Source organism: Pezoporus wallicus, unplaced genomic scaffold, assembly GCF_028554395.1.
Source record: "Pezoporus wallicus isolate ANWC-B61680 ecotype Strahan unplaced genomic scaffold, APGP_CSIRO_Pwel_v1 scaffold_7736, whole genome shotgun sequence".
Taxonomy (NCBI): Eukaryota; Metazoa; Chordata; class Aves; order Psittaciformes; family Psittacidae; genus Pezoporus; species Pezoporus wallicus.
Genome location: NW_026636574.1, coordinates 968584 through 1091255, shown reverse-complemented (window position 1 = coordinate 1091255; position 122672 = coordinate 968584). Strand labels below are relative to the sequence as shown.

General features: G+C 48.7%; 4 protein-coding genes across 7 annotated transcripts in view; 3 read left to right on the top strand and 1 right to left on the bottom strand.

Moving 5' to 3' along the window:
• Positions 1-4978: 4978 nt before the first annotated feature.
• Positions 4979-91745, bottom strand: SRGAP2 (SLIT-ROBO Rho GTPase activating protein 2). 4 transcript variants are annotated; one of them, XM_057400680.1, is made up of 22 exons: positions 91199-91745; positions 61879-62071; positions 52027-52189; positions 43393-43455; positions 40289-40504; positions 39724-39852; positions 35293-35517; positions 33751-33852; positions 32935-33132; positions 28167-28251; positions 25786-25813; positions 24187-24217; positions 22704-22764; positions 21111-21188; positions 19445-19579; positions 18051-18156; positions 17478-17702; positions 14917-14996; positions 10853-11033; positions 10523-10669; positions 8207-8534; positions 4979-5646 (listed from the first exon to the last, which is right to left on the bottom strand). In XM_057400680.1, the coding sequence occupies exons 1-22, from the start codon at positions 91263-91265 to the stop codon at positions 5263-5265; spliced, it is 3225 nt and encodes a 1074-aa protein (XP_057256663.1). In that variant the 5' UTR covers positions 91266-91745; the 3' UTR covers positions 4979-5262. The 4 variants fall into 4 exon arrangements, with proteins under 4 accessions (XP_057256663.1, XP_057256665.1, XP_057256666.1 ...); XM_057400682.1 differs by having other exon boundaries at positions 35293-35514; XM_057400683.1 differs by lacking the exon at positions 61879-62071.
• Positions 91746-92471: 726 nt separating this feature from the next.
• Positions 92472-96138, top strand: FAM72A (family with sequence similarity 72 member A). Its single transcript, XM_057400679.1, has 4 exons — positions 92472-92638; positions 93592-93669; positions 94748-94872; positions 95764-96138. The coding sequence occupies exons 1-4, from the start codon at positions 92487-92489 to the stop codon at positions 95856-95858; spliced, it is 450 nt and encodes a 149-aa protein (XP_057256662.1). The 5' UTR covers positions 92472-92486; the 3' UTR covers positions 95859-96138.
• A 16252-nt stretch (positions 96139-112390) lies between these two features.
• On the top strand, positions 112391-114168 carry AVPR1B (arginine vasopressin receptor 1B). The gene is made up of 2 exons (XM_057400585.1): positions 112391-113370; positions 113867-114168. The coding sequence occupies exons 1-2, from the start codon at positions 112404-112406 to the stop codon at positions 114166-114168; spliced, it is 1269 nt and encodes a 422-aa protein (XP_057256568.1). The 5' UTR covers positions 112391-112403.
• Positions 114169-122595: 8427 nt separating this feature from the next.
• The window catches only part of CTSE (cathepsin E), a 4199-nt gene continuing 4122 nt past the window's right edge, over positions 122596-122672 (top strand). The window contains exon 1 of the mRNA XM_057400584.1: positions 122596-122672. This exon is cut by the window's right edge and continues 105 nt beyond it. The gene's annotated coding sequence lies outside the window, so the exon portion shown is untranslated.

Genomic DNA, 122672 nt, shown 5'->3' with positions numbered 1-122672 from the left:
ATTGGTGTAGAAGACATGAAACAATGGAAACTGTTTTAGCAAGAACATTCCATCCCACCATTAGACAACTGCTAATAAAGCCCTAAACCCAAGGAGCCCGCGACCGCCGGACCCAGGGTTCAGACCAACAGAGAAAACACACATTTGTCCACTTTGCCACCCCAATTCCCTACGTTACAGCAGACCCAGGAACCACCACGCTCCTGTGGAACACAGCAGAGCTGGCTTTCAAGAACTGCCCTCGTCTGGCTACATGGAGCTGGGCTTGAGGAACCTGCTGCTCTCGAGTATTGCTCCAGCAGTTTGGCACCCTCAGGAGTCCATCCCGTTGGACTTCAGTCATTCCAAGGCAGGACTGGAGAGGAAAGGCTGGTGAAGTCCCCGTCAGCAGTAAGGTTACTCTAGTGCCTTGTAAAGGAAGGGTCCGTCTCTTGTTCCCATTGCAAACTGCTAAATATTTACCCTGTATGAAGCTTGGTATATCAAGTATTAGATAGCAGGGAGCTGCCTCCCTCTCCACCTTCACCTCTTTTTGGCCTGTGGTTGAACACCACCACTCTCGTCTCAAACCACGTTATAAGAAGCACAAAATAGAACAGGAAAAAAACCCCACACACAGACTAAAAAAGAAACCTTGCATTTTCCAGGTCTTGAACTGCAGTTCTGGCATCTCCAGATCCACCAAAACCAGCCTCCTAAAAGCAATCCTGGAAAACAATTCATCTGCCTTCTGGTGGGCGCAAGGCAGCGGGTCAAGTAGTTTGATTTTCAAGTACCAGGTTGTCGCACACAGACAGAGGTGAGCAGAAAGCTGATCCAAAGAGAGGATTCTCTTCCACAGTGATATGTTCAGCTCAAACCCCAAAGTTCAGTCTAGAGCCCCAGTGAGCACTTGGCCTTTTTCCAGACCTGGAGGCTGGAAGATTCCACAGGGAGCAATATTCATCCCAGAGAGAACATCGCTGCCTCCCATGAAGGCCTCCAGTGCTACCAGTCTGCTAGGGAGACACCTTCATGTCTATGATCATGCTGGTGAGATGTTTGCCAAGGCCAGGTGACGAATGGGAAACCTGCATCTCCAAATACATCGTGCCCCAAGCTGTTGAACCCATTTTCTGTTCTGTTTGTGCTCCTTGGTGATGGAAGTGCCCAAATGCTTCACTTTTCCTTTGACTCTTCTTTTTAAAGCAGTTTTCCTACCTTGCAGCTCACAGATTCATGAGTAAATGCAGTCAGGGCTTGACCCTGCCCAGCACAGGTACCCCCAACCTGATCCATTGCAGCAGTCCCACATCCTGAACCCCAAGGGGCAACAGGCAGATTGGGGCCCAACACTTCAATGCCTTCCCAAGTTGAACAGACAAACCGTCTCAAGGGATGTTTTCCATCAGTACCATTGCCTCCCTACTGAGCTACACCCTCCTGAGAGCATCATCTCCTTTACCTCTTCTCTCCATATGGATTTCCTCAGGCAGCAGAGCATCCACACCCAGGTACACCTATGGAAAGGAGCTGAAGTGCTCACCAGAGACATTTATTCTATTGAAGAACATCTCTTGAATGAATTTTGAGGGTTTGACACACGGAAGAAGTAAGGCAGCAAACTCCATCTGCAACGACCTCTTTTTGTCTTATAATATTGCTAGAGCTCTGCCAAGCACGGAGGCAAACAGTGAGGTGGGAATCATGACAGATGGAATTCCTTGCCCAGCTCTGAAGGGTTTTGATTCGGTAAATAAATGAGAACTCGGTTATCTTAACCTACTTTTGTGCAAGAACAATCTTGCCTTAACAATTAAATCAACAAAGAAATCAACATAAAACTCCCCAAACCCAACACATGAGGTATTCATCACAGGAAACCCAAAGACTCTTTCGGAACAGGTATCAAAATACACACATATACAAGGATTTTCTGCTGCTGTCACAGTGCACCCTAATGATTTCATCGTTTTCATTGCAACCAGATAGCCAGGACAGAGAAAAGTGAGAGTTTGCTCATGTCCCACTGCTTTGACATGGATAACAACTTTACAACTGCTAAACCACGAGCCTTTGGATTACCTTGGAGAGGCAGGAATTCAGCAACCGCTGAACCACGCTGCTCAATTCCCAACTCGGGAGAGAAAACATGAAAGGTTCGAGCTTCAGAAACCATGACGACTGATCACCTAAATGGTATTTTATTTTAAAAGCGGTGCTTTGGATTACTTCAATCCAGCATCTGTTGAACAAGAATCCTTTGTTCGTACAAAGCACTATCAAACAGACAGACATTATTCCAGTTATCTAACACTTCTTGTCTTGATATTTGACACAAACGTTACACAAAAGTCATGAAAGAGAATCTCCATGGAAGAGCTGAGATTTCTTCTGAGTATGAAGGTATGAAGTAACAGTGGTACCTCCCCAGGCAAACCACCGTGTCATGCTTGTCCACCCTGCCTTGGTCTCTTCAATGAGACGCCCACTGGCTTTGCAAGGAGTGGCGCGGACGCTTCCAGTTTCTCCTTCCCACCTCTCCTGCAGCAACTGGTTGTAAACCACTTGTGGCAACTTCTCCCAGCCTTGTATGTTCACAGGGTGAAGCAGGCAAGCTCAAAAGCTCCTTTTTCTGTCTTATCCTCCCCTGTGTGTGCGTGTGTGAGTTTCCTGCTGGTTGGCCAGACCCGGAGCCCGTGGCAGAGGAAGGATGAGTTCAGCCTGCTGTATTGCTTGCTGTCAAGTGGAAGTGTCAATCACAGTGCACACCAAAATTCCAGTTGAGTTGCTCAAGAGACAGGTTATCCTGCTAAGCACATTCCCCTTGACAGTAGGATTGTCCCCAAGCTGTGGATGCTAGAGATAAGCACAGTAACTCAGATACAGACAGTTGCTGTTACAGTAACCTGAAGTCTTATTTTTTTCGTTAAATCTCAATTGCCATTCATACTTCAGACCTCAAAGGTAGAAAAGAGCATCTCCTCCAAATGTGCTGTGCGTGGCTGGACACTTAATTCTTAGAAACACGACTGCTAGGCATCAAAGTCTAAAGAAAATAAGGCATTACAAAGGAGCCAAAGTAAATGTACAGAGAGCCTGCTCTTGACACAGATTAACTTTGGTCATTCATGACCAAGAAGAAAACAAACCCAAAACCTCCCTACTTAACAGGAAATGCCAGAAAGTTCTGCCTGAGCAAAAAATTACAAGTTTAATCCTAGTTTTCCCCAAAAGAACAAGTGATTCCTTGGTGGCAAAAGTCCATCAGAACCTGAGAGCAAAGGTCGCTGGTCACACTGTTGGGGAGCTTCCCCTGCAGGAGGAATGGGGCATGGTCCAGCGACAGCCACACACGTACCACGGCGCTTCCCAAGGGGAATGGCTGCTACACATCAGCTAAGGAGGAATGGGTAATAGTGTTCTCATGGAAATCTTCCCGCTGTTCCCCAACTGTAGGGCGCAGAGCGCGTTGGTGTTTTTAAAAGCCATCCTCAACATGGATATATAGCTTCTGTGGGGGGGTGCGTGTGGGGATGGACAGGGACACAGTAACCCCCTGCCCCTTTCTCAGGGTCCCAGCCTAAATGAAACAGAAGAACACATTTCAGAACCTGCTCTTAGAAATGTGAGCTCTGTTCCTTCTTTTTGAATTCCCAAGTGCTAATGAAAACACCACTGCTGTCACAAGGAAGCCAAGGGTGAGAAACCCACAGATTTCAAAGCAAAATGGGAGAGAAAAATGACTTTTCCTCTCTTGTCCTTGCCTGAATTTCTGTGATGAAAACAGGAGATGCGCAGGGTTTCATTTAAATCCCAGAAGAGCTTGGGAAGGAGGTGAACTGAGGGTCAGCCAGTCTCCTCTCCTGCAGGACTGTGGGATCTTCACCACTGTAAGTGGCACACGCCTTTTATTTTGCTTCATTAAATAAACGTCAGCATTATGGAAGATTCTCAGTAGAGTACAAAAGAGTTCGTGCAGCCTGCTAGAGGCTGAAGCATTTGCTGCCTGCCTTATAAATACAAGTCCTAAGCACTCATTCCCATGTCTTAGTCGTACGGAGGGCATGCCAGCCTAGCAACAAGCACGTAGGGAAGCCACTCAGAAGCTGCATGCTGTCCCATCACTGTCCCCAGCAGCATCTCCTACACTGCTCTATGAGAGCAGAGATCCCTTAAGCAGTTCACAGTGGTCACAACCACCGACCAAAGTGATTGCAACCAGGGAGAGGGAGAAGATAACAAAGCTTGAGAACTTCTGGGTTGAAGTTTTTACAGTGCTTGGAACAGGGATTTTGGTAAGGATCCATCCTGACGTATGATCCAAACAAGAATGTGTGCGTTAGGAAATGAACTCCCATCAGAGTACACTTAGTTTCCAAAAGTTAACTTGTTTGTACATTCAGTCTCCCGAGACCACACACCACAGCATAGCCCATGGGCTGAAAATTACACTCAGAAACAGTAGAGCTGGGTTTAAATACGGGAGAGCAAAGGGGGGGGATGGGACAGCTACACTGTCCATAAGCAACAACTGGGCTCTTTCTTCTGCTCCTAAACCTCAGGAACACGTTTGTTTGTATTTGCACAGACACAGATTACGCAGAACTCCACAAAACCTAAGAGTGCTCCAGAGTGAACTATTCTTCATGACAAGCGTCAACTAAAGCATGAGGCAGGATGGCCAAGAGCCCTGGCCCTGGGGGGAGCAAACAAACAAAACCCGAGGATGGGATGGATGTTGAGAGAGACCCTAAACCATCGTGGCACCAGCGGGCGACGTAATCATAGTAAGAATGCACAAGAAAGGGGCATGTCCAAGCTCCACGTAACCAGTGGCACCAAAACATGCAGTAGACTAAAATCTATCCTATTGTTTCCCTGTGATAAATGAAACACAGAATACAGAAGTCACTACACCAGTATTCAAAACAGGACGCCACTGAGTATTCCTTTCAGCGGCCAAACACTTGAACAAGGCATCAACTAGAAACCAAGATCCAACTCATCACTTTGCGTGTGTATTTCTTCCTCCTCAGCTTCACAGTGACCCGAGCCCGCGTTTCCGAAGCGCAGCCTGACGGACATCACTGATGCGGGTACATGGGATGAGGTTGTTACCACTTAGTTCACTCCCAGGAAGTGCTCCCAGCAGGAAGGAGCAGTTCACAACTAACCTTCAGTTCAAAAGCAGGAGTTACATGGGAAGTTTCACGTCTTTGAACAGAGTCTCCTTGTCTGAAACGACACAGCTGTATCCACGGAGCAGCAGCGCGGAGCTCCTCAGACAGTACAGGACTTGTCAGCAGGCTGCTGAGGTGCAGAGGAGGCAACGCCAGGGTTCGTGGCGTTGGTTTTAGGGAATACCGTGGGCTTGGGCCGCGTGGCCGGAGGTTTCACCTGCGTGGCCATCTTCACTGACTTCACGGGCCGGAAGGTGCAGGGGATGTCACCGGCGGTGCTGGCGCTGCGCTGGAAAGCTGGTTCAGTGTCCTTGAGGATCTGAGTGTGCAGAGGGCTGGAGGGTTCCGAGGTGGGGGCCACCACTGGAGACGTTTTCAAAGGCTCCAGGGTGTCGAGGACCACGTCTGGCGTGTGCTTGACGCTGCTTTGCCTCTCCAGCTCCCGCAGCTCGTTCAGAGCAGAGTTCATGGTGGCTTCGATATCCTGCAAACACAAAAGAGGAACCGAGTGAGGACCAGAACCCAGACCCGTGAATACAGAGATACAAGGCAGTCTTTGAGAGCAACGTGTTCGTTTTCAGCCTGTAAACACCAACGCTCCAATCAACTGGCAGGGCAAGGACCTTTAGGTGTCAAAGTGAAACCCATGCCAAACTACACTGCAGTACATACTGAAGCCAATAAGCAGTAACATTTTCCGTATCGGGGAGCAAAGTCATTGCCAGCACTGTCTCAATGCTAAACTGGTCCTTCACTGGTCCTGGTGCTGCTTGGACTTCAAGGACAATCCCCAAAACACAGCAATGAGCAAAAAAAACCACGGGATTCCAAGTATGAGGACCCATTCTTGTACTTTATTTGGCACGTGAGATTCAGGAGAGTAAGTTCTTGAAGAAAAGCCTGATGATTTTGACACTGACTGATGGAGCTCACACCAACTGCTGAAATCCTTGTGTGCTCCTGCTGGTTTTCCTGCTGTCCAAGTTGTCCGAACCCAGGTCAGAAGGGCTCCGTGGTGGCCTTGGCAATGCTGGTACAGGCTGGTCTTGATCCCAGAAGTCTTTTCCAACCTGGTTGATTCTATCAAACTGCAGCTGGCACTTGTTCCTCTCATAAGGTATTACAGTTACTAACAAATACAAGGAGAACTTAAAGAGATAAACTTGATAAGGAGATGTCCCTGGTAAGAACAACTTAAGGAGACAGACTTGAGGCCTGGCTGTAGCAGGAGTGACGCGTTGGCTCCAGCCTGTGCGCTGAGCCCTCCGGAGCTCCGCATCCACCGGGGAGCAGAGGAGCTCGGCCTGGCTCTGACTCACGCTTTGGCTGCAGCTTTGGAGCTTCCTCAGAGGTTTTTCAGGGGGTGGGGAAGGTAAATCAGGGAAGGAATGGTGGAGGAAGCCAGAGCCAGTAATCCGACACCCCGAGTCTATCTCGAGGCCAGGCACATTTTACTGATGAAGTTAGGGAAAATATGCAAAATGCATGATGATGGTGAGCTGGTGTTTGAATACAGAGTACAGGGCAAAGAGAAACACTGACTTAACACAGCTTCCCCCTCCTTCTATCCCCCCTTCCCCCTTTTATTCTCTTCTCCCCACTCCTTTTCTCTCTTTCCCCCCTCCTCTTTCCTTTTTCTCCCCAGCCTCTTCTCCAACAAGAACAATGGAGTTCAGGTTCTGGCAGGAAGAGGAGACCAAACAATTTCAGTCAGAGCGTAATTGAAAAAACAAAGAAATTGATTTGTGTCAACCAAAGCCTTGGAAGGACAAAGAAAGATGAAAACAAGAACCTTATATTATAATTCTACTGTAACAAACGGGCTAAAGATACTAACCCAGCAAAATACAACCTCCCATCAGAATACGGATCAGGTTTTTATGTGGATCTTATCTGTTGTTTGGTGCTGCTGTTTTGTCAATAAGAATTAAGTTTAATTTTAACATCTCTTCCCCCAGCTCCTTAGAAACCTCCGGACTCCTGAACCAGGCGGAGAAGTTGGGTCTCCCAGGGCTTTGTAATCCGAGAGCCAAACATTCCTTGGCTTTAGATAGATCCATCGCATACTGAAAACAGTTGGTACAGGCAACATGTGTGTGCAGGCACATCTAACAGCTTGGAGAGGGAGAAAGGGAAGATCCTTCATGGAAGAAGGGTATCTGTACTGTTAGCATCGTTCACCCTGTCAGTAGCTGTCGCTTGCTCAAATCAAAGCCTGACTTGCAACTGTTTTCTGCTGAAAAGCCTGGAGCCTGGCTCCAGAGCAGAGCTGCTCCAGCCCTTGCAGCAGCTCTGTGGCCTCCTCTGCACTTGCTCCAACAGCTCCACATCCCTCTTGTGTTGAGGCCCCGGAGCTGGACACAGAGCTGACTTCCCTTGTTACCTGGTGAGGGTATGGAGCCAGTCCCAGAGGCAGAGGTCTGCTAAGCCTGAGCACAGCTGCACAAGCACCACTAGCCTGCCCTTGTTTCAAGGCACTTGTCTGAAGAAATAACTAAAGAAAACTAGCAGTATCATGTTCAAAGTTGGTTTCCAATCATGCAGTGAACCCTGTAAGCATATAAAGATGCCCTGTACAACTCAGCAGCCTGCTTTTATTTTGGCTGTACTACTCCACATGCTTGCAGTGTCTAACCACATGCAAGTTTGCACAACTGACAAGAGACTGTTAAAATGACACTAAATACTTTACTTTTCTCATGTCCTGAAATCAGGATAGCTTCATTTTTTGCTGACAGCTTTGAAATACATGTAACTTTCTGGACTGGACATTTTTATTGTTGAAACTAAATTCTGAAGCATGAACAGCACCAAGTTTTTTACGGAGGAAGGACCTCAGTGTTTATCTTTGCTCATGAAAGCAGTCTCAGTGACTTACAGAAAGTGAGCTTGAGAGACTAGACTCAAGCTGTGCTGTAAGTCAATACTGCATCGAGAGAAGGGAAGGGAGAAGAGATTATATCAGACTCGCATTAAAACGTCTCATTGTGTCCAACATCCTTCAAGTTTCCAAAACAAATCTAAGGCAAAGCGCTCCCATTTACCTGTGCAATAACTTCAGGGTCCATGGGCCGATGGTTGTTGAAGCTCTTGGACCTCCCTGCTGTCACAGTTTTCCGGATCTGGGGGCTGTCTATCCTGTTCTTCAGAGACGAGTGTCGGCTGATAGAATTGAGGCTGCCATGGCCACTGATGGAGCATTTATCTGGAACCTCCTTGGGAAGACTTTGGCTCATAATGGGCTGAGATGAGGGTCTGGAACCGGCTATGGCTCCTGGGGAGGCTGGTTCTGCCATTGAACTACCTAGTCCATGGCTCTCACTTTGACGGAAGGCTCTTCTGATGCTGCCTGACTCTGGTTTCTTTCTTTGCCTTCAGTCACAAAAGCAAAACAAATCAATACAAGCAGGTACACGTAACGGGCTGTCATTTGAAGATATCCCCCCAAAACAACACAGAGGACAATGGGAAGAGACATGAAGATGCCCAGATTACAAATGCACTCGGGATTTTAGGAGTCTTTGTGGAAACAGTAAAATCATTCCAGTTTAACACTTCTAACAACAAGACTGAGTTTCTGGCAGCTGTGCACATTCATAACAAAAACGGAGAACTCGGATGGAATTAACTTGGTCAAGAGGAAAAGGATTTATATTTGAACAAAAAAAACCCTCTGTGCCATCGACAGGTTTTGATGATGTGTTTTTATTACATTAGAAGAGCAGAGCTACAATTTTTGACTGGAGGACACAGTATAAGTCTACTAAGCTCCTGGCCCAAGGCATCAAGTTGTTATTTTCAGAGACTGATAAGCAAAGGACCCCTTAGTTTGGGGTTAATGACAATTTCCAGTATTTGCTGGTGGTAAGAGATGTTTCTTTTTCATTGCTTTAGCAGCATCACAAGGCATTATCTGTGTAGGGCTACAGATACACCAAAACATGATGTCAAATGGATGAGCTGGTCCAAACAATTTAGTTTCTACCCCAGCACCATGCGGTCTGACAGCACGATTCCACTCAAATCATATGAAGGCCAATGCAGCAGAATACTTTATGCCATAGGTCTGAAGCTTGGCATCCATTATACAGGGAAGGATCCATTTATATATAGCACCAGCCCCATGAGTAACTGCAAGAAAGTGTTAACTCCAGTAGGATTTTGGCATCCAAATAATAATTCAGTGGGTGGCACAACTGTCATTGCGAAACCATCTGATTTAATTTTGCTCAAGTCTGTTCACACATAGGTCAGAAGATTCATTCCTAAAGAAAAAACAACAAAATGAGTCTTATGCTACTATTGCTAAATATCAGTTTCCCTAGGAAAGGGAAAAAATACGGGAGTGGACATTACCCAGGCTGCTTAAAGGCACTACATACAACACTACACACAACACTACCAAAACCAGCAGATGCTGAAGCTCCAGCACAGGTCTATTCATTATATACCCATAAACTAAGGACCAGGCTCTGTGTAGGACATGAGCAGGTCCAAACCTTTAAAAAGGATTCATTTCTGTTAATGCCTTCATAGATCACACTCTGTTACATTAACTGAAGGGTAAAAACATCCACTCCCATCATACTGCAATTTCATGTTAATATCTTTACTGCACAATAGAGATAGGCGGGGTTCTTTTACTACTAAGGAAATAATCAGAGAGATATGGGGGATAAGCCTGGTCCAGAATAAATCAATAACAGAACAAGGAATTTAGTCTGTTACTAGCTTAGTTACACAGGGGTTTTATTATGCTGAATGTTGGCTAAAGTAACCAATTGTGGTTGAGAAGGTAAAGTTAGCAACAGGGAGGTGTGTTGTTGCACTGCAAGCATATGGTTAGTAACCTAAGGTGAGAAGTGCTGGAGAAACAAAGAATGTTACAGGCAATGCCAGATGGTGGGCTGAGGCGCTGTCATTCAGCACGGGACGTGACACTCGTTTCTGAAGGCACTGCCGCCCACCCCATAAACTAAAGCATGTTAACTGTAAATGAGACATAACAAATCACAGGACAGGATAACAAATGGGAACACAGGATTACAAGAACTCATTCCGCTATTCCCCTCCCTTGCTCTGTGCGCTGAGCTTAGAAAATAGGACGTATTTGGGCAAGAGGGAACAGATGGCACCTTCGAGAGAGGGAGGAGAAGCCGGTGGGATTTTAAATGAGCATTGGCCACGCTGATGACACAGAAAGAGGGGACAGCAAAATGTGATCAAGTTAGAAGAGGGGGAAGCAGATTAAAATGGTGGCAGCGCTCATTAGTCAACCTTTGCCAGGGAAGGAAGTCTTTTCCTGGACCCATCACCAAGACGTGTACAGTTAAAGTATAAGAATGCAAGGCTGTTCTTACTTGTTGATGTTTGCAAGGTAAATATCTGCGACGTGACCCCCACTTGGGCAACTGGCACCAGCTCGAGCCGTCACTTTTTCTTCCGGTGGCTCAGAGTTTATTTCTATCTCAGACTTCGGACTGGATCTTTCAGAGGCACCATCCTCACTAGGAAGGAGGAGGGAAGGAAATCACAACCCGAACAGGACCAACAGCAGCGGCTTTCAATCACAGCACTGCGAGCACACATACAGGACAACAGCACCGTGCTGGCATCTTTCTCTTAAGAGTTATTATTTGTCTTTCAAAGGAGAGAGCCTGATTTCTGATGGGCTTTCAAGGGTAACATACGTGTCTTGAACGACGATATACTGATGAGGAATAAGGCCGTCAATTCCATTGTGGCGTCCCTCCCACCAGTCATCTGAGGCCCGCTGATAGAGCAAGAGAGAAGCTCCTTTCTTAAAGGACAGCTCTCGTGCAGTCCTGCCAATGTAGTCGAACTTCGCTATCGCTTCTATGGGCTCACACTCTAGGAGATAGAAGGGAATAAACAAGAATTCACTAAACACTTGGGCTCAGGTAAGTATTCAACAGTTTAAACCTACCAGAAAACAGCCTCTGATGAGAGCACGGAAGAGGATAAAACGCTGCTTCTTAAGGCAGCAGAGGGTTGAAGCAGCAAGATTGAGAGGGGAACCCCTATAACAGGAGGATGTTGCTATTTCAGCATTTCCCTAATGTTTATGGGATGGACACATTCCCATTTCCCAAGTCAGAAACCACTTTCAGCAATTGAAATCTACCAGGGTGGAAGTGGCAATGGCAAAATGAGCATCCCAGTAACATAAAGCACCAAAGCTGAGGAGCAGCCAGGTATGGTCCAGACAAAAGCCTGCCTGTGGTCTGCTTTCTTCAAGGCAGTTAAAGTAAACCTCCGGGGCAGGCAGGGGTTGTTATTGACATTTAGGGAGGGAAACATCCTCTCATTCCAAGCTGCTTCAGAAATAAAGCATCCATTCAGAGGGAAGTTTCTGCTGCCTGTGAGGTTCACCTGACCCAGGAGACCGGATTCAGGCTCTGTGGGAGGCTGTGCTATTCATCCATGGAGGTTAAGGAAAACATGCAGTGCCTCCAGGCCGTGGTCTGTGCAGGCTCAGGAGGGCAAGCTGCTCCCCCAGCACCGCACCATGCCCAGCACCGCTGCGCTGGGAGCTGCTTACCCTGCTCCGAATCCAACCGCTCCTGGAATCTGAACTACAGCCATGCTGTGTGCGCAAGCAGGCACTAATCTGGGTCCCTGCAGGACTCTGCTATGATACAGAGGGACAATATGGGCATTTAGACACTCAGGAAAGTCAATATGAAATTCACGTGGATTATTTTTGAGGCTTAGAAAGATCTGCCATTGGTTCAGCCTAAATACACATTAAGGCAGCTCCTGCTTCTAGGCAGGAATCAGGGGAATGGAGATGAGCTCAAGCACACAGCCCCAGCAGACTTCAGCCTCTAATTACTTTAAAGGAGCTTTAACAGAGCTGAGGAGTCCATGGAGGTTGAGTTCTTCCCTGGAGAAAGAGATTTGTGGCTGCTCCTCCTGGACAAGGAAAAGAAGCCATTTCATACTGAGATCTCCTCTGCATCATGGAAGCTTCTGCAGTGCAAGAGCCAGCCAGAAGGACTGAAAGGCCAAACATGAGCCACAGCTTTAACAACAGGGAGAGCATACGCTCCAGAATTACACCTTCAAGGCTGCCCATAGGCAGGCAAGGTAGTAACTGGGCTTGAAAAACTGGTGTAAATCCATCCATTACTAAACCAGGCAGCCAGGATTCGAATCACACATTCAGGTAAGCCTGTGGACAGCCTCACATGAACCCTGTTATCAGCCCTCAGCAACCAGAGGAGATCTGCAGAGGAGAGCCTGGCCCATGGTTGCAGCCTGCAAGAGCTGCCTTGCTCCAGACTCCCCAAAGCACATGGTTATCCGGGTTTGGCCCCTTCATTCCTCTTGCCTGGTCTGCCTCTGGAGACAGCTGCTTCCTAACACTAAGGAAAAGCTAACGCTGGGTTTTGGTGTCCCCTCCACTCACGAAGGGGATGGGACCTGGTAAATTCCATCTGTTTCATTAAGAAGTGTTTATTGTTCCAGATGAGTGCAGCACTCAGGTTTCTTATGTTTCCAATTTGCTTTTTAGGACTTTGGCTTTCATCCAGAGAAGTGATTTTAGCCTCTAATTTCCAGTAGCTTTTTCCTACTACACTTATGCTCAGAGAGAAGAAAGCTGTGTGAATGAAGAGCAATAAGGCTAAGCCAAACAACCATCTCTGCCAGTCTGACAGCCTGCACAGGAGAGCAGAGGCTTAAAATCTTTCCACTCATCCCCATAATTTAACAAACATACAACCAGCTTGTCTTGAAGCATTTCCGACCTCTGATGCCCGTCTCAAACCAGAGGGTCCACTCACTGGAGGCTGATGGTGAAGAGCTCTGGTGCTCTGCAAAACACAACCTCTCCCCCCACCCCAAAACTGATTGCTTCCTCCCACGAAGGCGGCTGGGAAGACAGATTTACTTTAGGGGGATGAGTGCCAGCCTCATGAAAGAGCTAAAGGAGCAAGTGCTTCCCATCTAAACACTGAAGGAGTGAGAAAAACCTAACAAAAGGAGCAAGTGCTTCCCATCTAAACACTGAAGGAGTGAGAAAAACCTAACAACATCCATGCTGGAGTTGTATGCTGCACCTCTGAGAAGTGTGCCCGAGGCGTGCCACTGCACAGCTCCATTAGAAGGATGTGATACTCCTTAGCCAGCCCTTGCTCTGCTCCCTCTAAGAGATAGAGGCCCAGCTCCCTCCTCTGCTTCAGTGCCAAACGCTCCTTCCCAAATGCTTCCTATGGAATATTCCATGTAGGTTGCAGAACTCCATCCAATACGCCTCCAAATTTTACCTTGCTCGGGGCCCCCACGCAGTGTAGTTCCAGAGGCTGCAGAACTGTGTCCTGCTCTCATCTCTAACTGCTCACTTTCTCATCGTTGCACCCTCTTAGCCACAGAAGCGATCTAAAAACCCCATCAGAGACAATGCAAGTGCACACCAGCCTGCAGGCTTTAGTCCTGGGCTTTACAGTGCAGGATGAGTTAGCCTTTCCTTCATTACAGCAATGAAATTGCCCTTTCTATAGGTACAAACTCACAAAGGACATGTTCTTGTGGGTTTTTGAGAAGCTAACACTTTACAGAAAGAATATTGTTCAAGTGAACTCATGTTTCATTCCTGCAGGCTTTGTGTTTCCTTCCAACAACCTTGGTGAGGAGTTGCTGTGACAGCGCTTGACCTTGCTGAGGGAGAATGGATCTCCAGCATTGCAAAGCAGTGCTCAACATCCTTTACTTTGTTACTGCTGCGTGAACACCATGAAGCCAGCAGGAGCACAGGAACGCCATAGGAAAGGGTTGTTAGGCAACTGCTGCAGCAAAGAGAGCAAAAAGCAGCACAGAACATGGCAGGGCTATCGAAAACATTCCTGAAGGCCAGCTCAAAAAGGGTGCCACCTAATTCTAAGGGAATGCTCCCTGCTCCCCACCTTCACAGCTGAGGCCATCACAAGTAAAACCACCACAGAACAACCGCAGGGGGCCAAACCACAAGAATAAAACCATCTTGTGCCCTGCTTTGGTCAGTTTGCTTCACGCGCTGGTCAGTATTCTGGGGATCACCATATCACACCAGTAACATAACCTTTTCCTCTGCTCTGCATGGGGCTCATGGATACAGCCATTTCCTATCACAGGAGGCAGCTTTGGAAGCACCCATCACAGATACTCAAGGACTGAAGCATCACCTTTTCCTTAGGAAATACCACAGAATCCCAAGCATTGGCACCCCTTTTTACTGCTCACATAACAGAGTCTCCCCAAGGAGACCCGACGAGAGAGGACCCTCTATCCTAAAACCTGGCTCTCAGTGGAAGACAAACAGGTTCTGATTTTATTTTGCTTGCTTCCTTAAAGCAGACCCATTGGGGCTCAAAGCCCTCCCAGTCCCCTCACCAAGGCTTCCCAAATGAGAAATGCCTGGCACCACCTGATGGGAGCGCTGAAACACATCCAGCCTTTGGCTCTCCAACTCTAGGATCCTTCTAGGATACAGATAAGCTCAAACAGTCATGCTAAGATGAGATGCCCTTGAAAAGAAGGTATACTTTCAAAATAAGATTGCAAGGATTCCTGTTGATCCTACACTCTTCTACTTCTTGGCATCAAATGCTGCAGGTGACATTTCAAGTGCCTAATCTAATTTAAACTCTGATTTGGATTTCATCTTGAACTTAAATTGCATGGCACTGTCTTCTCTGCCTCCCCCACAGCAGTTTTGCACCAGTTAACCAAGCAGCTAATAGACTCCACATACCATCATCACTGGTGTGGTGTTCAGTCGTAACGTCCTGAACAGAGTCTTCTGTTGAGGCTCTCTCCCCATGAGGGCTTTCACTACAGGAGAAGGGAACAGAGACGGTGATTTACACTGGTAGAAATTGAGGTTCCTCATCTACAGCAATCAAAGGTAACCAGGAACATCTATATCAGAAGTCAGGGAATCACAGAACGGTGTGGGTATGAAAAGGCCTTAAGATCACCCATGGCAGGGACACCTCACACGAGACCATATTGCCCAAGGCTCTGTCCAGCCTGGCCTTGAACACTGCCAGGGATGGAGCATTTACCACTTCTTTGGGCAGCCCATTCCAGTGCCTTGGCACCAATACCTGGGTTCCTCTGCCTCACACACTCTGTGGGTGCATTTGCACGTACTTAAGTTAGTGTGAGTGAAACCCAAGTTTTCATGTGATCAAGCCAAGTGAACACCTTCATTACAACCTTCTTGTGCGCTACCAGGAGAGTCCAACTTCAGGTCTTATAACCCAGAGCTTTGGAGACGTTGAGAGGTCAGACAGCATGCTGGGTCTAGCTCCTCTCTGCCACGCCAGAATCCCACCCTCAGCTGTACTCTCCACTGTAAACAGCCCATTAGGTGACTGATGAGAGAGCTGCCACTTCCCGAGGGAAATGATGTCTCAATTCAGAATGGTATTTCCAGGTCTGAAATACTTCCATTGCCATCTCCCCCCTTCCCTTTTATCACAAACTTATATTGTCCCATTCATTGCACCAAACAGCTCCCACAGCCGGATTAATTGCCTGAAATCTTTATCCACAGAGCACCTAAACCACCAAGAGTACTCCTTTATGAAGGAAAGCTTTGACAGGATCAATAGACAAGTGGCAACCAAAGGTTATGTTTTGGTAAGAAGCTCCATGAGCAGTGCCCTTGGGACAGGAGCAGAGAGGAAAAGCAAAAAAGAAGCCTTTATGCTACTTAATAAAGTTACAGAAGAATTTGAAGCCAAATGGAAGTCCCAAGAGGAACACAGCATTGAGGGCTAAAGTTTCACACAGACTGTGAAGTAATGATGCATACAGCCAAAACCCACGTGCCTCTTCCTATCCATGCCTCCAACAGCACTTTCCACCAAAACCATCCCTGTCCTTGCTGCAGACTGAGTCTCTCTATCACGTGAGCCCTGGGATACACTCATAGAATGGTTTGGGTTGGAAGGGACCTTGAAGCTCACCTACTCCCAACCCCCTGCCATGGGGTGAAACCCAGCCACCCAGGGCTTCCCATTGCAGCATCCCAGGTTAAACAGGGCTTGGAGCAAGCTGCTCTAGTGGAAGGTGTCCCTGCCTGTGGCAAGGGCTTGGAACTGGATGAGCTTTAAGGTCCTTTCCAACCCAAACCATTCTGGGATTCTGTGATTCAGCTGAAGTCAAGGATTCTCTCTGCTGCTTTGCACACTCTGTGGTGAGAAGCCCTATGGGCGATAACTAACAACTATCTAAATACCAGGCCTATGAGAAGGCTTGAATGGGAACCAGATGCTTCTTCCTGGCTTTAAGCAGTCCCCTCTTGCTTGCTTCTACCCTCCTCTCCTTAATAGGTTCTCAGGTCTGGGTGGTCAGGAAAGGCAATGAATGCCTTCAGAAAATCACTGTTACCTTCCAGGACATTTTGCCTTCTACATGCTCAAGTGAGGTGTCACCCATGCTGAACATGTCACATTCTGATTCCCTTCACCTTATGGGACAAAACCTCTTGGCAAAGTGGATGTGTTTCCTGAAGGTCACAACGATCCTTCCCTTTCATTTTCTCTACAATTCCCTCACATATAACATCAGTTAAAAACATCAGAGTAAGGGTAAAATTAACAGCACTTCCAAAAGAGGTTCTGGCAAGTGTGCTGCACGCAGCAGTTAGCCTGGAGGAGCCTCTCCTCACCCGCGTACGTGGAGCAAGCTGACAGTCAAAGCTACCCTGAAGCAAGCTGGGCAGACAAGGCTTGCTCTGTCACCAGAGTGCCTGCCTTTCAAAACTGCATTTATTTCAGCATAGGAAAATAATCATTTGCATTCCTGGGACATGGGGGGAGGGAAGGGGAGCTGGGGGGAGAAGCAGGACACAAGCTAACATTCCTCCTTTTCCGAGGGAGAGAGCAGCTTGGCCGGTAGGAAAGCAAACACCTCCTTTCCTTCCCCCACTCCCCAACCTTCCACCCCAGATGACAGGAGCCGCGCTGCCTGAATTGCTTCCAGATGTGCCTCTCCAGCTGCGCACGCGGCCAGGCCCCGGGAGCTTTAAGCTGGATGGAAATGGTGATTTTGCATTCCTGCCTCTTCCCTCCCCCACCAGCAGCTCTGCCCTGGAAATTAAACCGTGGCACAAGCTTTCCAGGTTCAGCTGCGAGTGACCCCTGTGTCTGAAGCAAAGGCGCTCAAGACAAGCAGGGAAAAAGGCAAAAGCAGGAGAGAAAACAAAGAAAGAAGGGGAAAAAAACAGAAATAATGGCTTAAAGGAGGTTGGTTTTGGCAGCTAATAAATAAATATCCACCCATTCATCTCCTCCTCTCTCCTACCAGTAATCCTCGGTGTTTCCACCTCTGCTATACACTGGTCCCTCCAGTTCCCTTGGTCCCGGGAAGATGTTCTCATGTTGGATGATGATGGTTTTGATCAATTCATTGACATGAGCTTGGCAAGAGACTTGATCATGACCTTCAGGCACAGACATGAGCGTTGGCCCAAAGCAGATGGCTAAATTGTAGGGATCCATCATGTTCTCTTCACTGAACTGAGATAAACTGCAAAGAAGACAGAAGTGGGGAGGAGGGTTAAGAGCAGAAAACATCATCAACATCATCATCATCATCATCATCATCATCTGCTATCATCATGCATCACCACAGCTGAGCTTGGAAGGTCTGCTTTGTGCTTTCTGCACCTAAATGGTATCCACTCTTATTTCTGGAACTTCTTTGACATTGCATTCATTCATATCACTGGGATGAATTCTGGCAAGGCTCATACACCCAGGACAACAGGTTCAAAAGCAAGCTATGGTGGCATTTGTACCTTGCAGCAATGTTAAGGTTGGTTCTGCCATTCATCCCATTTACCCCAAGGGCCACGGTGCTCCCAAGGATACTCACTGATTGAGGAATGCAAAGAGGTATCTCATTACAATCAGAGTGGTCTTCGGCAGGTTCAGAAGCACCTTCCGGATGTGGAGCGCTCGCTCTTGTAGATTATCCATTGCTGAAGGGAAGAAAGAGCCACACCGAGTCACCCTACCTGCAGCCTGCCACCGAGTCCAACCACAACCAGCGTCCTACGACGGTTCCTGCACAGCTGAGTTAGGTGAGCAGCCAACAGAGCAGCAGCAGGATGAAAGATCCTCCAGCACTGCTCAGCAGCAGAACCTGCTGCAAAGAACCTTTGACAATGAAGGTTCCTCAACACTTGGAACTTCACTGCAAGTTCCTTCCTAGCGTGGGAGCACTGGATGTCATCTGTCTCAACAATGGCACAATAGCTCATTCAAGTTAGCTCAGAAAGGTGGGTGTTTAAAACAGAAACTGTACAACACTCAGAGGAGAATTAACATAGCTACAGGGTGAGGCAAAAAGCTCTGTGTGCAGCAGCTGCTGAGAAAGAAGTGGGCAGCATAAATCATCTCAGAAGGGAGAAGTGATTTGGAAGCACATTTTACTTTTCATATAATGTGAATTCAGCCCTGTAAATGCATTTATCAGGAGAAGAAAACCATGAGCTGTTTTAGAAGCACTTATCTTCTGCTTTACTTCAAAGGCTGCCACCGCAAAGGCCATGTCACTATAAGACTTGCATAATAGGATCATTCTTTGATTCTGAAGGACATGGCAATAGTCGGGCCATTTAAAATGAGGCTGCTCCCAGACAAACCCCACAAACCTATCAGAACCACCTGTGAAACCATCCAGAATATTAACAACTTGACTGGGACTGCCCTCCTGACTGATATTCTTGAACAGGAGTCAAGAGATGGCCCCTCATGGGTATGAAGCTAAGGGGTAGACAACTGCTGCCTTGCCAGCTGAAGAGATGTCGTGGTCCCAGCATGTACCAGCATGGCAGCAGCCATACAGCAACGTGCATCTAACAACATAAAGGAAAGCACCCAGAACAAGAAACCTGCTTCTGATGCCTTCTAATGAGAGGTCTTATAGGTTATTTTTCACAAGTCAGTGTTTTGGGTTTATTCTGTTTTAAAAAGAATCCTATCACAAAGCAGCATCTCAAAAAAATCCATGACAAGCCCTTGAAATCTGTTCATTTCTACCTCCTTGCTCATTCATAGCAAAATTGCTAGGAGAGGAAGGCTGGCTGCAAGCAGGGAACCGCCCAGTCTGTGGCTAACAGAGACCAGGATCCACTGCAACACAAACCCAACCAAAGGAACCACACAAAGCTCATTCTGCAGTCAGGAAAAAGGGGAAGAGGAGGAGAAAGAAGTGGGAGATGAGAAAAATGAATCCGATTTCTTTTCAGCTCTTCATATACTTACTGACACAGGCAATCAGATCATGAAAGATGTCCTTGGGGAAGAGAGGGTGCTCTAACCCTCGAAAATAGAGCTTCAGAACTCCTGCTATTGAGTCCATGTCATGGTCATTCTGGTCCCCAGCCAACGGATCTTCCCCTTTGTGACAAGCAAAGAAAAGCAGGCAAGAAAAATCAGAATAGTGGAGAGAAGCACCAGACTGGAAGGATGCACCTCAGCTGGAGAACAGGATTTATGCAGCACAAAGTCAATCCCACCTACTCCAACTGCACCACCAGCACCTACTGCTGAATTGGCTGGGGTGGGGGGGAGTGTTTCTGACAGATAATTTGTTGCTGCAGATATGCCACAGTTTGTCTGGATTACAAAAGAAAAGATGCCCACTTAAGGGGTTGTTCCCTAAGGAAAACTCCCTATCAGATATAATTAGATTTAATGATGGGGCAATCCTCAAATTGAAGCTATATATATCCATTATGTGACTGAAATTACCAAAGCTTGCCTATTATCTTAGTAACACACCGGATAATAAATGGGCTACTACAAACCCGAGCATTATCCTTGATATTAACTGCCACCAAGGGTTCTGGCTGAAGTAATAAACTGCAGAGACATTATTGTTAGCTTTGTCACTTCTGTATATCACATGCTTTATGGAGACAAGCAAGATGAAGTAAAGAAATATAACATCACCTTTTTATTTCTGCATGTTAGTGCAGAACAACTGCCTCCGTTCCCAAAATGACTGGTATTGGTTTAATGTGAAAAGGGGTCTGACTCTGATAGAAAGCCTTCACCTTCCGCTTATGAGACACATTCTGCTTTCCCTAGTCTTGAGGATTTTCATTCTCAGGTAGATGGAGAGGAAGACAGGGGAAATGAGATGCCACATTTCACACATACTGTTCAGTAAATGTCTCTCTTCTGAAAAGCAAAATAAACTTGCTATGCCTCATTAAAACCTGTCTCTCAAGCACAGAATACACTAACTCTCTTTTTTAGTGATGTATTCAGGGAACTGACACAAGTCCTGATGTTTCCAGTGACCCAAGGAGGACTGGGGAGGCAGGCTGTGAGGACTGCCTGAAGATCCAGTCCCTTGAACCTGCCCAGCCAGAAACTGATGGGTCTGGAGGCTCCCAGCCATTCTCTGCCTGTGTAGGGCATGGTTCTTCACATCCCAAATGCAATCTATTAAAAGCTGTGTCAGGTTAACTGTGTCTTGAAATGCACTCTCTCCCTTGCTGACATTTAGAATAAATGTAGCTTAGCTGTGCCTCAGTAACACAGAAAACATCAAATTCCCCCCTCCAGCAGCCAGCCTATTTGCAAAGAACAGGGGGAGAGGGTAGAGAAATGCAGTTACACCCCATAATGAAATTCTCTATAGCCTTTCGTGTTACAAATAATCAATAAGCTATCAGACACCAGAGAAGATTGAATTCAGAGCATTTATTATACAGACACTCTACAAGATATAAAGCATAATGCCAAACAAGTGAGTGTTCAAGGTTAATGAGCACTGGGGAGGTGTTTGGGCTGGGCTCACTTAGGAAACACAAGAATCAAAGGAAGCAAATCTCACAAGCTGCATTCAAACCAGGCCTTTCTAGGAGAAATTCACACATTCGGCAGTAACTTCTCAGATATTGGAACAGATCAATCTTACCTCTCTCAAATGCATTTTTTATGTCATTCACTTCAACTTGTGACCCAGACACTCGGAATATTCCTTCATGCTGCAAACCTGTAAGATGAGATGTTGATAACAGTAAGATAAGATAAGCTGGCACCTTCATCAGCTATTAGCCTAGATGAGAAAGGAAGCATAAGTAACACAGGCAAAAAACCCACTGTATTTTCCTTGTATGTCCGGGCATGTTCAGAATATGTAAAAATAGAACTCAGCATATAGAGAAAATACATTAACCCTTCTTTGTAACCTGACAGAGTACCCGGGTTCCAACAGCCACGTGTGCTATCTCCTGCCCTGAAGGGTCCCCAAAGGATTTTACAACCCACAGAAAGTCATAAACTAACAGTGTATCAGCCAGAGGTAAAATATGGCCAACTACACAAGGAAGCACCTTATTTTGCAAAGGCCCAGAGCAAATCAGCCACTTGAAACAGAAGCATTTAATTACCCCAGCCTGACCTCCTATCTAGGCTTCGAGGGGAGTCTTTAAGCCACTCCTGCTAAAAAGGAAGCATTAGCAACATCAGAAAGCCCAGTTATAAAGGAGGCAGCTGCGACACGCTGCTCTCAACAGTGAAAAGAAACAATCCCAAGTGCAGGGAAGCAAGAAGGAAAATGACATTCATCCCACACCTACACAGCGACACACTGCAATTGTCAGTCAGGCTACCTCCAACAACGCTCCTTCCTGCAGCGTGCGTGCGTCAGGCAGCTTTAGCACTGCTGCTGCCTAACATGGGCTTGTGGTATAAAAATCCCACCCCTTCTAAGTCCAAGCTGCACCTCTGTGCCATGACCTGACACTCAGCGCAGGAATCGGACAGATTTTCCCACAGAATCAACGAAGTTAACCCAGGAATAAGAGTCTAAACCTCCTGATGTGTAGATGGAGGCCCTCAGTGACCTGGTTTAGAGGTGGCCTTGCAGTCCTGGGGTAAAGGTTGGACTTAATGATGTTAAAGGTCTTTTCCAACGTGCCCCATTTGTCATGCCCAGTTCTCACTGCAATGTGGTTTCAATGATTTTCCCAGCTAACGTCCAAGTACGGCCTTAATGAAGGATTAAAGTAAAGATGATGAGAATGGGACTCGAGATTAGAGTTTCTAATCTGGTAATTAAACAAGGAAAATGAAATGGGACCCACTACTTGACTCTGTTGTGCTTAATGAAGATAAATTCCATCCCTTTCTACATATGTTAATTCATAGCTGATTTCCATGCTCCTAACAAATTATACCAATTAAAAATGAAAGCAAATTACAATAAACATATAAAATCTTTATGCATCCATGGCTGTGAAGTTAACCTTGGAAACAGGTATAAATCATCTCACTGTGGCAATGAGCAAGCAATTAATTCACTACTTGACCTCCTACAGTGTGTTCCTCCTCCTCTAAGAAAAGCATTGATCGTTGGTGCTGAAGGCCACACTTCAGGGCTCAAAGCAAGGTGAGCGGTGGTGAGGCACGAGTGGTATCTGAGGCTGGGAACCTTATTTTACAAGAAGCAAAGGGATACTGCTGGAAGAACAACATTTGCAAGGATCCCCTTTGTCCATAAACTCACCATGTCTGCTAATGAATCGTATGCAGCTCTCCACGACCAGGGGAATGGCTTGTGAGGAATCCTGGAGAGAAGGATTTAGACAAGAGCAGTCAGAACGCAGAGCAATGGTAAACGTGGAGAAAAGAAGAAGAATGGAAAGCAAAATCATCCTCTCATTTGCCACCTTCTGCTTCCAGGCAGTTCCAGATGTGTTTAGTGAATAGCCCAGCAGTGACTGCTGTCACAACCCACTCAATAAGGTCCTTGCTCACAGCAAACAGTTGTCAGTTCAAGGCCCCGGCGCAGTAACATCTTCTAGATGGCCTGTTTCCAGCTTATACAAGATTCAGGATGGAAACGTGCCTTTACACTTTGCTGGTCTCTGCCTCACAGATTACTTTCCAGACAACTGAATTTCTGCAGTGGCTGCAGTTATTCCTCCCATTTTGGGGAACAGCAACTGAGCAACCGAAGTGCTGCAGTCTGCTTAAGGTCAGATGCCAGTGAGTAAAATTACCATGTGATTAATACTTGAAGTGTCTGTTTCTGTAGTAGGAACTCGCAGAGAATCACATATTCTGGGTGCCCAGCAGAGATTAACCTCTCCAAGCAGTTCTAAATGTTAGGTGCCAATCCCAAAACCCCATTAATCCCCATTAAGCTACTGCGAGCTATGGGTTCAGGGTTTGCAAAAACATCACTTTCTAATTCAGGTTTCCAAACCAGAGGCAGAATATGCTCCTGAGACACCTCAAAAGCTACCTGTGAAAATGGCAATCACAGCACACACGGGATTCATTTTCAGCATAGCTAAGGACCATTTTAGAGCAATTAGGGACAACAATTAAGCTTAATAAACGAGAAAGGTCTGACTCTGCACATCAAAACTGCAACTTGCTCTCTTACTTCATTTCCAGTGTACAAAGAGCCTAAAAAGTACAAAGCAGTCCCTCAAGACAGACTGTATGAAAGACAATTCCAAGCCAAATTTTATCTTTACAGCATTAAGAAGAAATACTTTGGTTTTTTCCCTATCGCAAAGAAACACATTTGAGCTCATCAGGTACTGAAGAGTAACAGATTATCCACCACAGCCAGGGAAACAAAGCATCCCTGCTGTAAGTGCTTCTTACTAGAAGGGGGAATGGCTTTAACCTGCCAGAGGGGAGACTGAGATGAGCTCTCAGGCAGAAGCTCTTCCCTGTGAGGGTGCTGAGGCGCTGGCACAGGGTGCCCAGAGAAGCTGTGGCTGCCCCATCCCTGGCAGTGCTCAAGGCCAGGTTGGACACAGGGGCTTGGAGCAAGCTGCTCCAGTGGAAGGGGTCCCTGCCCGTGGCAGGGGTTGGAGCTGGAGGAGCTTTAAGGTCCCTTCCAACCCGAACCATTCCATGAGTCCATGATTCATGTAAGAGAGGGAGGAAGGATAAAAAGGACTTGCTTGCTTTCCCTCTGTCCTCCCCTGCACACACATCCCTGCTTGGTTACTTGAGGAAATGTTTGTTACCTGCTTCCTTACGGTGGAGCTGCGCCTGCCGCTGGGGAGAGCCGAACCACCCATGGGTGCAGGAGGGAAAAAGAGAAGAGAAAAGTCAAGATAATCCTCTACCATCCCCATCTGTCCGGTCGGAATTCCACACCACCCGTATTTTGGAGGAGGGAAGGAGCCAGACAGACAGGTCAACCACAGGACTTAGTCTCATTCAATTCACGGCACTTCAGACAGATTTTAAGTAAGTTTCTATCACTAAAAACCTGGAATAGGCACCAGGGAGTCCACTGCTTTGACAAAAGATTACCCTCGACATTCTAATTCCAACCACGTGGAAACCTGTCCCATAGGGCTCCTGGTTGAAGATGGAGTTTGTTATCAGTTGCTCAGAGCTGTGCTCCAAAAGAGCTGCTCCATGGAGGGGAGAAGCAGGTGGGAGCAGGCTGGTTCCTCCAGGGCTGCTAACAGCTTCCACTGGGGAACCCTCAAACACAGCACACACCAACCAGGCTAAGCCATCGTGGTCTCAGTTATTTCTGTGGGTAGACATTAATTGTAGAAAATAGGGTAAATAAGCCATGCTTGGCCAGGATTCTTCCCTCCAAATCGATTACTGGGGTTGAAAATTCCTAGAGTACCTTGTAAAAATGAAGCATGAGGGATAATAGGAGAGAGGCCCTATTGTAGCACTGAAGCCAGTTCCCTGCTCGGGTAGATGGATGCTGAATTCTAAATCAGGTGATGAGAAGTGTGATTTTTTTCAAAGGCTGTACAGTGTATTAATACAGAGGAAATTCCTTTTATCCCAATCAAAACCTGAATGAAGAGAAAGAAATGCGATTCCATGGGCTGTCACCAACAATAAGGTCTCTTTTAAGCTATTAGCAGTAATGATTCTGTGCTATTTAAGTGTTTCATGATGAATAATATTTTATTATTACAGATGTCAGGCTCTAATTAGGCCCTGTCAGCTTTGCTTTGCTGGAAGGAATGTGAAAAGTAGTAATGACTCCAGATCGGTAGCAATCACCTTCCTTTTGTTAACAAGGCAGGATGATGCACAGCCCCTGCTCCAGCTCCTCGTGCCCAGCAGAGCTCCTGGAATCCATCAATTTGGAGATGGAGATTCGTTATGATTTAGCACAAGCCCATGAGGAGAAGCTTAGTTAAGGTTTTGTGATTAGAGCTAATTATAAATGAAAAGTTTCATTCTCCACAACCTCTACAGTGCTACAATCCAGGGAGTGTCAATGGGATGAAGAGCTTTCCAATTTGTTTAGGGATGTGGATCTGCTAAAGCCAGTCCAGAGGAGGCCATGGAGATGGCAACCCAGGGTCCCAACAAGCAAGGGGAGGTGCTTAAGCAGGTTCTGCATCAAAAGAAATACTCCTTACTCACCCAACCACAGCTTACTAAACAGATCCATAAGCTGCACCACTACCTTGCACTGACGCAAGTAATTGTGATGGTATTCAAAGCTGTATGAACTAGCAGGGACTTGCTTATATATTAGCTAAATAAGTATTTTTAACCAACAGATACAGATCCTGGGCTGGTAATAGATCTAGAATGGTAGTTTGGCCTTAAAACATCATCCCCTGAGCCACACCTACCTGGCAAGGGAGCAGTCAGTCCGTTGACCTGGTAAGAAGACAAAGAAATACAGCATTAGGAATGGAAAAAATACTTTCTACAGCTTTGCAAAGCCAGGTTTGGAAGGAGATGGAGGAGAAAAGCCATTGGAGATGGCGGAGATAAGCCATTGGAAAGGGAGGAGGCATCTCTGGGGAGCTGGACAGGGGTTCCTCCCCGCAGGAGCACTGCTGGGGAGAGCACAGAAGCCCATCCCCACGCTAAGGACTCCTGTTAATGCAGCAGCGTTTTAATAACAGCACAAGGAAAGCGACCCAGAAAACTTGTGCTATTGGGAATTGTCCAGGCAAGGCCTTCTGCTGGTGCAGATCATCATCAGTGAAACCACACTGATTTACAACAGCTTAAAAATCCCCCTTCCCTACGGCTGCCTTCCTGCTCCTGGGGAGCTGGAAGAATGAACGAGGGAAACGTCTAATTGCTGATGGCTGACAATTAGCTGCACGCATCTTGATAGCCACTCTCCTCTCCCCACGTAGAGCCAAAACAGTGCATAATTGACAGGAAAATGTTATTCCAAAGCAGCATTTCCAGCCACCTGTCCCATTCCTACCATAGAATATTCATGTATAAAAATGACATGGCTACGGCAACAGCAAGGGGCTCCTACAGAAGGGTGACAAATGAGTACGGTATGCAGGGACATAATTATTGTAGCTAGGAAGACTTGATGCTATTTTTATTACTGGAACTTGTCATCTTTAGATCCAGGTAATTTGCAAGAGGACTAATAAATGTCACCTGAGGATGGGCCAAAGAAGAAGAAGAATTAGAAGAAACCCATGCATTTTGCAGCGACTGAGGACACGCAGCTCATTTTTCACTAAAGGTTCTAATCATGCTCCGGGGACTTGTGAAGGGAATTTTATTTGTCCATTTCCCAATTAAGGGGCATTTTATGGATAAGTCTAGGCACGGTCCCCACTTTGTACCATTAACCTGCTAATGTGGGCTTGGAGCTGTAATGTACCTCCCTTTGATCTCACTGATGACAAAGTGAGCTCTCGCTGACACACACTGGGTCCCTTCACAGGGGGACTGAGGAAGCTCTGATTTGCAAAGCAGCTACGTGAAAACAGAAGCAGCCTTCAAATCTGCATAGCAATACAGGAATCACATTTAATTTCCTCTTCTTTTCCCCCACCACAGCTTGAGATGGATTCAAAGGGCAGGCAGGTTAAGAGGAAACAGGGCTTGGTATGCAGAGGTCAGCTATGATCCAGGAATGTGATTAGTCACAGGGCAGCCTGGGTGTCACTTGATGATATTTAGAAGCAAAAGCAAAATACCCTAAGGACACAGATCTTCGGCTTCAGCCACCCTTTCTACAGCTGAAGAGATGAGCAGCTTTAAACAATAAAGCTCAAAATGATGCCAACATCCCTTACCTTGTGCTTTTGGTCTGATAAACATGAAACTCTTAATGACTGCAGCAATAAGTACTGCAGGGTTTATAGTGCATTTCTAAAGGGAAAGCAAAGCACTTCAAAGGCCACATGCTGTTTAAGTTTTCATTCAGAAGATTTGCACACCGTAAACCTCGGGGAGTCCAGTTAAGTTCCAGATCAAAACATGAGCCCCACTCCAGCACATCAACCCAGGAATGAGTTGAGCCCTCTTTTGACCTGACATTTAGACTATTAAAACCTTCTCCTCTGCAAATACAAGGCAGGCAGGTTTCTATGGAAACTTGGATGCATAGTTTAAGTGTGTTTGGCCAACAGGATCTGCCCATACCATGAAGGGGAAGAAATCTGCCTTTGTTCTGACACTAACAGCAAACGCATAGTCAGTTCTGGCTGCTGCCCCTTGACTAATGCCCTCTGGACAGGCAACATTTTTGACATGCTCTGAAATGTGTTTGATTCTTCTAATAAAAGCCTGGGCTCACATGCACTGGTTTGGTCTGGACTGAAGCCACAGAGGTGAGAAGCAGCTGAACTACCATGCAAATAGAACTTCTGCCCAGGCTAACATTGCAATACTGCTCAACCAGCAGTAAACTGCAAATGTCAAGGTCTACCCTGATACAGATCATGAAGTGAGAAGCAGAACACACACGTGTACAGGGAGAGGACAAGATGAACGTGTGTGTGTGTGTGTGTGTGTGTGTGCGTGCCTCATCTTATCCATTAGTGATTCATTAAGCATTTTCTGTGCACCATTAATCCAACAGCCACGGAGCTCATTTGGCTTCTCCAGCATGCAGAGCAGAAAGATAAATTCAGAAACCACGAGTATGGCCACCTTGCATCAGACATCCAAGCCCACTGCACTTGGCTCGCTAACTGGGTAAGTGCAATAGCCTAGCTACTAGCAGATGAGCACTGCCAGGACTCACTTTCTCCCAAGGTCTTCTGAAGAAGGTCGTGTTTGGCTTGGAGCTTCGTTATCAGGTTCCTGCCCTCCAGATACTCCTTCATTTTCTGCGAAAGTGGAAAAAAAAACAAGACTGTGAGTGGAAAATTAATTTCTTTGATTGCATTTTAGGTTACTGGATTCTGAACATGATGCTGAAGAGAGAATGAAGAGCTCATAGCTGTAAAGTGGAGACCTCATAGCCGCCTTCCAATAGCTGAAGAGGGGCTTAAAAGGATGCTGGAGGGGACACTTCATCAGGACTGAAGCGATAGGATAAGGGGATGGGTTCAAGCAGGGGAGATTTATGTTCAATATAAGGAAGCTCTTCCCTGTGAGGGTGCTGAGGCGCTGGCACAGGGTGCCCAGAGAAGCTGTGGCTGCCCCATCCCTGGCAGTGCTCAAGGCTGGGTTGGACAGGGCTTGGAGCAAGCTGCTCTAGTGGAAGGGGTCCCTGCCCGTGGCAGGGGTTGGAATGGATGAGCTTTAAGGTCCCTTCCAACCCAAACCATTCTGTGATTCTACAATCCTATAAATTACACTGACATTTAGGGCGCAGAGGATGAACCAAGTCCTCCCGGGCTCTCCAGCAAACCTGGAGTTCAGTCCATCCAGATCTGCACTGCAATTCCTATTGTTTCACTGTGGAATCAGCTGAATGTTTGGCATCTTTTCAAGCCATCCGAGAAGCTGTCATGCCTCTCCCCTGCAGACAGGGCGGAATGGGAATGCGCTTCCCTCGCGCGTCACGGGCAGTGAATGAACAATCTGTTTTAACAAACTAAAAGGCTGCTACTGTGCTGCTTCTCTCACTTAACCTCCCTCACCCCACTTTACTTGTCACATAGCGCGTCTGCCTCCACGCTGGATGATACCCAGGGTTGCAGGGGGGGCACGGGACAAAACAAATACAGATATTATTGAGGTTCAGATTTGTTCTCTGGGTGCAACATTACACAGCCATGCAGTCATTTCCCCCCCCCTCCTTCTTTCTGGTTTTTCACAGCTCTGCAATTGCTTGGGGTTCTTTTTTTTTCACAGCTCTTTCATCTCTTGTTTTGCAGCTCAGAACAGCATTATTTATCTCCAGGGTGCTGCAGAGCATAAAACACTGCTGTACAGTAGCTGTCCACATTATAATTAGGACACGTTTACATACATAGAACAGAACTCTTCAAATAGCTCCTGATTCTAAAGAATGGCCTGTGCTATTTGAAACATTCAGCTAGCAAAATGAACACAAGGAAAGGATTCACATTTAATAGTGAAACGTCCCCGTTCCTGTCTTCATCTTTCCCCAAATCCATTCATTTTCTTTGGGTTCTGGTCCAGTATAGCCAAATTAGACTGAGGTGAAGAACAGTATTTTAGCAGTGAGAGTGCCCAGACCCTGCTTGTCCTATGCAGGTCTTAATAACAGCAGCCTCCATGCAAGATGTGAAGAACTGTGATGGAATATACACATACACATTGTGCTGGGAAGGAAAAGGCACCAGGGAGACCTGTTACAGCTTCATCACTTTGCTGCTCTGCTCTCTCCTTAAGGCTGGAGCAGCCACATCTCCAAGCAGCCAGAAGCAGCCCAGCTGTGTGCAGGCTGCTGACTTGTCTTCTCAGCCTTTGGACCACTCCTCTGCTTGAGCTGCCAACCCAAAACCACAGCTGGTTTGATCCTTCATATCTCCCATCACTTGTTCAGCCTGGAGAAGAGAAGGCTCCTTCAGGGGAGACCTGAGAGCAGCTCCACTGCCTAAAGGGGCTGCAGGAAACCTGGAGAGGGGTTGGGACAAGGGCCTGTAGGGACAGGCCAAGGGGAATGGCTTTAACCTGCCAGAGAGGAGGCTGAGATGAGCTCTTAGGCAGAAGCTCTTCCCTGTGAGGGTGCTGAGGCGCTGGCACAGGGTGCCCAGAGAAGCTGTGGCTGCCCCATCCCTGGCAGTGCTCAAGGCCAGGTTGGACACAGGGCTTGGAGCAAGCTGCTCCAGTGGAAGGGGTCCCTGCACGTGGCTGGGGCTGGAGCTGGAGGAGCTTTAAGCTCCTTTCAACCCAAACCAGGTTGGGATTCTCTGATATCCAGCAGCAGCACTGAGGGTGGGAGGAACCTTCCAGGAACTAAGGAAGTGTCCAGCACGAGCTCTGCAGCAGTCGTGTGCACTGACAAAAATGTCTGTGTTGGGCCTTTAATGAACTGCCAAAGTCTGTGTTTTATGTCCCTTTGGTTGACAACACTGGAAGAAAAATGTCACAAGAATTAAGTCCCTTTGAAGCGTCTCAGCACTTCCTACAGTTACTACTTCCTATAGTGAATAATTCAACTTTCTGTTGTTTTAGAAGAAAACAGGAAACGTGATCACTGTGGCAAAAAAACCTAACCATATTTCTTGACATTTCCCTGCAGAATCTGCTCCCCAAACCCCAACTCTGTGTTTTGCTCCATCAGTTAAACAGAGCATGCTCTGGCACTCGCCCATGCTCAGGCTGATGGCTCTGGCTCCGAGGCATCAGTAGTGGTCATGTGAAGACCATTGCCTGCCTGCAGATGGGTACCAGGGATTGTCAGAAGGGAGCAGAAGGGAAGGCTCCTAGCCCTCAGTGCAGCATTTCATGCATTCTGTTTCCTCATGCCTAACATTCTGTACCCTGCCTGTTACAAGTATGCTTATGAATAAAAACCCCTCATTTTAAAATAAGGCTTCAGGCTGTTTTCAGTGAATTAAAGAGCCATTAGCTTTTGATTTCTGGCTTAATAAAAACAGTAAAAAAAGAAGAAAATAATCAAACTCCAGGAGAACTCCTAAGGATTTAATTTCTAGCAGAGCACAGCTGGAGCCAGACTAAGCACAATCAGATGCAAAGCAGCAGAAATATCCTCAAATCATGTTATTTTGGTGGTGTAAAAATGAAGAGGGGAAGGGGTGTTGTTAAAAACTGAGCATTTGGCACCTACCAGCTCCTCACAGCCATGCAACTTTGGCATCCTCTCTGAGTCCAAACCTACTGCAGTATTTTTGCAGTGGGAACCCCTGATCAGGTGGCATATACAATGAAGTCACACACAAACCAGACTGTTAAACAGGGAAGTTCAGGTAAGATCTTAGGCAGAAGCTCTTCCCTGTGAGGGTGCTGAGGCGCTGGCACAGGGTGCCCAGAGAAGCTGTGGCTGCCCCATCCCTGGCAGTGCTCAAGGTCAGGTTGGACACAGGGGCTTGGAGCAAGCTGCTCTAGTGGAAGGGGTCCCTGCCCATGGCCAAGGGTTAGAGCTGGAGGAGCTTTAAGGTCCCTTCCCACCCAAACCAGGCTGGGATTCTATGCACCCTCCCACACCCATCACAGCCTCATGCTGGCTCCGGTTTCGCAGCAGTGGTACCCAGGCCACATCCCCAGCTTTGTCTCCCCGAAGTCGCTGTCACCTCCTTGCTTCAGCTGTCTGCATTAGCTCAGTGCAAAGTCAATCATCATTCCTATGCCTTTCACTGACACAGGGAAGTTTAAGCTTCTATTCTGAATACAAATCTTCCTTCAAAGCCTTAACAACAGAGCAGTCTCGGCACCAGAATGCAGTGACATGCCTCTAGTGGAAATACAGATTATACTAGCGTAGAGATGCTACAGGCAGTACTCCTTCAATTCAATCCCCATGGTGGCATCACTATCTTTACCTAAGAGCTCTGCCTTGCTAGCAGTGCAGTATACACTAATACGGAATATTCTTTCAAACTAGTATTTTCCTTTCCATTCTTATCCCTCAGCATTTAGCACATCATAAGGTATGAGGGGATTTAAACCTCTGTTCTGCACTGCACTTTGCTTTTCCCCCACACAAAGAATGCCTCGCCCAGATCACTGCACAGCTCTGTCTTCAGTCTCATTAACATCATCGGAGTGTTTGCTCATACACTGAACAACCTGCTCCTTATAGATTCAAAGCTTGAAATCCTAATGAAGGGCAGTAGATCAATCAACCAAGCATCCGATTAGGCTGGTTAGAGAGGGCTTCCAAGGCCAGCTCCGTTCTGCACAGTTTCAATAACCAGCTTCACCTTCTACAAAGGCTTTTTCATTTATTTAAGTCAAAGCCTGACAGGGACTATCCTGTCAGCGAGTTTAACCTGCACAGAAATTTCAGGCTTCTAATAAGTAACACCATTCTTGGAAGAGGAATGTAAAGGGCATTAAATATAGCAAAAGATGCCCAAAGGAATGACAAAGTAACCAGGGTAAGAGGTATGATTTTCATCTGCTGGTTTGAAACATCTTTTAAATGGAAATGAATTCAACAGTTCAACATCAATCTAATTTAGGCATAAAAAACACAGAGTCTGTTATGAAATTCAATCTAAAAAGCTCTTAGCATCTTGTAAAAAGGCGACTCAATTAAAAGCTGATGTGAGCTGAAACTGTAAGATGATAACAACAAAAAATGAAAGAGCTCAACATTCCTTTAGTTTGTATTATTCCTGAAATTGATATTTACAAGCTATTGGGCTCTCCCTCACACAAATCCTTTTAGATGCAGGAGAAATCAAATTTTACACAATTTATCCACAGCCTAAGTTTGCATCAACAAAGGGATCCCTGTTTATTTGTCAAGAATTCAAAGCACCCGCTTTTAAACCCGAAGATACTTACCCTGCTTGTCCAAAAATCAATCACAGCAGCATTTTTGCAAGGCGATAGCATCAGTTTGCACTCTCTTGTGAGTGCAATTCTAAATACATTACACGTGCTTGTACTGCAAATTAACTCCTTACTGTGAAGTAGAACTGCTCTGTCTCCTGCTGGTTGGCCCGTCTCTTGGCAATGCTGGGTTTGCTCATGAATGTTTCCGAGACGGTGGATTTCACAGACTCCATGGAGTTGCTGTACTGAAAGCAGTCCGAGACATCAAAGTCCTCTATCGTGACTATATCCTGGATTGTCTGGAGCGTAGCTTCCATAGTCTTCTTAACCTGGCCAGCAGAAATCAGAGTACACAAAAAATGAGGATAGGGTGTTGCAAGAAAACACAGAGGTAGTAAGTACCCCAAAGTGTTTTACTAGATGCTGCAAGGGCTGGAGCAGCTGAGAGAGCTGGGCTGGTTCAGCCTGGAGAAGGAAAAACTCCTTCAGGGGAGACCTTAGAGCAGCTCCAGTACCTAAAGGGGCTACAAGAAACCTGGAGAGGGGCTTGGGACAAGGGCCTGTAGGGACAGGCCAAGGGGAATGGCTTTAACCTGCCAGAAAGGAGGCTGAGATGAGCTCTTAGGCAGAAGCTCTTCTGTGAGAGCGCTGAGGCGCTGGCACAGGGTGCCCAGAGAAGCTGTGGCTGCCCCATACCTGCCACTGTTCAAGGCTAGGCCAGACGGGGCTTGGAGCAGCTAGTGGAAGGTGTCCCTGCCCGTGGCAGAGGGCTGGGACTGGGTGAACTTTAAGGCCCCTTCCAACCCAAACCATTTTATGGTTCTACTAATAAACAGGTATTACTGGTTTTGCATCCTGTGTGCCACAAGTAAGGTTATTCCTTCCCCAGCCCCCACTCCCCACTGGAAGTGGTAAGAGGGCTGTTGATCTGTGGTTCATTAGCTCACCTCTTCATTTTCAATCTTAAGCGTCGATAATCTAGACTGCAATTGCTGGCACCTCTGCACTAACTCACTCTGGACTGGTTGCTGGGCACATAGCTGCGACTCCTGGAAGAGAAAGAGCACTGCTTTTAGAGTGCTAGGGGGAAGAAACACATAATCAGGAGCACTGCAGTTACTTCATTCAATTATTAGAAGCAAACAGCTCCCAAAGTGCTTCATTTAGAACTCCGTAGCCCTGGATTTCAACCAGTGGAAAAGGTCCGTGTTCAAAAATAGCACTTCCCTTCCTGAGTGTGCTGAAAAGGGAGCGAGAGAGAATGTGAACATCAAAGAAGCAGTAGAAAATATTAGCTACTCGCAGTCATATAAGCTTGTCATGTGTTCTGGAAGCCTGACGTGCCTTATTACAGATATTAGGTTAAATCCCATTGCACATCAGGAAGAACGTGGTTCAATGCATTAACCAGGCAGCCTGGGGCAGGCTCAGCTCAGCTCACCTACCTGTACACTGCAGCAACAGGCACAATTCATGCATAAGGCTATTTTTTAAAGGCAGAAATTGAAGTTTTATCACACAACATCACATACTCAATCTGGTATATGCAGGACCATTGCACCAAGGCCATCAGCCTGCACTGATAAACCCTCATTTGGCCTTGAGAAGAACCAAGACAAATGATCCAGTGAATGGGAGCTGTTAAGTGCATGACAGCCTGCAGGTGATGCTTTTTCCTCCCAGGATCTTAGAGGATACTTCCCAAGCACAGAACAACTGAGAGAGGTCATTTGCAGTCTGAGGGTTTCACTTAAGGGGGAAGGGACAAAGAGGAGCCTTAAGCAGTGATTATAATTCTTAGCCCAGAAGAAGAGGTTGGCTGCAAGAGACCTGACAGTGCTTCCTCCGTGTTCAGGAGGAAAATCCAGAAATCCAACCAATTGACCTAAATTACTGCATTGCACATGTGTTCCCATTTAGAACTGGTTTCAGCTTGTGTGACTTTAAACAGCTCCCAGATGAGTAACCACATCTTGATAAACCTAAAAAGAGAGATTTCCGTTGCCAAAACCTAAAATCCTCTGACGGCTTTGTCTCATAGGGAAGATGCACAAAGCACCATTGTAAATTTTTCTACTCTACAATTCCACACTCAAATCCTTCCCAAAACCAGCATTTAAGTTTCTTGTTGCCCCTTCAAATCTCAAACTTCAGTTTGTCTTGGGGGGAAGGGGTAATCTTGTGGGTTGAATGAGAGGCTAAAACTGTTTCCTATCCACACGTAGTATTACACTCCATGAAGTATAATACTTAATGAAGCATTTTCAGCTTCAGTAGCTTTGACAGTCAAAAAGTAAGAGCCATATTCTGACATCTGTGCCATGAGCCTCTGCTTAATCTTTACATCAGCTAAAGCTTCTCTCACCCTCCTCAAAACAGAGCCAAGCAGGTGGCCTTGCAGTGAGTCTATCTATCAAAGACAAGGGCAGTAAACAGGCAGAAGTGGAAGTGTTTACAGAGCTAGAGCTGAAGGAGGACTAAAAACTGACCATGTCACCCATGTGCGGCTGAAACTCGAACTTCATGGGTGGACAGAAGACGTTGTTGTACATCTCCATCAGGCGCTGCTTATCACTGTTGGCATCCAGGTTCTCCACGGCGTTTTCTATGGCATCCAGACCCTCGTGCTTTGACTGTTCCAGGTTTAGCTCAGCAGACAAGAATGTCCTGAGGGCTCTGTTGAGGCTAGCGTGGTATCCCAGGTCACAGCACTGCTGGAAAAACACACACAATTCCATATGAATAAGCAAAGAAATCCTGCAATGGATATTAAAAAGCTTCTGAAGTCAGAAGTTACCGAAATGGATAGCAAGTTGTGGATGTTTTATCATCTTCTGGGTACCAGCACAGTCCCACATGACTCACTGACTGCAGAGGCACTTTGACTGGGGGCCCTAAGAGCAGGCCTTAAACAGAACTTTCAACCTATAAGCCCACATCAAATGTCAACATCATGTTATAATTAGTGCCAAGACAAGAGCAGCTTAAACTTACAACAGTTTGCAGTCATGGAGTAGTAAAGACTTCATTTCATGGTGTTAAACAAAAGCACCCTGGAAGTGGCTATGTTCAATAACACGACAGCCTATTTCTTTAAATTCTACCCTTACTTTAGGGGCACTGATTCCCACTGAACATAATCCAAAATCCTGACACAAAACTGTTCCAAGTAAGAGGAAAACAAGGCACTAAAGTACTACTGTAGTAACAAGCCACAGGGTTTGGATCATCTGTAGAAGTTGATCTGCATCTAAATGCTTCTACCCAAGAAACAGAAAGCTGCTTAATTCAGTGTACGGCAGACAGCAAGAACATGACCTGGACATCACAGGCATAAAGAGCAGAGTCATCCAAAAAGCAAGGAGCAGGCGGCTGCGCTGACTTCACTGCTGGGGTGAAAGAGAAGAGCACAACTCTCGAGCAGAAAGTGGTCGTGGTCAAGAATTTCCTGGCTGTGACACCAGGATGATGTCACTGGAAGACAATCCAGGAGCTTCATCTCCACTGTGGCTGTGCAGCCAATTCTTCACGTTTCAGAAGGGAGAAAGGAGCTTTTCATTAGGATCAGAACCAGCCCGAGTTCTTCAGACATCCAATAAAGGGAGCAAGCAAGAAGCCCACCTTCTTGGAGTTACAAGCAAGATTACATACACTAGGAGACAATCCAACAGGAAAGAAAGCGACCATCTGCTTGATTGCTGCACTGCTCTGTAAGCAAAATTCACATGAAAACTCCTCGCCCATCATTTGGGTCTCATCACTGTCATTGTGTGCAAACGCAGAAAGAAAAGGAAGGGGAGGAAAGAGGGAGGGAGAAGACCATTCCCTGCCTGCTCAGAATTGCTGTCACCACATGCTGCTCGGTGCCTGGCTCCTGTGCCAACCAGCTGTGGCAGGTGGTAAAAAGAGCTGCAGTTGCCGGTTAGGCTGGTGGCAGAGAATTAAAGGATATTATATTCAATCAGAAAGAACAAAAACCAGACCCAAAAAAGCCCCAGCAACAAAAGATGCCTGATTGAGAATGTGCACGTGTGGAGGCAGTCTTGGATCGACAGCCACTCTTCTGCATGCACATCAGAGTGATGCTCTCTGCAGTAATGTGGGGAAAGCCAGACTGAGATGGATCAACAGGCCAGCCAGGATCAGGATCAGTTCAGATTTAACAGCAGCAGTGCCTTCTTTTCCCCTCCCACCGTGGGCCAGGCCACTGCACACTCACCCAGGGCAAGCAGTTTGTCCTCCCTGTGCTCGCCCTCCTCCAGCACACATCTGCATAAGAGGCAAAGCTGATCCACTGCACAAGGGGAGGTGACTGGTGGGACTGGAAAGTCAAACGGGGCTTCATATTTTACACACTACCTTGCTGAGCAGCAGGACTACATTAAGCCAAGAAACCTTGGAGAGGGGCTTTGGACAAGTGGTGTAGGGACAGGCCAAGGGGAATGGCTTTAACCTGCCCGAGGGGAGACTGAGATGAGCTCTTAGGCAGAAGCTCTTCCCTGTGAGGGTGCTGAGGCGCTGGCACAGGGTGCCCAGAGAAGCTGTGGCTGCCCCATCCCTGGCAGTATTCAAGGCCAGGTTGGACACAAGGGCTTGGAGCAAGAGGCTCCAGTGGAAGGGGTCCCTGCCCGTGGCTGGAGCTGGAGCAGCTTTAAGGTCCCTTCCAACCCAAACCAGGCTGGGATTCTATGAACACACGAAAGCTTTTGGCTTTATGTTACTGAAACATTTGGCTTCATGCGCCAGAAAACATTTCTCAGCCCACTCCCGCACTTGAACATTTTTCAGAGGCTAACGTACCACATTCATAAACGTCTCAGTCTCCCCATCCCTTTTCTGGGTTATATAAATGTTTGATGAAATCATTCTCAAAGGAAATCAATTTTTTATAAGAATTTAATGATAACCCATTCAAATTCACTTCCCAACAGGACAGATCATTAACCCTTTGCCAGCTGGCAGCTTTCAAACACATCCCAAACAGAAGATTTAAGAAGAAAGAGCCCTCTTGGTTTGGAATGCAATTTATGTTTGGAAAGGAAACTCTGAGATCCTGGAGTAAACACCAATAGTAAACCTACTCCGGGGAGAGGACCATAAGGATTCACCCCCACTCCCCCCCACGTTTTATGTTCTTTAGATTCTGTCCTAGTGACCCTTTCATAAATAGGAGTTAATCCAAAGTTCCCCATTACTGTAATGTTTCATTAGCATCAAAGAGCTGCCTCAGTCCACAAAGTCAGGAAATTCAAAACTACTGGGCTATGTCAGGAACAATTTCTTGCTCTGAACTCACAAGGGAGAATTAACTCACTGTTACCCTGCCCTGCACACTGGAAGCACACAATGGGCTGTGCAAACATGGCAAGTTTAATGCTGTTTGCCCAAACACAATCTACTTGCAAGCAACTCGGAAGATTGCTTTTAGATTCTATTTCAAGATGCAGTATCACCAAAGGATTAAATCAAGCAAGAGAATTAAAAGCTGGCTTTAAAATCACATTTTTAAGTCAGATGCTTCTGATAACCATCACTGGTTCTAACTGTTAATTTTTGATCCACCAGGATCAAAGGAATCAAACATTGTTCTGCAGACTCTTTACTGTATGTAACCAAATGGCACAATTCAGATGTCTGAAAGGTGTGAAGAGGCAGCAGGTACAAACCAAGCAGGCCTCTTCAGCACAGCCATTGTGCAAATCACGACCCTTTACAATAACAGTGGTTCCCAAACCATCCAGTACTGAGGAGCCTGACCTCCAAAGGACAGGCTTAAATAAACACCCAGCAGAGAAGTGCACTTCATGGCATTTTATGATCAGCTGAATAAATGCATTATATATACTGTTAGCTATGATAATAGCTGACTAATTAATAATGATCAGAGTGCTCTTTATTGCCTGTGTCTAGAGACACTTCTATCATTACCTCCCCCTCCTACAAGGCAAGCTCCCTCCAGGCTTTGCAGCCGAGTAGCTCTAGCAGTCCTTGGCAAGCAGAGTAAGAGCAAGCAGCAGGCAGTGACCCAGACACAAGGTGTTCAGTGCATCTGGTACTCCAGTTCTGCCCAGTGAAGAGGGGAGTTATGTAGCTGTGAGATGTCTCAGGATTCCTCGCTGGTTTTACTCAGCGAAAGGAGGGTTTTGTGTTGTGTGTTTCACTAAAAGCAGGTATGATATCCCCTGAACACAAGAGCTTGCAGGTAGCTGGGGAACAACTTCCTGCTCCATTACTCAGTTTCTGCAGAGAGCATCCTTAAGGAAATAGGGGACTGGCTTCCATAGCCAGTTAATTTCTTCATTTCTCTGTGTGAACAGAGGCAAGCAGAACCTCCATCACTGGTGGACTGAGGTATCACAGAACAGGAGGTCTAAAAAGCAGGGAGGTTCATCCCTCTTGTGAAATATGCTAGAGAAAGCACTAGCCTTGAAATAGATGGAATTTTGCAAAACAAGTTAAAAGTAGCTTTAGAAGACGCTTCTGTCCTCAGTTTCTGTTACCAACTGCTTTACCAGTTCTACAGTTAACATTCTGTTTGAAAATGTGCCTCTGCGTTACAATTCTGCTTGTCTGCTTAAAATAGTAAATAAAAAATGCCAAGCAACTGTGATACTGAAGCTGAGTTTCATGTTAACTAAGCAAGTCCTCCTTCTGCACTTTTCAGTGTCAGGTTTCTTGCGTGAGTTTCTATCTGTGCAACAAAACTGAGTTACTCAATGACAAAAAGCTCACTTAACAGCTTAGTGACCTGCTGTTCTGCCTGTTGTTACCCTCTAAGCTGCCCATCCACGATCCTCATTTCAGTGCTGTACAGAGGTTACCAGCTGTACTAGTGTAGAAGATGTTGAAGAACGAAGGAAAGACACATGAGGGTTAGTGGCAATGATACTCATTGCAGGCACCCAAGCAGCAGCACTTACATCAATGAGATCAGATAGGTCATGAATGTAATACTTGAATACAGATGCATTGGTGGCTTCCAGAGCCAGCAGGTACTCGTTCCTTGCCTTAATAGCCTTCAGTCTGTTTTCTGTGTACTTTGCTTGGCGCTAGAAGAGAACCACAAACAGAACAGGGGTTATAAAGAGGTGCAGCAGGAGTAGCAGCATTCTTAGGAGCACCAGAGAACACTGCACAATCTTACTGTGCTCACACGTTTCTCTTCATTTGGATTCCATTTCATCAAGACTCAAAGACTTAGATTAATTATGTGGATGGTTTTAAGCAGTACTACACTAAACAGTTCTGCACTTCAAGTCTTCTCTTAAAACGGGCTGCAGGCTGGGGAGGACAGAGGTTAGAATGAAGGAACAAGGTGGGTTTATGAACCAGCTCCAGCACTACCACGGTGGCTGACAGAAGCCCATAGGTAGTCTGAGGGCTGGTGCAGGCACCCCACCTCCTCCAACAGAAGCTAGGCCTAAACTTGGTCTTTTCAGAGCCTACATCCTCCCCAGGCACTCTACACAAGCACCAGGGCAGTACCTTCTCCTTCATTTTCTCTATTTTCTTGACAGAGCTCCGTCGAACATGCTTCTCCTCAAACTTGACGTTGGAGGTTGAGTCAGGGGAGCGCGGTGTCTGCTTGTCCTCTTGCTTCACCGACTTCCCAATCTGCTTTTCCTCCTGCTTCTCCGCCTCTTTCAGTTTGCTCTGAGCACTGATGCTGTCAGCGTTGTACATATGGTAGGTCTTCATAACCTGCAGAAAATGACAGCCAAGAGTCAGAGCTCCACAGTTCCATTTGCTGAGGAAGAAATGGGTTTACCTAACCACCAAACTACACACCCATGCATTCTGCCTTACTTTAGCTGCGTGACCAAGCCTTAGGGAGAATAGGAATGATATATCTGGAAAGCTCACAGGTGAGGAAGGACAAAATCCTAAGGAAGAGGTCACATGCTTCAGCATATTTGCCAATGCACCCCCAAAACTGTACATTTCTTTAACATACCTATTTCATAACAGCTGCCCATCACGTTTATATTACATACAAATGCCCATCATGTTATATATCATACTAAGCAAACACATTCAAACAGTGCCCAACAAGCCAGATCTGGTTGGTAACTGGGAGTTAGAAACATCTCAACTGGCAAAATGGGAGTTTTCCCGTCTCAACAAAGCAGGATAGAAGACGCCTGAGTGGAAATGCAGCTCTCAGAATGAATCTGAAATCAAAGTGGATGATGCTGCAGCTGCTTCTTTGTTTCACTTTGGCATGTGCCTTCTTGTATGATCCAATAAAGGAGGCATAGAAACCAAAACTAGATACAGATTAAACCCAGCTTCCTCACTATTCAAGGGAAATTATATACCAATGTTGGGAAATGACAGCTTTCATCAGCAGGTAAGGCTGCAGAAGGAATGCCTGTCAGTCTTCCACCGGGATGAATCAGGCCTTTAAACATCCCAGATCCCAGGGAACTGTCCTGCAGATCAATAATCTGAACATACTGGTTGCCAAAGCAGCTCAGGTTCCATTTGTTTAAATCCAATTGGAGATGTAGAAGTACTTCTGTTCACTTTATCTAATGGAAATAGTATTAAAAGAGTGTGGTTCTGTTGCTCAGGGAGAAGCGTACAGGATCCTGGATAGACAACTCTTATTATAGCACATATTTTTAAGTACAGTCACAGGAATATTCCCCCTTCATGTCACAGGATATTCATGTCTAGCTTTGTGTTAATGAAACAGAACAAAAACACCAAAGGACACAACATGTCAAGTAGCTTTCATCCCTCAATGCAAAGCAATTCAATTAACATACCTAAACAAACATCATGATGACAGCATTTCTATAGGGGCTCCCCAGAATGCACAGTTCCATAGAGACACCCCAACAGTGCCATTCCAGCGTTCATAAAGCCCCCTCTTGCAAATCAGTTACTTCAGATGAACCCCCATTTACACCTATTTCACCTCAGGTTGAACCATAACATGATTTCACATAAGGAAGACACATGCTCTCCCTTCACGCAGTGATCAGCAAAGGTTTTCAGATACAAAGAGACGTTGTATTTAAACATGAAAGCGAATGGGAGCGCAGCCAGTGTTCGAGAGAGGCTCGCTGAATAATTTACACACACACACTTTGGGCTCCCGCATATGCTTAGACTATAAAGCAGGCAGTTATAATAATAGAGGCAAAGCAGTTTCTTTTCCTCTATCACTGAGAGTGGAACTGGCAGAAAACAAGAGAAGCAGAGAGAGAAATCCCAGTTTTAATGATTTTATCCTGCTGATGGTGCTGCATGGCACCCACAAGCTGCCTGCTGAGGGCAACAACGCAGTCATAGGCTGACACAGGATGCTTCCTACCAAAAACTTACAGGTCATGATAATCCTCTAGGCTTTATCTATGGAAGAAAACTAATCCCTAGCCATTTTGCCTGAAAACAGGGATTGTGCTACTCCTTTGGATGGGCTCGGAGCAAGCTGCTCAAGTGGAAGGTGTCCCTGCCTGTGGCAGGGGCTGGAGCTGGATGAGCTTTAAGGCCCCTTCCAATCCAAACCAGGCTGGGATCCTTTGAAAGAGCAAAGGAAATGTATCTCAGTGTAATGACCCAATGTATCGTTAAGGAAGGACAAACAAAAGGACATTTTGAGCAACAAAACTGTGTGTGGGTTCTGCTTTTCAAAGAGAACCAGCTCAGTAACAGCTGCAGAAAGCAAGAATTTAATCAAGCAACAGGCTTTTCCATTCATCCATGTGAGCAGAGACGGCCGGGAGCAGCATATGAACTTTTATGCACACATTCCTTCTCCTTCCTGAGGCAGTGCCTCGTTCTCAAGGTTTCCAACGGATAGACCGGGAAGCAAAGAGCGCAGATGGAGGAGAACGACTCTGAAGGGAGCTGTTTTGCTGAAAGAGCTGAGGAACAAACAAACACAGTGGGTCCCCCTGCTGAAGCCGTGTGCTGCCTTCTGTACAGAGACCACACAGCACCATGGGCTGAAGACTTGCAGTGTATTTGGAAGTAATTCTAATTATGGAATGGTTTGGGTTGAAGGGAGCTTAAACCTTCCACTGGAGCAGCTTGCTCCAAGCCCCTGTGTCCAACCTGGCCTTGAATACTGCCAGGGATGGGGCAGCCACAGCTTCTCTGGGCACCCTGTGCCAGCGCCTCAGCACCCTCACAGGGAAGAGCTTCTGCCTGAGAGCTCATCTCAGTCTCCCCTCAGGCAGGTTAAAGCCATTCCCCTTGGCCTGTCCATACAGGCCCTTGTCAAAAATCCCTCTCCATGTTTCTTGTAGACCCTTTAGGTATTGCAAGACAGTTACAAGGTCTATAATATGTCTTACTCTTTTTAAACCCAACACTGCAGCTAGTAGCAGATGTGCATTAAGGTGAGATCTTTGAGAAGCGGCGCCAACACTTACAGAGCTGAAACAACAGAGGGATAGAGTGAAAAAGTGAGATTTATGGTGCTCTATAGACTGGTGAGCACCAGCCGCCCTGAGCTGCACAGCCTGCAGACATTTATCAGCCTTGGTGCTTAGTCCCTGCTTTAACGGCAGGCTGGGAGAAGTCAAACACTTCTTCCTTCTGCCTGAAAAGATGCCAAGAGAATCAGTCTGATTTACCGTGTAGAGTTCATTCAAGACTTTCATCAAGTCCTCCTGGAGCTGCAATCCCACTTCCTTGCTCTGCAACAAAACACAGAAATGAAAGTTAATTGGGGAAGACAGTGAAAAGGCAGAGGAAGTGAGCATGCTCCCCAGCTAGAAATACTGTAGGCTCGATTAAGCACTGCTATTTATGCCAGCAAATCCAATAACTGCTCAGCCCAGAGCCACTGCTGGTCAAACTGTACAAACAGGATTAACACAGTGAAATGTTACATATGCACAGGCAGAGAAGCCTGACGGTCTGGAGACAGGGAAATTTCCAGAGAACGTGGGATTTTCAACAGTGTAAGCCTGGAAACACACGGATTTAGCAGGATCGAGCAGAACGATGAATGTGGGACAGGTCGGTATGGAAGCTAAAGAAAGGCAGGATAAGGAAGCCAACAGGAATGCTCCTCCATCGTGCCATGAACCAGGCAATACTTCAAGTGCATGAGAGCCATCCATCACATCCTTCACGCTCCCGTCTCTGTAGGCAGCCCTGCTGCTCCTCCCTTTGACCCTGACCTCACTGCCAGCCCTGTGCCACCGCCTGCCCACCCCTCTTCACCCTTACTCCTTGTCCCTCAACCACACGCATACACACGAGTTGCCGGTGCCACCTCATCGTACTGATCCCTGAGGATATGAGGGTGCTCAGATGGGGCCTGGCAAAGCCTTATGGAGACAGACCCATGTGGGAAGCCTTGCTGCAAGGTCTGCAGCTCTCACTTGTGTGCACATACTACATTGATTTCCTGGATTCACCAGAGCAGTCGCTCTTGAATACCTTCAGATACTGGAGTAGAAATGGCTCGCTGAAGATGCAGTGTTCCATGGAGTCCTAGAATGCTTTGGGTTGGAAGGGACTTGAAAGCTCCTCCAGTTCCAACCCACTGCCAGAAACAAGATTCACAGTTTTCCACCTCTGAAAGAAGCAAGCTGAAGCTGCTGCTCATCACTGCACTGACATGGGTGGCAAAGATTTTTATGACTGCCTTTTCCCTCAACACTGGAGATGATTAATGGAAGTGACTGGCTCTGCCTGAAATGCCCTCAGCACTGAACTCGCACAGAAGGAGCTTTTCAGCTGTGCTGGTTCAAGACTGGACCAATCGCCTGCCCTTCACCCAGCTCTTTTCAGCTCATTTGCTTATTTCCTGCATAAAATTGCTCATTCACTGTAAAACTGCTGAAGCATCAATTATGCGAAAGATGAAAATGAATATTTTAATGCATGTTCAGGTTGAAGAAGAAAAGCAGCAGCTTAAGAGCTGAACTGTCAAAACACCCAAGTCTTTGTGCTTCCAAATGAGCTCTCAAGAAAGGAACTGCCAGATTGCTGGACTGGAAAAGAACTCCCATTAAGATGAAGGTAAGATAGATCACAGGTGCCATGAAAACAGGAGCTGTGCAATGATCACTGCTCGTTTACTGCTGCTCCCTCTACTGATTCCACCACCAAGAACAGGTTTAGGGAGAAAATTAGCTTGGTGGCCCTGATAAATGAAAAGGCACTGGAGGAAGCAGAAGGGTTCACTTGGGAAAGGCAAAGGAAAACGCCTTAGACATTAGCACGGTTGCTGTTGCTCAAGTGCTGTAGAGGGCGGTGGACCTGACACACAGAGAACTTGCCTGAGGTCCCATAGAGCTTCAAGCGCATCCAGGTTAAAACCAGCATCACACAGGCAGGAGAGATTTCAGGCTCACGCCAGAAAGTGGCATGGAATTACAACTGAAATGCATGCCAAGGATAATCAACCGCATCATCTCTGCGCTTGCAAACGTCTCCAGGTACCAGCTGCTATTTCAACATCAATCTCTTTATTATGTTGTTCAAAAGCAGACGGGGTTTAGAATGATGCATTTTGTAAACAGCCTTCCAGGAAAAAGCAATAAATAAAAGCAAAAAAAGAAACCTGGTAAATTTTATCCTTCTCTATTCCTGGCTGTACCTGCAACTGGAGCTTGTCTGTACATCCCCTAAAACCCTGAGGAAGGGCTTGTGCAACCAAATCTTATCTCCTTGACTCCAATAATGAACTGTGGGGAGGGATCGTCCCCACAAACCGTGTCATCTCCTCACCCCATCATGGCTAAACACTTGTCCTCCTGATCTGGGAGATTATCTACTTTGATGCGCATCATTAGGGCACTCAGATGATGGCACAGCATGGGAGCCCCCCCACGCCTGAGGCTGGGGAAGGGGAAAGCAGGACAACCTGCAGCCTCAGTGTTGTACTCACAAGCTGCCTCTTCTCCAGCCCGAAACAGTAAAGTGAAAGAAGCCGCCCTAAGCACACACATGCATCAACATACACGCTCACACATGCACACATACTCCTTTGTTACAACAGGGGGTACATGCACCATGTGCAGAGCTGGAAGTTGCTGCCACCCCTGGCTGGAGCACAGATTCCCAGCGCTCGGTGCCAGCTCCTCAACGGCCTCTTTGTTCCAGCCTCCTCCCCTCCACCTCCCGGCTAATTCAATCAAGATGGTTTTGGGATCCACTGCAGCACTCGCTTGGCTGTTCCACATTCCAGCACACATTAACGACTTCAGCTTCAAAATATTTAGGGGGGATAATAAATAGGAGAGCTGAGGAATGTTGTCAGCGTTTCATGCGCCGGATCTCCAGATCCAAATCTGGTTCAGCTTCACCAAACACGCCGTGAAGTTCAGGAGATGCTTTCTGTGTAAGCTCCACAACAGCAGGGAAGCACTCAGAAACCATCAGAGAGGGAATGAAATGCACGGAGATAAGAGATTTTATCTGATACATTGCCTAAAATTATGTCAGCCCGCACCAGGGCTGGAACTGGAACCCAAATCTGCTGAGCCTGGAAACTGCTCTCTAACACAACCATTTCTCTCCATCATTTAAAAAGGAATAATTCGGGTATTTATTCATAGAATCCCAGCCTGGGTTAGGTGGAAGGGAGCTTGAAGCTCATCCAGGGATGGGGCAGCCACAGCTTCTCTGGGCACCCTATGCCAGCACCTCAGCACCCTCATAGGGAAGAGCTTCTGCCTAAGAGCTCATCTCAGTCTACCTAATAGCTAATCTAAAACTAAATATTATGCATTAGTTAACATCTACTTAAGAAGCTTGTTAAAGAGAAGCCTTGCAAGAACTTTATGGATAAGGTGCTTGGCCATCATCACACGGCCCTGCAGAACAGGAATTCTGGGAAGACCTCTTCTAAAGCTTCAGACTCTCCAGGATTTAAAGCAAAGCTAGGAAAACAAATCCTGTGTCATGTCGTACAATATCCTTGCACGGTTTGGGTGACAGCTCATCAGTTCCCAGTGTAATGGTGCATTATGGTTCAGTCACCCATATTTAACTTACAGTTGTATTATCTAGTTTTCTCCACTAGTGATTTCTTTCACCACTATGTCAGTAATAAGGGATTTTCCTTATGACAGCAAACACTCTACTCTGAAAGACCATTCCTACATGAAACCATGTCACACCACTGCCTCCCATACTCCAGGCTTAAAGAGTCTCTTCCAAACAACCCCTATCTCCTATATCTCTTATTTTGTGCTGAGTCTACTGAAACTTGGCCTTCAGGGACTCCATCCCAACAAACCAAGCAATTTATGGCTTAGGTTGGGAGGGATCTTTAAGTCCTTCTCCTCAGTGCTGCTCCAGGGCCAAAGGCAGTGTATTCCATGCCCAATCTACACGCAGAAGTGACATTTTTAGCCTGTAACATGCAGTAGAATTACTCCAGCTGTAGCCTCTGGCATTCAGTACATCGCCCTGGTCACCAGGCTCTGATCCCACCACTGCATCTGACCAGGTACGAAGTGCTACCAGGGTAACAGAAACCATCACTCCAATCACAGCACCACACTGGTGAATTCACTCCCTCTCCCTTCCTCCACTCCACTTGTTCTAAAAATAAGCAGGTAGGAAAACTGGGAGGCTTCATTTCCCCAGTGAGAAATCAGAAAGCAGCACTTCCCAACAGGCTTCTGTAGCCTTTCCTTTGGGGAAAAGAGGAAGAACTCAACAGTGCTATTCCCTGAGGCACCTAAGGCAGAGGAGTGCAGTGGGTAAGGATGCACACGTGAGAGCAGAGCTACAGCACATACTTACCATGTCTGCACCTCACTTTTACTGATGGTATTTGTCAGTTTACATGCTTACACTGGTATGGAGAAGTGCCCAGAATTTTGGCCAGGGCACTTCCTTCCTGTGCATGGGTTTTCCCTGTGTGGTGTATTTTAAGACCTTTCATACACTGGTACCAAGGCAGCCATGAGACACACTGCAGCTGTAAAGTAGGTCAGCTTAAGCACAGACCCCTTTAGAGAATTAATAATTCTTCTTCCTTGATTACCACAAGGCTTTTAAGCAACTCGTTGTGGATTTTCCACTTCACATCAAGCACAGTGTACTAACAGATAAACTGGTTTTTCCCTGTGATCAAAGGTATTAAACAGGAAGCGAAGTTTAAACCCTCAGCTTTGTTTTCTTCATGTTTTACATGGTTTTCTCCCCATACATATCACGACTGCACTTGATACAACCATGTAAAGGAATGCTGTGCTCTCAAAGCAAGATCCACCCTCTCAAAGCAAGCAACCACCCCTCCCTGTCCCCTGTCTATACCAGGAGTACACGTCCACCTCAATGAGACTTAAAGCAGGATGGAGTTACCGCTCTGAGCATCTCCAGTGTGGCTCTAGGTTAAGAGACAGGAACTTGTGCATCTGCAGAATAAATCTGCCTTTCACTGGGCCCAACCATCACCCCAGGACCGCCAAGCCCATCACTAAACCATGTCACTGAGGGCAAGCTGACCTCCCCCCGTGGCCACCCCTCAAAGCCCATCGCTGCCCCTGCTCTCCCCTCATGATCCCCCATCACCCCTCATGCAAAGAAATCAAGGGCCACATTAAAAGGATGGGGTGATGGGGGGACAGAGTGAAAAAGGAGGAAAGGGAACATCAAACCCAGAATCAACCTAAATGGAAGACTATTTTGAACTCAGGGCCACGCTGAAGAGGATAAACAGGAAGCAATCAGAGGATTGCTCTCCACAGCAGTAGGAAAGGCACCGACATCAAAGCCGGACAGTCATACAGGAAAGGGAGAGGTGACCAGAATAGCAACACCGGGTGGCACACAGGCTTGAAACCAGCCCTGCACGAAACCCAGGGCTAACTCCTGCGCAAATAAGGAAATATGACCTCCTTCCTCAGGTGTACCAGTCTGGTATTAGAACAATTCCGCTCAGTTTTATTTGCTCGAGAGGTTATTTATGTCACCATTTATCTTCCCTTTGTTTTGCAGTAGCGCACAATTGAGGTGACACCATTCCTGAGGCCGATGCCAGATCCCCACTGATGCCAACAGGATCTATCTGCTATAGTTTCCAGCCCTGACTGACAACATCATCTACTGAGATGTGAAAGTGATCTCTTAGGAGAACCCAAGACAAAGGCTGTGGAAAGAGAAGGGTGCTCAAATACCTCCACCTTCGGCTGCAAGCCTCAGTAAGTTCTAACCCCACATCTGGTGCAAACAGCCCAGTGCTCTGATACTGAAAGGTTTTACAGGGAGAGCTACGTGAGGAAGTAAACAGATCCCAGAGGCAGGAAGAACCAGGGCTGACACACGCTGTACGTCCAGCACCACTTCAGGGCTAGCTTTGGCAGCAAACACAGCTTCTCTTATCAGCAGAGCTACCTTTGAAGTGGCTGGCAAGCTTCCCTCTAGCACTCAGGCAATTGAGACCCTCCACATCGTAACACAGCCCTGGAGAGGGATCTTTTCATCATGAGACAGGGACAGAAGAACTGCACAAGCAGAGCCATGGACCAAGGAGGCTTCCCATGGCACTGTGAAGGTAAACCCTTGGAAAAGCCATGTGCAACGCTGCTGGAATCCAGGAGGTCACCGATTTCAGGACAGACCCGTCCAAGCTCAACCATCAGCACTGCTGTGCCCTTTGTAGAACTGGGCCAGGGGTCCAAGAGTGAACACAAGAATCGGTCTCAGCCTGTCCACCGGAGCCACTGGAAGAGACAAACCCACATTTGCCCCCACCAGTTCCAGTGCTCCTCTGCACAGCGAGACCTGGTTTGGGCTCATGCTGCTCCAGCCACACCACAGTAGCTCCCACCCGCTTCCCTTCACATCAGTGCCACCCTCAGGGATGTGCTTCCTTCCCAGCTCAGACCTTATCACGCTCACCCAGGCCCCTCACAGCCCTCAGGCTGGATTACGGCTGCACGCTGTACTCAGATCGCTCTCGTTTGAAGCGGCTCACCACTTCACACAGTGCCAGATACAGAGTTTAGCAACAAAAGGGATCTTAAGTACATCTTTTTTTTAGCCTGGTTGTTCCTCTTAGCTCACCTGCTCCATCCCAGCAGGACACAAAGCCCTGAATTATAAATGGCCCAAGAAAAGGATCTCATGCCTCAGGATTTGATTTCAACTGCTCTCAGTAAATGGGGAGCTCTGTATCCTCTCCATTTCACAGCATTATTTACAAGCCAGTGAGCAGCTCCTAAATGGAAGTCACTAGAGCACCTGCAAGCAGCCAGACACATAGAGCTTTTCTTAGAAGGTCTTTTCCAAGCAGAACTGTAAAGATGTGATGTTCCTCAGGCCTTCAAATAGCAAAGCGCCCTTGTTTTTAATACAGGTCCCCTGGGTAGGATGAGCCAAGGCCAGAGAGCTCCCAAACCAGCAGCAAGATTGGCAGCCCAATTCCAACAGCTACAGTTGCCACTGGCAAACAGGAAAAGCCACGCTTGTCAGAGACAAATAGCTGGGATTTCGAGACAAATGCCTTCTGTTTGTGTTAGAGCTGCGAGAAAGCAACCAGAGGGGTATTGGGTTTTGGTGGTCAGTGGTTTGGTTTTATTCCTCTACCCCAATCAACCCAAGCAGGACAAACCCATTGCCATGGTTTATATAAGGCTTTTATAGAAGGGGCTGAAAATTAAGCTGCTCTTTTCCAGCCAAATTGGGATCCTATCCATTTCCTTGTAGTGCTTTGCCATGGCATTTTCTCAGCCACCTTCCTCAAGCACAGCCTTTGTTGAAATTCAGTGGGGAGATTACTCCTCCTTTGGAAGGATTAGGGGAATTGAAGAGTAGCTGCCATTCAGTAATCCCATGTAAGTATCTAATCAACCATAATGTAATTACCAGAAAGTTTTAAAAGGTCAAAAAGGCCTTAGCATGATGCTACTTGAGAGGGAGAAGGTTCCTCCTCTGCCTGGGGAGTGACTCAAAAGAAGAAATAAAAGCAAACCAGATTGTCACACATTCTGTTCCTATCCCTTAAAAACTCCAGAAATACACAGAGGACAAACAACACAACTGTCCACTTGTTCGCATTCCCCTATGGAAATCAGCTGCCAACACACACAAATACCTGCTGTAAAAGAGCAAACACATCCTGCTCTCCAGGTAACGCACAGCACACTGCTCCCTCAAGTGCATCTTCACATGAAACATCACACACCATATCGAGCACCGTTTGCTAGCAGTCTAAACAGACTGCTTTACACATACTGGCCTCATCAGTTAGAGCAATAGAGAGACACTAAGGAAAACCGGAATGCTCTTTCCTCGAGACATTTAGAAGACTGTCAAGACCAGAGTGAAAAGCCAACGTTACTGCTGACTGCACCTAAACAGATTGTAATCTACTGACACCGTTTTAACTTAACTGACACCAGTGGAGGCAAGAAGACACACGTGAAAGTACACCAAGATCTTCTGATGAACACTGTTCCTCCCCCACTTCTCTCACAGTCTTTATGTGATTTAGGAAAAGTCTCCACTAAAGTACTCCCAGAAAGCTCAAGTCCTCCTGCAATCTCTTCTCTAGGCCTTGCAATAGTAGAAAGAACTCTCCGTGTCATGACACATTGCAAGGGGTGAGCAAAGAGAAATGGCTTTCAAAGTCAGACCTGCAATGTTTTTAATGTGTCACCTTGAAGATGTTAGAGCCATTGACTGGAGAGACCAGGCATTACCATTCAAGAGGAGCTCCAGAGCTGCCCTATCATGTTTCTTCTACTGGAACAACAGAGTCTTAATAGAAGAATCCTCTCCCACGCTGTCCCATAGTATTTTCCAGGTAGGAATCAAGGGGAGGCTCACCAAAGAGACATCAGCTGCATGTTCTCCTTTTCCAGAGAGGACAATACATCCATTTCTTATGTAGCATGGTAAGAATTCTCCCCAGTTTTTCTTTTAGCAGTAGTTTCTCCTCCATGGGAAATACAAGTTTAGTTTGAGAGAGCTGGTCCTGACTATATTCAGAGTTGAAGACCTGGAGGGTTTCTGCATATTTAATAGAAGTTTCAAACCACATACAACCTCTGATGAGGAGATTAAGAGGAAAAATCAGCCTGAATCGAGACCAACAAATCAAAACTGACCACTTGTGGGACCATCCTAAACCACTGCAAGACGAAAATGACTGAAGAAATTGAAGTCCAGCACAGTCACCCATGAAGAGGAAGAAAGCCCATGTGTCAGCACAGCCACCAGTGACTCGATCCACCAGTTAATAGCTAAAATGGTATCTCAGAAGGGACAAAGGAAGTGGTGCAGCACTGAGTTACCTTCTTGAAGAGGCGCCCCGAGTCCTCGCTGACCTGCACGAAGCGTGGGATGATGTTGTTGAGATAGATGTCACTGAGCGTGGTGTGGTCCCTGCTCTCCCGCTTCACCTGGTTGAGCAGGAGATTCCAGCAGTTCACTGGGGACAGCACATTCTGATCCTTCCTAGAAAGGACACAAAACAGAAACAAGAATTGGGTAGGACTGAAGTGCACAAACCCATTCTGCTCAAGATGGTCTGTACCTAGAAATGCTAGAAATTCAGCTACAGGATGCATGGACTGCTGAGGAGAGCAGAGGATGGCTATAAAATGGCTATTGCACACCCAGAAAACACACCCTAAATCACACAACTACATTCACACGGCCACAGGCTTTTGTCCCCCAACAAACAAAGGCAAATGTAAGCTCCAGGATGCCAAATGTAGGCTTTGATTTCTGCTTTTAAATCCAAGATTCTGTGCATAAATTACAGAGCCTGAGGGACAGCGATAGCTCCAGTATCTGACACCAGGTTTCCCTGCGCTGTCTCAGGCAGTTGGGACTTCACTACAATAATAAGATTTCAGATGCTAAATAGCATCTGCATAGGAAACAGAATGTTGTGGTTTATGTACATGTGAGCATATATATCTGTCCTGAGCAAAAGAAAAGGCAACACTCATAAAACCAGCTTGATTTTCTCATCTTTGAACTTCCTCCACCTTAGCACAGCTGATTCATTCTGCACCCTGCAAATAAGCAATGCAAAGGGCAAAAAAACAAAAGGGAGATGAGAGGAACCTCAGTTTATTTAGATCAACGTTTCATCTACTAAAGGGAGTAAGTCACTTAAAGCACCATTTCTTAAGGCACTAGATGAAAGCGAGGAGGCTCGCGGGGATGCTGCATGGCCCTGGTTGGAGCTGGCACGTCGAGGTGTAGTCTGAACTCAGTGTTTACTTCTCCTTAGATCTGTTTATCATTTGTTTACAGTACAGTAATAGTTATTTAGAAAAGTAAGGCAGACCTGGAGGAAAGCCAACGCTGCTCTTGATTACTGCAAGCAACTGCAGCCCATTTCTTCCCTCTTAAAAGAAACGTGGTTTCATTTCCATTGAAAGAGAGGAATATTCTGCACTGAAAAGGACAGAATCTGCTGCAAGAGATGTCTGACACTGGGCAAATTAACCTGTGGCAGAGTTTCATTACCCTTGCCATGACATCAGTGATTGGATTTGCAGTGCAATACAGGTAATTTTAGATAAGAATAGTTTCAGACCAGCTGATCACGATGCTTTGTTTCTCAAAAGAATACGAAAAGCTCAAGGAAATAACTGCAGCTTGTGATGTCCAAATCTGCTTCCAGGGTTGGAGTGTGTGTGTATATAGTGGGGGGGTGTGTGTGTGTGTGTGTGTGTGTGTGTGTGTGCAAAAAGGATTCCGGGCTTTTGGGTCTCCTGGTGTTTTGAGTGAAAGGATAATAGAAAATAAAGAATGGGATGCAGAGATTTTATTTGGAGACAATATTTGTCTCCCTACTGTACGTCCTGTATTGCAGATACTGCTGACGCGCAAAACCAGATGGAATGATCAAAATGCAGAACTGCACAAGGTTGAAACTGCCAGATGTTCAGCTCTATAAATCAACCAGTCACCACCCCCCCCCCCCATCTGCAGTAAGCATTTGCAGCACACCGTGTGTTTTGTTACTATGCCAGGGAGCCAAACACTAACTGCGAGACCCAGTGTAAATCTATGGGCGCTGAGCAGGCTGCAGCAGCCTCCAAGGGCACACACTATCTGATGGAGATATAAAGCTGCCACCACGAAAGAAGGCAATATACACAGGAAGGGTTTTTCTAATTTAGAGAGACAAGAATCCAGCTTTCCTCCACTGAAGAGAGGGCAGGAGGAGGAAAGGCATCTCCAGAAAGAGCTTCTCCAAGGAGCAGCGCTGGGTCAGAGGGGTACACACCATCTGCACAACCACCACCTCCACCAACAAACTCAGGTGGAAGACAGGAAGCAAACAAAGGAAGAATTGTGGGCGATTATAAAGAGAAGTTGACGAAGGACAGTATTCAAAGTTAAAAGCAGGCTGGTCTGCTCCTTTACATCAATGATACAAAAGGACTTTACACACTGACTTTGTATTTGCTCTCTAAAGCTGGAAGAGCTGCAGCAAGTGAGAATTAATCAACTACCAGGAAAAGGGGGGGAATTAAACTTAGGAACAAAAAGCTCAGACTCCACCAGCTGAGTGTGTTGTAGCTGTTCAAAACCCTGCCTCAAAACCCTCAACAGCCTGTTACAGCTTCATCACTCTGCTGCTCCACTCTTTCCTTAAGGCTGGTGCAGCCACAGATCTCCAAGCAGCCAGAAGCAGCCCAGCTGTGTGCAGGCTGCTGACTTGTCTTCTCAGCCTTTGGACCACTCTTCTGCTTGAGCTGCCAACCCAAAACCACAGCTGGTTTGATCCTTCATATCTCCCATCACTTGTTCAGCCTGGAGAAGAGAAGGCTCCTTCAGGGGAGACCTCAAAGCAGCTCCAGTGCCTAAAGGGGCTGCAGGAAACCTGGAGAGGGGCTTTGGACAAGGGTCTGTAGGGACAGGGCAAGGGGAATGGCTTTAACCTGCCAGAGAGGAGGCTGAGATGAGCTCTTAGGCAGAAGCTCTTCCCTGTGAGGGTGCTGAGGTCTGGCACAGGGTGCCCAGAGAAGCTGTGGCTGCCCCATCCCTGGCAGTGCTCAAGGCCAGGTTGGACACAGGGGCTTGGAGCAAGCTGCTCCAGTGGAAGGGGTCCCTGCCTGTGGCAGGGGTTGGAGCTGGAGGAACTTTAAGGTCCCTTCAACCCAACCCACTCTGGTATTCTGTGATCCTCCGTCTCATTATGAATCTTTGCTCTCTATTCCACAAAGAGCACTTGGCTCCTCACAGATGTTCCTACCGAGGTATCTGCCCAACCCCATCATGAGCAGCTTGGATGAGTTGTGAGCATCATGGACCGAGCATCATGGCAGTAGCCAAGGGACCAGAGAGCGGCACGGTACGAGTGCCTTGCTTTTCCAAAGGCAACTGGGAGAGATGCAATAGTTAACTGGGCAATTCCCAGCTGTCCAGGCTGCCCTACCACAACCCCCGAATCTATTCTAAGGCACCACATAGCAGGAATACCAAGAGCCCATGAAAAGCATGGTGAGTAAAACTGCTGGTGTCTAATGGCGCCAGATGGGCTGTTGACACACTCCGTGTGGTTACACATGAAAGCCCATCCTGCAGGAAAAAATCATCACATCCCCACACGCTTCCCATCCGCCACCGGGACTGTCACCTTCGGATCAGTGCTGCGAGCGCCGCAGCCGGAGCTCAACCTCGGCAACCACAGCTTTTCCTTTAAACTCCTTTGAGTTCTTGGTGTCTCTTGGTTTCATTAACCCCTCCAGTGCCTCCTTACAATGGTCCCCCTTGCCTTTGTCCAGGTTCAATGCTGTCACAGCAAGGGTTTTATAGGAAGCAAGACAAAACCTCTCCGTACTTACTAGTGACAGGCTTGCCAGCACTGGCAAGAAGCAGATCAAGGCAGGTCTTGAGACAGAAACGAAACAGAAAAGGGAAGAGGCAGTTACTTGCTACAGACCTTCCAAGAAGCCTTTCAAACTGCACACATTAACTGCTGAGGCACCCCTAAACACCCAGCGCTTTCAGGGCTGGAACACGGGCACGGTTTTCACAACACCGAGCAGAAGTTATACAACTGTTTACAACAGACCCTTTTCTATCGTCACCATAAGCAGATGGCAGGGAAGCAATTTGCCATTCTCATTAACCATTTCAATCCTCAAAGGAGCTGGCAAATCCACTCTGCTTCCAGTTTCATGTCACCACGGAGGAGGGATGGGAAAGGGAAGAACAACACGCAATAGGGACCGATGGGTATCACTGGCATTGAGCTTGGCTTCCACTGGTTCCACAGACTGATCCGAGTCTGTATTCGCCCTTCAGCAGCAAAACGGATGAGATCAACCCAAAGTTTCAAGACCTGGCTATGAACTTGCCCAAAGTGCTGATGATTTCTCATTCACAACTGTTTGACTCCAACTTGCCCCGCAAGGAGCGGAGGAGGAGGAAGATGCCAAGATCCACGTCTATTTCCAGCACTATTTACACTGGTTTCAAGATCGTGTGATGATAGCAAAATCTGGAGAGTTTATTTAGGTGAGCTCACAGCAGTCGGGGGTGTTTGGGAGCAGGAAGAGGAAGCTGTGCACAGATTCTGAAGGAACCACAAAGTATGAAGCTCTGTGGTTTCTTGGGTGTTATCTTGATGGGGCCCTGTGCAACTTCCACTTCAAAGGTTCAAGAGATCAGAAGGGAAGATTGAGTCCCAAGTATCTGAAATGTCTTAATTAAATTACTCATTCATACAAGGAAGAGACAATCCAGGATTCATCTGCTTTAAGGCAAGTAGGAGACAGCGATGAAGGCCGGTGACACTTGGCTGGGTGCTGCAAGGTAACCCTGTTCAGAGCAACAGACCTTAAAAGACAACTCCCTTCCCCACAAGAGACTAAAACCAAAACACCACACCCAAACCCCAGGAACACTGGGTTTCCATAAGGAGCACGAGACAAAGGAATGGGTCAGATGGGAACGAAAATGCTACTAAATAGAAAGAAACATTTAAAGGACAGAGGCACATCACATCACCTGCGTGAACAGAAAACTCCTCTGACCGTTCTTCCTCTGAACCGAGGGGTTTGAAGCAAGTCTCTGGTGGTACACACAGAAACTGAAGTTTCCCGTTCCACCTCCCTCTGTCTCCCCAGATATTCAGGATGTTTCCTAGAGGTGTGCAACACACGTTCCCAGATCCTGGAAGAACTCCATCCAGAAGAAATTCATCACTGTGAGGGTGCTGAGGCGCTGGCACAGGGTGCCCAGAGAAGCTGTGGCTGCCCCATCCCTGGCAGTGCTCAAGGCCAGGTTGGACACAGGGGCTTGGAGCAAGCTGCTCCAGTGGAAGGTGTCCCTGCCCGTGGCAGGGGTTGGAGCTGGAGAAGCTTTAAAAACCATTCCATGATTCTATGATCCATGTAAGACTGGGAAGAAGGACAAAAGCACTTGCTTGCTTTCCCTCTGTCCTAGCTCAGGTTGGAAGGGACCTTCAAGGATCAGGCAAGTCCATCCGCCTGCAATGAGCACGGATAGAATGCTTCATGCTTCTAAAAACCTTCCAAATGTTGTTACTCAAAAGACTTGGGGGGACAGGAAATGTTCAGGGCTCAGCTCCATCAGAAGGAACCACAGGTCGAAACTGCCTAGGACACTAATTATCCATTCGAATGATAACACCACAACTGAAGTCCACGTGACACGAATGCTTTGATACCTCCTGCACGGCGTCATCTCTCCTGCAAGAAACCACTGCAGCTTTAAGAAAACTCCGCTGGATTTCTCTGCTCATTCACATCCACGTCTGATTCCCCCTCAAAGTGCTCCTGACACAGCTCAGCCTTCCCTGCGAATTCTGAGGATTACAGGCATGGACATGGATGCTGCTCCCTGCCCTCCTCTTCCAAAAGATTCCAGTTATGAACATCTGTTGTTTACAAGGGCTCAGCCTGAAGGTTGCCAGACTTACTCTGCATCTTCTACTTCGAGGCAAAGGCTGCCAGAAAGCCATCTGAATTTCATGCTGGGATACCCTGGACATCCAGCTGACAATCGCACCTCAGGATCCTACTTCCAAAGATTATCTTCATCTAAAAGATGGCCTTAAAATAGCAGTTTATTTTCATGTTTCCTTGTTTCTTTTCCTTTTTTTTTTTTCCCTTGGAAAGAATCACTGAAGCTTTGCCATGGTTTTTACAGTCTTCACTCATTCTTTGAATAGGAAAATGCCTTTTGGACAAAATCAAATTAAGTAGAACTGAAGCCTGGTATTAAAGGTCCTGGGGCTTCACTGCAGTGGGGCAGAGCCTCCCTCTGAGGATGGATGTCAGAGCAGCTCTGTTGCCTACAGGGACCCCAAGAGCCACAGGCAAGAGGAACACCGGGATGGATGCTCTGATCTAACTGCAAACAAGAGATGCTCAGTGACTACCCCTTGTAGTCATACACACTTTGTAACCCTCAGGCTTGCTCAGCCTGGAGAAGAGAAGGCCCCTTACAACAGTGTTCCGATACCTAACGGTGGCCTACAAGAAACCTGGAAAAGGACTTTTGATGCAGACATATGGTGACAGGACAAGGGGGAATGGCTTTAACCTGCCAGAGGGGAGACTGAGATGAGATCTGAGGCAGATTCCATGGGATTCTATGGTACACCACACCTGTGACCAACAAGCTCTTTTAACAACCGGACGTGTAAGACTTGGGCTGTGGAATGTAATTTTCCCTGCAGTCCTTACATCTTGTGCAAGGATATTTACCACTGGGTACTGAAGCAGCCTTTCCCAATATATATGGATTTTATATGACTATTCTCTTTAATAGTCTTTTCTAACTGAAATAGCATTTTTTTAAGAGAATAGGCAAAATGAGGCATAACAGCCACGGCAGAGTAGTTAAAAGTAAGTAGAACCTGGGATACATCCAACTGCCATCAACTTAGATGTCACCTTGGCTAAATCAATCTGTTCCCCTTCTTCAAAGATGCAAAATGAGAACAACACACACCTACCTCTGTAAATCATGTTAAGATGCTCCAGTGAAGCTAGCTTCACACTCTGCAAGGGGCACACAGCCTCCAAGCCCATCACCAGCTATCCACTCTTTGCTGTCAAGCCCCAACCACCTACATTTCAACTCCAAACTGTAGCCACCTGATCACCTCTGCTGCAGCCACATCCAAGGAAAATCCACCCCATGCACGGCATCTGTTAGAAACCCAACACAAGCTGCACTTCACATTGCTCCCTCCTGTGAGGGTGTGCTGGATGGAGGAGAAAGCCACACAACCCAATTTCCAGGGTCAGCCCGAAGCCTCCTGCCCTTGACAGTGTTCCTGAAATGAGCACATCAGGAGCAACTTAGCAATTACATCCTAGCTCCTGAGTATGAAAGCACATGCAAATTACAGGGTAGCTGCCTGACAGATCTCCTCCTTGACAGCGTGTTATGGGAGCTAAAAACGGCAAGTGACATGGTAAGCACTCCCTGAATGATATGGTACCTTCCGACACAATCATCATCGCATGGGAAGAACATGCTATTACTGTGTATTTATAGGGGCACAGCCAGGCAATTACAGAGTAGCCACCCTTCCATGCACGTCTTGGAGTCATGTAATACCAGGCTGCTCAGGAGGAGAGGGATCATGGTTGGCTTTGATCAAATGCTCTTTCGGGGGCTTCCAAATGAGATTACAGCTGCAGCATCTACAGAGCAGGTACCAGCCAAGTTCCCCTTCACTCTTCAAGCAGTGTTGGGGATAGGTTAATTATAATTGGAACTGCTTCCTTACTGATCCCTGTGGTATTCTGACACATCCCTGAACGTTACAGCCAGCAAATGACTGCACAAGTCATAGATGGAGCTGCTCAGGTCAGCCAGCTTTACAGCCACTGCTGTAACACATCCTGCCCACACACCCAGCAGCCTCACTGTTAACAATCGCGTCTTCCCTTTATTCTAACTCTCGACCAGCTTCTACATTTGGGACTCAACCCCTGCAGGGGTAACACATTCCAAAACCAAGATGGTTTTCTCCCTCTCTGCTCCATTCTGGAGAGACCCCCCTGCATCCTGCATCCAGCTCTGGGGCAACAGCACAAGAGGGACGTGGAGCTGTTGGAGTGAGGCCAGAGGAGGCCATGGAGATGCTGCGAGGGCTGGAGCAGCTCTGCTCTGGAGCCAGGCTGAGAGAGCTGGGCTGGGTCAGCCTGGAGAAGAGAAGGCTCCTGAAGGGGAGACCTCAAGCAGCTTTTAGATGTGGCTGCCCCATCCCTAATGGATTTCCAGATTCTTTCAGGCAATGTCCTGGACTTGACGTTTAATTCAGCAATTCAAGTGAAGATTTTATGTGCTGACAGAATCACCAGTCCAATCGAGGCTGCACTCAATAACTGGCATATTTGAGGTCAGTTTTGTGCAGGTACAACTTTATAAAAGCCCATCTAAAGTACAAACAGCTCAAAAACCAGGGGCAGGGGGCAGTGAGGAAGACGCATTAGAACAAACACCCTGCAGTAACACAACCAGCAGATTTAATTGCCATGAAGAATGACACCATGTAGGATTTACTGAACAATGGTAACAACTTCACATTGAAAATTCACTCCAAATCTCAAAATAGGAAGCAAGCTGTATCCAACATTCCCAACACTGAAAGCTGAACACAACAGCGTTTCTGATAGGATGCAATATAAAGGAAACCACCTCAATTTTCACCAGGAAGAAGGACAAAATCAACTGGAAAAGATCAATCATAATGCACAGGAATATGACAGCTCAAGGCACCATTTCTTTCGTGCCATCTTAAAGGCATGTGCAGAATATGTGCAGCTTAAAGCTGTAAGAACACTTCCACTGTAAAGGAAACAAAACACTTAAGACCATTACAGGTATACAGATGCATAGAACAACTCTTCTCCAATCTATCAGTGATGCTCAGTCATGTTTCCCCACAGTGCAGCACATTGTGTGTTTTCAATGAGAACTGAAGTAAATCACATCAAAGCTGCCCAGAAAGGAAACAGAATGGTGCCTATTGAATGGCTTTCACAAAGCAAGCGTCTAATGGGAGGGGAAAGCCGATACATCCCCACATCCCTGCAAGCACAGCAACAACAAAACAAAACACAGCCAATGACCCCAACAACACTAACAGTGACACTGCACTGTGGGTGGAGGCAGCCCCAGATGGATCCTCTCAGCCCAAACTGTCCAAGGCAGGAATGATTCAGATCCAAGGCTGCTTTTGCTCCATGTTTTTCCCAGCTGCTCCCCTGACAACAGAACCCAACCAGCTTGTGCACTGCCCGTGTGTCAGCTCCCGCAGCGCTGTGGCTCTCTGCTGGCCACCTACTCCTGGGGCTCATGGCTCCGTGCCACACAGCCTGTGCCAGCCCCTTCTGCATCCCTCCTAGGAAAACCACCTTCCTCCAGGCAGGGCTCAGCAGTAAATCAGGCAGCTTTGAACCCATGAAACCATGACCATGCCATCCCAGCTCCAAGAGCTAAATGGGGAACAACCAAAGCAGTATGGTCAGACCTACTTGTAAACAATGGTTCAGGCAGGTGAGACAATTCATTGTCAATGAGGACATCTTCAAATTCTAATCGAGTCTCAACAGCTTGGTATCTCGGGATTCCCCCCACCATGGCACAGCTCTCTTCGGAAGTACTATTGACCTTACTTCTCTGCTGTTCTGAAGTGGTAGTAGCAGAGAATGCTACAAACTGAGATACAACACTTCAGTCCTACACTGAGTATGTGCAGGATACTGAAACCAGAGAGCTGCAACAGCAAACCCCAGCACAGAACAGATGGCAAAGAGTTACCCTTTAAATAGAACCGACCACAGCCGCTGACAGTGAAGGAAATCCTGGGTTTGCCCATCGAATCTGCCGTACAGCTTTGCCCACCTTCCCAAGAAAATGACTCCTTTTAGACATGCCAGTTTTTACCATCCCATTCCCTACTGACAACATGCGACCTACCAGGTATTACTGAAGTGTAGTTAGCAACCAGGCTGTGGAGGAAGATGAAATGAGTTCTGTGTTTAACACAAACTTGGGAAACACTTGATTCTGACATTCCCAAGTGCTGGTACCTACATTGACTCTATCAGCTCTCTGCTGGCATTCCTGTCCTTGCAGCCACATCTACAGGGGGAAAAAAGGGCAAAAACAAAAGGCAGATACTCTACTTGAATTGCTGGTCTTTGGTGCTCCTAGTTTTAGCCAGGAATCTCTCAGCCAACTTCTCCAAATTCCTTGAGTAATCCATCTCAATCTCTGCCTTCTTGCGGAAGAAATCCTGCAAGTCCTGCAGTAACTGGACCCGAAGCTCACACTGTTGGTCAAGGCATTTCAGCTGCTCTACCAACTGGGCACGGATCTCTGTAACAAATAAAAGCACTAGAGATTAAACAGAATCCCATTAGAGAAAACACCATCAAAATTCTCCAGTAAAATATAGTTAAAACCACGTTCCCTCATTCATATATAGCAGCAAAAAAGCTCCATTAGGATGAAATGTATCTGCAGACAGAAAGTGATTGCAATCGCATCTCGGATGCGCCAGCCACAGGAAAACCATCCAACATCCTGCAATCCCTGGCGCAGCCCTTGGAGCAGAGCTTTGCTGCTGGGGAGTGCATCAGTTACAAGTGTCAAGTGCATTTTTGGCATCAAGGAGAAGTGGTCACTGCCTAAAAATGTACTGAATCTCAGCTTGGAAAAGGACTGAATGCTGCAATACCCCACATCGGCTCAGGGAGCCACCTGGGGGAATTGCTATCCAATTCCTTTGCAGGCTACTCCTGATGCAGAGACAAGACATTGCACACACTGGGGCTGCCCCCAAGGCACCAGTTTGGGATTATTCAGTTAGTTCCTGAGTCGCCAACAGTGCAGCTCTCATTACAAACCAAAAGTCACCGAAAAAGATAAAGACACTCCTTCAGGGAGCCAACGTGATGGCACTTGCCTTGAGAGACTTATCTCCAGGAAGACTATAAAATACCTATGTCTAAAGGACCCATAAATGACACAGATACAGGTGGTAGCGTTCTATTATGCACAATTATTACTGAAGTTATCTATCTATATGCACACAATAGTTAACAGTTTTCAAACAGTTTACAAATAGAACAACTCCTCCCATTACACCTTTAAGCCAGGGTGCTCTCATCTTACCCAGTCTGAATTTCAGGGATGGGAGAGTGAAATGACTCTGCCCATGGTCAAACAGGACAAGAAAACATAGCAGGAGCTAATCTCAGAATGCAGAAATATCCAGTGGTGCAGCTACTGGAGGTTATTTGGCTTTTATACAGGCAATAAACTCAACATGAAAACAATAAAACGTGTATTTCCATCTCTGAGCACTCCAGCTTCAGAGATGCCTGCTATTGCTTGACTCTGATTGCTGCTCTTGCCAAAGGTTCTCAGAGGTGTGTTGCCCCAAGATGAATTCAGAATCAGCAATAAAGTAAGGAACACGCAGGTCTTGGGCAGGCACAGCTTTGTACCTCTGCATCCCAACCACAGGCACCCACAGCTTCCCCACCACAACTGAAGAAGGGTGAGTATCACTTCCCAAATACAATTTGCTAATCCCTGCTGCTGTGCACATCATCTCCATCCGGCTCGGTTCCCAGTTACAAAGCTACTAGCAGACTTGCAGAACCATGCATGAGTGCCCTGTTTAGTCAATGCAAACAAGACAACCCCATTCTACCTGTGCCTTTGTCATTAACACTTTCACGAAGCACAGAAAGTGAGGCAGTGAGGCAGGAACAGCACCAAAAGGCACGGTCAGGGAGTGCTTCCTCCCCGCAATGAGCCAGCCTGCCCAGTCCTAACACTCACCTGCAGGTCTGGCATTCAAGAATCCCAGCCGGGTTTGTGCTGAAGGGACCTCAAAGCTCCTCCAGCTCCAACCCCTGCCATGGGCAGGGACCCCTTCCACTGGAGCAGCTTGCTCCAAGCCCCTGTGTCCAACCTGGCCTTGAGCACTGCCAGGGATGGGGCAGCCACAGCTTCTCTGGGCACCCTGTGCCAGCGCCTCAGCACCCATCAGCTGGATGAAACACAAAGTACCACTTCCCAACAAGATCAGCACAGCACGCGTGTAAACTGTAAAACTACAACAAAGCTCAAGCCCTTGGTTCTCAAGGTGGGATACTTCACATGCAGCTCGCTCGCTGAACAGCAACAAGTAGTAGTAACCTTTTCCTTCAGTAAGAAATGCAGTATCAGCATGCCTTCATTCTAACTACACTCAGTGTTTGTGGCAGGGAGCAGGGACAGATGATGGGGCTGCCCGCAGGGGAACAATGAGCTATTCAGCCCCTGCTTATCGAGCCTGTGGCGCGGGGCTGGAGAGGGCAACCTTGCTCATCTTTCAAACACACAGCACGCAGTCCTGTGCCACAAAATCCAATCAAGAATGCAGGAATTTCCTGAGGCTTACTGGAGGATGAAGTGTCTGCTTGTTTTCCCATTGCTTACACAAGCATAAGGTTTTTAAGTCGGGCTTACTCCGAGGACAGAGCACAGCCGAGCCGGAGCTGTGTGTGAGCTCTAACCCCCGGGTCACCGCATCACACGGGACCTTTTCATGTCTGCAGTCACAACAACCACTTTCATTTGGAATTCACTGCTTTTGCATCCTTCATTTCCCCAGGTTGTTAGGTTAACAGCCACTTGAAACACCAAAAAGCCTTCCCCCTCCTTTCCTGTTCAAATAGGATCCCACCCACTGTGATCATTCAAGACGAGGAACAAGCTCCTGAACACCCTGCTCCTGCTGCCAAGGCTTCAAGTGCCTGAAGGTGAATAAACACATTGAAATCAAGGTCAAGATGCCCATAGAAGAATTGGGATTAAACACCAGGTATTCTTATTCTCACACTAAGCCTTGCCCTGGATGGCAGAACCCTTTCTATTGTACTTTAAGCTCACGTGGCTGACAACTACATAATAAAACGTCCTCAGTAGGAACAGCAAAGTTTTCCATCCATTTCAAACAAACCACTTCTTCACTCCCATCACCAGATCCATCAAGGCACCTGGGGCACAGAGGGACACAGAGCTGTATAATGCCAGACAGGTGAATAGTTCTACTTTTCTCCCCTCTGCAATCACCTTCTCAGCATTCCCTGGAGCAGTCAGCAGGCTTGTCTGATGAATGAACCCAAAGGGGATGAAAGAACTTCTGCCTCCTGTATTTTGGTGACATTTGTCATTCTCAGCATTTATAATGGATCATTTTCTTTTTCCTTGCTGAACTTAGAAGCATGCAGAGCATTGATAGGCATAATTATTATCATCCAGTTACTGTCCATGAATAAAATGCTGGTATTTAAGTAATGATGCCTTCAATACTTCCATGGAAGTGTCATCGCCAGTAGTACCTACCATAAGAAAGTTAAGAGACATACTACATTTGAAGCTACCACCATACCTGGTCATAAAAAACCTGGATGATGTTCATTAATTGACTGTTCCTGCTTGGAAAAGCCTAACAGTTTAAACGAGACCAATGACTAGGTGCAGATCCAAAACACTCCTAAGCTACAATCTTGGGAAGGATCCAGTAAATGAAACTAATAGTAGGTTATCCTTTATTTATTACCCTTAAGCAGATTACAAGAACTGTGGTGCAATTATGGGCCTCTACTGAACAGTGGCAGCTTCTCAAACTTCAAACAAGAGATGGGTTTCTGCAAAGCTCCTGGCAAGAATCTGTTCTATCAGAAACCCATCATGCCCGGAGGAGGTGGATACGCACTGACTGGAACAATACCTTGCTCTGCTACAGCATCCACAGTCAGCTTGGGACAAAGAATTTGCCAAATGATTACTTCAGGCTTAAGCATCCTATAAACTGAAGCTGGAAGTGTGGAAACTGAAGCTGGAAGTGTGGAAACCAACTCCTTCATTCTTCAGCAGGTCATGTACAGAGTGAATGGGATGAACTCAGACGCAGGAGACTACCTTGCCCGGTCATCTCACTCTGAGCAACATTCCTGTTCCAAGCAGGATCACCTCCCAGAAGACCCCAGGATCAGAATCCTCCCAGAGAGGGTTCCAACTCCTCCCACTGATAAGCTTGAACTGCTCTAACTGGATAATGACACGGTGAATCAGCCTGCGCCGCACAGAGCACCAGGAGAAGACCCAAGCAGCCTGAGCTGCGTTTCAGTATCTAGCTCCATCTCCATGTCTGCGCGCTGCAGCTCTCTCAAGACGTTCCCACCTCTCTCCCAAATGCCATGCTGTATAAAAAGATGACAAGCTTGGGAAAGGAGTGGGATGACAACAGAACAGAACCACCAACCCCCAGCTCCCGCCCAGATTAAACAGAGATCCTCCCACCCACACAAACCCGCTCCGACTGCTGGAGCCGAGCTCCCAAACCGGCCCTGCTTCTGCCTGGACGCAGTGGTCCCCGCCATGGCTGCTGCCAGGAGCCGTCCTCCTCCTCGGTAAGGTCGGATGAGCTCAAGACAAGCAGGAAGCGTGTCAAAATCAAGGGAACCCGCTCAAGCCATGGCTGGGAAGGTGGAAACCAGCAGCTTCAAACCTCAGCACATCATCCTGACGTCTCGGGACCCCTGCCCCACACACGGGCTGCAATGACGCAGAAGGATTGGAAGATGCCAAGCAGTAAATTGTGTGCACAGCTCTAATACAACCTTATCTTTCAGGCTACTCAGCAGCGTATGAAAGACAAAGCGGAACAAATGAACAAAACCTCCACTTCATAGAGAAGACTGGAGCAGCAATTTTAATCATAGAATGGTTGAATGATCGTGGTTTAGATCTTGTGCCTCAAATCCCTGTCTCCTGAAAGCTGCCACATACTCAGATGCTGAGCACTGGAGACAACAGTGGTACAGGCTTCCCCTGCTTCCCTTTGCAAAGCCTGTGGAAGGGCAGGTTAAGATTACAGTTTAGGTTGACATTAACACTCCATTCAGGCTCCAAAACTGGAAAACAGCCAACACTACAGCTCTGAGTAGAACTCAGAACCACTTCATAGCGAGTTCAGTTTCAGACAGTGTTTTGGATTACACATTTTGACATATTCTCTGCATATTGCTAGGAATTCTCCTATCACCATACATAAGAAAGCCTGTGCTCCGAAAGTGAAAGACTTTGTAGCTGGATGAAACAGCCTCAATGTATTTTAGGTATAGGACTCCAAACAGGGCTCTGACAACAGCCCAACAACCCCGGCCGTGGCTGGGAGCTTTAGTGACTTTGGGAAGCCTTTAAGGAGTAAAAGCAAGGATTTCACTGCACAGACCACACTGCTCGCCGAAAGCTGCTGATCATCACAGCCATACAAATCTCCCTGCTAATCTGCAAACCAGGCTTTGAAGTGAAAATGGTGGAAGAGAAGGAAATAGAGTCTTTTGTTAAAGACCAGAGCCAGGAGGGAGAGTCAGGTTCAGGTTCTTAATCCTGTCAGACAGCGCATGCCCTCAAAAAGGTACATTTTCCTTTAAAAACCAGGTTATCCCTTACCCAACAGTAGCATTGGGGAATGCACGTGGACAAGGATCCCTTGTTACAAATATACAAACAGGACTGTAGGCATTAGGAGCTGCCATTCAAGTACAGCCTGCGCATGGATTGAGGCACAAGATGAATGTCTAAAGTTTTTCATCAGTGAAGTAAAAGCAGCAGCGAGACACATGCTGGAAAGCAAGATCAGGGCTGGTCTCCATCCCGGTGAGGAGCCGAGGACACTCAGCTTTGATTTTCATACCTACATCACAATATATTTGCATCACTGATGACTTGGGTGTACCAGCTTTTCCAGGCACAAGAGGAGTGCCTCTGGAAGCAGCGCGGCAGCCGATGCCTTCTGCTTCATTGCAGATACCCAACGCCTTCACTGCCCTATCTCCAACAACAGAGCATGGTAACTCCTCCTGCCCACAAGAGCCAAGTCCTCACCTTTGTAACTCACAGTGTGCATAAAGCCCCTGATAAAACCCCTGTGAGGGTGCTGAGGCGCTGGCACAGGGTGCCCAGAGAAGCTGTGGCTGCCCCATCCCTGGCAGTGCTCAAGGCCAGGTTGGACACAGGGGCTTGGAGCAAGCTGCTCCAGTGGAAGGGGTCCCTGCCCGTGGCAGGGGCTGGAGCTGGAGGAGCTTTAAGGTCCCTTCCAACCCAAACCAGGCTGGGATTCTATGATTCAGTCAGGAATAAAGCTAAGCACATGCCGGCCACATTGCCAACCAAACTACTCCTGCTTTCTCATGAAACCAAGCCTGGCTATCACTAAAATCTCAGTTTCTGGATCCTTTTTGGGAGAGAGGACAGGAATGGGGATTTCCACTGGGTATTGCACAAGGCGCTTGCGCTCCATGGAAGTTGCTTAACTGCTCCTCTCCAACCACCCTTCATTTCCAACACACTACTGACACCCCTACTTACCATCTTAAATTAAAGCTGATCTTTAAGGGCCCTTCCAGCCACAGCCATTCGACAATTCCACGATTTCAAAAACCACGGAAAAGTTGTGCAGGGATGAAATACCAAGTCTGGGCAAGGCTCATGGGCAGCGCTCAATCCTGGCCTTCCCCATGCAGCATCAGAGTGTGTGCATTAATCAGAGTGACCCTGAAGTGTGGGAAATGCACAGGAACACCCTTCAGAAGCCACGTTAATTCATTCAGAAGCAAGGAGCTGCCTGGGTGTGGAGCGAGGGAGGGGATCCAGGAGCCAGGGCTCTTCGTTTCATCACAGGAGATTTGAATGAAGAATGCTGCACTGCAGTGCTCCACGGGGCACCAGGGAAGTGCCTCTGTAAAGGGAGAGGCTGGCACTTGCTCTCACCAGAAACTTCTGTTTATTCTAGGATGAAAATGCAGCAGGAAGAGACAGCAGAACAGGTCCATGACAATACAGAGAAGCAGGGACACGGCTGGGCTCCTGCACCAGCTCCTGGCCCTCTGCGGAACTGGGGCTGTAGACATCTCCGCAGGGTCCTCGGGCTGGATTCCCTTCCCAATGCCACCGTAAGCGTGCTGCACAGCAAGCAGTTGGGAAACCCATCCCTTAATGAAGGAAGCCAAAAGAAATGAAGAAAAGCATCTAGAACTCTACCCTGAAATCACCCTGAAGCAGATGTAGATCATCCTCATTGCATCATTCTGCAACATGCTAAGCCTTCTCTTACGCATCACATGAAACACACCAAAAACACCCAAATGGGTTAGAAAAGTGCACTGCAAAATGTAGAATTATCAGCTTTGCCTTTGGGTTTAGTTCAGATGCAACCAAAGACAAAGGGGGCTGGTTACCTCTGTCGACGAACCATCAGCCATTAGCTACTTGACACCAGAAAGTAAAAGAGACATTTGCTATTCTAACTTCTGCAGCCCCAGACTTACAAGTAGTTCAGTTAAGAATTATTCTGATCAGGAGGAAGACCTTTACATATGCCTTCATCCTAAACACTCGGGTTTCCCTAACTGCTGGGGATTAAATCAGAAGTGAAACAACTGCTCCTTTTGCCTTCCAAACTGTTTTCTCCAAGTGCCTCAGCTGCATTATGTCAACTAGCGTGAAGGGTTTCTTTAATGGTGGAGCAGTCCTAAACTGAATTGTTCATCAGAAACCTGTAATGTGAGCATTATTTCTGGCATTTGCCAGATGTTCTCACTGCCTCAATTCACTTCAGGAATCCCAAACTACACTCAGTGTACACTACACAGCACCGCACTACCACAGGCAGACGCGTGCACAGGCAGAAGCATCTGCAGGTGAGAAAGCAGCATCCAGACACACACAGACACATCAAATCCATTAAATCCTTCCTTCTGCTCATTGTTTCCTCAGGAAAACAGCCCAGGGATGAGCCAAATTCCCCAGCCCCAATTCACAGCCCCTTTGGAACTACTGCAAAGACTCAGTTCATTTGGCGTTATGATTTTCCATGTCTCCATCTGTCAAGGGTGCTCCAAAGGTTAATAAAGTTGGGAACTGCTGAAAGATGCTGGGATGCAAGAAGCCAGCAGCGGTATTAGTATGAATTCTTACTTCTTCCCAATCAGAGCTGATAGTTTCACTCTCAGACGCAAGTATTTCATGCCAAATAACATCAAGTGCGTTTCTCAAATCAATGAAATTGCTACAAGAGAAGTGGCAATTTAGGACTTACAGGTTTTAATCTCTTCAATGAAAAGGAAAACCCTTCGGTGAATTATGTCATCTATTTAGAGACACAACCAGAATGATTAATGCTGGTGTCTGATTTAATTTCACCTCAGAATTTCTCCTCCTCCCTCTCCTCTTTGGTAACTAACACATTAATGTGCATAAATGATCAAGAAATAAATGAAGAGGCACAGAAAGGGACATGGAAACACTTCTCCAGCACAGTAAACTCAACTGCAGACCCCCTTCCAGTAGACTGCCTAACTCCACTGCTGTCTCAGGCAGCCAGGGAAAGACAGAGAAATGTGGGATTGGATTTCCAGTGCATCAAGGCTTTTCACCTTTGCTTTAAGCCAACATTCTGCAGAGCCAACACCCATTTACCTGGAAGGTTTCTTACAGATCCAACAAAGGGAATGGGAAGAGGCTTCAATTTAAAGTCACTTTAACAGTGAAAGGTAACTCTGGATTAGCACCACTGCTCCAGAGGGATCCTGAAGCGAATCCCTGGTGTCACCAGCACATTCCCCTCCTGGTCCTTGGTCTCATTCAGACAAACCCCACCTGGGAGCTGCCGCAATCCAAAGGCGCCCATCAGCCCCCAAGCCCTCCTGCCTCCTCACACAGCTCCCAGCTCCCGCATCCCGGATGCTCCGAGGCTGGATGTGCTCCTGGAAGGTCCTGAATGTCTGTCCTCACAGACCCACCTGGTCGGTCCCGAATGACCCAGCGAGCGCCCGAGCTGCCTGCAGGCCAGCAGCCCGCAGACTTGTACAAGTGCACCATGAAGGATGGCTGCAGCCCTGCTCCTCAGTCCTGCTCCTCTTCCCCCTGGAACGCCAGGCAAGGCCCTCAGTCCATCGAGAAGGAAGACAACTGTCCCAGGAAGGCAAGGGGCTGAGTCAAATATATCTCAGCAGCCCGATGCCGTCGTCACAGCCTCCCTGTCAGTCCCACAGCCACTGCCCTGCGTGTTTCTGGGAGCTCTGGGAGCTATTCATTAAGCAGAGACATTCCAGGAGTGGTGAATAAGCAGCATCACTGCAGACATTTCATAGATGACTTCAATGAGATCAAAAAGGTCCGAGCTATTTGCCTGGGGTACCCGTGGACACAGATGACAGAGCCGGTTTCCACCAGAGCAGCCTCTTATTTTCCCCACTGTCATAACTAAGACTGCCATTAAAGCCAGACCATTCCATGCAATCAAAGTAATGCCTCCTTAGAGTGGCATGAGAGCTCCTGAGAAATCAGGCTTATCTGTTTAGACACGAAATCAAATTGGAGCATTGTCATTCACATAGAGTGCACCTCAGGAACGGCAGGTACAAGCCTCATTTAAAACCATACACACAAAAAATAGGTAGAAAATCTCTTTCCAAAGTCTCTGGTGATCTCTGGCTCAGTTTTTGTTGACATTCATAAGTAGTTTACTCCAGGAATACTCACTGAAAGCAAAGGTATCTCAAGCAGGCTTTTCCTATACAATCCTAGGAAGCAGAAGGCATTCCTTTAGAGTTATAAATATTCAGCTTTCTAAGTGGAGGGCTGCTGTCTTGAAAGGAGCTTGCATTTTACTCTATAGCACCTCTTGTAAAGAGGGAAATGAGTCTTTGACAGAGCCTGCAGAGCTCGAATTATGTGAATCATCGGTTTTCTATCAGTTCATTGTCAGCTACAGCAACACCCATTAATCAGCACGGCTTAGGACGGAGCAGGAACAAGGAGATGCTCATTTGTCATGTGCCTTTGTCACAGAACTGACACTGAAACTGGGGTCCTCCTTTTTACACACACCTGCACACACACTGGATCACCTAGAAACCATTTCTGTTGCTCCAGCTCTCACAATGCATCACTCCCAGTTCTTACACTGGAAGGTATCTAAGGTTCTAGCCAGGTTTGGCACAGTGGCAACTTCTGCAATGGAAACCAAATTCAAACCCTGATCTGAAAATGTTTCCTCTATGCTCCCCTTCGTCAATCTCCAATGGGAAAAACACCCATTTCCCAAAAAAGGCTTTTTCCAAGGAAGCAACGATGCAACCCAGTGCACAGACTGCAGGCATTCTTTACAATTATCACACAGAAACAGGACTAAGAGTTAAAAGAAAAAAACAAGCCTTTTAGATACATATATAGAGATATAAATATACACACGCACAACTTTAAGCGAGCTGAAGCCAGAGTCTGAGACGCAAACTCAGGGACTAATCAGGATTCCCAGTACCAATTAGATAACAGAATCAAAGCATTCCCTGAATTGAAGCATCCTGTACCGCAGACATCAAGTACATGCTCACTAAAGAGCAGAGCATTTCCAGTGTCATTTCCTTCCACTTCTGAGAAGTCAAAAGGAGCCCTTTCTATCAAAGAGCAGGAAGCAGGGACAGAGGGAAGGAAACCATCCTGCTCTAAAGGAGCACTGGAAAGCCTGGGCAAAACCAGAGAGAAGACACTTGTGAGAAATGCCTGAATCAAGTGTGCAGAAGTTCAAGCTTTGCAGGATTTGAGTTGACCAAGGATGAGGACGGGGAGTCAGGGAGGCTTCGGCATCCTTCCAACCCCAACCACTCTATGGTCCTCGACGCACATAAGAGCCTGCAACCAGGAGCTTGACCCTACAGATCATGTCAGGTGGATTTTAGCTTCTGCTGCTGATACCCAGAGAACTGGAAGAGCCTAAGAATGGCTGCCAGACCCAGAGACCTGCCTCCAAACCCCAGCTGGGGCAGGGAGATGGGCACAATCTGCAAAGAACAGTCATGGATTCCCAGCCTGGCTTGGGTTGAAGGGACCTTAAAGGTCATCCAGCTCCAACCCCTGCCACGGGCAGGGACCCCTTCCACTAGAGCAGCTTGCTCCAAGCCCCTGTGTCCAACCTGGCCTTGAGCACTGCCAGGGATGGGGCAGCCACAGCTTCTCTGGGCACCCTGTGCCAGCGCCTCAGCACCCTCACAGGGAAGAGCTTCTGCCTGACATCCGACCTGAACATCCCTGTTTAACAGCATAGGCTGTGTTTGGAGCCCTAAAGCAACACGGAGTTCAGAAAACTCTTCTGTTTCCACACAGCCTGCACGAGCCATGCCGTGTCCCCCCCACCCAGCTCAAGCTCTCCCCAGACCCTGAGCATCAACTCACTGCATTTCTCATTTGCTTCATGCAACTCCCTGAAACAGAAACTGTTCAGTCCTTAGAAAACACCACCCGAAATAAACCACTTAAATGAGGATTTATTGAAGCCGTTTGGACAGGAGGAAACCAAAGCACACGGAACCCATTCACTGGTGCCACTCTGGTACTGGGTGGGACCTCTTTTCCCTCCCTATTTGAAGCTGCTGCCTTAGGCCAAAAGGAGCCCCCGCGCCAGCCCCGTGCGGCACCAGCCAAAGGCAACACGGAAGCAGGAGCTGAGCTCTGGCTCCTCCGCCAGCCTTCCAACCAGGAATGTTTGTGTTGGTTCATTGACCAGGGCCTTAAAACAACACACCCACAGCAACCAACCGACCAACCAGCCCAGCAGAGAAATTGTAGACATAGCAAAGGGGCTTCCGAGTGCCAACTCTGTCATGGGCCGCTCATTCTCAGTTTCAGTGTGAAGCGAGGGTCAGGTCTCTCCATCCTCCTGCTGAAAAAAACACTTTGAATGAGAGAAAGGAAATGGCCTTTCCATGCCAGTGCAGGCAGAGATGTAAGAGCGCAGGAATATCCTAGGGGCTTATTTAAAATGCTAAAGATGGTGGAGTATTTGGTCTGGTTTGGGTGGCTTTGCTCTGCTTTTTTTAAGATATATATATAACAAAGCCTATGTGAGGAAACAAAAGCCTGTCTCAGGAAGGGCTGTGACTAACACTGCTTAAGCTGCAGCAAGAAAATCAATAGCATAGTAAAATCTCCATTGATAAAGTTACACATGTAACTTTCAACACAACTTAGATAGGATTTAAATGCTGACAAGACCTCAGATAACTTACAAAATCCAGCTATTGACACCCCTGAACTATGAATTACTGATACATTCCATGTTCTTTTGTTGTCCATGACATGCACAAATCATTAATACCTTGAAGCTGTGACTGACACTTTAAGTTCTGGTAGTGATTGACCACTATTGGCATTCCAGGCCAGACAGGTTTGTTACCACCCTTTACAATCCAACACTTCCACAGGCACATCAGGACAACTTCCAGTGGGAAATGAGGGGTGAAAGCTTCAGATGCCCTGCTCCTGTTTTCAAGAGGGTGAATGGCAATTTCCCATCAACATGAGAGATCTGTTCCTCTCCTGCTATAAAGCCATCAACTACCTGTACAGAAGCAGTAACCCTATCAAAGCGAGACACTGCACCTTACAGCCTGACTCACCCCGAGCCCATCTGCACAAAGCATTCAGACAAGAGCTTTAAAACCCCAACATCTTGAAGCGAAGAGCCAGACAGGATTACAGAGAATGAGCTGTTGAACGTGTTGGAGGCAGCCAGAAAATCTTTGAAAGCAGACAGAGAGCAGGAAATTGGAATCCTTTTGGGATCAGCTTATGACTTCTCTTTCTCTATTTCAGTGTTTTCAGACATCAAACCCCAGAGCAGGTGATGCACTGGGGGTTACAGGGAGCCCACAGTCCAAGAAGCACCGACAGATCAGGTCACTGTTTGCCATGAGAACCGGCGCGTCTCCTGCCCAAGTCACCGCCATGTAGAAGCATTTCTATCCTTGAGAGCTCCTACCCTTGATCTGCTAAAGCAGATGCACTGCTCCAGACAAACTGCTGAACAGAGTTCACATTTGCCTTTCCCATTAAGGAGTCCACATGTCACTTGCCAAAGGCCATACAGATAAAGTCAGCTGAACTTCCCGCTGCTCCCCCTGACAGCTTCATTTACTGTCTCAGATCTGGAGCAAGCCGGACAACTTCACATCTGCTTCCACATTTCATTTTTATGACACTCCAACATCTGCAGAGGATGCTGCGACTAAAAAGAAGTAAAATGCTTTAAAAACCTTGGATGCAATTAGCTTATTTTCCTGAAGCCAAGGGATCACATAGCAAGTGAGGATGCTCTTCAGCGAGAGCAAGGGGTCAGTCCTGAATTACACACACTAGTGCAATTCCAGCAAATAAAGCTTGTGAAAAGCAAAGTAGATGCTCGGCCTTAAGTATTTCATTGTTTTAAGAAGCTCAGGTTCCTTTGATACTAAGAAATGCAGCATCATTACATCATTGCAAAGAACCAAGAACACAAATGTAAAGTGCTGCATGTACCAACACAACAGCCCTTTCAGTGCAGGACAAATCCTTTCCCCTGTCCATACTGAGACTCTCCTTCCTAACCCTGCCTTCACCCTCGTTCCTCCTTTGTGTCTGCAGACAGGGCAGACACAAAAACCCTGTAAGAAAACCCCCTGCACTGAACAGGTCTGTGTGCAGCACAGCTGCTGACGTTCTATTTGGCTCCCCCATAGCACGGCTGGAAGTCTACTCTGAGCTGGACAGGGAATACCATCACACTAATGAGACAAGCATAAGGCATCAGTCGGTGCAGCATTCCGACTTACAAGTAACCTCCACTGCAAGCCAGAAGTGCAAACCCTCCCCAAGAACAGGATGTCCAGCTTTTAATCTCCTTCTAAAGCACAGCTAAGAAGCCACTGCATGGGAAGGAAGTCAAGCCAATCAAACTGAAGACAGCCTGAGACGTTGTGGCTTTCCACCTCAGCCCAACCTGAAGAACTTCATTTTTTAGCCACTGTGACACTCAGAGGCACCCCTCTGCATCCTCGTAGGTGATGCCCAGAAGGATGCCACTGAAACAAACAGCTCCATTTGGAGCTTGCACCAGCAGTGCAGATTGCCTTCCTCAAACTGAAGAGCCTGCAGAGGAAGAAGTCAATGTGGCTGGCGACAGCAGCCGCTTCCCCTGCGGCTGGACCCACTGGAAGCAGCACACATGAAGCAGAAAATGAAGCGGTGAGAGCAGCTACTTCTCCCCCTGTACTCTGCAGAGAGGGTTTTAGATGACCCCCCTGCAAGAGGAGAGTCTCAAGGCAAAGTGTTAGTGAAAGTCTGCCTGATGAGCACATTCTCCCACTGACCACACACTTCACTCTAAGTGCTGCCCCTTGCTGCAGCACCCACAGCTATCGAAAGCTTCAGCTCAAGATTAGCCTGTACTTTCCTTGATTTCACAAGAGACTGCGAACGAACACAAAATTCTTTCCTCAAGAGGTTTCGGTTCCCTCTTTCTAAACACTGCATCAAGGCCTTATGACAAGACAGTTCCTTCTCTGACACCTTCAGATCGCCAAAAGCAGACACTTGCCCGTTACTCCTCGCTGCTCAACTTAGTGTTTCTGAAAGACAAAGATCAGCTATCATCAACCCGACAAAACTGAGGCCAGACGTGGATGCGGGGCTGATGGAAAACCAGGGCAAGACTTCCCTCTGGAAACAAGTCAGATAAAGAGCTCTAAAAGTTATATTCAAATCAAAAAAGTATCTTCAGTGCTGTGGGACAGTGTCTGGAGGGCTTGCACCAGGAGAGCTTCAACTCTGTAGCATCACACATGAAAAATGCCTTTATTTCACTGTGAAACTGGCAAATTTGTCTTCTAGGGCTTCCTCCTAATGCCCGAATCATAGTGGATTTATGGAGCTGCTGCTCTTCTCCTCTAAAGCTTGAGGAGATAAAGGGGAAAAGGCACCAGGAAACCAAACTTGAAAAGGGCACTTCAATACAGCACATAGGGAAAAATCGGATACAGTTGTGGGTCCAGGGCTTCAAAGGTTTTGTTCTGCAATAGAAATATATAAGGCTTTGTTACTCCTAAACAGTGATGGATTGGGGCAGCAAAATGCCGAGAAACCCTGTTCATTCCTGACAACAGCCAGGGTTGAGCTGAGCTCCACTCAGCTACAGCAGCTTCCCCCAGGACTCCCAGGTTTCAGTGTATTCCATACACAGATCATCACCTTTCTCCTGCAAGCCTGAACCTCCTTTTGCAAACAGAATCATTACAAAAAGCCATGGAGACAGGCAGCTTTTCAACTTCCACTTGACTCATCTGTGCAAAACCTGGCACCTTCAAGCACTCAATGGGGAGAACGCGTAGAGCCTGTTAGAGTCTTAAACCTACACAAAGCAGAACGTGCAACTCTGCTTTTAAGCAGTCACTTTGCAGCCATTTCCCTTCACAACCTCCACCATCCCCAGCAAAGAAAAACAGCAAGAGGTCTCCAGTGAGGAGCATAGGAGAAGGAGATCCTGAAAGACCTCTGGCTCTCCGAATTCAAAACATCACCCGCACACAATGGCCCAGGCGTGAGGCAGCGACTATGGCTTTTCATTCCGGCTATTGTCATCTAAGAATAGCCCTGAGAGCCCCCACAGCCCAGCGCTGGCCGCATTGTGTGCTCTCACCTTCCACCTCCCCATCCCAGAGCTATTTAAAGTCTAAGCCAAGCCAGTTTCTCTTTGAATGTCAGCTCTGTCTGGGAAGTCGGAGCTAGCGCAGCCTTTGGAGATCGCTGGGTTCTAAAACCATTGCTCACCCACTGAGCAGTGCAGAGTGGATCTTGTGTTTAGAACAGCACTAGAGGAAATAACACAAGGAGGATGTCCCAATGTATGAAGGACAAGGAGCTGCTGGAGCAAGTCCAGAGGAGGCCATAGAAATGCTCTGAGAGCTGGAGCAGCTCTGCTCTGGAGCCAGGTGAGCCTGGAGAAGAGAAGGCTCCTGAAGGGGAGACCTCAAAGCAGCTCCAGTGCCTGAAGGGGCTGCAGGGAACCTGGAGAGGGGCTTGGGACAAGGGCCTGCAGAGACAGGCCAAGGGGAATGGCTTTAACCTGCCAGAGGGGAGACTGAGATGAGCTCTGGGGCAGAAGCTCTTCCCTGTGAGGGTGCTGAGGCGCTGGCACAGGGTGCCCAGAGAAGCTGTGGCTGCCCCATCCCTGGCAGTGCTCAAGGCCAGGTTGGACACAGGGGCTTTGACTCTCGTGAAAACCCCAGGCAGAATTTCTTCTATCTGCAGGCACACAGAGCCAAAAGCTCCTCCCAGCTCCAGTCCGGGTCCAGAGGAGCAGTGATTCATCCTCCCACTCCCCATCCAGGCTCCCGCTTCCCTGCTGGAGCTGCCAGGCAGAGCTGGAGCCCACCACCCCCGGCAGCGGGGTGCACGGATCCCTCCTGGAGACAGGAGTCCCTCCCAGCAGTGCGAACCGTTGGTAACATTTCAACTGCTGCAAAGAGGGAAGGGATTTGAATCGGGACCTGAAAAAGATGAAGGTTGAGTCACCCACACTGACTTCTCCCTCATTAAACTACGTCTGACTTACTCCCCATTTGCAGCTTGCTGCATATGGACAGACTCTTAGAGAAAAACATAATTAAGGAAGCTTTTAGCAAGCAAAGGAAAAAGCCAACCCCAAAAGTGGACTCACGGACACCCAGCTCCTCTCCACCTCCTGTGTTCACTGGACTTCTCACTCCATTTAAAACAACCCTGCCAACAGGAGACAACTGAAACTGACCTCTATCCAAATCAAAATGACAGCAATAAGGCCATTAGGATGCTGCTTGGCTTGATAAAAGATGAGTTCAAGCCATAAGCCTGCAGCATTCAGTGGCATTTTCCAGCCCTCCTAGGGATGAGCCACTGCTTGCTGTTAAAACTCTCTGAAGTGGCGAGTGGATGGGTCCAGAGCTGATGTATAGAAATGCTGAGCAAAAGAACTAAAACTATCCCCCCACACCAGGAAGTTAACAGTAGGTGTATGGAAATATTAACTTAGGCACGGAAGGACACACGGCCTGCCCTGTTTATTTAGAGTAACCACATTATTAACCAGTTTGCCATCACTAATAACAGACATACCCGCTGCCACTGCTACATGGAGAACATCTGCTGTGGAACACGTTAGCGTGAAGAGTCCAACCTCAAACCAAGCTCTAGCACAAAGTGAAATGCCCAAGGACCAGGCACTGCTCGCGTTCAAGCCCACCTCCATCACCAGGGAGGCAAAGCGGATTTTCCTTCGCTCCTGACACATTCTCCTTCCCTCAAACGCATCCGATTGCTTGGTCTCTTTCTGTCTATTCTAGTCCCATCTGACAAGAGAATAAAATAAACCAGCCTGAACGCCTTCGTGTGGCTTCCCAGCATTCGGGAGCATGGAGAAAGCTTCCTGAAAACATCCTGACAGGAGCTCGCAGCGGCCTCCTGACCCTTCTCTTGCTGGACGAAAGAACTGGGTCAGAAACCAGAAGCAGTTCCCAGCACCATGCACTAAAACCAAGGAGGAGGTCTCTGCTCTTGTTTGCTCTGGCACAGCCCTTCTTCCCCACAAACCCAAAGCAGACATCCCCTGGGACCAAGTCAGTCCCCTCCAAAGAACCAGAGCACTTCAGACACAAGAAGAGGCCAGGGAATCATCCCTGACAAGTGCTTCCCGCTTGCTCCACCACTGAAATATTCAATGTCCACAACCTTTGTGCTATTTAAACTCAAAACCTTCACAACACTCTGAAGCCCAGCCTTCAGAACAGGGCAGGTTTGCTCCAGCACAAACTATTTCTCACAGACTTAGGAAAGCGTCACCAAAACCCCAGCACAAGAGGCAATGCAAAGAGCATCCCTTTGAATGCTCTCAACCAGCCTCTCTTCTGGGAAGCTCCAAGATTTAAAACATTTTAAGTCTATATTTGACATGCAGGACTGGCAACCGAGTAGCTCTGCCAGCGCTGGAGTTCACATAAGCCTTTAACTCCTAAAAATACATCGTAAAGAAAACATTCATTCACGACTCAATCCCAGTGGAGCAAAAAGAGCTTTGGAAGCATCAAAAAAAAACTGGCACTTAAAATAGCAAACCTGCTTGTCTGTGCTCGGAAGCTTCAGGGGAGCGTTGACTTCCTACTTACTACCCAAAGCGTTTCCCAATGGCAGAAGTCAGGGAGGAAGAAAAGAGAAGGAAGAAAGTCAAATGCAGGGACACGTTTCAGCCACCTGAGAATCCAAATCTGGACTGCGCAAACTTGGACTCATTCATGGAAACGGCTTTGCCCAAACCATCTGAATTGGTTTTTACAGGACAAGGTTTGTAAGGACAAGGGGGAATGGCTTTAACCTGCCAGAGGGGAGACTGAGATGAGCTCTTAGGCAGAAGACACCTTCCACTGGAGCAGCTTGCTCCAAGCCCCTGTGCCCAACCTGGCCTTGAGTACTGCCAGGGATGGGGCACCCTGTGCCAGCGCCTCAGCACCCTCAGTAAAGAATTCCTCTCTAATACCTCATGTAAATCTAAAAGAACTTTGCACATGTGTGATAAGAACCACTCCGTGAAAGAGCTGAGCACACCTGTGCTCTGGGAAGTTAATGGTCAACAGGTTTCAATATTACTGCCATAAGCTAGAAGCACATCAGCAAGGCTTCAGGGGCATCTCTGGTTTGTGAGCAAAATAAGCTTTGAGAGGCACATGACAGAAGCAGAGAGCAAAAAGGAGGAGGGGAAGGAAAAGGAACCCTTTTTCCTTGTACATCCTGAGCCCTTAGTGCAGAGACTTGAATTTATTCTCCTCATTGCTGTCAAAGACTCAAAGCAGCTCTGTAAACACAGCGTAACCTTTCCACAACAGCCCAAACCCTACAGATATAAAGCAATTTACTCCTTCCTACAGATACATGCAGCCATCACCCTCTGCATGCACCTCTCTCTGTAAGATCTCAAAGGAGCCTCTTCCTTCAAAGGAGAGGCATTGATCTTTAAGAGCTAATACATAGTCAACATCGAAATACCTTGGTACAGCACAGACAACAGCAAACCTTTCACCAGGGCCAGAATCCTTAAACTCAAGGTAACAGCAAATTAGCAGCACTTTCATCCCAGCCATAGCAGCTGGTTGTGCTGCTCTGGCTTTGGTAGAGGGTGGGGATGAATGAGAACTATTTGCATGAAGCCTAATCATAAAACCACTGAAACGATGCGAGTGAGCTGGAAAAGGCAACAGAGCAGGGAGAAAATTATAGCTGCTCCCTCCGCTTCCAGTAAGCGTTTATTATGGAGCTGCACAAGCTACAAGATGCTGCTTTCTGAGGAACCTCCAGCAGCAGAGAAACAACAGACACCTCATCTGCTCCATACGTGTTGGTCTGGGAATCTCAAGCTCCTTCCCAGAATCCTGATGGAGCCTTATCTCCTCCAAGACAGCAGGACCGTGCCATCTCCTACCTGGCTGCTCCTTTAAGCTAGAAATTCACCAGTAACAGAGTGATAAATCACAGCAGGAATGACCAAGTGCTCAAGACAGTGCTCAAGGCCAGCTTAGACAGAGCCTTGGGCAACATGGTCTAGTGTGAGGCGTTCCAGCCCATGGCAGGGGGTTGGAACTAAACAGATGATCTTAATGTCCTTTCCAACCCTAACTATTCTACAACTCTATGTGAAGCACAAAATAACTTGACGTTTCAGGACAAAATAAAAGGAAAATCCAGAAGAAAACACTTTCTCATTTGCTGGCAGTGGCTGTCATTGCTTCAAGGGCATAGGACTGTACCTATAGAGACCTTCCAAAGAGGCCAGTGCCAGAACTGGTTCCTTTGTTTTAGATCTGAAATGAACCTACTATCCTGAACCTCTGGGGGCACCTGGGGGGGCATTTGTAGCCAAGATTTCTAGGGAGAAAGAAAGGTGGAAATTCATGGATGGAAGGAGCCCTTCACAGCTGGCTTCTGACAAGCACATTCTCATGGGCATGGGGGACATGATTTGATTTAAAGCCTAAGTAAAGATAAGTATGAAGATAATGAGTAGGAATGTGTTTGGCATTAAGAAACTGGGCTAAATGAAAGGATTTCTCTTACACTTCTGGGTGAAGCATTTTACTATTACAGGCAGAAATTCATCATACAATGGAAGGTAACAAGAGCATATGGGTTGATAAAAGATCAAACCAACCTCAGAGAAAACACAGGCAATCTGGATGGGATAAGAGCACATGGAGGAAGAAAAAGCAGTTCAGCATTCAGCAACAAGACTTCACAGCACACAGGAAATTAAATCAACACTCAAGGGGTCCAAGAGCCGGCTCCAAGGGGTGCTCAGCTGAAGTTCTGAGTGTATCCAGCAGCCCTGCTCAGCAGTGCACACATCTCTGGTCACGTAGTAGGCTCCCTGCTATGACACTTTACATTTAGCACAGACAAAGCTTTGACTAGCAAAGAGTGGCACCAGAGTAACCAAGAACTGATCATGGCACAGCTCTGATTAACCCAGCAGAGATTCACGTATTTAAGCCTCTCCCAGCATGTGTGGGTGCTACCCATCCTTCATCTCCCAGGTTTTTCAGTTCAACAGCACAACTCATGGAAGCTCCCAAGAGCCAGAAAATGATAAAAAGAAAGGAGCAGAACAAGGAGTATCCCGTTTTTAGCCATTCAGCTCCAGGGGGAAAACACGAGAGAGCAGTTTCATTCATAGCAAGTTGAGTTTCCATCCAAACACCATTTCTGTATCCTGTGACCTTTGTAGTGTTGCATTTGTTCCTCCCTCCACGCATTGCTGCAGCCCTTTCCCCCTCCCTTTTCCAGCTGCACACTTTTAAGTCATTTACTGGCAAAGCCTTTTGCTCCCATTTCAGCATCTTTCTGCAGCACTGGAGTCCACCCTGTTGAGCTGGGACACAGACAGGGACGAGCAGCCCTCTATGGAGCAGAAATACTGGGACGAAGCAGGCTTCCTTCTTCAACAGATGGAGAGAACACAGAAAAGTTAGGAAGAGTTACTTTCATTAAAGAGACCAAAGCAAAACCAGGCTTCTTTCCAAACCACTTCACAGAGATACTCGTTTATTATGTTTCTGAGTAACTGGTTATCAGGACGCAGGGGAAAAACCTCCCCGGGCCTGCTGAGAGCTCTGCACCTCCACAGTCTGTAACACACTTGGTATGCTCCGGTTTGTCACTTGAAATGAAGAAAGCTTCACTTCTAAACTGCCTGGATGGTTATTCCAAGCACAACACTTCAGACAGCCGTCCCCAGATGAACTGGGATGGAGGAAGAACTGCCGTACACCAGTGAGCACACGGCTACCTTCTGTGGTTGCCACAACACTGCCCAAGTTGAGCAGCTCAGTAGAGGTTACTTGGACCCATAATCCTGTCCCTATGTAAAGTTTCTTCATATTTTAACAACAAAGGCTTAATGAAATATGTGAATAGCTTGGTTTTATTCTTATTATTGTCCTAAAAGCAAGAATATCACATGTGTTTTGGATACCAGGCACTCTTAGCAGTAGAACAGCAAGAGCACTGCCCAGTGTTAGCCAGCACAAAGAAAAGGATTTTGTAGGATTTCTCATAACACCTAAGTGCTAACGAGCAGGAGCATCCTCAAAGACACAAGAGTAATTTCTCCCACTATACTTAAACCTCATCCAACAGGCATCTTAAGTATTCCCCAATCATAACCATACATGACATGCCACCACCCAGAAGCTCCTTGAAATTGCCCATCAATTTAGTTTCACCCTGCCCTCCATGGATCATTCCCTCCCTGCTGAGAAGGGGAAGGAAGGGATCAATGCTTAACAGAAGGTTGACACAGGGAAGTGACAATCCTGCCTCATCTCATTCAAATTGCTAAAACAACAAAGAGGGACTGCTGTGAAGGACTTACTACCACAAGGTGGGCTTCCCCTTGATTTCGCACCACTAAGTCCCCAGCAACAGCAACCAGGATCCTATTTTACTATTGCAATATCCACACACACACACTGAACAAGACTGAATGGGCTGGTGATTAAAACATCAGCATTTGCCACATTATCTGCTGCATCATCCATGCTGCATCTAGAGGTGGTGGAATAGGATGGAAGGGAAATTGGGAGGGTGAGAAATGAGAAACAGAATGGCACCTCATCCATCATCACCAAGTCTCAAGGTGCAAATGCTGGCAGGGGACAACACACACCATGTGCTACAGCAACAGCTTAAAGCCATCGATCCCTCCTTTACTGGAGGGATCAATGCTGATGTGCTTGGCAGCCGAACAAATGCAGCTTTTCAGCCTTCCCTCGTGCCTTGCAGAGGCTAAAACCCAAAGAAAACAGGAAAATATCTTTCTAAACAATCCCATTTGGATAATAAGCCCCAGTTTGTGCTTATCATGCTCTCCCTTTTCAGGTAGCAAAGAAAGGCTGCAGAAACAAACGTGTTCATCACGCTGTAGTGTTTGCCTTCTGAAAACCCACCAGTGACACGGAACTGGTTTGATTGACTGAGGCTTAGGATCTTTGGTCAGCAAACAATCGATCCACTTGTTCAGAGGGAGCAGTTTAGCAATCCTGGCAGCTACAGGGCTGTTGGGAACAAACCCCCCTTCCTCATGGGACCATCGGAGCCTGTCCCTGCATCGCTGTCCAAAGAAAGAGGCAGCGACTAATTCCCAGGCAACAACCAGTGTTATTTTAAGCAGATTCAATTTGAAGCCCTCCTCGTCTATAAATCGCACAGCTCTGTGGCTTACTCTCTGCATGAAAACCCTTGTCCACTGACATCAGTACAAAACCAAACCAAAAACCCTGCCCTACTTCAAAGAAGGGAAGCCAAAAGGCTCTTCCTGGAAAGTCCTATGATCCAAAGAAGCCAAGTGCAAAGTTAAGAGGACTGACCAAATAGCGCTGCCACAGCACTTCACAACTGCAGATTAAAATCCACTCCTGCTTTGGAGTTCATCTGCTTATTCGGCTCCTTCTCAAGAGACAAAAAGCCAGGAGCTGCAGATGTGCCACAGGAGAAGGCAGCTCCTGCCTAATGCAACCGGTTTCACAGCAATCAGTGCGAAGCACAAGTTTCTGCAGCATGCTGAAAGCACTGAAGACCCAAGGATTTCTGCAGCACATTTAGCAACACCTTGAGAGAAAGTGTTGGAGGAACAGTGCTCATTAGAGAAAAGAGGAACCCTGTGAATGCCTTGAGAATTCCTCCTCACCACTGCCCATCCCCAAAGGCTGTGTAGTGCCATCCTAACATCATGCCCACGCTGCTTCAGAGTGCGAGCAGCACTCCCAGCTCTTGTAACACATGAGCCTTTTACATTCAGAATTGCAGAGGAAGTGATTTCTTCTCTTTTTTCATTCCCAGCCCCCTTCTATTTGTTCCAAGCAACGATTAACTCTCACTGGGGCAGCTCCAAGCAAAGTGGCTGGCTCAGAAGCTTTAGTTTACCAACAGTAGGTAGTTACTCCCACAGAACGAAAAATAACCTTTTAAATGGTTCCAATCCATTTGCAGCATCTGCTTAGAAATAATACCAGCTTGACACAGTTACCCTATCCCCACATGTGTTTTCTGACTTGAAGAACTCATACCAAGAGCTTCCCTGACCACTACCTCGAGATTTCCCCAAAACAATGCCCTGTTTTGTCTTTGGTAAGATTGTTATTTTGGAAGGAAAGGTGAAAGAGAAGGTCAAAAATGAAGAATGGTCTCAAATGATGGAATTACTGCAAAGTCCAGAGCCTTTCCCCATATTCTCCCATACTTTTTTATCCCTCAGCAAATCAAACCATAACTGCATTTGCTCCAATCGCCTACAAAACAGTGACCACATTCAGAGAGCAGGACTCCCACGACGTTGTAGGAATTCTCTGAGAGAAAGCATGAAATCTGCAAAAGTCATACAAAAGGGAACTAAATAAAGTCCCCAGTAATGAATATCAACTGTGCGTGGCATAGCGAAAAGAACATGTGTTCAAACATACTTTCCATCTCAACAAAGGTTGAGATATTTCACTCTTCATAAAGACAGCTGAAAACGTTGACCAGGCAAAGAGACTCTTCCAAGTACATTCCCAAAATGGGCAAAAATTAGTAAGTATTAAAAGCAAAAACAGGAGTCGAGCCTTTAAAAGCAACAGGAAAAGATATTGATGTGTACCCTTCCCACGAAAGGAAAGCCTTTAGAGCTAAGGAAGAATGTCCGGGGGCTCCTTTAGTTGGCAGTTTAGGAAACTGGCTCTCGCCAGTGAAGTGTTCATAGAAAACCTACTGGAGTTACACTGGAATTCCCTCTGCTTTGGATGGATCTGCAGCACTTGAGTGGACTGACTCCTCTGCTCAGCTTTGCTCTCCAGCCTTGCAGTATGTGATGAATCTGCAGCAGAGGGATTCTGGAGATGAAGAGGTATGAAGGGAGACTGCATCCTTTCACCTCTTCCTAGTCTCATCAATAAGTCATTAGTAGGAACCATACATAGGACAAAGAAATACAAACTATTGCTGTAACATCAAACCACTCTCCCAACAGCCCCTTCCCCCTTTCTAGCAGCATGCTGCTTCATTGGCCTGATCCAGCTCCAAAGCTCCAGGGATTAGCACTATCAAGAACTGCAGCAAACCAGATGATTCTCCAGCAACTCCATAGCCAGAGTTTGGAGGAAGTCATTGTTGCAAACAAATGGAATCACTTACACGCACAGAGTAATGATTAACTGCAAAAACCCCTTAAAAGGTAGTTTTACATTTCAAATGTCAATGGTAATCCAATACTTCCAAACTCAGCATCTCGAACCTCAGAACTATTCCAACTCAAGCGCCCCAGGGTGCGTGGCTGAAAAGGCCATTTACACAGTGTGTTAAACAGGGGTTGCCGAGGAAGTGGCCAGGAGCTGTGACTCTGGAAAGCCCTCACACGTGGTGCTGGGCTGTGCAGCCAGTGCCACAGCGTGCAGTGACCAGCTCGGGGACCTGAACAGAAGACAAACACGAAAGAGGAATCATCCCATATATACCTAAGGTCAACAGCACTGAAGATCCCCGGGGTTTAGCAACAAAACACATTACAGTGATTTCAAATCAGTGATCTAAGGACAGTCCTACCAATACCTTCTCCAGACGAGTGCTGCATGTGCAGTGTTAACAGGGAAACTTCCAACAGTTGAGAGAAATGCCAGTTTTGTTTCAAATCACCACCAAAAGCATCACATTTCCTTTCTAGCCCCCACATTACAGCTGCTGCTTTATGCAGCATTAAAGGCAAAAGATCCCGATCCCATCGAACACACCATCAGTTGTTCAACCCAGAGACCAAAAAAAGGGACTTATCTGAAATTTATCACTGATTTGGGGGAGATTAAAAAGGAAGTTTCAGACATTCCAGTAGCCGGAATCTGATGGGAGGCTTTGCCCAAAGCTGTTCTTAGTTGAAGACACACTTGGGTAAATACCACGCAGGCACCTCTGTGCTGTGCTCACTCCTGCTATAAATCACCTCATCTCTTCTCCATGTTCCTGGTGCTTTTCGGGCTGTGCTGCAAGATCTGCAAGAGATGTATTTTAACCTTTGCTAGAGACAACTCAAGGACAGAAGTGGTTTATGAACACTCAGTGTGTGAAAGAATTCAGGATTCCATCTCTGCAGCCCAAACCATGAAGCTATTTACTAAAGCTTTATACAAACTAATTAAATATAAGGCTCTCCCGGGACATGAGGAGAAAGAAGAGAAGAATTACGAGATAAATCACTGGCTTTTCTTTCCTCAGCAAATGTACACTCCAATTTAACACATTAAGCCAAAAATCAGTGTGACAGGCCTTGGTTGGGACAGATAGAGGCAGCACCCACATCTCACATGGAACACATTGCACAGCATCAATTCATTATCTCTGCTTTACCGCAACTTGCACAAAGGAATTGGGAGAGACAATCCAGACAAGGGGATGAGCTGGACATATCAAAGGCTCCATATGGAGACCACAGGATCTCACTTTCCAGCTTCACAGAACTCATAATCTTTGCGAGCACATGGTACAGAAACGTATCAAAGCAGCACTTCCCTCCCCTGCTGCCCCCATGTCATCTTGTCAGGATTCCTCCCGCATGACATGCGGCCATCGCAGAGCTTCCTCAAAGCGAGGAGCACTCTCACGTCTTGCAAGAGGAGCCCACTAATACCGGCAGCCTCTCTTCTCCTTGCCAACAGCACGAAGCGTTCAAGTGCAGACAACACAACCAAGCAACCAGAGACAACATGGACCTTGCCTGCATCATCTAAAGGCAAAAGACTCGAGGTCAGAGCAGTTCCCGAGGGAACCCACCCTGTCTGTGGGTTAACTCACTTCTGCAGAAGAAAAAGCTTCCGTTGAACCTCCAGATACTGGAATCCATGGGGTCATGGACAATTCAGGTTGGGAGGGAGCAGAGGAGGTCATCCAGGCCAACCTCCAGTGGTCAGCTCCAAGATCAGACCAAGTAACTCAGGCTCTATCCAGCCTGATTCCAGCAGCCTCCAAGGAGGGACACACAGACCAGCTTGTCCTCAACCTCCCTGCACAAGGAATTAGGAAGAAACACATCACTCCCTCTACATCCCCTGACCACTGCACAGTAAGTTTGATGTGTAAGAGGCAAACAGTCTTCCTCTTCAGAAATTCATTTCATCCTGCTCTTGATCCCCTCTGCCATTAGCTGCACATGTGAACCATGGGAAGAGCTAACTCCAACCCAGCAGAGGCACAGAACTGGCTGTTGGAAGAAGACAACAAATACCTACAGCTCATGGCCATGAGATAACAGAGTTTCACTCACCAGCACCCTGTCACCCCTCCACACCTCCTACAACAAAAATCATCAAGTTCATCAACAGAAGATCAAACCCTCTGCACACCAACAATCTAACAGCCATAACCAAGCTATCTCTTAAATAGGTTTTGATTAACAACTTAAGGCTATTAAACTTCTAAGCAAAGCTCAATCATTCCATTAGTAATAATTTACAGGGCTTAAGTACGTGTTGGTGGATTAATGGTTTTAAATGAAGCCTCTAAACACAGTTTCTAATGCACAGCCAGAAAACACAGTAAGCTCCTAAACGCCAGTGTAAAAACTACCTGAGTTTTCTCATCTGAGAAACAGATGATACCTTACAATTTACAAAGCACACCAACACCCAGCTCATCTCACTCCTACATGGCATTTCACAACACAAGAGAAAAGACGGCAAACAACGCGCGGTCAGAGTGAACACCATTTCCCACAGATCAAGCCAGAATTCCACCAGGACACCAACACTTTTACGTTAAGGACCCCGGTGTGTTCAGTGAAAAGACAGCATTATGGTTTTGGATTGGAGTGTGCCTTTAGTCCCATTTCATCTTTTCACTGTGGCAGGGCAAGCAGCACATCTCTGGAATTAGAGAGGCAGGAGGACCCATTGCTCATGAGAGCCAGGTCACTACCCAGCTCACAGCATGGTACCTATGAGATGCAAAGCAAGTTTCACGACATTTTAAGATGAGCGCTTAACTGCAAAATCTCCCCCCAAACCCCATATCTAAAAGCAGAGACATGACAATCCCTATTGCCAGAGCAGCTGGTGAAGGGTTGAAGCCACATGGGGAAGGGAAGCTCCCCCTGAGCTTTAAAGCACACGAGGCGATGGGGAGAGGATCGTTCCGATGCTGGATTCTTGAGCTGTTAAGGCCCATCTCTACCTCCCTCTCCAGGGAAGCACAGATGAATGAGCACCTCCCATCAGCCACTTCTGGACTGTCCTGAGCAGGGAAAGCTGAACTGCACAAGGGGGGAATATCCCAGACAAACCCTTAGATGCCTTCACGCTAATTCAGGAAGGAGACCCCCTTCTCCCAGCTCCACGTAAGCCAGTTACACAGCCCCACTCTTCTTAACCCCACATATCTACAATAGGAACAGCTCAGAAGGCAAAAAAGCAAAGAAGTCTAAATGCCACTACAATGCTTTGCTTTTGGGACCACATTTACAGACAGATTGACAGGTGACTGCATCGTTTTGGCAGTGATGGGCAGTGAAGGCTCTTCACTGTTGGTCTCTTCTTTGAAAAGGGAAAGATTTCTTTCCTAAGAGAAGAGAGATGAGAAGATGCACTTTGCTAAGTCTAAATCCTTGTGTCTCATTATTGCATCCAATGCACAAATATTGGGACTACAAGTTCATATCTACCACACACCTTCTGACGGGGTAAATAACGAAAGGACATAGAAGCCTCTAATTTTACACTGACTTCAATCCCCATTTCCAAGGACAGCCAGAAAACAGGAATAGAAACCAAACTAGTGAAAAAGAAACACGTTCTTCTCCATTTCCAGCTTTAAGAACCCCGAAATTGAGATAAATCATCAAAATAAACTCCTACCCCGTGGCAGATTTGCTCAGGTAAACCTCGTGAACAGCAGCAGCACAACCGCTTGTAGGTGCGGAGCACTAGGGTCAGCACAGGACACGCACCGTGTAGGACATCGTGGTTGAATGATTTCCAAGCAGTGAGAAATAACTAAATACCTCCCTGCAACACAATATTTTAATTGCCAGGTTTAACCAAGGTTTCCTGCTCCCATGGAAATGGCATTTCTCTAACTCACACTGATTTCAGTCCACCAGCCCTGCCCAAAGGCCATCTTTCCTACATGCTACAAGCATACGGAGCAAGTTTGAAGCAATTAGATAAATCATTACATCTCAGAACTTCCCACCAGCCACAGCTCAAGCCGTGCCCAAGCCAGAATTATTTGTTCAAATCCACTTTATCTCGAGAACTTTGCAAAAAGCAGCAGCTAAGCAAACATTTCACCATCCTTTTTTCTACCCAGCCCGAAACCCAGCCAAGGAGATCCTGCAGAAGACTTCCACAACCATTGCAAATACACCTCTGACTCTTTATTGCCTGCCTTATGATGATGGGAATAACACTAATGCATTAGTTGCATTCATGTGTATACATATGCATTACATACATGTGAATACACACGCACACACACCGCAACCTTAAGGTGTCACACTCAAAAGCACAGCAAGAAAAACCAGGCAGTGGTATTAGGGAGTCACCAAGAGCAAAACCCTCAATAATGGAACTTTCTAGCACAAGCAGCTTCACAGGGACCCTCAGCACAGTCCCTGTGGCTACCAGAGGAAATATGCTCCTCTGACACTACACAGATTTCTTAACAGATTCCCATGATAGGAGGAGGATTAAAAAGCAATTAAGCAGCTCTCATATTTCAAATGCAAAGCCGTATTTCAGAACAGCAGACAGAAAAATATGGCTCTCAGAACTCAAAAAGAAATCTGTTGTATGGTGTAAAATAAAGCCCTTCCCGTGATACCTTTAAACAGCAATTCCATAGTAGGAACCTACCCCATGGGGACGAGCAAAAGCATTGCAAACCCGATCCAGCATTGTGTTAGGAAAAAGCCCTGCAAATTCCAGGCAATCTGCAAATGATTTCTCCCTTCCCCACCCAAACATCTCCTGCAAACTCCTACAATTGCAGTCAGGACTGCAACAGCGGAAGAGATGAATACAAAACCATTCCTACCTTTAACTTGAGTGTCATATTCGGCTATGATCTCCTTATCCTTTTTGAATTTTGCTGGCGACGTCATGTTTTCTGTTCCCAAAAAAAGACGAACCTCAAACCCGATCCACCAGAGCACGAGACAGAAATGCAGTTGCCCTCCTCTCAATGCGGTGCCGGGATTTTCTGCTCGCCTTTCCCCCCCCCCAACAAAAAGGGCAAAGAAAATAAATCAGTCCATGGAGAGAGGCTGTGAGACGAGCACAGCAGCAGCAAAATGCAGATGTGAAGAGCTCAGTGCATGGAAGAGGCGGCAGTTTTGTCTCCCTGCACCAAAACCTTTAGCAGCAGCATCAGACTAGCGAGATCCTGCAGCCCCCAAAGGCTCTTCCTGATTGCTAGCGTTAACAGCACAGCCAGGGAGTGGAAGTCCTTCCGCACAACATGTTCTCTGCGGGGTTGGTTTTGCTTTTTCCTTTTTTTTTTTTCAAATGGGCTCAGAGATGATGTAAATCAGATCCCAAACCGAGGACGAGAAGCCGTTTTCTTTGGTATGCCTGCAAACACAAATAAAGCCATATATATATTACATAGATACATAAAATCACGGCTTGCAGGCAGCAGCCACAAGCTGCACAGCCCAAATGTGCCGCTGAAAGGAAAGCTGCCCTGACATCGCAACCCGTCCTCTGAGCAGGGCTCGGACCCGCAGACCGGCCAGGTACCGGCGGGGAAACGCCTCAGCAGCCGCCAGCCCCTCCGGCGGGGGGAGCAGGGGCTCGTTCGCAACGCGGCTCCCCGGGGAACGGGGAGGGCAGGGGAGGAAAGGAGGTCCCCGGGGGCAGGACCGGCAGCGGAGCCGCAGCATCTCCCGCTGGACCCTGCATCCAGTGACACCGGCGCGGGAAGCGCAGGACGAGCCCAGCCCCCCCCACCGCCGCGCCGGCTCCATCCGCGGCTCCTGGGGGGGGGTTCGGGTTGCCGGGGGTTTCCTCAGCCCCCGCTCCGCTGTGCGGGTCGGCGTGCGCGGAGGGAGGCGGGCGGGGAGCGGCCCTTGGCGGGACGCAACTTTTCTCCCGCTTTTTTTTACGTATTTCATTCTTTTTCCCCCATTTTCTTTGCGCCGGGAGGGAAGGGCCGCGGCCCCCGCGGGAGATGCGCGGACGGAGGAAGAAATAAATAAACACGGCACCCGCCGGATCCGCATCCCGCCCGGGAAGAACAATGAGGGCGGCGGGGAGGACTGCCGGCCCGGGACGGGACGGGCGGCAGTGACCGGGAGCGGCGAGGCCCGGCGGTGGCCGCCGCCATGTCGGTCAGCAGCTGCACCTTCGATGACCGGTGCGTGTCGGTGCTGTGCTGCCGGTTCTGCCAGCAGGTGCTGAGCACGCGGGGGATGAAGGCAGTGCTGCTGGCGGACACCGACATCGACCTCTACTCCACCGACATCCCGCCCTCGGGGTAAGCGCCGGGCTCCGGGGGGCGGCCGCGACGCACAGGGTCCCTCTAGGGAAAGGCCCCCAGAGCCCCCATCCCTCCCGGCCCGCCCTCAGCCCCGGCGGGACAGCAAGAGCAACGCTGTCCCTCACCCAGGAATCAAAGCCCTCATTTGAGCTGTTCCTGGGGCCCGTGAAGCACAGGGAGTCCCGGCAGCTCCTCCCTGGGGCAGAGATTAGAAACTGAAATAAATCCCCGTAAACAGAACAAACCTGATCGCGCACTGGCTCCAGGGTGACTCCCCTCCTCCCGCCGCTTGCGTGCTGCTTTCCCATGACGGCATTTGAATGCTAAGGAAATCAGGTTGCAAACCAGCATGTTAATGAGAAAGTACGGGTTAAACAGGAGATAAGGACTCAAAGGTCTGGTTTTGGATGTCCTAGCCTTTAAGCTATTATTCCATAGCCTCACCGAGATTCACCAGGAACTAGGGCAATGTCTCTAATCAGATTTTGGGCTGCCGGTGCCCCACAGCCTGCGGTGACGAGCATGTGTTAGTCAAGCAGTAAGAGAGGCAGCACTTTCTGGTTTCATTTCTGAGGACCCAGGATATATTGCGGCTGCCCCATCCCTGGCAGTGTTCAAAGCCAGGCTGGATGGAGCTCGGAGCAAGCTGCTCTAGTGGAAGGTGTCCTTGCCCGTGCCACTGGATGAGCTGTAAGGTCCCTTCCAACTCAAATCACTTGGTGATTCTGATTCGTATAAGGTCACATGGGTGTCTTTTAGTTTCCATATGAGCATGGCTGGTAGCTGACAGGGAAATGGGGCTGCGTGATCTTGGGAGGGTTTAAAATAAACCAAACATACAAGAGTGATGGTAACATCGTTGTGTGATTTCAGCCCTGAATTGTCAAAACGTCATAGTAGGAATCACAGCCACATCTAAACTTCAATATTTTGACTTTCTTCCCATCTAGCACTGTTGATTTCATTGGAAGCTGCTATTTTACTGATCTCTGCAAATGCAAACTGAAGAACATTGCGTGTTTAAAGTGGTAAGAACACCCTTGGATGACTCTAATGCCTCCTCAAGCACACCACAATGTGTCCAACCTCTCCACTGCAGCCTACTGCAGCGCGAAGAGCTGAGGGCTGAACGAACAGATTGCATTCGTTACTTCAAATGTAATGCTGCTTGATAGAAACTCAGCCCACTACTTCTGGGCTTGGCTGCCAGTCTATTTCTGTGCAAGTCCCAAGTGGAGATGTGACAACCTTGTCAGTACTGTGAGTAGATGGGAAAGCTTGTGTGCCACCTGCCTGATTAAATGTCTGCTTCAACACAGAGAGAGTTGTGTGAATAAGGCCGCAGGAAGAAGTAGTTACTCATATTCTAATTAATAGAACATCCTCTTGGCAGATCTAGCTGTTGCTAGCAGATGGAACATGCTGTCACTAAAGTTCTTGGAGTTCTTTTATCCTCTTTATTAATTTCTGATATTTAAGGGTAAAAACAACAACTCTCAAAGAGCTCACAGTTAATTGAGATCCTTTCCACTTCATAATCCAGATTTGTGCCCGGTTTGGATTTAAATGATGGGGGGGGGGGGGGTGATAGGAACACAGGATTATATTTTTAGGTATAAATAGAGAAATATCTCACCAGAGCGTGGCTGAGAAAATAGAAAAATGGTTGTTCAAGGCTTCACCCTGGGAGAGGAGATAATGCTTTGATATTCTCAGTCTCATTGCTCCTACTACTGATACTCTCCCATGCACAGTGATTCTGTACAGATGGATGCCTGGTGTGTGATTAACTTCTGATTCCAGTGGAATCACTGGGCTTCAAAAAAGCAAATACCCCACCATTTGTTGGTATGTAAGCTAATCTGATTACACAATTCAGGTTACTAAGTGGCTCTCTATGCCAAAGATCTAAACCTTAGATATTCTGTAACTCCCAACAGATGTTCCCTCTGTATTTAAGATGCTTGTTTAACTATGTTCCCTTAACTTTACCAAAATAGGAGCATTACGATACCTTGCCTATTTAAACATTAGCTTTAGCTGCAAAAGCCAACAACATCTGTCTTTTTAGATTCATGCTGCTTATTATTTCCCTTGTCTTCCTAGTGGTAACGTTGTTGGTTATCATGTGATTTCTCCCTGCAAACCTTGCCTGCTGTCTTGCAATAATGGCCACTTCTGGATGTTTCATAGCCAAGCAGTCTTTGGCATCAACAGACTCGACTCTTCTGGTAAGGAACACTTCTCTTCCCTAAAATCTGGAATTCTAAGACCTCTTCCTATTGAGGCACCTCAATATAGTTAAAGCATCTGGAGGGAGTGTAACATATGGAGGTATATGGCAAGTGTTACAGGGCTGCTAATCTCACGAACTCCTTGTAGCTCCTTTGTAAATGAAAATTTCTAAGTAAGTGGAAATATCTCTTCATCAAACAATTTAACTCTCCCCTTTTGTGGGCAGAAGTCAGGATTTTCGGAACCAACACCATAAAGGAGTATATACACAGCCACCAGGTGCTATTTATAGCAGTATCTCCTGGGCTACTAAGCAGTTGTCCAAGGGACACTCATTGGGTGAGTCATGCTGTCACTTTGCCCCTATATAACCAAGTCCTCATTAGCTCAATATGAAGTTACAGCTCGTGCTGGTTAGTTTCTACAGGTAGGTGTTGTTTGGATGCCAAGTGTCAGGAACCATTTGCCTTGAGTCCTGAGGAACATGTAGCGTTCTGACAAATCATCCCCCCTCCTTGCAGACGGGAGGAACTTCTTGTCTAAACCTTTCAGTGTCACCGCGTGTGTTAGATCAATGCGTTTCAAAATAAATCAGCCACGAGGGAATTATCAGTAGCTACATGAATGAGCTATATAAATACATCTGTGGGCAGGGACTTATTCTCCTAATTATGCTGTAAACACCACCCCTCAAGATCACTTTGGAAGGAAGCTAGGAAATAGTCTCGTGTATTTATGATGAACACGACTTACCAGGGTTTGCAATGACTGGAGTCGTTATTTTCTCTGAAAACACAGTTGTGCAACGTAAAAATAAGGTCACAATCCAAAAATAGTTGTGTTTCTTTCCTCTTCCCTCCTTTGTCTCCTTTCCTCCTTCCCACCAGGTGTCAATGTATTGCTCTGGGGCAACTTGCCAGATTTGGAGGAGAGCACAGATGAAGATACAACCTGCATCTCTGAGGAGGAGTATATCAGATAAATATGATCTACAAGATACTACAATATCTTCCCTCCATTCGTTGCACTGCTGCTTTGCTTAGACTTTTTTTTCCCTGCTAGCCCAGCAGAGCTTAAATAATACAGGAAATCTGGAAAACAGTCCTAAAAAAGGAACATCTCATCCTCCTCTTTCACTGTAGCCTTCCTTTGGCTCTCGGAATCTGCCTAGTGTGCATCTTCTGACTACAGACACACGCCTTGGCTGAAGCTGGAAAAGCAGATGGAAACTGCATTTACATTAAAGTCTCAACAGCTGATAATCCTTCTTAACTGTATTTTTATTTCTTTCCTAAAACAGTATTCACAGTACAAAGTCTCTCAGCTGCTGTAAGTACAGCTTAAAAACCTTAAGGAACAGTCGGTCTGGTTGATGAAGTTATGAAAGAGCTCTGCTCTTGTGGTCAGACACACCATTACCCAGAGTTTCTATTTGGAGTATATAGAGCTGCTGACTAAGTGGCTGAAAATATTGGAGCTTTGGCTTTTTGTTTGGGCTCTCCTGCTTGTTCTCTGGGCAGCTGGGGCATACTAGGATGCTCCTCAATGTAAACTCAGGAACTGTCTTACAGTCTTCCCATCTTCATCTTTCAGGATCATGTTTTTGTAGAGATCAAGTTCATTTCCCCCTCCCTGATAAACCCTAAATACTGTTACTTCCTGTCTACTACAACTTCAAGGCTACACTGGAGATTTTCCTAAGGTCAACACCAAAACCCATCCAGGTTTTGTTGTTATTTTCTACCTCTTGCAGGGCAGACATCCCTCCAGAAGGGGAACTCTGTCACCTGATCACGTCAAAAGAGATCAGGTTAAATGCTTGGTGTTCATGCCTAACCTTACATCCTGAAGTGTACAGACAATCCTATAAGAAGTAATGGATTCAAAGCTCATTATCCAAGTTGTTACAGCCATAGCATTTAGCTTATGAACCAAATACTGTCCCCTTCAGCTAGTCACCTGAAGGATCACCTTTAGAAAACTCAAGGTACAAGTGTGTAAGAGAACAGAGCACACTTGTAAATTTGGGTTGGTGCAGAATAAATCATTCTATAGCCTCTTGTGATATTTGGAAGAGGCGCAACGAGGACAGAGCTAAATTGTCTTAGTATTCTTACTGCGTGTTATATATTTCCTCATTAATGGTACTACCTCTTCTGCATTGTTTAAATGTATATTGGGGTGTGTATATATATGTATGTGTGTGTATGTCTTGGTTTGACGTCATGTGTTACATCAGCTCATGAAATAAAAGGCTTGGACTACATGGTCTTCTGGGTTGTAGTAAATCTGGATACATAATTACATCAAAATGATGAAGTGGGATCTTGTACGTGTATTAAACTAGTTGAATTATTAAGTTCTTCATGACATTGGTTGAGAGAGCCGCCGAGAAACCTGATTGTTTCTCAGCCATAAAGGTGTTTAATCAGGCAGCTCTCCTATGACACAACATTCCGTTTGGTTTCCAGTTTCCCGTGCTGCAGGAATGTGACCACACTGTGACTACAGCACTAAGCTGGCAAGGTGGCATCTCTCACAAAGAGTTTTCCAACAGAATTTGTGAGCTAAAAATACACGTGATTGGTTTTGTCTAAGTAACACAATAGTTCAAACAAAATCCCCATGAAAGAACTCTGCTTTGGTGCAAGCTCAATGCCTGCCATTTAGAACCTTCCCAATTCCAAGTCAGTGCTGTGGCAGAGCTGACTGGAGAGCCATTTTCCCACAGGGAAGTAGAGGACTGTAATTTCTTCACATTAAGTCCATCATTGTGTTTTTGCTCCCTATCTGTTTGTACACATAGAACTGGAAGTTCTACTATGAACTATTTTAATTGCACAGGCCTGTTTGAGCTAGTTCATCCCAGCCAGGCATCAGCTTGAAATAAGAAATGAGCCAACTTTTAAGTAAGTTCAGTCCTTTCTTTTCCTGAGTCTAAAGAAGCTATAGGTATTATATACAAAGCAAATAAACATCTATTGCCTTGGCTGGCATGAATGTTACCGAACAAGCTAATCATGTCTAGGGCTACCTCTATTCTTTCTATCATCTAAAATTAAAGAGATCTGACTAAGCAGTCTGTGGTAAAGCCTGCATTCACAGGGCCTTAAATGTTTTGGGTGAAGTTTCCAAGCATCACCCTGTGTAGGGAGAGACTTTCCAGGTTGATGGATGTACCCAATACAAAAGGGCAAGCATAAAACCAGATCAGTACTTCTAGAAACACTCCAAGCGCTTCACCCCACCCAAAGCTTTGTTTGAAATAAAACAACTCGGGTCTCCATGGGTTTTTTCTCTCTGTACTCTTCAGCATACAAGATGCGTGTGTTTTAGCACAGCGCTGGGACCTGTTGTGAATCATCTGGAAGGTGATGCTTGCAAGGCATTTTGTATAATAAAGCTGAATATTAAGACAGATGATGTCCAGAATTAATGTATTAGCAGGGTTCAGCTTCCCAATAGATCTGTGGTCAGTCTGATACAGGAAGAGGCAGGCAGCTGTTGTCATCTGTGGGAAGGATTGCACAGTGAAGTTTGATGGGATCCTTGCTGTACAGCCAAAGCCAAAAGCAGAGCACAAAGCTGAAGAACAAGAACTGACTCCTAAGGCCTTTCTCTTCTGCTCATTAGGGTGCACAAGGCAAGTAATTAAAGACCTTTAGTGCCTCTAATCAGATCTGGCTTTATTCCAAAGGGACTGAACACCAGGCAAAGGGTCTAGACTCAAAGTCAGGACTTCTGCAAAACTTCCAAAGCCTCCTGGCACCAGCAGCACAGCCGAGATGGATGCAGCCAGTCGGAACACCCGCAGCATCACATCTGCCACAGGGCGCAGGTCGGTCACACACGGAGCCAGGGCTGCTCCCAGCAGCTAGAAGATGTTGTGTAACACAGACTTGTAGGCTCAGGGTCACGGACTTGTTTGGAGGAAACATTTGGAAGTCGAATTCCAAAAGCCACTGGAGGATAAGGAGCTTTGGTTTGATTTTTAAATCCCAGGGACCTGTGTAATCACGCTGCCATTGACAGTCAACCATTTCCTTTCCTGCCATGCATAATCTGCAATGCACAATGCTAGCTGGAGGGGTAGGAGAAACTCATAGCAAGACAGTGATAAATCAATCCCCCTCCATATTAAATAAGACTTACTAGAAAAGGCACATTTAAAAACTCTGAATTATTCCAGAACAGATTAATACCTAATCATAACCTAACATTTATGCAACACCATTCACCCCAAAGTGCTTTACAATGACAAACAGTTAAGAATTCTTTTACCACTGAACTGCAGCCAGCTCCAGGATGCATAGCAGCTGCCAAGTAGACAGCATGCTGCAAGGACCAGGGCAAGCATCAGTCCATAATGAAATACCATATGTGATCTCTATCAGTACAAACTGATAGGCTGATTACCAAGGGAGGTTCAACTTGAAAGACACTCTTCTTACACAGCCTGGAATGCAGTTCATCCACTTCAAGCTAGATGACAGACGGGTCACCTCTCCTAGGACAGAACCTGCAGTCCCTGGGTTTGAACCCGAGGAAGAGTCCTATGGTAAGAGACAGAAATCACTAAGCTGGCTTTTATTTTCTGCTCTTCTCTCTGGCATGCAAGAGCTGGCACGCTTGTTCAAGTCAAGACAGATGATCATTTATTATAAATCAATTACTTTGTCATGAGAGGTCATTATTACATATTGTGTGGTTTCTGAAGGCATACCCCAAGGAACAGTGCGTGTCCCAAGTAAACAGCCTTTGTGTGCTGCTATTTGGATTAAGGGAGTGTCTATGGGCCAGTGTAGTGTAACTGTGGGTGCCTATTGTGCAAGAAACTAAGAGCCCAGCGACCTGTAGGTTCAGAGAGCTCGCACTGTAAATGCGGCAGTCAAGGGACAGTGAGGGAACGGCACCACTGCCTTGATCGGAGGCAAAGCCCCAGCTGTGTAAGTCTGAAAAAGCGACTCTTCAGTTCCAAGATCAGAAGAGAGAGCTGAGCTGTGCCTGTTCCTGCAGCCATGCATCACTTCTGCCCCTTCCAACAGGCATTTGCAAGTTTATGAATAGATTCAGCTCTTCCAGCACACATACCCGATCATCTCATACTTCAAGCAAGGATCCTTCTCTGTGCCAGTGTTTCTGGCGTCCTGCACGATTAGCTTTCCTCTTGCTCTAGCACACAATGTGGATATCGCCTCTAGCCAAGCACCCATAAAAAGCCTGCGAAGAGAACAGGTTATTCCAAATCTGTGCAGATCCAGCATTCAGAGGACTGAGGGATGCGCTCTTCCATGTATGCGCTATACAGGAATGATGAGAGAAAAGCAGGATGTCTGCCTTGAACACCTCCTGTGACATGAGCTCCAAGTGGCTGATGCACCAGCCAACGTTCCCTCTTCCCATCAGGAAGATCAACTGTGCCGCTCCCTGAAAGAGCATCAGCATTTCCAAGCAGCTCTCAGCCAGGGGAGCACTTGAGGTGCTTTGCTGCCTGCGGTGTCTCCTGTTATCTTGCACACATGAAACAAGCTTAAAGCGAGCCTGCACTCTATTGATTTCTCATCAGAAAGCATACCTCACGTTTTGGCCAGCGCTGAGGGGGCAAAAACCCCACCACAACAGGGAACAAAGCCGGTCACAGAGAAGCCAAACAAAATCTCTAGCGCTTCCCTTCTTATGTCATCTGAACGCTGACAGCTTGATGTCTCTGGGTAATGCCACACAAGGGAAATTAGCACCATCGCACTCTTCAGCGCTGCCATCTGCATGTCAGCGTCTGCAGACACTTGTGCAGGCAGCTCCAAAGCAAGGCTGGGACAGGAGGCTTGAGCTTTTGCATTGCTCTGAGCGCGCCGATTTCCTGGAGGAAAGTGCTAATTAAAAATACCCCAGGATCGCTCCGACGTCGCGGCAGCCACGCTCGCACGCGTCCCTGCTGTGCCATGGCAGAAGCTTATCAGCTCATCCCACTCCAGCATATGGCCTGCTTTTGGAATAGGAAATTTCCACTAACAGAGGAGACTACGCTAGAAACGCCCGTGTTTGGGGACTCTAACTTCTATGGGACCCTAAAACCAAAGGGCAACAGGTCCCGAGCCTGCTGGGGATGTCCGATGGTTCCATACGTGAAAGCAAGCTAATAACAACTGAAACAATAGGGAAAGCATCGCCTGATTTTGCCTCTTCCTATTGTCCATCTGCCTCTCGGAGCCAATGCCAGGCCCCAGCAGCAGGCTGCCCAGAGGAGCAGAGGGGTTTCAGGCCAAAGGACACTGAGGACACTGGGAATACAGAGCTCTCACCCCCTTTGCCCACACCCTTAGGAGGCTTTGTCAGAAGCTGTTCTGCTGTTACCAGTTTGCCTTCATTTCAAAACCTGGAGTCTCCATTTAATTCTGAGACCAGCAAGGCTTCAACAAGCACAAATCTGGTCTGTCACTGCTGCCACACTCCCGGAACATGCCCACAAAGCTTTCCTCAGCAGCCATTGGCAAGGGAAGAGCTACAGGGTAGTGTGCAGCAAGCTCAAGCTGCTTTGGATGCGAGGAGCTTCCAGTTGTGAGCAGACTTTGTCCTGAATTAAAACCACACTGTGTGAAGCTACAGACCCAAACCCACTTGAAGACAGCATAGACAGGCTCTCTGCCCAGCCCAGGACCGAGGCTGCACCTTCCAACCCCATGTATTCAAGCAGAACTGTGCATTAGGCTGCTAGACCCGGAACCCAGACACTTTCAAGTGCAGATGTTTGAGGTATTAGAGCTCCGCTTGCTGTGGCCAATGCACTTCTCTTGGTTCATCACCTGAACCGCACACAGGGAGAGAAGGATGGGCTTAGAGCACCAGAACCCCAGCACTGCAGCAATGTTCTCCTGGGGAGGGCAGCAGAGCCTTCAGTCAAATAACAGAGTTACTTGGTCACAGGGGCAGATGGACTGACACAGGGTGACACTGAGGGAGGGTTGTGGAAGCTCCCACAGTGTCACCCACATCCCCTCAGATGGCAATGAGCACCTAAAATGCCTGGACAGGAGGAAGCAGTCTGCTCTTGTGCAAAGACCCAGCGCAGAGATGTCCGCAGCGGCTCTGCTCCTCACTGGAGCCCAGCTTGGAAGCAAACGTCACTCTAAAGTGGGTTTTACCCCAAAGTCCAATGGCTTTCTTTGCAGCCTGGGAGTTGAGATTCAGCTCAATGCCTTTCCCAGCTCCCTGGCAGCATTCAGCAGTGGCAGGAAGTGTGTATGCAGCAGAATATGCCCAATGCTTTTCATTCCAGCCCTTCTGGGACATCAGAGTTTAAAAGCACCTGGACCCGGCCACTCTAAGAAACCTTCTGCCTTATTACGTGGCTCCCCGCTTTGATTGGATACAAGCGCACCAGTGATGCATGAACACGGATTGCTCCTACGTTTGTGCCACTCGGATGGCACAAAGGAACGCTCAGCAAATGGAGCGGCACTCGCTACAAGTCAACCATGAAACATCACAGGACCTAACGCCAGGCAGCTTTGGGGCAGCGGCTGTGATAGCAACCTGCCACTCTTCCTGCATCACTTGAGCCTCTTCTTGCTCCCGCCAGCGGGTTCAAAACGTGGGCGCTGATGGCTCTGGCATTAATCGCGGTGTCTGTTGCCAGACCTGACAGCAACGAGCGCCACTTCCCCCTCCCGGTGCCTTGCTGCTGTATTTAAGGCAGTCCCATCACATCGTGCGCTCTAATGGCCAGCAAGAGATGCTGCCTGGATCCAAGGCTGCTCTTTTCCAAAGCCCAAGGGGAAGCAGTGCTGTTATCCCCACGCACTGTCCCTAATAATGTCTGATTCTATATTCTCAGTATTCTCCTTGGCCTCCCAGGAGAGATCAAAGACAGCTCTGTTTGGGTGTGTGCATGCACATACATGCATGGAGAAGACACATTAATTATGGTCTGAAAACCTCTCTGCTACAGAAAGAACTGGTTCCCTCTTTGTCACTTACCTCTCCCCCACAAAAACTCACCCTGGCCCAGTTTACTCCTTGAAAACAAGCTTGGATTGCAAATGACCCGGGGAGAAGAGACATCACCCAAGTGTATCTTGGCTCCAAACCATGGGCTTTGAAGAGCAGAAACTCCACACCAACGCAGGCTTTGATGCCACAGCACAGAGACAGTGACTGCTTCTTAACCTTCCCTGCTCAGCAATCACTGCACGGGAGTCTATCACCCCGTGGAAGGGAGATGTTTGTGGCTCCATCACAGCCACACCGTGGGCTCAGGCTGTTGGTTAGGACTCAGACCAACCTCAAGACTGATCTCGTCTCTTTAGCTCCTGCAAAGGGGGCTGCTGATGGCAGGGCACGGCCTCAGAGGGATGGAACGAAGCAGTGGGAGGGAAGGTTCAAAGCACAGGTTGAGTCGGGTGAATCCATCCAGCCTGGGATGCTGGCTCCCTACCAAGCGATGCCAATAGGAGCAAGAGATGGGCCTGCTGCTCTGCTCGAGCAGGCTGCTGGTCCCTTCACACACACACACACACCCCTTTGCCTTGGCTAACGCCTCAGGACAACTGCCTCTGTTCTACAGCGCATGAATACCCCAGTATCTTGGAGATAGGGCTTCCAGAGCTCTAAGAACGTGTTCAGACCCCATTGCAAGTCAAGCAGGAGCACTTCTGCCTCCTCCATCACCTTCTAAACCCTTTGTAAAACACAAAACCCCACTGCTTCCTCTTCCCACTTCTAAACACAACCCAGCAATGGTTTCATGCTAAAACCCAGCTGTTTCATGCCTGACAAGCTGCCTTGCTTTTATCTGGTGCAAAAAGCCCCTTCCTCAGCCCCACCGTACCCCCACATCCCCTCCTGCGTTCCCATGGTGGTGCTGTACACTGAGGGTGACGGTTCTAGCTCGTCATCCTGCTGAAGTTATACTGGGAAAGCATCACCATAAGGTTACCACTGCCCCAAATTGTGCCCCACACATCAGGTGCCTTCTCCAGCTGGTGGACAGGTCAACTGCGTCTCCTTCAAACCAAGGTTGAAGCACACAGATAACAGGGCTGGGGGTAACACAGCCCATGCATGCCTGGACATGTCCCATAGGGATGGGGGGTTCTTCCAGCTATGGGTCTAGCACAGGAGGTGTCACAGCATATAAGACACTGGCATGGCAGGGGGTTGGAACTGGATGATCTTAAGGTCCTTTCCAACCCTGACTATTCCCTTATTCTATGTTTCTATGATTCTATTATGCTCAACAGATTTGCATTAAGAGAGATAACAGAAAATCCAACTGCATTTAGAACTGAAGCCAATTGTAAAGGCAGGAAGGTTCCTCAACACAACACAAAGTGTTTCATTCTCTGATAACAGAGTGAAATGAAGATAGCCAGGAAAAGCAAGAGCTGGCTATCAATGGGAACAGAGAAAGGGACACTGATATTTTAAGGCATTCACCTTTAGGTTATAAGCTGCTTATCTCAGGCTGCTGCATACGTGGTCTCCTTGGGAACCGAGTCAGACGATAAATCAGATGTGCCAACATTTATCAGAAGCTCCAAGTGGCCACAACCATCGGCTCCCGAAGCAGGAATGCCCAATGGGGTTTGCAAGCCTGGAGGCACATAGCAGGGGATGGACACCACTATTAAACTCCAAAGGGACGTGGCCGATGTTCCTGCTCCTCATTGCTGCATCCTCCTGGAGCCAGGGGCTGGGTCAGAAGCTCCAGAGGAAGGCAAAAGGAGGAAAATGCACCTTGTGTTGTGCAGCAATGGTGCATCAAGGTCCGTGTGTGATGTGCGCGCTCAGGCACAGAAGTAACCCCCCCATTGCTCTCCGTTAGAGGCGTGTTAGAGATTGCTGGTGTCTTAGTCTGAGCCAGGGGAAAGAAAGGCAGTTCATGGCTAGGGGTAGGAACAAACACAGCTTGAGGGAAGGCAGCAAGATCAGTGCATGAACCATGGAACGGTTTGGGTTGGAAGGGACCTTAAAGCTCATCCCGCTCCAACCCCTGCCACAGGCAGGGACCCCTTCCACTGGAGCAGCTTGCTCCAAGCCCCTGTGTCCAACCTGGCCTCGAACACTCACTCTCTGCACATTCCCTCACTGCAATGCTCCTGCCAGACACAGGGATAAAATCCAGACATTTCACACCTCAAACACAACAAATCGCACCCAAACCTCGCTTTTAAACCCATGGAAACCACCCAGCCAGTTCCAAACTGCTCTGCTGCTTATCTGTAACCAAAAGAATTCCATGGCAGCATGCACGGGGCAAGGGTTTTGGCCAGGAATTAACCAGCAGGAAGGCAACGGCCACAGCGTTGCTTGGCAAGTCCCATGCATCCTGAAATCCCGAGAGGCGGTGGCATGGGGTGTGCTGCACAGGGGATGCGATTCCAGCAGTGGCCCCCGGACGGGGAGCAGGGGCACCGCAGGAACTGGGTGCAAACAGTGCTAACGTCTGCTCAGCGGTGCTCGTGGCCCCAAAGGGGACGAGTCACCCTTCCCCTGAGCGCTGCGGGGGGACCCAAGAGCTGCGTGTCCTTAAAGGGGATAAAGCCAAAGAGAGCACGGACGCTTCCTGCTGCCCGGGCAGCCCCAGCCCCATTCCACACCGCGGCCTCCGCCGTCTCTTACCGGGCTGATGCAGCCCGGGGCTGAGCCCCAGAGCATCCGGTACCGGTAACGGCACCGGCACCGGCCGGACCCCCGGCCGCGCCCTCGGCAGCCGGAGCCACGGCGCCACCTGCCGGACCGTGGCGGTAGCGCGGCCGCCCCAGCCCTGGGGGCAATCCCGGGCTGGTTTGGGTGGAAGGGACCTTAAAGCTCCTCCAGCTCCAACCCCGGCACGGGCAGGGACCCCTTCCACTGGAGCAGCTTGCTCCAAGCCCCTCCAACGTGCTCCACAGAAGAGCTCCTTAACGCCTCAGCCCTTTGCCACCACGAGCGTGGCATCTCCGGAGACCTGAGATGTTCAGATCGAGGAGAACCTCAGGGGTGAAATCAGGAGCCACTCTACCCTGGAAGGGCTGGTGCAGGGCGAGCTGAGAGCTCTCACACCCCCAGGATGTCTCAGCACCTCCAGACAACCACCTCAGACTGCAGCATGTTTGTGCTTTACTCCATTCAGCGCCACAACAGCCAAATCCTCGAGCTGCTTCACTTCAATCTCCTCCATTAACCACCAGCCTGCCTGAAATGAGGCAAAATCAAGCAAATGAGGTGAAGAATGAGGTGTTCGGAGGATCCCCATCATTAACACTTGGGTAGTTTTTAAGCATTCCCAACACTCTCATTGCAGTTCCCCCTCTCTGGTGACAGCCTCTGCTGCCGCTTCGCTTGTCTCCACGCTGAAGCCCAAGCCACAGCAACAATAAACCCCTCCGTTTAATCCAACGCAGCCTCCCAGCAGCACACACTCTGTAGGAACTTATTAACCAGCTCCCAGCTTGCTCCCTGCATAATCAGTTTGTACTTCAAAGCCTCCACCAGCAGACAGAGCTAAATGACGGCGTTAGATTCACTCATGTATGAAATCCATTAGTTTGGGGGCAGGACAGTGGATATTGGTTGTCAGAAGTTGGGATATCAATTGAATGGGCTTGCCCAGGGTCCTGGGGACCTTTGTAACTCCCCAAGCACCGCCTCATGCTCTTCTCTCCTGCTGCGGTGTCAGAGCTGCTCTGCTCCTCCTCCAGGTGATGGGATCATAGGATAGTTAGGGTTGGAAAGGACCTTAGCATCATCCAGTCCCAGCATCCAGCAGGATGCACCCCAGAGGTCCTTAGTGCAGCCTGGCCGCCGGGATGGGCAGGGAATTCTGTTACCCACAAACCACCAGGAGGGAACAGAGCATCAGGCTGAAGCAGCAGGCACAGGTCCCATCAGGGAGCTGCCCCTTTCCCCTGCAGCTCTGCTTTCCCCTTGCACTAATCCTGCCCCAATTACCTTTGAGGACTTCAGCACTGGTTGAACTGTATTGAGGGCTCTCCATGGAAGCAAGCAACTGCAGAGACCCTGGAGCCAGGAGCACCAGGGGCAGGCTCAAGCCTCCCTGCCTCGCTTGGCTGAGCACGAGGGGTTTAGCACCGATGTTCGTGTCTCACCCTAGTCCAACAGTTAGCTGTAAATCTGCTGCCCGTGCTTGCTCTCACCTCGGTGTCACAGGCACAGTGCTCTGCTAAGCCTCGGGCTGGGATCAGATGCTCTGAATGCTCTGCAAGGAGAGCCCACAGCTCCCTGGGTCATGGACCCAAACTCCTGCTGGCATCAGTGACGGACAAGCAAAAGCTCTTTAGATGGAACCGGATGCAGACGATCTACTAAACACATGCAATTACAGGGCTTTGAAAGGCTCGGGGCAGAAACACACACTCAAACCCCCGCCTAATTTGGAATGAGGACTCCATGGGAGCATGGTCTCTCTCAGTTTTCATTGTGCTGCCAAACAGAACCCCATAAAACCTCAACCAGCGCAGGGAAGATTCTCTCCCTCCCAGCTTCAACACGCTCCGAGGCTCCCCACGCTTGCCTAAGCTGGCGTGGAAGCTGCCCAGAAGGCAGGATGCAGAACAGATGCAGTTCTGTCGCTGCTACAGCGATACCCATACTCTCATACAGAAACCCTGAAGTAAAATCTCTGGCTGATGCTTGACCCGCACGTTAACTCGGTTCGTCTTCTAGCCGACAGCAGCTCAGGGAGACAGGGAGATAATGTAAAGGCCAGTGAAGACATCCATTGATCTCAGGCTGGGTTTCCCTACCAGCAGGCTCTCAGGGCAGGCTGCGATCTGTGTGTGTGATGAAGCGATCATCCATCACAGCCCGAAACACCGGGGCGCAGACCACGCGAATCCCAAGGGATGAAAGCATTCGTCTGGCAGGCCCTGAGACACCGCTCCTCCGAAACGGGGGGCACCCTCCCCACTTGCAGCAGCACCAAGCACAGCCCCGTGGCCTCTCAAATCCGTCGTGCAACCGGCTCCTCAGGGCGCTGGGGCACTTGGCACCGTGCATGCAGGGAAGAGCCGGAGGCAAAGCCATGGTCTGCTCCCGGCAACCAGCACTGACCCCAGCCAGGCTGCCGGAGCCCAGCCTCCCAGTGAAACAGCCCCCTCATGCCCTGCCTGTAAATCAGTTTAACTCCTGCCGCAGCCTTCGCCTTCCTTTGCCATCTCTGGGCACTGCGAGGCACCAGGTCAGTGACTTCGGGCAATCGGCTCCCGAGCAGGGGCAGGATCACCTCTGCTCCACGGTGCTGGAACACCCTAGTGGGCAATCAGCAGGAAGGGGAGCAAGCTGCGTGTGGAAGAGCTGCTCATCACTGGCTTTAGCACCAAAGCACCGATCCCAGCTGCTGCCTCCCCAGAGCAGCTCTGCTCAGCTTCAGAGATCTTCCTGCTCTGCGCCCAAACGCACCCATTTGTACACAGGAACCCAAAGGAACCAGAGATTGAACTTCAGGTTAAAGGCTCGGATGTTCACCCCCGAAAGGTTTAAACCAGACCTCCCATGGAGCTGAATAACCTCCAAGACGATGGGGTCTAAACCCGAGTTAGGCGACAAACACCGCCTCCCAACACCAACATTAGCAGGCATAACCCTCGGTTCTCCCTGCAACGAGTGTCCACGCCGTGTCCTCAGTGCTGGGGAATGGCGTCCATGGGGTCTTCAAACCCACCCGGTGCAGAGCGGGGACAGCAGAGCCCAGTGCCTGTGCTGCAGGGCGCAGGACACATCCCATGGAGCCAGTAACAGCTCCGGGCTGCCCGATCTGACCTCGCCAGCAGGCAGCACATTGTGTGCAGCCCTTGTACTTTATCACCTTCTCCTCGGCCACCCCACACCAGGAGGGGATTAAAGAGCATTAACTGCCTCCCCAAAGGCTCCCACCCCTGCCAAGAACCGGGATGAGAGCAGTTGGAGGATTAACTCCTCTTGTGCTAACCAAAGGACAAAGAAGTGGGTGTTAATGAAGGGCTTGTGCAAGCCTCGGAGCTGGTGCCTGTTTCAAACTGGAGCTGGCAGTGCCCGTCCTCAGGCTGGGGCACAGGGAAGCCGCATGTCCCAGCTGACACCAGGGAATTCTGCTTCAGTGGATCACAATCACACCGGGTGCGGGGCAGCATCGCCTGCGCTGTGCAGAGCTGGGTGCTCCCCTGGGAGCTCCATTGGTATTGAAGCACAGGCAGCAGAGAACCACAGCACGGGAGCGCCGAGCAAAGCCAGCATCCCGGTGTTACAACTCCATCAACCCCACGAGGATGCTCTGCCCACAGCCATTTCACGAGGAGCAGCAGTGCATTTAGAGCACAGCTTTCTGCTGCGCTTGCAGAAGGGAGGAGGCAGACCATTAGAGCTGTTTCCAAGGAGATTTTCACACACTAAGATAGGGGGGAACCCAACCCACATTTCATGCGGGCTGAAGGCAGTAATTCCACTGGCACTTCTTATCTGTGCAACTACAGCAATGTGCTTCACTGGGCTTGTTTTGTCCTATTGTTAGACACACAAAGGCAAGAAGTTGCTCAAACAGCTCAAAGGAAGCAGTACACCCAATAGCGGTGCTTCCAGAGCAAGTCCTGGTGCTGTGAACTCATCCCACAGCATCTTAAAGCCCCTTTGCTTGGCAGTCCAAGGGCTCCCCATAGGTAAGAACCACCCAGTGTGTTAAGTGAACGATGAGCTGCCCTCCGTGGGCAACCAGCTCATCCCCATAGGATACAGGGCCTGGAATCCCACCCACGGATCACACCTGCACTGCACAGAGCAAAATACCGGCCCTAAAGAAAGGACCTTTCCCAGTGTGGCCATGGTGGGACTTTGGAGCCGGATGGGGTCTCCTCTGTCCCCAGCAGAGCTGACAGACCCCCAGCAGCCTGTCAGGAGCAGACAAGGAAAAGCTGCTTGTTTCCAGCCTGGAGACACAGCGTTGGGGGGGTTATTCCTGATTTGAAGGTTGCAAATCTCTGCCTGTGTCTGCTGTTTAAGTGCTGACGATGACCACAGAGAGGGAGTGGGGAAGGAAAGGGAAGCAGCTCAGCTACCGAAGTCTTCAAACGTCCCTGGCTGTACAGGGAAGCCAACAGGGAGAACGCGAGGATGACAAACAAGCAATCTGCTGTCCCCAAGATGCCTGCAGCTTCCATTTCCCCTCTGGCAGTTGCCTCTGCTTGAGCAGACGCTTTCCACACATAGGGGTCAAGTGAAAAGCCCCAGTGAAACAAGGGAAAAGTAAACTGCAATAGTTGTTAACTGCAATGACCCCCCCGGACTGGCTCTGTGCTACTCAACAGCAGATTCCAGCGCTCTTCACCAGCCTGCAAAGTATTCCAGGGTCACCATGCAGGGAGGAGAGGCTGCTCCAAACCCACCCGGAAGGCTGCGGGGTCTAAGGGAGGACAGTTCACAGCACGGATGGAGCCCCCCAGGTTTAGGTTCCAGGCAGTGCTTTTAAGCGCCGACACCTCAAAGCTCAGCTCTTCACCCTCAGCTGCTCTTGTCCTGCTTGTTCTACAGCTCCCTTGGGTTTTCCAGGCAAATCAGACCTGCTTGTGCCGCCCGGCACTGTCCCCAGCAGGCAGCCTCTGGGGCACGGCCATGTGCTTAGCATGTTTATTCAGGCTCCCAGACAGCCTCGCTAATATTAAGCGGCATCAGAGGGTTTAATTAAATGGAAAAAAGCCCAAATCTGGATGAGGGAAAGGGGGGAGCAGCGGGGACACGGACACATCTGCCTTAGGATTGCCTTACACTGCCAACTGCTCCCGTCCTCACTCCCCAGAGCTGCGACTGCACCGCACGACTACACAGAGATCTCCCTCCTGAGCCCAAAGGGAGTCCCAGTTGCAAGCACTGGACCAGGGCTCCACTTAGATACAGGTCAGGGGGTTGGAACTGGATGCTCTTTAGTTCCCTTCCAACCCAATCCATTCCATGCACCTATGGAGCCGGGTTAGCGGCAGGAGGGATGGAGGCCTTGAGCCTGTAGGACCTGGAACATCTCAGCAGTTCCTGTTTCCAGGAGGTGGAGGGAAGTCAAAATGGCTTCATTTTGACACAGAGTTGGCGTTAAAAGTAGCACGAGATCCCAGGAGCTCCCAGCCCTCAGCCTTCCCAAGGAGATGACCCCAAGCTGCTATAAAGCAGTTGCAACACCATTCATTTTATAGCATCCGAACCAGTGCAAAAGGACCCAGTCTTGCTTTCGGCTGCCCTGACCCACAGAAAGCATCTCAGTGATTAAATGCCAACGACAGCCCAAGTCTGCTCCGTGCTGGCAGCACCACGACACCATCACGTACCACAGATACAGCCCCTGTGTTGGGAAGGGAGCCAAACCAGCCCCAGGCCAACAAGGTTCACATCTTCATTCACCCAGAGAGCTGCTCACAATGCAGCCCCCAGTTCAGCAATCCCAGCCCCTTTACCTCTGTGTTCGAGGTCTGAAGAGCACAGGTTGGCTCTTGGTGATGGAGACAGCACCTCATGTGCTGTGCTTCATGCGGATTGATGCTACCAGCTGCCGATTCAGCCACGTAAGGCAGTGTTACCTTGACAAACCAAGCCTCCAGGGTGGCTTTCTGCGGGATGCACTAAAACAGCAGTGCTCAACTGCCCTAAGCACCAGCCTAAGCACCAGGCTGGGGTTTTTGCTGTATCTCAGGGACAATCTCCATGCCCTTCCCACACAGAAGGAAAGGGCAGCACATCAGAACAAGCAGCCTCAGGACACGGTGCCAGTAAATGAAGGTCCCACTGACTTTGCTGCAGGGCTGAGACCCACAGAGCTGATGCCCAAATCCTACTCTGGGAGCTGCTCCAGGGTCCCCCCCATTCCCATCTCCCGGGACAGAGGGGGTAGGGATTTGGTGGGATCTGCCCAGCAGGGACAATGCAAACCAGGGGCAGCGTCCCCAGCCCTGACCCGCTGCAGAAGAGGGGGCAAGGGGAGATTCCCAACCTCTGCTCCTGCCCGGGAATCCTACTGGGGAAAAGCCTCCGGCAAAGCAGCAGGAGGGGAAGCAGCTCGCACCTTCCCACCGGAGCGGGATGCTGGGGCCAGCCAGGGAGGGGAGCTGCCAGGCTATAAAACCCGGCAGCGTTCACACGGGGGCAGAGCCAGCAGCAGCAGCAGCAACCACCCACTTCCCAGCGCATGGACACCAGGGCACCGCTGCCCCACTTCTGTTCCCAGAGTGAAGAGGCCAAAGAGAGACTTCCTTTTCCCCTTCAATTCCCAGCACAGGAGGAGAGGGGACGCACAGAATGAGTGATCCAGGGAGAAACAGGGCCTCGGGAATGCTTGGTGCAGAGGAGAGGAAGATCAAGGGCTGAACCAGAGGCTCTTGCACTGCTTTGCTGTACAGAGCAGCCCAGAAGAGGGCTGCAGCCGCCCAGCAAGGGGTGAGGTGATGCTGAGCTGCACCAGGAAGAGGAGACAGGGGCTGCGGTGCTCAGGGGCAGCGCTGACCATGACAGCTCAGCCCTAGGAGATAGGGAAGGGCTGAACCATTGGAGACAAGTGCTGGAGCTGCCCGAAGGGATGGAGCCAGGCTGGGGCTGGAACAGCTCTCATCACAGCCGGCCTGGGCACAGCCAGGGTCTGAGCCCCCAGACCCTGCCATGGGACCCCAACCTGACCCTCCTGCACACCCGGGACGAGGCGCTGGCCAAGGCAGAGGTCGGGGTGCTGGCCACTATCCTGGCTGTAGCGACCGTTGGCAACGTGGGGGTGCTGCTGGCCATGTACCGCCGGAGGAGGAAGATGAGCAGGATGCACCTCTTCATCCTGCACCTCGGCCTGACCGACCTGGGGGTCGCCCTCTTCCAGGTGCTGCCGCAGATGATCTGGGAGGTGACCTACCGCTTCCTGGGGCCAGACCCGCTCTGCAGGGCCGTCAAGTACCTGCAGGTGCTCAGCATGTTCGCCTCCACCTACATGCTCATCATGATGACCCTGGACCGCTACATGGCCGTGTGCCACCCGCTGCACAGCCTGCAGCAGCCCAGCCGCCAGGCCTATGTGATGATCGGGGCCACGTGGCTGCTGAGCTGCCTCCTCAGCCTGCCCCAGGTCTTCATCTTCTCCCTGCAGGAGGTGCGCCAGGGTTCGGGGGTGCTGGACTGCTGGGCAGACTTCAGGTACCCGTGGGGCGCCCGAGCCTACATCACCTGGACCACTTTGTGCATCTTCATCCTGCCCATGGGCATCCTCACCGTCTGCTACAGCCTCATCTGCTACGAGATCTGCAAGAACCTCAAGGGCAAGACCCAGAGCGGTGTCCCCAGCACAGGGGCGACCACAGTGGCCGCCCCTCCTGCTCCCTGCTCCTCTGAGAGGGGCCCCAGCGGGCAGCCCTCGCGGGTCAGCTCCGTGCGCACCATCTCCCGCGCCAAGATCCGCACGGTGAAGATGACCTTCGTCATCGTGGTGGCCTATGTCGCCTGCTGGGCCCCGTTCTTCAGCGTGCAGATGTGGTCGGTGTGGGACGAGGATGCTCCTGATGATGGTGAGTAGTGGTTGCGATGCTGGGCTGCAGCCTGAGGTGCACAGAACCCCCTTTGCATCGATAACAACCTAGAGCTGTTGTTTTGTCGTGGGGAAGGCAACAGATTTTCTCCCCATCAGTGTTTATAGGAAGCTGCTTGCAGAGTCCAATCATTGCTTGTTCTGGAAGCTCTCGGAGCTCTCCCAGCCTGCTCAGGTGTAGAAGGAACTTTATCCAAGACTGAAAGGCCTCTAGGAAATACTTTAGCCAGCAAACAGGCTGAAGGGAGGCCCAGAAGCTGCTGGGATGTGATGCTGCGGCACATCCCCATTACAGCACTTCAGCCCCCTGCAACCCTCGGCCAAGGGCAGAGCCTGGCTCTGCCTCCTGTGCTGCAAGCCCCCCTACCCAGATAACACCCATCAGACGGGATGGGAACGGGACAGAGGGCACGAGCCCAAGCCCAGAGGAGCCCCCGGTCCGGGGCGTGTCTCAGGTCTCCCCTTTGCCTCCGCAGACTCCACCAACGCGGCGTTCACCATCACCATGCTGCTGGCCAGCCTCAGCAGCTGCTGCAACCCCTGGATCTACATGGCCTTCAGCGGGCACCTCCGGCGGGGCGCCGCTCGCTGCCTGCGCCGCTGGGGCAGCCCCCGGCCCGGGCTGCGGAGGGCGGGCTCCACCGGCAGCCTCTGCAGCAGGAAAAGCACGATCCTGAGCCACAGCCCCGGGCCGAGCCTGCCCCTGCACGGCGGCAGCGCCAGGGACAGCCTGGGCCCCCCCTGCGAGGAGGGGGTGACCGAGTCGGGCACGCTCTAGGCTGCGGCAGGGCCCGGTGCCCAGGTACCGCTGCTGCCAGATGTGACGCCGCAAGCGCTGTCGCTGCGGAAGCGCCTCTCCACATCTGGCAGCATCGCCCTCGCCTAAGGCCGTGTGCTTCACGCAGAGAGCATCTTGCCCTGGAGTGCTTGGTACTGCGCACGCTGCAGGGGGGGAGATGGACGGAGCCCCACCGGCACTGCCCGACCACAGCATCCGCATCCCTCACGAGTAAGGAAGCCGCCCACGACGGGGCTGCTCTCCTGCAGGGATGCCTCGCACCCAGGGGATGCTGCACCAGGGCGGGTCTGCCTGGAGGGGGCTGAGCTTTGAGTGCTTAACAGACGCGAGCACAGCAGGAGGCAATGTGGCTGCGTCTGCCCGAGAGCCGCCTGCAAACGGGTCGCTCATCTCCCGTCCTCAGCCTGCAGGAGAGGAGGCTCTGGGGAGGGCAGCGGCAGCAGGAACGAGCCCTGGCCTGCAGGCCCAGCCCCAGCCCTTCTCCCTGCACTCTGTGGGTATCCCAGAAGCTGTTTTGAAAGCATGAGGCAGGTGAAAGCATCCCCTTGCTCCAGCTGAGCTCAAAAGCTGCTGATGGGGGGGATGTATAAGTGAGCACTGAAGGTACCAAACTGCCTGCAAGCAAGGTGCATTCTTCCCTCTGTTATCCCAGGCTAAATCTGTCAAACTAGCACACTGTGTTTCCAAATCTTGTTATTTTCACTTGACTACAAACCATTTGAGTCAGCTCCTCCAGAAACTCAGTTTGGACTCATCTCCATAAGCCTTTAGCAATGCCCTCAGTAATTGCTTGGGGTTCTGACCATTTCCCTCCCTGTGCCCTTCAAGCTGGGCCAGATCTGCACAATAAAGCCATAAACCCAGTGCCCAAGTCCCCAGATCAGTGCCAAATCGATCATCACAAGCCTTCATTGAAGCTCATCGCTGCTGAGCTGATTGGAAACGCACTTGAGGCAGCTCCATCCCTGAGGAAGTGGGGCTGTGCTGGGAGCCCCCTAATGAAGCCTCTCCCTGCGCTGGGTGTAAGCACTGAGCAGGTAGGGAGACACCAAATCCTGCATTCAGGGCATCATTCAGGGCATCCGGTACAGGGAGAAAGGAAAGCAAAAGGTGGGAGCCAGAGAACATCATCCCCTCCCCACAGGACAAAGGGATTTCACTTGCCTGTGCTCACGTGGAGACCTGTGGCCCAGTCCTGTGCCCCTCCAGCAGCCAGCCCAGGCCCCCCAGCTGCAGGCTGGGATATAAATCCCCTGGGAAGCCCCCATCTGATTGCTGGTTGGGCTGATGACAACGGCTTTCAGCTGGGGGAGGAAGCTGTGGGGCAGGACCATGCTCCTTGCCTGGCCCCAGCATCCCTCTCAATGGCCACGCAGCCACCCCAGTGACAGCTCTGAGGGCGATGGGGGCTCGGGTATCAAAGGAAAAAGGGTGCAGGGAAGGGCAGGGAATCAGCACAGGGAAAAGCTGGTGCAGAAACTGTGTTTAAAAGGGTTTTATGACAGCAATCAGCAAAGAAAGCATGGTTCAGAGGAGCTGCCACCCAGCGTGGGGGGATAGTTTGAAGACCACTGCATTTCCCTCCCTGGAATGCATCTCCTTTGAGGGGTGAGGGCGATGCTTCATTTGCTTTCACACGATGGGGAAAAAGCCACCACACAGAAGTGGAGAGCAGGGAGGAGCTGCGCTGCACCCAGCATCCTTCAGGAACAGTGATGCCTTTAAGGGCTCTGCCAAGCAAATTGCACTGGTTCGAGTGTCACAAGGGATAAAAGCTGCAGGAGCCAGCCCATGCCAGGCACCGAGTGAGGGGAATGGGCAGAGCTTTGGGCATCCCGGGTCTCAGAGCTTCACCTCCGTGTACTCCATGCACTTGGCAGCCGCGGGGCCGGAGCAGGACCAGAAATCAGCTTTCCTCCTCTTCGGGTCCACGTTGACGTAGTCAGCGGTGGGTCCCGGCCCGTGGCCTTTCCCTGGGAACACCAGGGACGTGTAATTGAGGTCTTCTCCTGAGCAAGGGCCCTGCAGAAGCAGACACGGGCCCCAGGTCAGGCACCAGCATCCCCCAGGGTGGCTTTGCCATTGAAAGGCCACTGCAGAGCTCACTTGTGCCCAGGGATCAGCCTGGCTCCTGGGGAGGGGGAACGTTGGATACAGCCTCAGTGCCCTCGGTGCAATGAGGTTCAAGGCATTTGCCCCCTCTGTGGGCCTGAAGCCGGCACCAGCTCCCCTGCTGTGGTGGTTTATGGCAAAGGCCCCTGCCCGTGGCCGTACCTGTGGGCAGGAGCGGCTGCTGCCCGAGTCCTCCGAGGTCTCTGAGGATGTGTCACTGCTCCCTGGAAAACAGGAAGCGTCACGAGCCCCATCGCTCCTCGGGGCAGAGGCACAAAAGAACCAGGGAGAGAAAACAAACGTGCTCAGGAGAGGACGTGAAAACCCAAAGAGCATCAGCGTGACCCCCCCTTCATCCCCTGCCCATGGGAACCGGGCTGGGAAAGCCCAGAGCAGGCAGGAGGGAACTGGAATTGTGCTGCTCCGGCCCCTTGCTCTCTCCTGTCCCCAGGGGCAGCCGGTGAGGGCCTTACAGTGCACTGCACAGACACACTAACACCCATTTGTATTCATGGAATCATGGAATGGTTCGGGTTGAAGGGACCTTAAAGCTCCTCCAGCTCCAACCCCTGCCATGGGCAGGGACCCCTTCCACTGGAGCAGCTTGCTCCAAGCCCCTGTGTCCAACCTGGCCTTGAGCACTGCCAGGGATGGGGCAGCCACAGCTTCTCTGGGCCAGCCCCTCAGCACCCTCATGTTCCAGGACCTGCAGGACCCCCTTACCCTCATAGCCTGGTCTCTGCAGCCCTTCCCCTCCCAGTGCCGAGGCCGGAGGCTGCTGGGGCTGCTCCGTGGGGCTGCTGCTCTCCGGTTTGCTGCAGGAGTGGCCGGCTGGAACCAAGAGGGGAGTCAGCATCAAGCTCCAGCCCTGCTGGACACGGCAGCTTCAGCTGCACCAGCGCACTGCGGATGGGTTCTGATGGCGATTCCCACCCCCTTCACTAACAAGAGCAATAAAAGAAGACAGAGCTGTAACAGGATGTAACCCCCGGTGTGACTCTGCCCGCACCAGGCTGGCACAGCGCCGCCGTGCTGCCCTCTTCCTGTCCCACGCTGATGCTTGGCCCAGCCGGGGCTCCAGAGGGTCCCTGGGGTGGGGGTCCAGCTCCTGCACACACTCCACAGCATCACCAGTCACTCCCTGAAGCGGGAGCAAGAACCAGACCCAGAGCAAGGACTCGGTTGTGCTTGGGGCAAATGATTTCCAGTCTCTGAAGTGGGGATTGCGAGCAGGAATGAGGAACAGAACAGGTAAAACCGGGTAAAGTTTACGAGGCAATGAATTACCTATCTTCCTGCTGAGCATGATGTAAAGTGTCAGCAAGAGGAGAGCATGTAGGACCAGGGTCACAGCTGAGATGGCAACCGGCACCTTCCTGAACAAGAGGAAAACAGTTTGTCCAAGCGAAGGAGAAAACCCGACTCTTTTAAACCGCTCGGGTGCTGTTGGCTGCCTCTGCTTCAAAGCACGGTTTAGACCAAGGTTTGCCCCTACAGTTTCTGCCTTTAAGGCGGTGTGCTCAGAAGCCTGGGGCTTCAGTTTCAAAGATGCCTGGTGCTGCCTGCACTTGTGTCGGGTGCCCATCTCAGAGAAGGGCGCAGCATCCCGCAGCCAAAGCCCCTGTGTCCAACCGGGCCTTGAACGCTGCCAGGGATGGGGCAGCCTCCCCACCCCATTGACCCCTCCATCGCAGTGCTCCCCTCCCTGCCCGCCGTTCTCACCCCCCGGTGCTGTACTCACCACTCACACGTGCTCATCCTCCCCGCGGTGGATGTGACACCCAGCCAAGTGCCTGGGGGCTCGGGGGGCACAGGCAGAGGCAGCTACCCGTGATGGCAACCAGCCGAGACGGTCCCGTCGAGCTCCATGCTGCTCCACGGCAACGCAAGGCCCCTCGGACGCGGTGGTGGGTGCGGCACTGCAGATGTGATCACTGGCACTGCAGATGTGATCACCGGCACTGCAGATGTGATCACCGGCACTGCAGATGTGATCACCGGCACTGCAGATGTGTTCACCGGCACTGCAGATGTGATCACCGGCACTGCAGATGTGATCACCGGCACTGCAGATGTGTTCACCAGCACTGCAGATGTGGTCACCGGCACTGCAGATGTGATCACCGGCACTGCAGATGTGTTCACTGGCACTGCAGATGTGATCACCGGCACTGCAGATGTGTTCACCGGCACTGCAGATGTGATCACTGGCACTGCAGATGTGATCACCGGCACTGCAGATGTGATCACCGGCACTGCAGATGTGATCACCGGCACTGCAGATGTGATCACCGGCACAGCCTGCCCCTGCGCCAGGCTCCGGCTGTGGGAGCCCTCCCCATAGGCAGCCCTTGCAGAGCCGCAGGCTGCCCCTGCCGGTACCATTGAGCTCAGGGGTTTCAGACGCTGCTGCCTTGGTACGTGACTGGAGGTGCTGGGCTCCATCGCGGCGCTGAAGGTGACCATGACGGGAACTGATTCTTCTCACTTTAATCCTCCCCCACGTTTCTGGGGTTTGTAATCCATGAAAATTTTGTAGCTATAATATAAAAAATAACCCCACCATCGAAGAAAGCCACCGAAAGGAGGCCACAGGTTTGGTGTCAGGCCCTTGCACTGGTCATGCTCCGGCCAGAAAGGTCAGGAGCATCGGAGACACCTTGGATTTAATGGTGCTTAAATGGTGCTTAAACGGTGCTTAAACACTCACTTGGTGAGTGCTTAAATCCTATTGAAGTTCAGGGGCATGGGCCTGAAGTGGGCCCCTTGCCTTGGCACCTGTGTGCACAATAACAAAGAGTTATAATAAAGGAATTGAGTGTTCATTTTGTGAGCAAAAAAAAACACTAAATCTTCCCTCAGTGCCTATAGACTTAGTTTCTAAATGGTTTACACAAGGAGGAGTCTTCAGCTAAAGCTTTGATACGGTGATTAAAGGAGCTGTAATAACACGGTTCATAGCCTGATAGATGGATTGATAATTAGAGCAAAGGATTATCCATCCTCTGGATCAGATTCCATCGTTTCCTCTGCATTTCTAACAGTAACGAATCCAATCCTCCCCAGTCTCCTGTGAAATTCCGCTTCCCCAAAGAGCTTGGTGAGTGCCAAGCTAAAAGCCTGCTTCTGGCTGGAATATCCCCTCTCCCTCATTGAACTGCTCTGTCCCCAGATATCCTTCTCAGCCTGTCAGTCTGAACTGGCTCACTGCCTATGGGGGGGCAGGAGGTGCTGCTGCAGCTGATAGCAATCTGAGAGACGAGCTGCTCAAAAGGAAATTGCAAAAGAAGACCCAAATGCAGCTATCGGTGGCAGCAGCTTCTTTGCTGAGCTGGGCCATGAGATGGAAGCGATGATACGCACGAGCATATTGAAGGGTCTGGTTTGAAGATAACAGCTGGGGAGACGCTGGCAGCACATGCACTTGTTTGCTGTATCAGGTACCCTGCTGCGAGCCTCCCTCCCTGCAGCCCCCAGCACGTTAACCCGTTCTCAAGCACGATGCCCTGTTGCAATCAAAGCTTGGGTACCGAGGAGTGAATTCAAGACGTCCACGCTCCATCTAAAGGTAAGAAAAGCCATGGGAATGCCTCAGGTTATTCTTGTCCCATTCCAGTCAGGCCTTGGTGCCCCAGGTTAAGGCTAAAGCTCAGGCTCAGCAACGTGTGCCTGCAGCCACCCCTCGGATGCGGGCACCAAACCCAGCTCCCATCCTGATGCACAGCCCCTCTGCTCTATGAGGCACTGCGTATGAATCCATATCCAGCAGTGCTTTACCTGGGGGTAAAGAGCTTCCCACACCTCCCCTTCCCTGCAGGACTAGGGGGAGCTGGCCTTAGGGATGCTTGGCCAGGGTTTTGGGTGGCCAAGCAGGGCTCCGGTGCTGCAGCCGTGCCCAGCGGTGCCGGATGCGGTCTCGCTCTCCCCCCATGGCGATGGCAGAACGAGCCCACACAAGGTTCCATGACGCTTCAACTGCCTCATTTAAATACATTTGGGTGTTTCTGTGCTGTTTTGCAGCCGCTTTTTCTCCGGGGCTGGGATGCTCCATCCCCGTGGGCACATCGCCTTCTTGCTCCAGCTTCCAGCAGCTTGGTGCTGAAGGCAGTTGAGCTCCATGGAAGCAAAGTGGTCCCAAGGGCAGAGAGCCACGCAGAAACTGCTCTGGGTGCTTCCATGTAGAAGTCTTCTATAGGGGTGAAACACTGTAAGTCATAAGGGGCATGACCCCAGAGCCTGGCACCAAGGGGCATCCGCTGGCACTGAAAGGGCCTCCACATGCCCAGTTTTCTGCTTTCTGGGAGTGTTCTGTGGTAGGCAGTAACTTGCAGCATCGCTCTGTAACGGTGGGATGTGAGCAGCAGACCCAGTATCATGGGTTCACAGCAGACCTGAGGAGCACTGGACCACTGTTCCATTGGAACTGATTTTGCAGCTCTCACACTATGATGCTGTTTTGGTGCTGGAGATGCCCTGCAGCAGCTTGGCCTCTCCTGCACTTCTTCCCTTGGCAGGATAGGGCCAAGAAGCAAGGGACCCCCCTTACTGAGGGGCTCCTGACCCATGGGGACAGTGCACGCTGGTTCTTAAACACCTCCATCACCACCACACTGCAGCAGCAATCAGAGAACTCCCAGCATCTGGATTAATCCCTCTCTACTTCCCGAGGGCAAGGAGAGAAGCACAACGTACCCCTCGTGGTGGGTTCACCCCCGGGAGCTGCATCTTCAGCTGGGGTCCCCTGATGGGTCCCCACCACGGGTCAATCTCTGCCTTTCATCCCCTGGGCCCATGGGGACCGCATCATCCATCACCTCCATCCCAGTCCCTCCTGCTTCACCCACAGCTTCGGTGCCACAGGTAAACGTTGAAGTGAAGCCTGGTTGCAGTGTGTATTGGAAAGCGGGTGCTGCTGCTGCAGGGGCTGGCTCTTCCAGTGGTGGATAAAGAGGTTTGGAGGTGGAAGAAGCCTGTGGTGAAAGAGCAGGCAGGGGTGCCAAGAAGCGCTGCTCGGGCGCCATCTGAGTCACTCGGAGCTGATCGTGGAAGTGGCTGAGCTAAAGAAGTGCAATAAAAGAGCAGAGGTAGCACAGTTCGACCCGGGAAGGAGGCTCTTGGAATGGGTGAAGCACCGTGCGCCCAAGGGGTGAGAGGCGTGTTTCCCACACACGGTGCACAACCTATTTCATAACCTATTTCTAGCGTGTCCAAGGGCAAGTGTGTAAAGCTGGATGGGTACCACAGAATCATGGCATCGTGGAACGGCTTGGGCTGGAAGGGACCTTAAAGCTCCTCCAGCTCCAACCCCTGCCACGGGCAGGGACCCCTTCCACTGGAGCAGCTTGCTCCAAGCCCCTGTGTCCAACCTGGCCTTGAGCACTGCCAGGGATGGGGCAGCCACAGCTTCTCTGGGCACCCTGTGCCAGCGCCTCAGCACCCTCACAGGGAAGAGCTTCTGCCTCAGAGCTCATCTCAGTCTCCCCTTTATGACATCCCCTTAAACACACTTTAGCACCGCTGCTGCCTGGAAGCACCACAAGACTATTCAGATTTACCTCTAAGAGTCTGGGGTTCAAAATGACTTAAAAGAGCTAAATCCAAGTTAAAATAGATTTGCTGCTTCTAAACTTTTTCATCTCCATAATTTAATGCTGAATCAACTGTCCCCAGTCTGCAGATTATGATGATCCAATTTGGGTTTTTTCCACTAAATAAACTATTTTGCTTCAAGTACTGGCTTGTCTATCCTATAGCTCCCACTCACGTTTATCTTCGAAGCCCAGCGACCCTTCAGGCTGGATTTGCTTACAGGATTTTTGGCTTATAAACCATGTCTGTGACAATCCACTTGCTGCTTTCAGCTGATCTTGGCACTTGCAATGGCTTTTGTTTTAGGAAGGGTTTGGGTTTCAATCCCTTCCACGAATATGTGATGAGGACAAGAAGGGAGGCTGGCACATTCAACTGCATCTTATGAGGGAAATGGGTAACACGCTTCCAACCCAAACCAGTCTGGGATCCTATGCTGGGATGTGGGGCACCCGCACGGCCATGGGCAGGGCAAAGGAAAGGGGGAACACTCCCCCAAAGCATTCCACCAGCTCAGCCGGGCTGAGTGACGGCGAAGGGTGAGGGCCTGGTGCCGGGATGGGAGCCCCATCCTCTTCCATCCCGCACGCCCCGAAGGCTGCCCTGCTCCTCCAGCACCAGCCCCTCGCCCACTAAAGCAAACTTGACCCCGGAGCGCCCGCTCTGCCTCGCCTGGGCCGTGGCCAGTGATTCATTGCTGCTGCCAGAGCCCGGTGTTGACTCGCAGAGGGGCGTTATCGCCGCGCGCCGAGGCTGGGGTGTGATGTTGGTATAAGAGCAAC

Coding starts and splice junctions, on each gene's coding strand:
- SRGAP2 (XM_057400680.1), bottom strand. CDS start 91,265: ATGACGTCGCCAGCAAAATTCAAAAAGGATAAGGAGATCATAGCCGAA. Junction 35,518..39,723: donor ACCTATCTGATCTCATTGAT/GTAAGTGCTGCT, acceptor GTGTTTTTCCAG/CAGTGCTGTGACCTGGGATA. Junction 11,034..14,916: donor ACACCACACCAGTGATGATG/GTATGTGGAGTC, acceptor TCTATCTCCTAG/AGTGTGAGCCCATAGAAGCG.
- FAM72A (XM_057400679.1), top strand. CDS start 92,487: ATGTCGGTCAGCAGCTGCACCTTCGATGACCGGTGCGTGTCGGTGCTG. Junction 92,639..93,591: donor ACCGACATCCCGCCCTCGGG/GTAAGCGCCGGG, acceptor CTTCCCATCTAG/CACTGTTGATTTCATTGGAA. Junction 94,873..95,763: donor CAACAGACTCGACTCTTCTG/GTAAGGAACACT, acceptor CCTTCCCACCAG/GTGTCAATGTATTGCTCTGG.
- AVPR1B (XM_057400585.1), top strand. CDS start 112,404: ATGGAGCCAGGCTGGGGCTGGAACAGCTCTCATCACAGCCGGCCTGGG. Junction 113,371..113,866: donor CGAGGATGCTCCTGATGATG/GTGAGTAGTGGT, acceptor TTGCCTCCGCAG/ACTCCACCAACGCGGCGTTC.